A 144,179-nucleotide genomic window follows, 5' to 3' on the forward strand; every position below is an offset into this window, starting at 1 on the left:
ATAAACTGTGACGTCACTGTGCTTCATAATAAACTGTGACGTCACTGTGCTTCATAATAAACTGTGACATCACTGTGCTTCATAATAAACCGTGACATCACTGTGCTTCATAATAAACCGTGACATCACTGTGCTTCATAATAAACCGTGACATCACTGTGCTTCATAATAAACTGTGACGTCACTGTGCTTCATAATAAACTGTGACATCACTGTGCTTCATCCTGTAATTTGATGTCACTGTGTATAACAACCCTGTAGTGACATCACAGTTTATTATTCTTGAATGCTGACTTCACTGTGTATATTTTCCCGGTACAATGACATCACTGTATAGTTACCCTCTACTGTGACAACACTGCGTTTATTAACCCTGTAGTGGCAAAACTGTTTATTGTCCCTGTACAGAGACATTACTGTTTATATTAACTCTGAACTGTGATGTCACTGTGCATATTTACCCTGTATTGTCACTCGCAGTGCAAGGTAAATATGTACAGTGGCATTAGGGTATACAGGCTTAATATATACAGTGATGTCACAGTGCAGTGTAAGTATCAACAGTGATGTTGCAGTATAGAAATAACACAAGGTGATGTTATAGTTTAGAGATAATATACACAGTGATGTCACAGTACAGGGATAATGCACAGTTATGTCACAGTACAGAGATAATACACACACTGATGTCACAGTACAGGAATAATACACACAGTGATGTCACAGTACAGGGATGATACACACAGTGATGTCACAGTACAGGGATAATACACACAGTGATGTCACAGTACAGGAATAATAATACACACAGTGATGTCACAGTACAGGGATAATATACACAGTGATGTCACAGTAAAGGGATAATACACACACTGATGTCACAGTACAGAAATAATACACAGTGATGTCACAGTACAGGGATAATACACACAGTGATGTCATAGTACAGGGATAATACACACAGTGATGTCACAGTACAGGGATAATACACACAGTGATGTCACAGTACAGGAATAATACACAGTGATGTCACAGTACAGGGATAATACACAGTGATGTCACAGTACAGGGATAATACACAGTGATGTCACAGTACAGGGATAATACACAGTGATGTCACAGTACAGGGATAATACACACAGTGATGTCACAGTACAGGGATAATACACACAGTGATGTCACAGTACAGGGATAACATACACAGTGATGTCACAGTACAGGGATAATACACAGTGATGTCACAGTACAGGGATAATACACACAGTGATGTCACAGTACAGGGATAATACACAGGGATGCCAGGGTTCGGCATGTGGTGGAAAGGGTGGACAAATTACTAGGGGGGCTGAGGAAGACCCAGCTGCCGTGGTCCATGTGGGAACCAACGACAGAATACATGGTAGGTGGAGGTCCTTGGTAGCTGAAGGGAAGGACCTCTAAGGTTGTGTTCTCTGGAATACTTCCTGTGCCATGCGCATCGCAGGAAAGACAGCGGGAGCTTAGGAAGTTAAATGCATGGCTTAAGTCGTGGTGTGAGGGGGAAGGGTTTGGGTTTTTAGAGCACTGGGCTGACTTTTCATTGGGGTACAAACTCTATTCTACGGATAATTTGCACCTGAATGGAAGGGGTTCCGCTGTGCTGGGGGAGAGAATCCTGGAAGGGGTGGCTGAGTATTTAAACTAGGTGAGTGGGGGGAGGATAATAAAGCAAAGAAAGCAGACAGTGGGATGGATAGGTTAGAGAGGGGTCAGGACATAATGGTGGGTGGAGAGGAGTCCTGTGGGGGAAGGTTAAGAGCAGTGGATAAGGAGATTCATGCGTTACAAACCAGCTGTAAAAATAAATGTAGCCTGAAAAATTGTAATCCCAATAATTCAAAAAATTCCATTAGCCCCAATAACTCAATAACTACAATAAGCCCCATTAACTCAAAAAATACCGTAAGCCCCAATAACTTAAATAACAACGTTAGACGCAATAACGCAAAAAATCCCATTAGCCCCAATAACTTTAATAACGTTAGACCCAATAACTCAAAAAATCCCATTAGCCCCAATAACTTAAATAGTACAATTAGCCCTTATAACTCAAAAAATGACATTAACCCCAATAACTCTGAAAATCCCATTAGTGAGACTATATGTGTAAAACTTAATGGAAATATCACTGAAGAGATAGAAGGTTGGCTGCATAAACAAATAGAGAGGGCCGCCCGGGCAGGTACAGTGGTAATAATGGGAGATTTTAACTATCCAGATATAGATTGGGGCCGGGGGTTGGCTAAAACTACAAAGGGGCGACAATTCCTAAATTTATTGCAGGATAATTTTATGGGCCAGTTTGTGGAGGACCCAACAAGAAGTGATGCCTTGTTGGATCTGATCATTTCCAACAACGCAGAGCTGGTTGGTAATGTAACTGTGCGGGAAAACTTTGGTAATAGCGACCACAATATAGTTACTTTTGACTTAAAATGTAGAAAACAAAGACAGACGGGGAAGGCAAAAACATATAACTTTAAAAAGGCAAATTTCCCTGGGCTGAGAGCTGCAATACAGGACATAGACTGGGGGGAGGTGTTCTCAAATACTGATACAGAAGGTAAATGGGACATCTGTAAATCAACTCTAAATAACTATACAGCTAAATATATACCAAAGGGGAACAAATATAAACGATTAAAACGAAATCCTACATGGCTGACTAATGAGGTTAAAAGAGCAATAAACAACAAAAAAATAGCCTTCAAAAAATTCAAATCTGATGGGTCAGCTATAACATTTAAACAGTACAAGGAGCTTAATAAAATCTGTAAAAATGTAATAAAAACAGCTAAAATTCAAAATGAGAGACAGGTGGCCAAAGAAAGCAAAACTAATCCTAAATATTTTTTTAGATATATAAATACAAAAAAAACAAGGACAGAGCATGTAGGACCCCTTAATAATGATAATGGGGAGGTTGTCACGGGCGATCAAGAGAAGGCGGAGCTACTGAATGGGTTCTTTAGTTCTGTATACACTATGGAAAAAGGAGCTGACATTGGCCAGGTCAGTGCTGGTAACACATCATATAATGTATTGAACTGACTTAATGTAGAGATGGTACAAGGTAAGTTAAGTAAAGTAAATGTAAGCACATCTCCAGGGTCGGATGGACTACACCCAAGAGTTCTTAGAGAGGTAAGTTCAGTAATATCTGTACCCTTGTTCATGATATTTAGAGATTCACTGGTGTCTGGTATTGTGCCAAGGGACTGGCGCAAGGCGAATGTGGTACCAATCTTCAAGAAGGGCTCTAGGTCTTCGCCAGGCAATTATAGACCGGTAAGTCTAACGTGCATTGTGGGTAAATTGTTTGAAGGACTTATAAGGGATTACATACAGGAATACATAGGGGATAATTGTATTATAAGTGATAGCCAGCATGGGTTTACTAAGGATAGAAGTTGTCAAACCAATCTAATTTGCTTTTATGAAGAGGTGAGTAGAAGCCTTGACAGAGGAATGGCTGTGGATATAGTGTTTCTGGATTTTGCCAAAGCGTTTGATACTGTCCCTCACAGATGTCTGACAGGTAAGTTAAGGTCCTTGGGCTTGAAAACTTTAGTTTGTAACTGGATTGAACACTGGCTCATGGATCGTACCCAGAGAGTGGTGGTCAATGATTCGTACTCTGATTGGTCCCCGGTTATTAGTGGTGTACCCCAAGGTTCAGTACTGGGCCCGCTGATGTTTAATTTATTTATCAATGATATAGAGGATGGTATTAACAGCTCTGTTTCTATCTTTGCAGATGACACCAAGCTTTGTAGCACGGTACAGTCTATAGAGGATGTGCATAAGTTACAAGATGACTTGGATAGACTAAGTGTCTGGGCATCCACTTGGCAAATGAGGTTCAATGTGGATAAATGTAAAGTTATGCATCTGGGTACTAATAACCTGCATGCATCGTATGTCTTAGGGGGGATTAAACTGGCAGAGTCACTGGTAGAGAAGGATCTGGGTGTACTTGTAGATCACAGACTACAGAATAGCATTCAATGTCAGGCTGCTGCTTCCAAAGCCGGCAGGATATTGTCATGTATCAAAAGAGGCATGGACTCAAGGGACAGGGACATAATACTCCCCCTTTATGAAGCATTGGTACGGCCCCACCTGGAATATGCTGTTCAGTTTTGGTCGCCTGTTCATAAAAGGGACACTGCGGAGTTGGAAAGGGTGCAGAGACGCGCGACTAAACTAATACGGGGCATGGAACATCTTAGCTATGAGGAGCGATTAAAGGAGTTACAATTGTTTAGTCTTGAGAAGAGACGTTTAAGGGGGGATATGATAAACGTATATAAGTATATAAATGGCCCATACAAAAAATATGGAGAAAAACTGTTCCAGGTTAAACCCCCCCAAAGGACGAGGGGGCACTCCCTCCGTCTGGAGAAGAAAAGGTTTAGTCTAAAGGGGTGACACGCCTTCTTTACCGTGAGGACTGTGAATTTATGGAACGGTCTGCCTCAGGAACTGGTCACATCAGGAACAATTAACAGCTTTAAAACAGGGTTAGATACATTCCTGGAACAAAATAACATTAATGCTTATGCAGAATTATAAAACTACATCCCTTTCCCTTATCCCCTTATACCCTTCCCCTCAATTCCCTGGTTGGACTTGATGGACGTTTGTCTTTTTTCAACCATGCTAACTATGTAACTATGTAACTATGATGTCACAGTACAGGGATAATACATACAGTGATGTCACAGTACAGGGATAATACACACAGTGATGTCACAGCACATGGATAATACACAGTGATGTCACAGTACAGGGATAATACACACAGTGATGTCACAGTACAGGGATAATACACACAGTGATGTCACAGTACAGGGATAATGAACAGTGATGTCACAGTACAGGGATAATGCACGGTGATATCACAGTACAGGGATAATGCACAGTGATGTCACAGTACAGGGATAATGCACAGTGATGTCACAGTACAGGGATAATGCACAGTGATGTCACAGTACAGGGATAATACACACAGTGATGTCACAGTACAGGGATAATACACAGTGATGTCACAGTACAGGGATAATACACACAGTGATGTCACAGTACAGGGATAATACACACTGTGATGTGTACAGCTGGTATCTACCACTATAAGGCCAGTGTATGTGGGAGTATTGGTAATTGTAAAATTAATTTTATACAATAACAATTGGTGTTAGTCGGTCATTAGTCAGTCACAATGGTAGGCGTGGTCATGGTGTGGCAGTATTATTTGTTTCTTGCTAGTAACGCACACAACTAACAGTAAGCACCTTTTGTCTGGAGGTGCTGACCATTTTTATTTTTTTGTACTGGTATTATCAGTAATATTGGTGTCAGTAACAGTATGACCATAATATGTATGATGACAATATTTCCTCCCTGTATACTGGTATTATTGGTAATATTGGTCTCAGTATACAGGATTTGGTCAGTTACAGTATGATGCATGTATGGTGATAATATTCCTCCTTGTATACTGATATTATTTGTAATATTAGTATCAGTATACAGGTCATTGTTCGCAATAGGGTCTAGCTCACCGGTGCGGCATGGAGCCGCTTTGCCTGCACACCCTGGAATTAAAGCATGAAGTCTTGCAAAAGATTGGTGAGTTGCCTGTAATGTTTCTACATCATTGCGATTGGATGAACTGTCTTTACCTATATTACATGAGCACCACCATATTACAAGCCTCTGCTGTCTGATACTTTAGAGTCCGGATTATAGGACGAACGTATTTTTTGTGAACCACACAATACAGGTAGTGCCAGCACGCTTCAATCTACACATATATTACTTATGTTAATGTTTGACAGGGAACTGGCCAAAAAATAAGTGACATGTCCCTTCTTCTCCACGTAGACACATGCTGAAGCTGCCTTTGAAGTCAATGAGATCTTCATGGTCCCCCGATGCTGCCCTTGGCTTGGATATAATTTGCACGTACAATGTATAAATGTGGTGTTGTTATAATTGCCCCCCCTACTTTTGTCCTGGCCCCCAGTGTGCCCCCCCAATATTTGAAAGCTGGAGACGCCACTGTGTGGCGGGTGCGCGGTGATCTGCTGGTCCGGCAGCGGCAATGGCAGGTGCGTGGCGATGGCAGGGGTAGGTGCCCCCTCCATTGCCAAGCACCCGCCATCACTGCTGCCGGACCTCCGCCCACGTGTGGAAGTCCAGGGAGAGCGGGGCACAGCGGGCTGAGAGGGAAGGGGAAGTCCTTACTTACCCGGTGGCGACATGTGGGGATCCAGCAGGCTTCGGAGGGATCTGCCTAGCCAGTGAGTGGTCGACGGTGGCCCTCAAAATCATGCAGACAGTCTGGCCATGCTGGGAATTGTAGTTTTGCAACATCTGGAGGACCACTGTTTGGAGACCACTGTGCAGTGGTCTCTAAACTGTAGCCCTCCGGATGTTGCAACACTGCAAATCCCAGCATGCCCAAACAGCTGTCTCGGCATGCTGGGAGTTTTAGTTGCATATCTCCAGCTGTTGCATAACTACATTTCCCAGCATGCCCTTCAGCGATTAGTACATGCTGGGAATTGTAGTTTTGCAACAGCTGGAGGCACCCTGGTTGGAAAATACTGAATTAGGTAACAGAACCTAACTGAAGGTTTCCCCCCCCCCCCCCCATGTGAATGCACAGGGTACATTCACGCGGGCAGGTTTACAGTAAGTTTCCTGCTTCCAGTTTGAGCTGCGGCAAATTTTCTGCCGCGGCGCAAACTCCTAGCGGGAAACTCACTGTAAACCCGTCAGTGGGTATGTACCCTAAAAACCCTACACTACACTAACACAATAAAGGGTAAAACACTACATATACACCCCCTTACACTGTCCCCCCGAATAAAAAAAAAAAAAAAAACATATCGTATGGCAGTGTTTCCAAAACAGAGCCTCCAGCTGTTGCAAAACAACAACTCCCAGCATTTCTGGACAGCCACTGACTGTCCAGGCATGCTGGGAGTTTAGCAACAGCTGGAGGCACCCTGTTTGGGAATCACTGGCATAGAAAACCCCTATGTCCACCCCTATGCAATCCCTATTTTTGTCCTCAAATGCGCATGGCGCTCTCTCACTTCGGAGCCCTGTCGTATTTCAAGGAAACAGTTTAGGGCCACATATGGGTTATTTCTGTACTCTGGAGCACTTGCGTTACAATGTGTTTTTTTTTTCTCCTTTTACCCCTTATGAAAAGAAAAAGTTGGGGTCTACATCAGCCGGTTAGTGTAAAACTTTTTTTACACTAACATGCTGGTGTTGCCCCATACTTTTTATATTCACAAGAGGTAAAAAGAAAAAAGACCCCCAAAATTTGTAACGCAAATTTCTCCTGAGTACGGAAATACCCCATATGTGGGCGTAAAATGCTCTGCGGGCACACAATAAGGCTCAGGAGTGAGAGCGCACTATGTACATTTGAGGCCTAAGATGGTGATTTGCACAGGGGTGGCTGATTTTACAGCGGTTCTGACATAAACGCAAAAAAATAAATACCCACATATGACCCCATTTTGGAAACTACACCCCTCACAGAACGTAAAAAGGGGTATAGTGAGCCTGAACACCCCACAGGTTTTTGACAAATTTTCATTAAAGTTGGATGGGAAAATGAAGAAAAAATATTTTTTCTCACTTAAATGCTGGTGTTACCCTAAATTAGAAAATACCCCATATGTGGATATAAAATGCTCTGTGGGCAAACTACAATGCTCAGAAGAGAAGGAGCGCCATTGGGATTTTGGAGAGAAAATTTGTCCGGAATTGAAGGCCACTTGTGTTTACAAATCCCCCATGGTGCCAGAACAATGGACACCCCCCCCCCCACATGTGACCCAATTTTGGAACTACACCCCTCATGGAATGTAATAAGGGGTGCAGTGAGCATTTATGCCCCACAGGTGTCTGACAGATTTTTGGATCAGTGGTCTGCAAAAATGAAAACTTTTAATTTTCATTTGCACAGCCCACTGTTCCAAGGATCTGTCAAACGTCAGTGGGGTTTAAATGCTCACTGCGCCCCTTATTAAATTCTGTGGGGGTGTAGTTTCCAAAATGTGGTCACATTCTAGCACGACGGGGGGAGGGGAGGGGGGTTTGGAAATGCACAAAGCCCTCGCCTTCTATTCCAACCAAATTATCTCTCCATAAGCTCAATGGCGCTCCTTCTCTTCTGAGCATTGTAGTGCGCCTGCAGTGCTCTTTACCTCCACACATGGGGTATTTCCATACTCAGAAGAAATGGGGTTACAAATTTTGGGGGTCATTTTCTCCTATTACTCCTTGTAAAATGTAAAATTTGGGAAAAAAGCTGCATTTTTGTGAAAAATAAAAATTGACACGTCCAATTCTGTTCTGGCACCATAGGGGGCTTACTAAATGTGACATGCCCCCCAAAAACCATTTAAGAAAAACTCAATCTCCAAAATCCTATTGTCGCTCCTTCCCTTCTGAGCCCTCTAGTGCACCCACAGAACACTTCACATACACATATGAGGTATTTCCTTACTCAAGAGAAACTGGGTTAAAAATTTTAAGAAGATTTTTCTCCTTTTGCACCTTGTAAAAATTCAAAAACTGGGTCTACAAGAACATGCGAGTGTAAAAAATGAAGATTTTGAATTTTCTCCTTCACATTGCTGCTATTCCTGTGAAACACCTAAAGAGTTAACACACTTACTGAAAATCATTCTGAATACTTTGAGGGGTGCAGTTTTTATAATGGGGTCATTTGTGGGGTATTTCTAATATGAAGGCCCCTCAAATCCACTTCAAAACTGAACTGGTCCCTGAAAAATTTTGATTTTGAAAATTTTGTGAAAAATTGGAAAATTGCTGTTATACTTTGAAGCCCTCTGATGTCTTCCAAAAGTAAAAACACGCCAACTTTATGATGTAATCATAAAGTAGAAATATTATATATGTGAATCAATATATAATTTATTTGGGATGTCCATTTTCCTTATCAGCAGAGAGTTTCAAAGGTAAAAGAATGCAAATTTTTCAAATTTTACATGAAATTTTGGAATTTTTCACCAAGAAATGATGCAAGTATCGACAAAATTTTACCGCGAACATAAAGTAGAATATGTCACGAAAAAACATTTAGAATGAAAGGTAATGAAAAGGTAAAAGCATCCCAGAGTTATTAATGCTTAAAGTGACAGTGGTCAGATGTCCAAAAAAGGCCTGCATCCTTAAAGTAAAAATGAGCTGCGTCCTTAAGGGGTTAAAATAAAAATATCTTATCACTTCAATGTATGCAACATCTGCCCACTACAGTAAATTGCTGGTGAGGCCAAATACTAACCAAACAAATCTACATATTTTTGTTATTTTACAAGCTGCATATTTGTTGTAGAAAAGAACATGTGTCTTCAGGGGCATAGCTAAATGCTCAAGGGTTCAGCCTGGCCACCCCATATTCCCTGCAACTTTTACAGACACAACACGCTCATCACTGGGTCTCTGAGGATTCAGGGGGAAGCCGTCTTAGGGCGCAATTACACTATAGAATTTCTTAACAGAATTTTGCTTGGAAATTCCATTGCAACGTGCACGGAATGTGAGAGGCGGAGAGAATGAACATGTTCATTCTTTTGGCAGTAATACATTGCCACATACAGGAACTGGCATAGTCTGTGCAGTACTAGCGCCAACAGATTCATTTGTCTGGCCTCCCTTGGAATCTCCACAGTGTGCATGTGCCCTTATAGCAGTGTTTCCCAACCAGGGTGCCTCCAACTGTTGCAAAACTACAACTCCCAGCATGCCCGGACAGCCGAAGGCTAGGGCGGGGGTCCCCTCAGGATCGGTGGTGGCGACAGGAGCAGCAGGATCGATCCCGGCGGCAGGATACAGCTGCGGTGGTCCCGGCGGCAGAATACAACAGGAGGTGAGGCCTGTTCACCTCCTACTGTTGCTTAGCAACAACTCGCAGTATGCAAAGCCGAAGGGCATGCTGGGAGTTTTAGTTTTGCAACAGCTGGAGTTCCAACTACAACTCCCAGCATGCCCTTTGGTAGTCTGTGCATGCTGGGGGTTGTAGTTATGCAACAGCTGGAGGCACGTTTTTTTCTATTAAAAAGTGTGCATTCAGCTGTTGCATAACTACAACTCCCAGCATGCACAGACTACCAAAGGGCATGCTGGGAGTTGTAGCAGTGTGCCTCAAGCTGTTGCAAAACTACAACTCTCAGCATGCCCTTCGACTGTCAATGCATGCTGATTGTTGCAGTTTTGCAACAGCTGGAGACACACTGGTTGTGAAACCGAGTTTGTTACCTAACTCAGTGTTTCGCAACCACTGTGCCTCCACCTGTTGCAAAAATACAACTCCCAGCATGCACTGAGAGACTGTACATGCTTGGAGTTGTAGTTTTGCAACAGCTGGAGGCACACTGGTTGCGAAACACTGAGTTAAGTAACAAACTCTCAGTGTTTTGTAACCAGTGTGCCTCCAGCTGTCGCAGATATACAACTCCCTGCATGCACTGAGAGACTGCACATGCTGGGAGTTGTAGTTTTACAACAGCTGGAGGTTTGCCCCCCCCCCCCCCCATGTGAATATGGTGGGTTTACAGCAGCAAGTTTTCTGCTGTAAGTTTGAGATGCGGAAAATTTTCAGCCGCAGCTCAAACTCGCAGCGAGAAACTTACTGCAAACCCAACCGTGTGAATGTATCCTAAACACACTACACTACACTTCACCTACACAAAATAAAAAGTAAAACACTACATCAGCATTTTAGTAAAAAAAATTCCTTTTCATGTCCAACTTTAACGCAAAGTCGTCAAACCACTGTGGGGTGTTAAGGCTCACTGTACCACTTGTCACGTTCCTTGAGGGGTGTAGTTCCCCAAATAGTATGCCATGTGGGGTGTTTTTTGCTGTTCTGGCACCATGTGGGCTTACTAAATGCGACATGCCCTGAAAAATTTGCTCTCCAAAATCCTATTGTCGCTCCTTCTCTTCTGAGTCCTCTAGTGCGCCCACAAAGCACTTTACATCCACATATGAGGTATTTCTTTACTCAAGAGAAATTGGTTTACAAACTTTGGGGGACTTTTTCTCCTCTTACCCCTTGTAAAAATAAAAAATATGGGTCTACAAGAACATGTGGGGGCTTGCTCTTTCTGAGTGTTGCTGTGTAAGAGGGGGCGTGAAAGAGGAGTTTCAAAAACTGTGATTATCTGTTGTGCGGAGTGAATCTGTGGAGTGGGTGCGACTGCCTATAGCCCACATTCTTATTTTGGGTAAGTTTTTCTCTTTTGCACATAGTGGGATAACTGTTAGAGTTTAAACACCCTTTTTCATTTATTTATTTTTTTTTTTCTCTGTTCCACCTCTAGGGGGAGGAGGAGTAGATTGGGCACAGGTGTATAAATCTTAGCTTGGGACTCTTATTGAGAGCTTGCTCTTTCTGAGTGTTGCTGTATAAGAGGGGGCGTGAAAGAGGAGTTTCAAAAACTGGAGTTTGAAAGCAGGAGGTTGAGATCGCTGTGAGTTTTAATTTTTGAACCCACAAGGTCTACAAAAAATTTTAAGTGTCATTTTGACTGTCTGTTTTTTCCTATACATTTGTGAAATCCCCATAATTAGATGGCCTCCATGTTGGAAAATGCAGTCCAATGTACATCCTGTTCAATGTATGCAATCCTTGAACAACAGTTTGAGGGTGCATATTGTTGTGCGAGATGTGTGCTAGTTGTCCGTTTGGAAGCCCAGATCCTGCATCTAGAGGGGCGACTGGCAACAATGAGAAGCATTAACAACATGGAGAGGAGTCTCCTGCTCACTGAGCAGGCACTCTCGGGAATAGAGGTGGGGGAGGACAGTGGGACGGAGTTGCAGGACAGTCAGGCAGTTAGCTGGGTTACAGTTAGAAAGAGGGGTAGGGGAAAAAGTGTCAGGGAGGCTAGTCCTGAACTGGCACACCCCAACAAGTTTGCCCGCTTGGCAGATGAGGGGGATGCCATTACAGAGCTAGCAGAACTGCAGCAGGATACCGCCTCTGACCGCCAGGGGGGTGTCTGCTCCAGTAAGGAGGGAGGGAGGAGTACAGGGCAGGCCAGACAGGTACTAGTGGTGGGGGACTCAATTATTAGGGGGACAGACAGGGCAATCTGTCACAAAGACCGGGATCGCCGAACAGTGTGCTGTCTGCCTGGCGCACGAGTTCGGCACATCGCGGATCGGGTTGACAGGTTGTTGGGCGGGGCTGGAGAGGACCCAGCAGTCATGGTACATATTGGCACCAATGACAAAGTAAGAGGTAGGTGGAGTGTCCTTAAAAATGATTTCAGGGACTTAGGCCGCAAGCTTAAGGCAAGGACCTCCAAGGTAGTCTTTTCTGAAATACTACCAGTACCACGAGCCGCACCAGAGAGGCAGCGGGAGATCAGGGAGGTAAACAAGTGGCTCAGAAGCTGGTGTAGGAAGGAAGGGTTTGGGTTCATGGAGAACTGGGCTGACTTCGCTGTCGGTTACCGGCTCTACCGTAGGGACGGGCTGCACCTCAATGGGGAGGGTGCAGCTTTGCTTGGGGAGAAGATGGCTAGAAGGGTGGAGGAGTTTTTAAACTAGGGACTTGGGGGGAGGGAACCTACAGCAAAGAGGGGGAAGATAGTGTAGATAGAGAGGTGGGAATTATTTATGTACCTGGGGGTGGAGCGGAGGGAGGGGTTAGAATAGTTAATAGGAATAGGCTTCATAGGAAAATAAAACTTACACCCTTGAATCCCATTAACCCCAATAACATAAAGGATGGAAATGTAAAGTGTATGTTCACAAATGCCAGAAGCCTAGCAAATAAAATGGGGGAGCTTGAGGCCTTGATACTGGAGGAACATATTGATATAGTTGGGGTCACTGAGACATAGCTGGACTCCTCGCATGACTGGGCTGTCAATCTGCAGGGGTTTACATTGTTTCGCAAGGATAGAATGAACAGAAAAGGTGGTGGAGTCTGTCTGTATGTAAGAAGTGGTATGAAAGTCAGTGTGAACGATGCCATAGTGTGTGATGATTCTGAGGATGTGGAATCATTGTGGGTAGAATTACAAAAGGAGGGAAATACTGAAAAAATAATATTTGGGGTAATCTACAGACCCCCTAATATCACTGAAGAGATAGATGGTCGGCTGTATAAACAAATAGAGAGGGCCGCCCGGGCAGGTACAGTGGTAATAATGGGAGATTTTAACTATCCAGATATAGATTGGGGTCCGGGGTTGGCTAAAACTACAAAGGGGCGACAATTCCTAAATTTATTGCAGGATAATTTTATGGGCCAGTTTGTGGAGGACCCAACAAGAAGTGATGCCTTGTTGGATCTGATCATTTCCAACAACGCAGAGCTGGTTGGTAATGTAACTGTGCGGGAAAACCTTGGTAATAGCGACCACAATATAGTTACTTTTGACTTAAAATGTAGAAAACAAAGACAGGCGGGGAAGGCAAAAACATATAACTTTAAAAAGGCAAATTTCCCTGGGCTGAGGGCTGCACTACAGGACATAGACTGGGGGGAGGTGTTCTCAAATACTGATACAGAAGGTAAATGGGACATCTTTAAATCAACTCTAAATAACTATACAGCTAAATATATACCAAAGGGGAACAAATATAAACGATTGAAACTAAATCCTACATGGCTGACACATGATGTTAAAAGAGCAATAAACAACAAAAAAATAGCCTTCAAAAAATACAAATCTGATGGGTCAGCGATAACATTTAAACAGTACAAAGAGCTTAATAAAATCTGTAAAAATGTAATAAAAACAGCAAAAATTCAAAATGAGAGACAGGTGGCCAAAGAAAGCAAAACTAATCCTAAATATTTTTTTAGATATATAAATGCAAAAAAACCAAGGACAGAGCATGTAGGACCCCTTAATAATGATAATGGGGAGGTTGTCACAGGCGATCAAGAGAAGGCGGAGCTACTGAATGGGTTCTTTAGTTCTGTATACACTATGGAAGAAGGAGCTGACATTGGCCAGGTCAGTGCTGGTAACACATCATATAATGTACTGAACTGGCTTAATGTAGAGATGGTACAAGGTAAGTTAAGTGATATAAATGTAAGCAAATCCCCAGGACCGGATGGACTACACCCAAGAGTTCTTAGAGAGGTAAGTTCAGTAATATCTGTACCCCTGTTCATGATATTTAGAGATTCTCTGGTGTCTAGTATTGTGCCAAGGGACTGGCGCAAGGCGAATGTGGTGCCAATCTTCAAAAAGGGCTCTAGGTCTTCCCCAGGAAACTATAGACCGGTAAGTTTAACGTGCATTGTGGGTAAATTGTTTGAAGGACTTATAAGGGATTACATACAGGAATACATAGGGGATAATTGTATTATAAGTGATAGCCAGCATGGGTTTACTAAGGATAGAAGTTGTCAAACCAATCTAATTTGCTTTTATGAAGAGGTGAGTAGAAGCCTTGACAGAGGAATGGCTGTGGATATAGTGTTTCTGGATTTTGCTAAAGCATTTGATACTGTCCCTCATAGACGTCTGACAGGTAAGTTAAGGTCTTTGGGTTTGGAAATTTTAGTTTGTAACTGGATTGAACACTGGCTCATGGATCGTACCCAGAGAGTGGTGGTCAATGATTCGTACTCTGATTGGTCCCCGGTTATTAGTGGTGTACCCCAAGGTTCAGTACTGGGCCCGCTGATGTTTAATTTATTTATCAATGATATAGAGGATGGTATTAACAGCTCTGTTTCTATCTTTGCAGATGACACCAAGCTTTGTAGCACGGTACAGTCTATAGAGGATGTGCATAAGTTACAAGATGACTTGGATAGACTAAGTGTCTGGGCATCCACTTGGCAAATGAGGTTCAATGTGGATAAATGTAAAGTTATGCATCTGGGTACTAATAACCTGCATGCATCGTATGTCTTAGGGGGGATTAAACTGGCAGAGTCACTGGTAGAGAAGGATCTGGGTGTACTTGTAGATCACAGACTACAGAATAGCATGCAATGTCAGGCTGCTGCTTCCAAAGCCGGCAGGATATTGTCATGTATCAAAAGAGGCATGGACTCAAGGGACAGGGACATAATACTCCCCCTTTATAAAGCATTGGTACGGCCTCACCTGGAATATGCTGTTCAGTTTTGGTCACCTGTCCATAAAAGGGACACTGCGGAGTTGGAAAGGGTGCAGAGACGCGCGACTAAACTAATATGGGGCATGGAACATCTTAGCTATGAGGAGCGATTAAAGGAGTTACAATTGTTTAGTCTTGAGAAGAGACGTTTAAGGGGGGATATGATAAACGTATATAAGTATATTAATGGCCCATACAAAAAATATGGAGAAAAACTGTTCCAGGTTAAACCCCCCCAAAGGACGAGGGGGCACTCCCTCCGTCTGGAGAAAAAAAAGTTTAGTCTCAAGGGGCGACACGCCTTCTTTACCGTGAGGACTGTGAATTTATGGAACGGTCTACCTCAGGAACTGGTCACAGCAGGAACAATTAACAGCTTTAAAACAGGATTAGATACATTCCTGGAACAAAATAAGATTAATGCTTATGAAGAAATATAAAATCTCATCCCTTCCCCAATATCGCACCACACCCCTACCCCTTAATTCCCTGGTTGAACTTGATGGACATATGTCTTTTTTCGACCGTACTAACTATGTAACTATGTTAGTGTAAAAAATGAAGATTTTGAATTTTCACCTCCACTTTGCTTCTATCCTTTTGAAACACCTAAAGGGTTAACAAACTTTCTCAATGTAATTTTGAATACGTTGAGGGTGCAGTTTTCATAATGGGTCCATTGTGGGGTATTTCTAACATAAAGACCCTCAAATTCCCTTAAAAACTGAACTGGTCCCTGAAAAATTCAGATTTTGAAATTTAAATAAAGTAGACATATTGTATTTGTAAATCAGTATATAATTTATTTGGGACGTCTATTTTCCTTACAAGCAGAGAGCTTCAAAGTTATAAAAATGCTCAATTTTAAATTTTTTCATGAAATTTTGGGGTTTTTTTACGAAGAAATTATCGACGAAAATTTACCACTAACATAAAGTAGAATATGTCACTAAAAAACTGAGTTATTAATGCTTAAAAGTGACAGTGGTCAGAATTCCAAAAACATGCTCTGGTCCTTAACCCCTTCCCGCTATTGGACGTATGCATACGTCCAGGCGAACTACACGTTCGCGCAAATGGACGTATGCATACATCCAAGCGATCTCCTGCTCTGCCGCGGGCAGCGCAGGAGATCGTGGGTGGGACTCAGCTGTCAATCACAGCCGGAGTCCCACCGCAGCTGCCGGGGCCAAGATCGCGCCGGTCCCGGCAGCATTAACCCCATAGATGCCGTGATCAGTTCTGATCACGGCATCTATGGTGTTTGCAGGGGGAGCGCTCTCCCCCTGCCCATCAACGGCGGTGCCGCGATAAAATAAGGGGGATCGGGGGTGTCCAAGACTTACTCAAGTATAAATTTTATCCTTTTACCCCTTGTAAAAATGCAAAAATTGGGTCTACAAGAACATGCAAGTGTAAAAAATTAAGATTTAGAATTTTCTCCTTCACTTTGCTGCTTTTCCTGTGAAACACCTAAAGGGTTAAAGCACTTACTGAATGTAATTTTAAATACTTTGGGGGGTGAAGTTTTTGTAATGGGGTCATTTATGGGGTATTTCTAATATGAAGACCTTTCAAATCCACTTCAAACCTGAACTGGTCCATGAAAAATAGCGAGTTTGAAAATTTTGTGAAAAATTGTAAAATTGCTGCTGAACTTTTAAGCCCTCTGATGTCTTCCAATAGTAAAAACATGTCAATTTTATGATGAAAATATAAAGTAGACATATTGTATATGTGAATCAAAAAAAATAATATTTGGAATATCCATTTTCCTTACAGGCAGAGAGCTTCAAAGTTAGAAAAATGCAAAATTTACAATTTTTTCATCAAATTTGGGGATTTTTCACCAAGAAAGGATGCAAGTTACCACAAAAATTTACCACTATGCTAAAGTAGAATATGTCACGAAAAAACAATCTCGGAATCAGATTGATAAGTAAAAGCATTCCAGAGTTATTAATGTTTAAAGTGACAGTGGTCAGATGTGCAGAAAAGGGCTGCGTCCTAGAGGTGAAAATGGGCTGTGTCCTTAAGGGGTGACAGTCCTTAAAAGTGACAGTGGTCAGAATTCCAAAAACATGCTCTGGTCCTTAAAAGGGGTTATCCACCCTAAGATGATTTTAGTACGTACCTGGCAGTAATAAACATGCTTAGGAAGTGCTGCGTTTTTTGGGATTAAAAAAACGCCTGAAAAAACACCAGTGCAATGTCCTGTGTTTGGCGTTTTTTCTTGCAGTTTTTCATTTGTGTGGAAATTGCATTTTTGGTACCTTTTGGCGTTTTTTTTTGGTACCCAAAATTTGTTGGGTACCAAAAAAAAAAAAAAGGATGCTGCAGTGATGGAAAACATTTTATTAAACGAAATGTATATATTTTATAACCAACTTTTTATTATTTTTTAATAAAGTGTGTGTGTTTCACTTTTTTTTTCTCTATTTTTTACATTTTTTAGGTAGTACTACTACTCCCAGCATGAAACAGGCTGTTCCATGATGGGAGTAGTAGTAACTGTAGTAATAGACAGATCGCCCCGGGTCTCAGTCCTGACACCCGATGTGATCGTCCATTATATAGCAGAGATGCTGCTATACTCCGGCTATACATCTCTGCACTATACTCCGGCCAGTGATGTAAATAGCAGGGACGTGCACAGACATTTTGGAGGGCAGGGGCTCAAATAAAATAAAGGGCACTTTTCATTATATAAAAAAAAAAAAAAAAAATGTTAGTAAAAGCCTTACATATGTTTAAGGGGAACTCTAGTACAGAACATCTTACTCTCTTCTACTCACAGGATAGGGGATAAGTATCTGATTACAGGGGATCCGACCACTGGGACCCCCTTCTATCTCCTGCCCAGCACCCCGGCTCTTCTCATGTATGGAGCGATCTAAGCACCGTGCATGGATTACTGTCGACCACTGCACAAAGCAGTGGCAAACACACCCCTCCATGTATCTCTGGCTCCCCCATGTATCTCTGGCTCCCCCATAAAGATACATAGAGGGACATGTCGGCCACCTCTTCGCGCAGTGGTCGACAGTAATCCATGCACGGTGCTTAGATAGTTCAATACAGAAGAGCCGGGGTACTGGGAAGGAGAGAGTGGGGGAGGGGGGTCCCAGCGGTCGGACTCTGTGGATAGGGGATAAGATGTTCTGTATCAGAGTTCCCCTATAACAGAACACAATTCCTCAGGTAGGGGCTTCCGTTGTCATGTCAGCTAAATAGGACCCTGCATCACCCCACGTAGGTCCTGATCAGCCCCCTAAAACCCACTGGCACCAGTAGTTTGCACTTTTAGATGCCGCAATCAAGTTTGATCACAGCATCTAAAGTGTTAGTGCGGGATATTGCTGTGATCACTGAGGTCTGGCATTAACTGTGTTCTGGCTGCTGATAACAGCCATTACTTACCGGCATTGAAGCAAATTCAGCTCCAGATCTCACTTCAATGTCTAGTAGCATCCTCTAGGTCATGGGTCCTCAAACTTTTTAAACGGGGGGCCAGTTCACGGTCCCTCAGACCTTTGGAGGGCCGGACCATAGATATCAAAACATAAACACTATGCACACTTATATATCTTATTAGTGGACTACCACTTTAAGTACACAGCACAGTTCCCCCCACATTAGGTTGGCAGTATAGATCCCCCACATTAGGGTTGGCAGTACAGTTCCCCCACTTTAGGGTTGGCAGTACAGTTCCCCCACATTAGGTGCAGTACAATTCCCCCACAATAGGTGCAGTACAGTTCCCCCACATTAGGTGCAGTATAGTCCCCCCCACATTAGGTGCAGTATAGTCTACCCACATTAGGTGCAGTACTATTTCCCCACATTAGGTGCAGTACAATTCCCCCACATTAGGTGCAGTACAGTTCCCCCACATTAGGTGCAGTACAGTTCCCCCACATTAGGTGCAGTATAATGTTCCCCCACATTAGGTGCAGTATAATGTTCCCCCACATTAGGTGCAGTATAATGTTCCCCCACATTAGGTGCAGCATGTACCCCCACATTAGGTGCAGCCATCTCCGTCCGATCAGCGATCTGCTGTTCCATACCGGCTCAGCAGGCTGGAGCAGCAGAGCGCAGATAACACTGATCAATGCTATGCTATGGCATAGCATTGAACAGTGTATACAATCAGAATATTGCATGTAATAATTCCCTAAGGGGACCAAAAAATGGTGTAAAAATAGTAAAAAAATTAAAGTTAATAAATATGATTTAACCCCTTCCCTAATAAAAAAAAAAAATGAAATGGCGTTTCTTTTCTTCAAATTTGTCCTACAAATAATTTTTGTAGATTTTGTGGTGAAATGACTGATGTCAATACAAAGTACTATTGGTAGCACATAAAAAAGTTCTGATATAGGTCTGTTGGTGGAAAACCGTTACGATTTTTAGAAAAAGAGAAGGAAAATACAAAAGTGCAAAAAAGGAAAAACGCTCCTTTTTTCTGTTAATGTTTACTTATCCGTATGAGGGCTCATTTTTACGCCGTGATACGTAGTTTTTTATTGGAATTTTTATTCACTGTTTATAAATTTTTTTTCTCATACACAAAGTTATCAAAAATTTGCAATTCTGGACTTCAGATTTTTTTTTACTTTTATGCCGTTGACGATTGGAGATACCACATGTTTATTTTTGTTGTTTATTTTGTATTACATTATTTAATTTGAAAAATGGGAAAAGTGGGGGTGATAGAGCTGAAAAAAAACGCAAAAAAAGTTCAAAAACGCCAAAAGGATTAACCTCTTCAGGACACAGGGCGTATGGATACGCCCTGCATTCCGAGTCCTTAACCCCTTAAGGACGCAGGACGTAAATGTACGTCCTGGTGAGGTGGTACTTAACGCACCAGGACGTACATTTACGTCCTAAGCATAACCGCGGGCATCGGAGCGATGCCCGTGTCATGCGCGGCTGATCCCGGCTGCTGATCGCAGCCAGGGACCCGCCGGCAATGGCCGACGTCCGCCATTAACCCCTCAGGTGCCGGGATCAATACAGATCCCGGCATCTGCGGGAGTTCGCGATTAAAATGAACGATCGGATCGCCCGCAGCACTGCTGCGGGGATCCGATCATTCATAACGCCGCACGGAGGTCCCCTCACCTTCCTCCGTGCGGCTCCCGGCGTCTCCTGCTCTGGTCTGTGATCGAGCAGACCAGAGCAGGAGATGACCGATAATACTGATCTGTTCTATGTCCTATACATAGAACAGATCAGCATTAGCAATCATGATATTGCTATGAATAGTCCCCTATGGGGACTATTCAAGTGTAAAAAAAAATGTAAAAAAATGTAAAAGTAAAAGTAAAAAAAAAGTGAAAAATCCCCTCCCCCAATAAAAAAGTAAAACGTCCGTTTTTTCCTATTTTACCCCCAAAAAGCGTAAAAAACATTTTTTATAGACATATTTGGTATCGCCGCGTGCGTAAATGTCCGAACTATTAAAATAAAATGTTAATGATCCCGTACGGTGAACGGCGTGAACGAAAAAAAATTTAAAAAGTCCAAAATTCCTACTTTTTTAATACATTTTATTAAAAAAAAAATTATAAAAAATGTATTAAAAGTTTTTTATATACAAATGTGGTATCAAAAAAAAGTACAGATCATGGGCATGAGCCCCCATACCGCCGCTTATACTGAAAAATAAAAAAGTTATAGGTCATCAAAATAAAGGGATTATAAACGTACTAATTTGGTTAAAAAGTTTGTGATTTTTTTTAAGCGCAACAATAATATAAAAGTATATAATAATGGGTATCATTTTAATCGTATTGACCCTCAGAATAAAGAACACATGTCATTTTTACCAGAAATTGTACGGCGTGAAAACAAAACCTTTCAAAATTAGCAAAATTGCGTTTTTCGTTTTAATTTCCCCACAAAAATAGTGTTTTTTGGTTGCGCCATACATTTTATGATATAATGAGTGATGTCATTACAAAGGACAACTGGTCGCGCAAAAAACAAGCCCTCATACTAGTCTGTGGATGAAAATATAAAAGAGTTATGATTTTTAGAAGGCGAGGAGGAAAAAATGAAAACGTAAAAATTAAATTGTCTGAGTCCTTAAGGCCAAAATGGGCTGAGTCCTTAAGGGGTTAAGGACCGAGGGTGTATCCTTACGCCCGTGGGAAATCCGGTCCCCACCGCTAGCCGGTTGGGGACCGGAGCCGGATGCCTGCTGAAATCATTCAGCAGGTACCCTGGCACATCGCCCAGGGGGGTCCTGAGACCCCCCCCCCCCCATGTCGGCGATCGGAGAAAATCGCATTTCAATTCAGACATGCGATTTTCTCCAATTCCGGGCTGATCGGGTCTCTGGTGACCCGTTCACCCGGAAAATGGGGCTGATCGGAGTTGTCAGCAACACCCCCGATCAGCCTAAAGGATTGGAGTGAGATCGCAAAGCTGCGATCTACTCCTATCCCCTGGCATTAGTCAGAACAGAGTTCTGACCAATGGCAGCGCAGGACAGGGGGTTGCCATGGCAACCCCCCGTTCTGCCCGCCCCTGGATGTAGAGGGGCTCTGGGAAGAAGATGGAGGCCGTACCTGCAGGAGAAGATGCCTGGGGACCTGGGATCTTCGCTGGAGCATGCATGATCCTGATCAGGTAGGGAATCGACAGTGGGGGGGAATTGAAAGTGAAAGTAAATCAATCTTTACTGTGGCAACCACTAGGGGGGCCAAACTGCAACTCCCAGCATGCCCAGAGAGCCAAAGGCTGTCTGGGCATGCTGGGAGTTGTAGTTTTGCAACATCTGGAGGGTCACAGTTTGGAGACCACTGTTACAGTGGTGCCCAAACAGTAGCCCTCCAGATGTTGCCAAACTACAACTCTCAGCATGCCTCGACTGCCCAGGCATGCTGGGAGTTGTAGTTCTGTAACATCTGTCCCTTCAGATTTAGCAATTTTCATGACATTTTTGAAAATTGCTGCTCTACTTTGAAGCCCTCTAATTTTTTCAAAAAGCAAAAGTATGTCCATTTTATGATGCCAACATAAAGTGGACATATTGTGTTTGTGAAGAAAAATAAAATTTATTTGGAATATCCATTTTCCTTACAAGCAGAGAGCTTCAAAGTTAGAAAAATGCAAAATTTTCAAAATTTTCATGAAATTTTGGGATTTTACACCAAAAAAGGATGCAATTAACGCCGAAAATTTACCACCAAAATAAAGTAGAATATGTCACGAAAAAACAATCTCAGAATCAGAATATTCGGTAAAAGCGTTTTCGCGTTATTAATTTGTAAAGTGACGGTGGTCAGAATTGCGAAAAAGGGCTCAGTCCTTAAGGGGTTAAAAAACGCCAAAGTGAAAAAACGCCACGTGGAATAAGAATTTTGTGATTTCTCATTGATTTACAGCTAACATCTGGCCGCAGCGTTTTTTGGCCCAAAAAATGCCATGCGGCAGAATTGGCGTTTTTCTTGGCGTTTTCACAAAAAAAAAAAAGTGGAATCCTAGCCTAATGGTTATGTTGTGAGATTATCATAACACTGTGTCAAGCTTTTTGTGAACTGGCATTTCCTTTTAGAGTTTTCTTCTTTGCCTGCAAATCCCATAATTCCGTTTTCCTCCCTCCCACACATCAGCCACTCCACCCATTGAAACATAAATGAGCTGCAGCCATTCAAAAGACCTGTGGTTTTCAATCAGGGTGCATACAGCTGTTGCATTAGTTGCAGATTGATCACTCTCCCACCAAGCGATCGCTCCACCTGTTGAAGCAGACAGGCTCCCTGTCATCAGCTGACTAGGGAGTCAGGTCTCGGCCGCATTGCAACCTGGGAAAAATCTGAGACAACAGTTATTTTGTATGCTGGTAAAAATAAATATTGGGGTGAAAATCACATAAGAATTGTGAGAAAACCGTCACACACACAGGTACAGACACTATATTATGAACTAAACTAACTTTACAGCCCCTGTAGCATAGTCAAATGAAAAAAAAATCCTGGAATACCCCTTTAAGGTCAAAATGGGCTTGGTCCCCAAAGGGTTAAGGATACAGCCCATTTTCACATTTAGGACACAGAAAATTTTCACTTTTGCATTTTTGTTTTTTCCTCCTTGGCTCTTAAAGGAGATATCCAGTGGTGAAAAACGTATCCCCTATCCTAAGGATAGGGGATAAGTTTCAGATCGCGGGGGGTCCGACCGCTGGGGCCCCCCGCGATCTCCTGTACGGGGCCCCGACAGCCTGCGGGAAGGGGGCGTGTTGACCACCGCACGAAGCGGTGGCTGACATGCCCCCTCATAATACAACTATATGGCAGAGCAGAGCCGGAGCGCTGCCTGCGGCAATCTCCGGCTCTGCCATAGCGATGTATTGAGGGGGCGTGTCGGCTCCCGCTTTGTGCGGTGGTCAACAAGCGCTATCTGGCCAGCGAGCCGGGACCCCATACAGAGATATCACAGGGGCCCCAACGGTAGGATAAGATCTGAAACTTATCCCCTATCCTTAGGATAGGGGATAAGTTTTTCACCACTGGACTACCCCTTTAAGAGGCATAACTTTAATTTTTCCATCTATAGACCTACATGAGGGCTTGTATTTTGCGCGACCAATTGTTCTTTGTAATGGCAACTTTCACTTTACCATAAAATGTACAGTGAAACTAAATAAAATGACTTAATTGTGGGGGGAAACTGATAAGAAAACCGCAATTTTGCTAATTTGGGGGGAGGGGAGGGGGGGTTTCGTTTTTCAAGCTGTACGCTCTACAGTAAAAATGACGTTTTCTTTATTCTGTGGGTCAATACGATTGAAATGATACCTATGTTGATACCTATGTTTAGGTACTTTTCTCCTTTTAAAAACAACTTTACAAAATAAGTATGCTTAAACTTCCCTATTTTGACCACCTATAACTTTCTCATTTTTCTGTATATGGGGCTGTATGAGGGCTCATTTTTTGCACATTGATCTATTATTATTGGTACCACTTTTGCGTATACGTGAATTTCAATATGTTTAAAAAAAATTTAGGATGTAATGTGACAAAAACATTTTTTTTACTTCTTTTACATTTTCACCGTTCACCATACGGAATCATTAACATTATATTTTGATATGTTGGACATTTACGCACACGCTGATACAAAATATGTACATTTTTTACGCTTTTTGGGATAAAATGGGAAAAAGGCAATCATACAATCTGAGTTTTTACTGGGGAAGAGGCTTTTCAAAAAAAAATGTAAACTTATTTTATTTTATTTTTTTACTATTTTTACATTTTATGTCCTCATAGGATAGTGCTTTTATTAGAGACCCATTTCACAAAGGAAACATTGAGGGTAATGGATAAAAATTAGTGGGGTCATCAATATCACTCATGTTATCTGACTTTTTTCTAGGCTTGTTTCAGTTCCCAGTCACTGAAACATTGAATGGGGAGAGAGGGAAATAGTAATAGGTAGCGGGGGCAGATTTTTTATTTTTTGTATGTTAAAACAGACAGACTTGAATGGGTGATGGCATTTGTCTATAAACCACACCCCTTTTAGGTAAATAAGGTAAAAAGAGAAATAATAAATAATTATGGTTGTATTATGGTTGTATTGTTCTGATTGTTATAACATGAAATAAATACATTTTATTATCAAATTATCAAATATTATCAAAATTGAGTCACATCAGGTTCTGTTCACTGCAGATACTAAACCATGGCAGCTCCAAGAAAGAAAGAAAGAGTCATGGTGATCTCATCCTAGTGATGTCATAGACAGCTGGAGAAGTTACATTGCGCTGACAGCTGCCCCGGCCTTCAGTCTGTAGATTGTTACAGAGCGGTTTGCTTCTCTTAAGCGTTTTTTGCCTTATTTCGTCCTAGATGGAGATTAAAGGATTGGGGTTCATCCCCCTCTTTCTGGCCTTCTGGTGTGTGGCCTGGATCTCCACCAGTTACACCCTGACCATCATTAATGGCCATGCTGCTTCCCTACTGGTATACATCAGTGATACGGGGAAGAATTTTCCTGAACAGATCCTATTCTGTATAGGATTCATAGGGATGTCCACTGCTACTCTGGGTCTGACATTGCTGAATTATAAGTTCATCTTGTTTCATCGTGAAGCCTTTGGAGCCCATCAGCCCTGGATCCAGAAGAGCCTCCTGGCCATCGCTTGGTCATCCTGCATCCTGACAGCCATCATGTCTTTATGTTCAACTAAAGACTACCCCATGGTTCACCGTGTCACCGCCTTTACTGCCTTCATCTGTGCTGGCACATACAACCTCTGGCAGTCCATCCTCCTATATAAAGTGCCCGGATCCACCAGAGTCATCTGCCACGTAAGAACCACCTTCAGTGCTATGGGCCTCGCCTGTGTGTTTCTTTTTATTGGAAGTCGGGTCATAGTATACACCCACCTGTGTGCTGGGGGATGTGTAGTAACCAGTGAGGCCTTCGCCAAATTCATCGAGTGGTCAACGCTGGTCTTCATCCTGCTGACGTATGTGACCTACTATCCCATCATGCAGCGTTTATTGTTCACCTTGTCTTGGAACACCTGCAGCATCTCCCTAAGGATCAAGATCGATGACTTTGGAGTGTAGAAGACCATGGGGTACATCATATAAGCTTGTCATCTATATCATTATAACATTGTTATAATAGAAGTCTTATTTAAATAAATAAATAAATAAGCAAACCTCCTGCTCATTTTTGTAGTCCTAAAATCTTTAGATGTATAAGAATATTTGTATTTTAAATGTTATTGGGGCGGCACGATATATGGCAATCGCACCATGATTTTTGGTTATAGGATATATTGATTTCGCCCTGTGTAAAATTCTATGATTACCTAGGCGGTGCAGGGAGGAGAAACAGTGGGCCGCATCTAGCGAACATCACATTTTTTCACCTCCCAGCAGTGCCTAGCGCTAGAAGGAGTTGCCTAGCGCTAGGAGGAGGTAACTCCTTCATGACTGGAGGAGGTGAGGGGACCCCTGAACTCATAGGTACAGGGGTAGTTAGAAGGTGTGCAAAAGCAGACCCTTAGGGGAGATTTATGAAAACCTGTGCAGAGGAAAAGTTGATCAGTTGCCGATGGCAACCAATCAGATCGCTTTTTTCATTTTCCACAGGCCTTTTGGAAAATTAATAAAAGAATCTGGTTGCTATGGGCAACTGGTAACTTTTCCTCTGTATAGGTTTGGATAAATCTCCCTCTTGGGGTCTATTCACACGTACAAGATTCTGCGCATATTTGATGTGCAGGATTTGAAGCTGTGTTCAGTCATTTAGTTTACATTGAAACCTGCAGCATCAAATCCTACGCATGAAATATACAAAGGATACTGTATGGTGAATGCATCCTTAGGGTACATTTACACCTAGAGTATCCTGCGCATATTTGACATGTAGGAATTGAAGCACAGGGTACTGCACTTGTGAATAGACCCTTACCCAGCTTTTTTTATCTCCTGCATCAGATCAGGGGTTACCTCATAGACAAGACATGCTATACATGGTTTACCAATATATTTTTCTTAGTCTGTTCAGTAATTTCCTTAGTACACAAAATAACATGTCCCCTTGGGTTTTGTAGCAGGAGTTTTTCTCCATGAAAAATAGAGGGGAGAGAAGGATAAGATGTATTTTGAAAATAAAGTAGTAAAGCAATGGAGACTGTAACATCTCCACCTCTCAGGCAACCTGTCCTGACCGGGATAGGAAAGACTATGGCGAGAGGAGGAAGGGGTAGGGTTTTATTCTCTGTGTTTTTCCTGCTCCGACCAGGATGGTCCAAGTTTATGGGCGCTGTAGTGGTGATTCTCTTTAACCCCTTAACGCATAACGACGGGTATACCTGTCGGCTGCTGAAGTGCGTTCGCGCAGAGCGAAGGGTATACCTGTCGTTCATATTTGCAGCTGCTGCTGCATCCCGGGGGCTGAACTTTTCACCTCCAGTTGTCTCCGGCAGGTGAAAAGTTCTGCTTCACCCCTTCGCGCTCAACACCGCATTTATACGGCGGATAATGCGATACCTTCGCGCAGTCTGCCGTATAAAGTCGGCGTTCATTAAGTGCGCGCTCCCGCGGTGCTGATCGGGTTATTCAGCTAAAGTCCTGGGGTGTCCGGCTGGAGACTACTACCGCCCGTCACCCCAGGATCCCATTTGATTAACCCGATCAGCGATCGGGTGTGCATGGGCGGCCGGTGTGTGGCGGCAGTGGCGTCTCTAGGGGGGGGGGCCAGAGGGGGCCACGGCCCCCCCTATATCATGATTGGCCCCCCCTTGCGCCCCCCTAGCAGCAGTAGGTCACTAGCAGCTCTGATGGCCATCAGGGGGGTACAGCTAGTTCACCAGTAAGGGGCCCGAGCCCCCGCTGTACCCCCTGCCCCCCGGAGCCATCTACTCCGCCATCCTTTTTTTAAAAATAAATCTTCAGCCTGCAGCCCTGTCACCACGCAGGGGCCGCACTATGCAGACTGGGAAGAGCAGACAGGAAGCTCCCCCTCTCTCACTCCCCTGTATACTGGACCTTGTGGAGCAGGCCCGCTGTGTGTATACAGGCCCGGACACCACCAGTATGGAAGACTTACCTGCCCAGTGCCCACTGCTCATGCTGCCCTTTTAAAGTAAGTAACTTGCTTGGGGGAGAGGGGGGAAGTTGTAGTTCGGGAGACAGTGGGAGGTAGTTCAGTGTTTCCCAACCAGGGGGCCTCCAGCTGTTGCAAAACTACAACTCCCAGCATTCCTTTGGCTTTATGAGCATACTGGGAGTTGTAGTTTTGCAACAGCTGGAGGCCCCCAGGTTGGGAAACACTGATCTATCTATCTATCAATCTTCTATCTATCTATTTCCTATCTATCTATCTATTTCATATTTATCTCCTATCTATCTATCTATCTATCTATTTCCTATCTATCTATCTCATATCTATCTCCTATCTATCATCTATCTATCTATCTCATATCTATTCATCCATCCATGCATCTGTCTATCTATCTTTCTCATATCTATCTATCTATCTATCTATCTATCTATCTATCTATCTATCTATCTTTCTCATATCTATCTATCTATCTAATATCTATCTATCTAACTCAGATAGATGAGATATAGATAGATGAAAGATAGATAGATATGAGAGATAGATATGTAGATAGATGATATATAGATAGATAGATACATAAATATATATATAGATAGATAGATAGAAAGATAGATATGAGATAGATAGAAAGATAGATAAATAGATGATATATAGATAGAGAGATGATATATAGAAAGATACATAAATAGATGATAGATAGATGATAGATACATAGATATGATATAGATAGATAGATAGATAGATAGATGTGATATAGACAGATAGATAGATAGATAGATAGATAGGAGATAGAATAGATAGATAGATAGATAGATAGATAGGAGATAGATAGATAGATCAGTTTCCCAACCAGGGGAACTCCAGCTGTTGCAAAACTACAACTCCCAGCATTCCTTTGGCTTTATGAGCATACTGGGAGTTGTAGTTTTGCAACAGCTGGAGGCCCCCAGGTTGGGAAACACTGATCTATCTATCTATCAATCTCCTATCTATCTATTTCCTATCTATCTATCTATCTATCTCATTTGTATCTCCTATCTATCTATCTATCTATCTATTTCCTATCTATCTATCTATCTATCTAACTCATATCTATCTCCTATCTATCTATCTCATATATATTTATGCATCCATCCATGCATCTATCTGTCTATCTATCTATCTATCTATCTATCTTTCTCATATCTATCTATCTATCTATCTATCTATCTTTCTCATATCTATCTATCTCATATCTATCTATCTAACTAAGAGAGGTAAGTTCAGTAATATCTGTACCCCTGTTCATGATATTTAGAGATTCTCTGGTGTCTGGTATTGTGCCAAGGGACTGGCGCAAGGCGAATGTGGTGCCAATCTTCAAAAAGGGCTCTAGGTCTTCCCCAGGAAACTATAGACCGGTAAGTCTAACGTGCATTGTGGGTAAATTGTTTGAAGGACTTATGAGGGATTACATACAGGAATACATAGGGGATAATTGTATTATAAGTGATAGCCAGCATGGGTTTACTAAGGATAGAAGTTGTCAAACCAATCTAATTTGCTTTTATGAAGAGGTGAGTAGAAGCCTTGACAGAGGAATGGCTGTGGATATAGTGTTTCTGGATTTTGCTAAAGCATTTGATACTGTCCCTCATAGACGTCTGACAGGTAAGTTAAGGTCTTTGGGTTTGGAAATTTTAGTCTGTAACTGGATTGAACACTGGCTCATGGATCGTACCCAGAGAGTGGTGGTCAATGATTCGTACTCTGATTGGTCACTGGTTATTAGTGGTGTACCCCAAGGTTCAGTACTGGGCCCGCTGTTGTTTAATTTATTTATCAATGATATAGAGGATGGTATTAACAGCTCTGTTTCTATCTTTGCAGATGACACCAAGCTTTGTAGCACGGTACAGTCTATAGAGGATGTGTATAGGTTACAAGATGACTTGGATAGACTAAGTGTCTGGGCATCCACTTGGCAAATGAGGTTCAATGTGGATAAATGTAAAGTTATGCATCTGGGTACTAATAACCTGCATGCGTCGTATGTCTTAGGGGGGATTAAACTGGCAGAGTCACTGGTAGAGAAGGATCTGGGTGTACTTGTGGATCACAGACTACAGAATAGCATGCAATGTCAGGCTGCTGCTTCCAAAGCCAGCAGGATATTGTCATGTATCAAAAGAGGCATGGACTCGAGGGACCGGGGCATAATACTCCCCCTTTATAAAGCATTGGTACGGCCTCACCTGGAATATGCTGTTCAGTTTTGGTCGCCTGTTCATAAAAGGGACACATATTGATATAGTTGGGGTCACTGAGACATGGCTGGACTCCTCGCATGACTGGGCTGTCAATCTGCAGGGGTTTACATTGTTTCGCAAGGATAGAATGAACAGAAAAGGTGGTGGAGTCTGTCTGTATGTAAGAAGTGGTATGAAAGTCAGTGTGAACGATGCCATAGTGTGTGATGATTCTGAGGAGGTGGAATCACTGTGGGTAGAATTACAAAAGGAGGGAAATACTGAAAAAATAATATTTGGTGTAATCTACAGACCCCCTTATATCACTGAAGAGATAGAAGGTTGGCTGCATAAACAAATAGAGAGGGCCGCCCGGGCAGGTACAGTGGTAATAATGGGAGATTTTAACTATCCAGATATAGATTGGGGTCCGGGGTTGGCTAAAACTACAAAGGGGCGACAATTCCTAAATTTATTGCAGGATAATTTTATGGGCCAGTTTGTGGAGGACCCAACAAGAAGTGATGCCTTGTTGGATCTGATCATTTCCAACAACGCAGAGCTGGTTGGTAATGTAACTGTGCGGGAAAACCTTGGTAATAGCGACCACAATATAGTTACTTTTGACTTAAAATGTAGAAAACAAAGACAGACAGGGAAAGCAAAAACATATAACTTTAAAAAGGCAAACTTCCCTGGGTTGAGGGCTGCACTACAGGACATAGACTGGGGGGAGGTGTTCTCAAATACTGATACAGAAGGTAAATGGGACATCTTTAAATCAACTCTAAATAACTATACAGCTAAATATATACCAAAGGGGAACAAATATAAACGATTAAAACTAAATCCTACATGGCTGACAAATGAGGTTAAAAGAGCAATAAACAACAAAAAAATAGCCTTCAAAAAATACAAATCTGATGGGTCAGCTATAACATTTAAACAGTACAAGGAGCTTAATAAAATCTGTAAAAATGTAATAAAAACAGCAAAAATTCAAAATGAGAGACAGGTGGCCGAAGAAAGCAAAACTAATCCTAAATATTTTTTTAGATATATAAATACAAAAAAACCAAGGACAGAGCATGTAGGACCCCTTAATAATGATAATGGGGAGGTTGTCACAGGCGATCAAGAGAAGGCGGAGCTAATGAATGGGTTCTTTAGTTCTGTATATACTAGGGAAAAAGGAGCTGACATTGGCCAGGTCAGTGCTGGTAACACATCATGTAATGTACTGAACTGGCTTAATGTAGAGATGGTACAAGGTAAGTTAAGTGATATAAATGTAAGCAAATCTCCAGGGCCAGATGGATTGCACCCAAGAGTTCTTAGAGAGGTAAGTTCAGTAATATCTGTACCCTTGTTCATGATATTTAGAGATTCTCTGGTGTCTGGTATTGTGCCAAGGGACTGGCGCAAGGCTAATGTGGTACCAATCTTCAAGAAGGGCTCTAGGTCTTCGCCAGGCAATTATAGACCGGTAAGTCTAACGTGCATTGTGGGTAAATTGTTTGAAGGACTTATAAGGGATTACATACAGGAATACATAGGGGATAATAGTATTATACGTGATAGCCAGCATGGGTTTACTAAGGATAGAAGTTGTCAAACCAATCTAATTTGCTTTTATGAAGAGGTGAGTAGAAGCCTTGACAGAGGAATGGCTGTGGATATAGTGTTTCTGGATTTTGCCAAAGCGTTTGATACTGTCCCTCACAGACATCTGACAGGTAAGTTAAGGTCCTTGGGCTTGGAAACTTTAGTTTGTAACTGGATTGAACACTGGCTCATGGATCGTACCCAGAGAGTGGTGGTAAATGATTCGTACTCTGATTGGTCCCCGGTTATTAGTGGTGTACCCCAAGGTTCAGTACTGGGCCCGCTGCTGTTTAATTTATTTATCAATGATATAGAGGATGGTATTAACAGCTCTGTTTCTATCTTTGCAGATGACACCAAGCTTTGTAGCACGGTACAGTCTATAGAGGAGGTGCATAAGTTACAAGATGACTTGGATAGACTAAGTGTCTGGGCATCCACTTGGCAAATGAGGTTCAATGTGGATAAATGTAAAGTTATGCATCTGGGTACTAATAACCTGCATGCATCGTATGTCTTAGGGGGGATTAAACTGGCAGAGTCACTGGTAGAGAAGGATCTGGGTGTACTTGTAGATCACAGACCACAGAATAGCATGCAATGTCAGGCTACTGCTTCCAAAGCCAGCAGGATATTGTCATGTAACAAAAGAGGCATGGACTCAAGGGACAGGGACATAATACTCCCCCTTTATAAAGCATTGGTACGGCCTCACCTGGAATATGCTGTTCAGTTTTGGTCGCCTGTTCATAAAAGGGACACTGCAGAGTTGGAAAGGGTGCAGAGACGCGCGACTAAACTAATATGGGGCATGGAACATCTTAGCTATGAGGAGCGATTAAAGGAGTTACAATTGTTTAGTCTTGAGAAGAGACGTTTAAGGGGGGATATGATAAACGTATATAAGTATATTAATGGCCCATACAAAAAATATGGAGAAAAACTGTTCCAGGTTAAACCCCCCCCCAAAGGACGAGGGGGCACTCCCTCCGTCTGGAGAAGAAAAAGTTTAGTCTCAAGGGGCGACACGCCTTCTTTACCGCGAGGACTGTGAATTTATGGAACGGTCTACCTCAGGAACTGGTCACAGCAGGAACAATTAACAGCTTTAAAACAGGATTAGATACATTTCTGGAACAAAATAACATTAATGCTTATGAAGAAATATAAAATTCCATCCCTTCCCCAATATCGCGCCACACCCCTACCCCTTAATTCCCTGGTTGAACTTGATGGACATATGTCTTTTTTCGACCGTACTAACTATGTAACTATGTAACTCAGATAGATGAGAGATAGATAGATGAAAGATAGATAGATATGAGAGATAGATAGGTAGATAGATGATAGATAGATACATAAATATATATATATATATATATATATATATATAAATATAGATAGATAGATAGATATGAGATAGATAGAAAGATAGATAAATAGATTATATATAGATAGAGAGATGATATATAGAAATATACATAAATAGATTATAGATAGATGATAGATACATAGATATGATATAGATAGATAGATGATAGATAGATATGATATAGACAGATAGATAGATAGATAGATAGATAGATAGGAGATAGAATAGATAGATAGATAGATGGGAGATAGATGGATATGATATAGATACATTTATATGATATAGATAGATAGGAGAAAGATAGATAGATCAGTTTCCCAACCAGGGGGCCTCCAGCTGTTGCAAAACTACAACTCCCAGCATTCCTTTGGCTTTATGAGCATACTGGGAGTTGTAGTTTTGCAACAGCTGGAGGCCCCCCTAGTTGGGAAACACTGATCTATCTATCTATCAATCATCTATCTATCTATCTATCTATCTATCTATCTCATATCTATCTATCTATATCATATCTATCTATCTCATATCTATCTATCTATCCATCTATTTATGTATCTATCTATCTTTCTATTTATCTATCTATCTCATATCTATCTCAGATAGATGAGAGATGGATGAATGATAGATATATAGATAGATACATAAATAGATGGATATATAGATAGATATGAGATAGATAGATATGATATAGATAGATAGATATGAGATAGATAGATAGATAGATAGATAGATAGATAGGAGATAGATGGATATGATATAGATAGATTGACATGATATAGATAGATAGGATATAGAAAGATAGATAGATAAAGAACAATATGATGCAGCATGCCACAAGTTTGCAGAAAATGGTGGTTTATTCCATCATGTGCATAGACTATGCTGCATCATATTGTTCTTTGTCTGTTCTTTGTTCTTTGTCTAGCTGAGATAGATATGAGATAGATAGATAAATAGAAAGATAGATAAATACATAAATAGATAGATGGAGATAGATAGATAGATAGATAGATGGATAGATAGATGATTGATAGATAGATAGATCAGTGTTTCCCAACCAGGGGGCCTCCAGCTGTTGCAAAACTACAACTCCCAGTATGGTCATAAAGCCAAAGACATGCTGGGAGTTGTCATTTTGAAATAGCTAGAGGCCCCCTGATTGGGATACACTGATCTATCTATTGTCACGATTCGGCTGGCAGGAGGTGGATCCTCTGTGCCAGAGAGGGATTGGCGTGGACCGTGTCGGTGGACCGGTTCTAAGTTGCTACTGGTATTCACCAGAGCCCGCCGCAAAGCGGAATGGTCTTGCAGCGGCGGTAGCAACCAGGTCGTATCCACCGGCAACGGCTCAACCTCTCTGACTGCTGAGATAAGCGCGGTACAAGGGAGTAGACAAGAGCAAGGTCGGACAAGGTCAGGGCAGGCAGCAAGGATCGTAGTCAGGGGCAACGGCAGGAGGTCTGGAACACAGGCTAGGAACACACAAGGAAACGCTTTCACTGGCACAATGGCAACAAGATCCGGCGAGGGAGTGCAGGGGAAGTGAGGTATAAGTAGGGAGTGCACAGGTGAGGATACTGATTAGGCCTGCTGCGCCAATCAGTGGCGCAGTGGTCCTTTAAATCGTAGAGACCCGGCGCGCGCGCGCCTAAGGAGCGGGGCCTCGCGCGCCGGGACAACACAGACGGGGAACGGGTCAGGTACGGGAGCCGGGATGCGCATCGCGAGCGGGCACGTCCCGCGTCGCGAATCGCATCCCGGCTGGGAGTAATATCGCAGCGCGCCCGGTCAGCAGGTCTGACCGGGGCGCTACGAATGAGAGGACGCTGCGAGCGCTCCGGGGAGGAGCGGGGACCCGAAGCGCTCGGCGTAACAGTACCCCCCCCCCCTTGGGTCTCCCCCTCTTCTTGGAGCCTGAGAACCTGAGGATAAGACTTTTGTCTAGGATGTTGTCCTCAGGTTCTCAAGATCTCTCCTCTGGGCCACAATTCTCCCAATCAACCAAGAAGAATTTTTTACCTCTGACTGTCTTGGACGCTAGAATCTCCTTCACCGAGAAGACGTCAGACGAACCGGAAACAGGAGTGGGGGAAACAACTTTGGGAGAGAAGCGGTTAAGGATGAGTGGTTTAAGGAGAGAGACATGGAAGGCATTCTGAATACGGAGAGAAAGAGGAAGAAGAAGTTTGTAAGAGACAGGGTTGATCTGGCACAAGATTTTGAAAGGACCAAGATAGCGTGGTCCCAGTTTATAACTGGGGACACGAAAGCGGACATACTTAGCGGAGAGCCATACCTTGTCTCCAGGAGCAAAAATGGGGGGAGTTCTTCTTTTTTTTATCAGCAAATTTTTTCATCCGGGATGAAGCCTGTAACAGAGAATTTTGGGTTTCTTTCCATATGGTGGAAAGATCTCGAGTCACTTCATCAACAGCGGGCAAACCAGAGGGCATGGGAGTGGGGAGGGGAGGAAGAGGGTGACGGCTGTACACCACGAAGAATGGGGATTTAGCAGAAGATTCGGAGACTCTGAAGTTGTATGAGAATTCGGCCCATGGTAGAAGATCTGCCCAGTCATCCTGGCGGGAGGAAACAAAATGTCGTAAATAGTCACCCAGGACCTGATTAATTCTTTCTACTTGCCCATTGGATTGGGGATGATAAGAAGAAGAGAAGTTTAATTTGATCTTGAGCTGCTTACAGAGGGCCCTCCAGAATTTAGACACAAATTGGACGCCTCTATCCGAGACGATATGCGTGGGCAACCCGTGAAGGTGAAAAATGTGTGTAAAAAATTGTTTTGCCAACTGAGGTGCAGAAGGAAGGCCTGGAAGAGGGATAAAATGTGCCATCTTGGAAAATCGATCAACGACCACCCAAACAACTGTGTTGCCACGGGATAAGGGCAGGTCAGTGATAAAGTCCATGCCAATCTGTGACCAAGGTTGTTCAGGAACAGGCAGAGGATGAAGGAGACCAGCAGGCTTCTGGTGAGGAGTCTTATCCCGGGCACAGACAGTACAGGCCCGCACGAAATCAACAACATCAGTCTCCAGAGTAGGCCACCAATAAAATCGAGAGAAGAGTTGAAAGGATTTTTTGATGCCCGCATGGCCTGCGAGGTGGGAGGAGTGTCCCCACTTGAGAATCCCGAGGCGCTGGCGTGGAGAAACGAAGGTCTTCCCTGGAGGAGTTTGTCTGATGGAAGCTGGAGAAGTGGAGATCAGACAGTCCGGAGGAATGATGTGTTGCGGAGAGGTTTCCACTTCAGAGGCATTCGATGAACGAGAGAGGGCGTCAGCCCTAATGTTCTTGTCAGCAGGGCGAAAATGGATTTCAAAGTTAAAACGGGCAAAGAACAACGACCACCTAGCCTGGCGGGGGTTCAGTCGTTGGGCAGACTGGAGATAAGAGAGATTCTTGTGATCAGTGTATATAATAACTGGATATTTGGATCCCTCCAGCAGGTGCCTCCATTCCTCAAGCGCCAATTTTATGGCCAGTAATTCTCGATCACCAATGGAGTAGTTTTTCTCCGCCGGAGAGAAGGTCCTAGAAAAAACCCCACAAGTAACAGCATGCCCGGAAGAATTTCTTTGTAGAAGAACTGCTCCAGCTCCCACTGAGGAGGCGTCTACCTCCAATAAGAAGGGTTTAGAAGGGTCAGGTCTGGAAAGTACGGGAGCAGAAGAAAAGGCAGACTTGAGATGTTTAAATGCGTCTTACGCTTGAGGAGACCAGGATTTAGGATTGGCATTTTTTTTGGTTAGAGCCACGATAGGAGCCACAATAGTGGAAAAGTGTGGAATAAATTGTCTGTAATAATTGGCGAACCCCAAAAAACGTTGGATAGCACGGAGACCGGAGGGGCGTGGCTAATCTAATATGGCAGATAGTTTATCTGGGTCCATTTGTAGTCCCTGGCCAGAGACTAAGTATTCTAGGAAAGGAAGAGACTGACATTCAAAGAGACATTTTTCCATTTTGGCATAAAGTTGATTGTCCCGAAGTCTCTGAAGAACCATGCGGACATGTTGGCGGTGTTCTTCCAAGTTGGCAGAAAAAATCAGAATATCGTCCAGGTAAACCACAACACAGGTATATAGAAGATCACGAAAAATTTCATTTACAAAGTCTTCTAAGACGGCAGGGGCGTTGCAAAGGCCAAAGGGCATGACCAGATACTCAAAGTGTCCATCTCTAGTGTTAAATGCAGTCTTCCATTCGTCCCCCTCCCTGATGCGGATGAGATTATAAGCACCTCTTAAGTCCAGCTTGGTAAAGATGTGGGCGCCTTGTAGGCGGTCAAAGAGTTCCGAGATAAGAGGTAGGGGGTAGCGTTTTTTTACCGTGATTTTATTAAGTCCGCGGTAATCAATGCAAGGGCGTAGGGAGCCATCTTTTTTGGAGACAAAAAAAAATCCAGCTCCGGCAGGAGAGGAGGACTTGCGGATAAACCCCTTTTTTAAGTTCTCCTGGATGTATTCCGACATGGCTTGGGTTTCTGGAGCAGACAGAGGATAGATTCTGCCCCGGGGTGGAGTATTACCCGGGAGGAGGTCAATAGGACAGTCATAAGGCCTGTGAGGAGGCAAAGTCTCTGCTTGTTTCTTGCAAAAAACATCAGCATAGTCCATATAGGCCTTAGGGAGACCAGATACCGGGGGAACAACAGGGTCTCGACTGTGAGTACTGGGAGCCGGTTTAAGACAGTCCTTGTGGCAAGAAGTACCCCAGTTCTTGATTTCCCCTGTGTTCCAATCAAGGGTTGGGGAATGGCGTTGAAGCCATGGTAATCCAAGAAGAATCTCAGAAGTGCAGTTAGAGAGGACCAAAAATTCAATTTTTTCGTGATGGGGTCCGATGCACATTAAGAGAGGTTCCGTGCGGTAACGCACGGTACAGTCCAATCTTTCATTGTTAACAGAGTTGTTGTAGAGGGGTCTGGCGAGACTGGTCACCGGGATGTTGAACCTGTTGATGAGGGAGGCCGAAATAAAATTTCCTGCAGATCCGGAATCCAAGAAGGCCATAGCAGAGAAGGAGAAGGTAGAAGAAGATATCCGCACAGGCACAGTAAGACGTGGAGAGGCAGAGTTCACATCAAGAGCTGTCTCACCTTTGTGCGGAGTCAGCGTGCGTCTTTCCTGGCGAGGAGGACGGATAGGACAATCCTTCAAGAAATGTTCGGTACCAGCACAGTACAGGCAAAGGTTCTCCATGCGGCGGCGTGTCCTCTCTTGAGGTGTCAAGCGAGACCGGTCAACTTGCATAGCCTCCACGGCGGGAGGCACAGGAACAGATTGCAGAGGACCAGAGGAGAGAGGAGCCGGGGAGAGAAACCGCCTTGTGCGAACAAAGTCCATATCCTGGCGGAGCTCCTGACGCCTTTCGGAAAAACGCATGTCAATGCGGGTGGCAAGATGAATAAGTTCATGCAGGTTAGCAGGGATTTCTCGTGCGGCCAGCACATCTTTAATGTTACTGGATAGGCCTTTTTTAAAGGTCGCGCAGAGGGCCTCGTTATTCCAGGATAATTCAGAGGCCAGAGTACGGAATTGGATGGCGTACTCGCCAACAGAAGAATTACCCTGGACCAGGTTCAACAGGGCAGTCTCGGCAGAAGAGGCTCGGGCAGGTTCCTCAAAGACACTTCGAATCTCCGTGAAGAAGGAGTGTACAGAGGCAGTGACAGGATCATTGCGGTCCCAGAGCGGTGTGGCCCATTACAGGGCTTTTCCAGACAGAAGGCTGACTACGAAAGCCACCTTAGACCTTTCAGTTGGAAACTGGTCCGACATCATCTCCAAATGCAGGGAACATTGCGAAAGAAAACCACGGCAAAACTTAGAGTCTCCATCAAATTTATCCGGCAAGGATAATCGGAGGCTGGAAGCGGCCACTCGCTGCGGAGGAGGTGCAGGAGCTGGCGGAGGAGATGATTGCTGAAGCTGTGGTAGTAGCTGCTGTAGCATCACGGTCAGTTGAGACAGCTGGTGGCCTTGTTGCGCTATCTGTTGCGACTGCTGGGCGACCACCGTGGTGAGGTCGGCGACAACTGGCAGCGGGACCTCAGCGGGATCCATGGCCGGATCTACTGTCACGATTCGGCTGGCAGGAGGTGGATCCTCTGTGCCAGAGAGGGATTGGCGTGGACCGTGTCGGTGGACCGGTTCTAAGTTGCTACTGGTATTCACCAGAGCCCGCCGCAAAGCGGGATGGTCTTGCAGCGGCGGTAGCAACCAGGTCGTATCCACCAGCAACGGCTCAACCTCTCTGACTGCTGAGATAAGCGCGGTACAAGGGAGTAGACAAGAGCAAGGTCGGACGTAGCAGAAGGTCAGGGCAGGCAGCAAGGATCGTAGTCAGGGGCAACGGCAGGAGGTCTGGAACACAGGCTAGGAACACACAAGGAAACGCTTTCACTGGCACAATGGCAACAAGATCCGGCGAGGGAGTGCAGGGGAAGTGAGGTATAAGTAGGAAGTGCACAGGTGAGGATACTGATTAGGCCTGCTGCGCCAATCAGTGGCGCAGTGGTCCTTTAGATCGTAGAGACCCGGCGCGCGCGCGCCCTAAGGAGCGGGCGCGTCCCGCGTCGCGAATCGCATCCAGGCTGGGAGTAATATCGCAGCGTGCCCGGTCAGCAGGTCTGACCGGGGCGATGCAAATGAGAGGACGCTGCGAGTGCTCCGGGGAGGAGCGGGGACACGGAGCGCTCGGCGTAACATCTATCTTTCTATCTATCTCATATCTATCTATCATCTATCTCATATCTATCTATTAATCTATATTATCTAAGTGTTTTATTCCCCCATGTATGTGTGACGTTTCGATAGCATCCCGCCATCTTTATCATACGTACAGTTGTACATTCTGTAGTCTCTGTGACATCACTGTGCGTAATAATAAACTGTGACATCACTGTGCTTCATAATAAACTGTTCACAACTATTTTAGGGGAAACCCCCTAAGGGGAACCCTTAAACTAAGTACCTCCTAAAATGTAACTTTTATTTGTCCTATGTCCTATGTGTAATTTTCCTTATGGTGTAATCTACACCACTGATTATTTAAAATCACAGCCTCAGATCAGCTCCCCTTGTAATATTATAGTAGTGACTGCAATTAATGACAGAATAATTGCACAGCGATCATCATCTTTGGATATGATGAACTGTTTTTGGGGAGTTGTTAGTGGCTGCTAATAAAAAAATCCAAGCATTAGCCAGTGCCTCCAACGTTTCGCTGGCACCCCAGCTTCGTCAGGAAGCGCTGGTGGCTAATGGCCAGCGGGTGTCCCGTGGTTCCTTATATACTACGGCGTCTGATGTCATTAAAATTCGCCGCGGCCCGGCTCGCCGCGGCTCACGTACAGAAGAGGACCTAATCTGAAAGATATTCTGGTCAATAGTCATCTGACAACACAGAAGACCACTACAGGCACATGGCTTTCATCGAAACCACAGGGATCTTTTCCCTGTGGCCATTGTACCATGTGTCAGTATACACGGAAAATCAAAAACTTCAGACTTGTAAAGCGCTTCGGACGGATAAGAGATTTCAAAAATTTGGTGCCATCTCATCATGCAAGTGACCTTATTGTGTTCTATTTAAATGATAATAAAAATCCACGTTGTTTAAAAAAAAATAAAAAAAAAAATTGCTCTAGCAAAAATGTAATCTATGCATTACAATGTACATGTCCCTACATTTATGTAGGTAAAACCACTCAAGAACTGCGACGACGTATAGGGAAACATTTGAGTACCATAAGGACCTTAACAGATACCCCAGTGGCTAGCCACATGAAAGAAAAACATCAGAACAACCTAAAAGAACTTACCTTTTGGGGGTATCCAACAAATGAAACTTGGACCAAGGAAGGGCGATATTGATGGAATTTTGTTAAGAGAGGAAGCTAGATGGATTTATTGTTTGAATTGTAGACACCCTCATGGTCTTAATGAGGGCTTTTCTTTTTCCGCATTTTTAGAATAGTAGTGACATATATTAATATATCTACACCTTTATTATGATCCCGATGAGTTCAATAATATCATAGTCCTTTCTCATTATATAGTTCTCACCTTCTTTCCCAATTAGGGATTTTGTTCAATTAAACTTTTTCATATATAATAACATGATGAGAACTATTATAATTATCAATCGGCCTGATCTCATAATAAATAGCCTTCTCCTAATGTTGAGGTAACCTATCATAGCATATCATACCTGGTCACTTATAACAACAATAACTACTTATTATTTAGTGCTGGCACAGTCATGTAGTAGATAATTGCACACTCAATTGTACTTTAAATAGTATCTCCATGTTGGTACATATATGTACATGCAATTGTATTCAAAATAGTATATCTATAATGATTTACCTATATGTATTCACACTATCAATTAAGGGAATTGTAGGTCCCCCAATTCAACCTCCTTTCCTCCCCTTCCTTCCCTCCCCCCTTCTCTTTCTTTTCTTTGTTTATAAAGGAATAACACTTATTTTTTACATTTAAGCTCATCACAATTGTGTAACAGTATATTTATAATGAACACAAAAAGGAATTATAGGTTCCCCAACTCACATCCCCTCCCCTTTCCCCTCCCTTCCCTCCCCTTTCCTCCCCTGTCTATAATATAATCACATTCACATCACACTTAAGGTTATCACAAGTGAAAAATAATATAGGATATAATCAAAATCACAATCGTGAAATAATACAGGATATAACTAAAATATTGTGCCCCCATATATATTCATATATAAGTTATTTAGAGATCGAGCCATAACGAACACAATCATAGTACATAGACATGTGTTGTATACCTGGTTCTATGTAGTTAAAGTAATGACAACACAGGTACACTAAGTCCGGTTACATGCACAGAAACAACAACGGCAGTAGAAATAAACTAAGTCCGGCGGCATGCGCACAAACATCCATGTCAGTGGAATAATATTAAGTCCGCTGGCATGCGCAGTGACCCCAACGAAAATGAAATAGAATCAAAGTCCAGTGTCATGCGCACGAGCAACTCGTGAACACAGTGAGTATATACAGGGTTTCAATAAAGTTGGTCAACATGCGCGTCGCTTGTCAGTGATGCGCGTGTTTACTCACGTGACGCACCTAGGAACATATTATGATTGGCCATGAGAACAACAACAAACAAACATGTGACTTGAATACCCTGCTATGATAGGCTAATACATGAGAAGTGGAGATAGGCTGAGGGGCCGCGGCGAATTTTAATGACATCAGACGCCGTAGTATGTAAGGAACCACGGGACACCCGCTGGCCATTAGCCACCAGCCCTTCCTGACGAAGCTGGGGTGCCAGCGAAAGGTTGGAGGCGCTGGCTAATGCTTGGATTTTTTAATTAGCAGCCACTAACAACTCCCCAAAAACAGTTCATCATATCCAAAGATGATGATCGCTGTGCAATTATTCTGTCATTAATTGCAGTCACTACTATAATATTACAAGGGGAGCTGATCTGAGGCTGTGATTTTAAATAATCAGTGGTGTAGATTACACCATAAGGAAAATTACACATTACTATTTAGTTTAATATTTTAATAGGACAAATAAAAGTTACATTTTAGGAGGTACTTAGTTTAAGGGTTCCCCTTAGGGGGTTTCCCCTAAAAGAGTTGTGAATATATGATGACCCTGGTACCCCCTGTGGGGCATTTGTTGTGATATATCATAATAAACTGTGACATCACTGTGCTTCATAATAAACTGTGACATCACTGTGCTTCATAATAAACTGTGACATCACTGTGCTTCATAATAAACTGTGACATCACTGTGCTTCATAATAAACTGTGACATCACTGTGCTTCATAATAAACTGTGACATCACTGTGCTTCATAATAAACTGTGACATCCCTGTGCTTCATAATAAACTGTGACATCACTGTGCTTCATCCTGTAATTTGATGTCACTGTGTATAACAACCCTGTAGTGACATCACAGTTTATTATTCTTGAATGCTGACTTCACTGTGTATATTTTCCCGGTACAATGACATCACTGTATAGTTACCCTCTACTGTGACAACACTGCGTTTATTAACCCTGTAGTGGCAAAACTGTTTATTGTCCCTGTACAGAGACATTACTGTTTATGTTAACTCTGAACTGTGATGTCACTGTGCATATTTACCCTGTATTGTCACTCGCAGTGCAAGGTAAATATGTACAGTGACATTAGGGTATACAGGCTTAATATATACAGTGATGTCACAGTGCAGTGTAAGTATCAACAGTGATGTTGCAGTATAGATGTCACGATGCCGGCTGGCAGGAGGTGGATCCTCTGTGCCAGAGAGGGATAGGCGAGGACCGCGCTAGTGGACCGGTTCTAAGCCACTACAGGTTTTCACCAGAGCCCGCCGCAAAGCGGGATGGTCTTGCTGCGGCGGTAGTGACCAGGTCGTATCCACTAGCAACGGCTCACCTCTCTGACTGCTGAAGATACTGAAGATAGGCGAGGTACAAGGGAGTAGGCAGAAGCAAGGTCGGACGTAGCAGAAGGTCGAGGCAGGCAGCAAGGATCGTAGTCAGGGGCAACGGCAGGAGGTCAGGAACACGGGCTAGGAACAGACAAGGGAACGCTTTCACTAGGCACTAAGGCAACAAGATCCGGCCAGGGAGTGCAGGGGAAGTGAGGTAATATAGGGAAGTGCACAGGTGATCACACTAATTGGTAATTGGGAAGATTGGGCCAGGCACCAACATTGGTGCACTGGCCCTTTAAATTGCAGAGACCCGGCGCGCGCGCGCCCTAGGGAGCGGGGCCGCGCGCGCCGGGACAGGACCGACGGAGAGCGAGTCAGGTACGGGGACCGGGGTGCGCATCGCGAGCGGGCGCCACCCGCATCGCGAATCGCATCCCGGCTGGAGGCGGGACCGCAGCGCACCCGGTCAGTGGATCTGACCGGGGCGCTGCAGCAACGAGGATGAGGCGAGCGCTCCGGGGAGGAACGGGGACCCGGAGCGCTCGGCGTAACAATAGAGATAACACACAGTGATGTTATAGTTCAGAGATAATATACACAGTGATGTCACAGTACAGGGATAATACACAGTTATGTCACAGTACAGGGATAATACACAGTTATGTCACAGTACAGGGATAACACACAGTGATGTCACAGTACAGGGATAATACACAGTGATGTCACAGTACAGGGATAATACACACAGTGATGTCACAGTACAGGGATAATACACACAGTGATGTCACAGTACAGGGATAACACACACAGTGATGTCACAGTACAGGGATAATATACACACAGTGATGTCACAGTACAGGTATAATACACACAGTGATGTCACAGTACAGGGATAATACACACAGTGATGTCACAGTACAGAGATAATACACACAGTGATGTCACAGTACAGGGATAACACACAGTGATGTCACAGTACAGGAATAATACACAGTGATGTCACAGTACATGGATAATGCACATAGTGATGTCACAGTACAGGGATAATGCACACAGTGATGTCACAGTACAGGGATAATACACACACTGATGTCACAGTACAGGGATAACACACAGTGATGTCACAGTACAGGAATAATACACAGTGATGTCACAGTACATGGATAATACACACAGTGATGTCACAGTACAGGGATAATACACACACTGATGTCAAAGTACAGGGATAACACACAGTGATGTCACAGTACAGGAATAATACACAGTGATGTCACAGTACATGGATAATACACACAGTGATGTCACAGTACAGGGATAATACACAGTGATGTCACAGTACAGGGATAATACACACAGTGATGTCACAGTACAGGGATAATACACACTGTGATGTGTACAGCTGGTATCTACCACTATAAGGCCAGTGTATGTTGGAGTATTGGTAATTGTAAAATGAATTTTATACAGTAACAATTGGTGTTAGTCGGTCATTAGTCAGTCACAATGGTAGTCGTGGTCATGGTGTGGCAGTATTATTTGTTTCTTGCTAGTAACGCACACAACTAACAGTAAGCACCTTTTGTCTGGAGGTGCTGACCATTTTTATTTTTTTGTACTGGTATTATCAGTAATATTGGTGTCAGTAACAGTATGACCATAATATGTATGATGACAATATTTCCTCCCTGTATGCTGGTATTATTGGTAATATTGGTCTCAGTATACAGGATTTGGTCAGTTACAGTATGATGTATGTATGGTGATAATATTCCTCCTTGTATACTGATATTATTTGTAATATTAGTATCAGTATACAGGTCATTGTTCGCACTAGCGTCTAGCTCACCGGTGCGGCATGGAGCCGCTTTGCCTGCACACCCTGGAATTAAAGCATGAAGTCTTGCAAAAGATTGGCGAGTTGCCTGTAATTTTTCTACATCATTGCGATTGAATGAACTGTCTTTACCTATATTACATGAGCACCACCATATTACAAGCCTGTGCTGTCTGATACTTTAGAGTCCGGATTATAGGACAAACGTATTTTTTGTGAACCACACAATACAGGTAGTGCCAGCACGCTTCTATCTACACATATATTACTTATGTTAATGTTTGACAGGGAACTGGCCAAAAAATAAGTGACATGTCACTTCTTCTCCACGTAGACACATGCTGAAGCTGCCTTTGAAGTCAATGAGATCTTCATGGTCCCCCGATGCTGCCCTTGGCTTGGATATAATTTGCACGTGCAATGTATAAATGTGGTGTTGTTATAATTGCCCCCCCTACTTTTGTCCTGGCCCCCAGTGTGCCCCCCCCAAAATTTGAAAGCTGGAGACGCCACTGTGTGGCGGGTGCGCGGTGATCCGCTGGTCCGGCAGCGGCAATAGCGGGTGTGTGACGATGGCAGGGGTAGGTGCCCACTCCATTGCCAAGCACCCGCCATCACTGCTGCCGGACCTCCGCCCACGTGTGGAAGTCCAGGGAGAGCGGGGCACAGCGGGCTGAGAGGGAAGGGGAAGTCCTTACTTACCCGGTGGCGACATGTGGGGACCGGCAGGCTTCAGAGGGATCTGACTAGCCAGTGAGTGGTCGACGGTGGCCCTCAAAAGCATGCAGACAGTCTGGCCATGCTGGGAATTGTAGTTTTGCAACATCTGGAGGACCACTGTTTGGAGACCACTGTGTAGTGGCCGCCAAACTGTGATCCTCCAGATGTTGCAAAACTACAACTCCCAGCATGCCCAGACAGCAATTGGCTGTCTGGGCATGCTGGGAGTTGTAGTTTTGCAACAGCTGGAGGCACACAACTACAACTCCCAGCATGCCCAGACAGCCGTTTGCAGCCAGGCATGCTGGGAGTTGTAGTTTTGCAACATCTGGAGGACTACAGTTTGGAGACCACTGTGTAGCGGTCGCCAAACTGTGATCCTCCATTTGTTGCAAAACTACAACTCCCAGCATGCCCAGACAGCCAATTGCTGTCTGGGCATGCTGGGAGTTGTAGTTTTGCAACATCTGGAGGATCACAGTTTGGCGACCACTTCACAGTGGTCTCCAAACAGTGGTCCTCCAGATATTGCAAAACTACAATTCCCAGCATGGCCGGACTGTCTGGACATGCTGGGAGTTGTAGTTTTGCATGCTCTTGAGGGCCACCGTCGACCACTCACCGGCCAGTCAGATCCCTCTGAAGCCTGCCGGATCCCCACATGCCGCCAGTTTTGCAACATCTGGAGGATCACAGTTTGGAGACCACAAATGGCTGGCTGGCTACAAATGGCTGTCTGGGCACGCTGGGAGTTGTAGTTGTGTGGCTTCAGCTGTTGCAAAACTACAACTCCCAGCATGGCCGACAGCCAATTGCTGTCTGTGCATGCTGGGATTTGTAGTTTTGCAACATCTGGAGGGCCACAGTTTGGAGATCACTGTGCAGTGGTCTCTAAACTGTAGCCCTCCGGATGTTGCAACACTGCAAATCCCAGCATGCCCAAACAGCTGACTCGGCATGCTGGGAGTTGTAGTTGCATACCTCCAGCTGTTGCATTACTACATTTCCCAGCATGCCCTTCAGCGATCAGTACATGCTGGGAGTTGTAGTTTTTCAACAGCTGGAGGCACCCTGCTTGGAAAATACTGAATCATGTAACAGAACCTAACTGAAGGTTTTCCAACCAATGTGCCTCCAGCTGTTGCAAAAGTAGTTTTGCAACAGCTGGAGGTTTGCCCCCCCCCCCATGTGAATGTACAGGGTACATTCACGCGGGCAGGTTTACAGTAAGTTTCCTGCTTCCAGTTTGAGCTGCGGCAAATTTTCTGCCGCGGAGCAAACTCCTAGCGGGAAACTCACTGTAAACCCGTCAGTGGGGAAAACAATACATATACACCCCCTTACACTGTCCCCCCGAATAAAAATAAAAAACATATTGTATGGCAGTGTTTCCAAAACGGAGCCTCCAGCTGTTGCAAAACAACAACTCCAAGCATTTCTGGACAGCCACTGACTGTCCAGGCATGCTGGGAGTTTAGCAACAGCTGGAGGCACCCTGTTTGGGAATCACTGGCGTAGAATACCCCTATGTCCCCCCCTATGCAATCCCTATTTTTGTCCTCAAATGCGCATGGCGCTCTCTCACTTCTGAGCCCTGTCGTATTTCAAGGAAACAGTTTAGGGCCACATATGGGTTATTTCCGTACTCTGGAGCAATTGCGTTACAATGTGGTTTTTTTCTCCTTTTACCCCTTATGAAAAGGAAAAGTTGGGGTCTACATCAGCCGGTTAGTGTAAAACTTTTTTTACACTAACATGCTGGTGGTGCCCCATACTTTTTATATTCACAAGAGGTAAAAAGAAAAAAGACCCCCAAAATTTGTAACACAAATTTCTCCTGAGTACGGAAATACCCCATATGTGGGCGTAAAATGCTCTGCGGGCTCACAATAAGGCTCAGGAGTGAGAGCGCACTATGTACATTTGAGGCCTAAAATGGTGATTTGCACAGGGGTGGCTGATTTTACAGCAGTTCTGACATAAACGCAAAAAAATAAATACCCACATATGACCCCATTTTGGAAACTACACCCCTCAGAGAACGTAACAAGGGGTATAGTGAGCCTGAACACCCCACAGGTTTTTGACAAATATTCGTTACAGTTGGATGGGAAAATGAAGAAAAAAGATTTTTTTCTCACTTAAATGCTGGTGTTACCCTAAATTAGAAAATACCCCATATGTGGATATAAAATTTTGGATTTTGGAGAGAAAATTTGTCCGGAATTGAAGGCCACTTGTGTTTACAAATCCCCCATGGTGCCAGAGCTATGGACACCCCCCCCCCACATGTGACCCCATTTTGGAAACTACACCCCTCACCGAATGTAATAAGGGGTGCAGTGAGCATTTATGCCCCACAGGTGTCTGACAGATTTTTGGAACAGTGGTCCGTGAAAATGAAAAATTTTAATTTTCATTTGCACAGCCCACTGTTCCAAGGATCTGTCAAACGTCAGTGGGGTTTAAATGCTCACTGCACCCCTTATTAAATTCTGTGGGGAGTGTAGTTTCCAAAATGTGGTCACATTCTAGCACGACGAGGGGAGGGGGGGGGGTTGCGTTTGGAAATGCACAAAGCCCTCGCCTTCTATTCCAACCAAATTATCTCTCCATAAGCTCAATGGCGCTCCTTCTCTTCTGAGCATTGTAGTGCGCCTGCAGTGCTCTTGACATCCACACATGGGGTATTTCCATACTCAGAAGAAATGGGGTTACAAATTTTGGGGGTCATTTTCTCCTATTGCTCCTTGTAAAAATGTAAAATTTGGGAAAAAAGCTGCATTTTAGTGAAAAAGAAAAATTGACACGTCCAATTCTTTTCTGGCACCATAGGGGGCTTACTAAATGTAACATGCCCCCCAAAAACCATTTCAGAAAAACTCACTCTCCAAAATCCTATTGTCGCTCCTTTCTTTCTGAGCCCTCTAGTGCACCCACAGAACACTTCACATACACATATGAGGTATTTCCTTACTCAAGAGAAATTGGGTTAAACATTTTAGGAAGATTTTTCTCCTTTTGCCCCTTGTAAAAATTCAAAAACTGGGTCTACAAGAACATGCGAGTGTAAAAAATGAAGGTTTTGAATTTTCTCCTTCACATTGCTGCTATTCCTGTGAAACACCTAAAGAGTTAACACACTTACTGAAAATCATTCTGAATACTTTGAGGGGTGCAGTTTTTCTAATGGGGTCATTTATGGGGTATTTCTAATATGAAGGCCCCTCAAATCCACTTCAAAACTGAACTGGTCCCTGAAAAATTCTGATTTTGAAAATTTTGTGAAAAATTGGAAAATTGCTGTTATACTTTGAAGCCCTCTGATGTCTTCCAAAAGTAAAAACATGTCAATTTTATGATGTAATCATAAAGTAGACATATTATATATGTGAATCAATATATAATTTATTTGGGATGTCCATTTTCCTTATCAGCAGAGAGTTTCAAAGGTAAAAAAATGCAAATTTTTCTAATTTTACATGAAATTTTGGAATTTTTCACCAAGAAATGATGCAAGTATCGACAAAATTTTACCGCAAACATAAAGTAGAATATGTCACGAAAAAACATTCTCGGAATCAGAATGAAAGGTAAAAGCATCCCAGAGTTATTAATGCTTAAAGTGACAGTGGTCAGATGTGCAAAAAAGGCCTGCATCCTTAAAGTAAAAATGAGCTGCGTCCTTAAGGGGTTAAAATAAAAATATCTTATCACTTCAATGTATGCAACATCTGCCCACTACAGTAAATTGCTGGTGAGGCCAAATACTAACCAAACAAATCTACATATTTTTGTTATTTTACAAGCTGCATATTTGTTGTAGAAAAGAACATGTGTCTTCAGGGGCATAGCTAAATGCTCAAGGGTTCAGCCTGGCCACCCCATATTCCCTGCAACTTTTACAGACACAACACGCTCATCACTGGGTCTCTGAGGATTCAGGGGGAAGCCATCTTAGGGCGCAATTACACTACAGAATTTCTTAACAGAATTTTGCTTGGAAATTCCATTGCAACGTGCACGGAATGTGAGAGGCGGAGAGAATGAACATGTTCATTCTTTTGGCAGTAATACATTGCCACATACAGGAACTGGCATAGTCTGTGCAGTACTAGCGCCAACAGATTCATTTGTCTGGCCTCCCTTGGAATCTCCACAGTGTGCATGTGCCCTTATAGCAGTGTTTCCCAACCAGGGTGCCTCCAACTGTTGCAAAACTAAAACTCCCAGCATGCCCGGACAGCCGAAGGCTAGGGCGGGGTCCCCTCAGGATCGGTGGTGGCGACAGGAGCAGCAGGATCGATCCCGGCGGCAGGATACAGCTGCGGTGGTCCCGGCGGCAGAATACAACAGGAGGTGAGGCCTGTTCACCTCCTACTGTTGCTTAGCAACAACTCGCAGTATGCAAAGCCGAAGGGCATGCTGGGAGTTTTAGTTTTGCAACAGCTGGAGTTCCAACTACAACTCCCAGCATGCCCTTTGGTAGTCTGTGCATGCTGGGGGTTGTAGTTATGCAACAGCTGGAGGCACGTTTTTTCTATTAAAAATTGTGCATTCAGCTGTTGCATAACTACAACTGCAAGGGAGTGATGTGGAACTTAAACAATTCATCGATCAGCTAAATCATAATGACCTGAATATAAAGCTGACTTATAAATCAGGCCGTGAGAAAATGGATTTTCTGGATGTGTCTTTTGGGGTCGATGAACATGGCTATATCCAATCTGATTTATTTAGAAAGCCTACTTCTACTAATTCACTACTCCATGCTCAATCGTTCCATCCACCAAGTCTACTCAAGGGCATTCCCATGGGTCAGTTTTTACGTTTGCTTCGTATATGCTCAACACCCTCACAATTTGAATTACAGGCCATTGACCTTTCCGAAAGATTTCGGGAGAGAGGATATAAAGAACAATGGATTAGAAGAGCCTATCTAAGAGCTAAGCACGCGAAAAGGGAAGATCTTATGCAGCGCAGGACGAGAAAATCCATCACTGATAATCAGGTGAGGCTCATTTCGGCATACCGTGCACAGGTCCCACAGCTTCGTGACATATTGAATAAATTTTGGGATATATTGCTTTTAGATCCCATATTGAAACTCTATTTACCTCCCCAACCATCCATCACATTTAGGAGATCTCCTAATCTCCGCGACATGTTGGTGAGGAGCTATCATAGAGTTCCCAAGAAACCATGTCCCTTCGGCTCAAAACTCCCCAAATGGGGATGTGCCCCATGTGGTAAATGTGTCACATGCCCTAATATCTGTACGGATCATGAATTCTCTGATTCAAACGGGACAGGTCGATTTTCCATCACTCATAAGATTAACTGTCAAACCACAGGTGTCATTTACCATGCTACGTGCCCATGTGGCTTGATTTATGTCGGTATGACCTCTCGCGAATTTCGTCGTAGGATCCGGGAGCACATCCTTGGGATCATGGCCGCAAAGGATGAAATAGACCCACATAAACTCACCACCATTCCACGTCATTTCAAGCAATTTCACGCATGTGACCCAAGTGGACTTATGGTAAGAGGAATTGATATGGTATATGTGGGCTCCAGGGGAGGCAATTGGAAATTACGTTTGGCACAGTTAGAAACCCGTTGGATTTATCGCTTGAAAACATTGTCACCTTTGGGACTCAATGATCATGTTAGTTTTGTACCATTTATTTAATTGTAGTTCTCCTTAAATCAATTGTATTATTATATGTATTATACTCTAGATCGCGATCCTATTCCTCTTTTGAGGTATTGTGTTATGTTTTTATTTGGTTTTAATTGGTTTTATATTCTCTGTTCTTCTTTTTCCTTTTTTCCGCTAGGTCATGATGATGTACTCGTCCTTCTAGTCATATACCCACAGGCCGATACCACCAAGCACTAATTTTTGTATATTCACCTTTGCTTAGTTTTTAGCTACGCTTGATTAATATTGGGGTCTAATCTATTTACTAATGAATTTATTTATGAATTTATTTATTTTTCATTTACTATAGGGGATATTGTTTATATAAATTACTATCATTATTACCAATATTTATTATCAACTATTTTCATTACATATTTTTATCACAATTTTTTATTCAATTTTTTATTCAGTTCTGCACATTTTCATTTGGCATTTATCATGTTATCACTCTTTATTTCCATTTTTGGTCACCTATTCACACACATGTATTTACACCATTTTTGGCACTTTATGGCACTCTGTATCTTAATTGTCTGATACGATTGCCCTTACATTTGCACTTTTCACACCTATATTACTATTTAGTAGTATGCTATCATGGTTGTTACACGGGGTTTTCAACCCCATTTACCTGGATCACATTTGTCATTTCGTCTGTTTCACTTGTCACTTTTTGTATGCGTATTCACACTTCAATAAACCTGTACATGTGCGTTTTATCACACTTTTTATGTAGCCCATTATATTTATATTTTTATAAATTTATCTTTCTCCTTAATTTATTCATATTACGTTTTTATATATATATATTTTTTTATATATATTTTTTTATACTCACTCTCCCCCTTTTTTATATAACTATTTGTGCTTTGTTTATTCATCTATTTATTTATTTTTATGTCCATTATAGGTGTTTATTTTTCGGTGGTAGGTATTTTCACAGTATTTTCATCTATTTTCCTATTTTTCACACACTTTCTCACGTCGGTGGTTTTTCTTCATCTCCCCTATTTCTTATTCACTGGTCTTTATTTATTTACAGGTTAATCCTTTTTAACCTTCCCCTATATATCATCATGTATGCTGCTATTCTGTATGGGTTATCTGGTCTTCCGAGCGTCTCTTCCTAGCATCGCCACTCATGGCCTCATTGTCTCCGCTTACCGTTCCGACGCCATCTTTGTGGAGCCCACACCTATCGCGCGTGCGCCGCTATTAGACGCGTGCGCGATGGCATGGGCTCCCCTACGTTCCCCTCTGGGCGCATGCGCGCGACTAATCGCTCAGCCATTTTTGTGAAGCCATGCCCACACTGAGGGCGCCATATTTGTGTGGCCTGCCTATTATGGATCATGTTTTGTGCGTCACCACGGGATGCCGGAAACATAAGCGCCGTCATTGTTTAGCGCCGGATTTCCGGTTCATGAGGAGAGACACTCTCTCTTTCCGTCCTACAGGTAATTGGGCGGTTTGTACTTATCCTATCTGGTCTGACCTTATGGATCGGCTGGATTATCATTGGCCCTGACGAGTGTCCATCACCATGATCTGCGGATACTGATTGGGCATGCTAGCCCTTATATACCTACCTCTTTTGGGAATCAGGACACGCCCCCTGACGAAGCCCATACGCGAAACGTGCGTTGGGGTGTTGGTGCTTGGTGCTCCTGGCCTTTGGGTATATGACAGGTAGTCTTTTTTAGGTATTTCCTATTTATGTCTGTTGTATTGCATTGCTGCTTCCTATGTTACTTCAATGTATGTTAGATATTATATCTATTGTTACGATATCATAAACATGCAACTACGCCAGCCTTATATTATGTATACTCTTGACTGAATACCTACATTACCCATACCAGGTCCACTGGCACCTGTTGTCTCCTGTGTAAGGTCATCCTCTGCCTTTTTCTAATTTTTTAAAACTGTTTTTTATTGTCCAATAAAGATTGTTATACTTTTTGAAATAATATTAGTATTGTGGGTCTCTTTGTTTTTGGCTATATATTGGTACCCCCGGGACCTACATACGGCACGTATTGTTTTGCCGTTTTTGTTGTTTGGCTAAAATAACTACAACTCCCAGCATGCACAGACTACCAAAGGGCATGCTGGGAGTTGTAGCAGTGTGCCTCAAGCTGTTGCAAAACTACAACTCTCAGTATGCCCTTCGACTGTCAATGCATGCTGATTGTTGCAGTTTTGCAACAGCTGGAGACACACTGGTTGTGAAACCGAGTTTGTTACCTAACTCAGTGTTTCGCAACCACTGTGCCTCCACCTGTTGCAAAAATACAACTCCCAGCATGCACTGAGAGACTGTACATGCTTGGAGTTGTAGTTTTGCAACAGCTGGAGGCACACTGGTTGCGAAACACTGAGTTAAGTAACAAACTCTCAGTGTTTTGTAACCAGTGTGCCTCCAGCTGTCGCAGATGTACAACTCCCTGCATGCACTGAGAGACTGCACATGCTGCGAGTTGTAGTTTTACAACAGCTGGAGGTTTGCCCCCCTCACCCCATGTGAATATGGTGGGTTTACAGCAGCAAGTTTTCTGCTGTAAGTTTGAGATGCGGAAAATTTTCAGCCGCAGCTCAAACTCGCAGCGAGAAACTTACTGCAAACCCAACCATGTGAATGTATCCTAAACACACTACATTACACTTCACTTACACAAAATAAAAAGTAAAACACTACATCAGCATTTTAGTAAAAAAAATTCCTTTTCATGTCCAACTTCAACGCAAAGTCGTCAAACCACTGTGGGGTGTTAAGGCTCACTGTACCACTTGTCACGTTCCTTGAGGGGTGTAGTTCCCCAAATAGTATGCCATGTGGGGTGTTTTTTGCTGTTCTGGCACCATGTGGGCTTCCTAAATGCGACATGCCCTGCAAAAACCATTTCAGAAAAATTTGCTCTCCAAAATCCTATTGTCGCTCCTTCTCTTCTGAGTCCTCTAGTGCGCCCACAAAGCACTTTACATCCACATATGAGGTATTTCTTTACTCAAGAGAAATTGGTTTACAAACTTTGGGGGACTTTTTCTCCTCTTACCCCTTGTAAAAATAAAAAATATGCGTCTACAAGAACATGTTAGTGTAAAAAATGAAGATTTTGAATTTTCACCTCCACTTTGCTTCTATCCTTTTGAAACACCTAAAGGGTTAACAAACTTTCTCAATGTAATTTTGAATATGTTGAGGGTGCAGTTTTCATAATGGGCCCATTGTGGGGTATTTCTAACATAAAGACCCTCAAATTCCCTTAAAAACTGAACTGGTCCCTGAAAAATTCAGATTTTGAAATTTAAATAAAGTAGACATATTGTATATGTGAATCAATATATAATTTATTTGGGACGTCTATTTTCCTTACAAGTAGAGAGCTTCAAAGTTATAAAAATGCTTAATTTTAAATTTTTTCATGAAATTTTGGGGGTTTTTACGAAGAAATTATCGACGAAAATTTACCACTAACATAAAGTAGAATATGTCACTAAAAAACTGAGTTATTAATGCTTAAAAGTGACAGTGGTCAGAATTCCAAAAACATGCTCTGGTCCTTAACCCCTTCCCGCTATTGGACGTATGCATATGTCCAGGCGAACTACACGTTCGCACAAATGGACGTATTCATATGTCCAAGCGATCTCCTGCTCTGCCGCGGGCAGCGCAGGAGATCGCGGGTGGGACTCAGCTGTCAATCACAGCCGGAGTCCCACCGCAGCTGCCGGGGCCGAGATCGCGCCGGTCCCGGCAGCATTAACCCCATAGATGCCATGATCAGTTCTGATCACGGCATCTATGGTGTTTGCAGGGGGAGCGCTCTCCCCCTGCCCATCAACGGCGGCGCCACGATAAAATAAGGGGGATCAGGGGTGTCCAAGACTTACTCAAGTATAAATTTTATCCTTTTACCCCTTGTAAAAATTCAAAAATTGGGTCTACAAGAACATGCAAGTGTAAAAAATTAAGATTTAGAATTTTCTCCTTCACTTTGCTGCTTTTCCTGTGAAACACCTAAAGGGTTAAAACACTTACTGAATGTAATTTTAAATACTTTGGGGGGTGAAGTTTTTGTAATGGGGTCATTTATGGGGTATTTCTAATATGAAGACCTTTCAAATCCACTTCAAACCTGAACTGGTCCATGAAAAAATAGCGAGTTTGAAAATTTTGTGAAAAATTGTAAAATTGCTGCTGAACTTTTAAGCCCTCTGATGTCTTCCAATAGTAAAACATGTCAATTTTATGATGAAAATATAAAGTAGACATATTGTATATGTGAATCAAAAAAAATAATATTTGGAATATCCATTTTCCTTACAGGCAGAGAGCTTCAAAGTTAGAAAAATGCAAAATGTTCAATTTTTTTCATCAAATTTGGGGATTTTTCACCAAGAAAGGATGCAAGTTAACACAAAAATTTACCACTATGCTAAAGTAGAATATGTCACGAAAAAATTATCTCGGAATCAGATTGATAAGTAAAAGCATTCCAGAGTTATTAATGTTTAAAGTGACAGTGGTCAGATGTGCAAAAAAGGGCTGCGTCCTAGAGGTGAAAATGGGCTGTGTCCTTAAGGGGTGACAGTCCTTAAAAGTGACAGTGGTCAGAATTCCAAAAACATGCTCTGGTCCTTAAAGGGGTTATCCACCCTAAAATGATTTTAGTACGTACCTGGCAGTAATAAACATGCTTAGGAAGTGCTGCGTTTTTTGGGATAAAAAAAACGCCAGAAAAAACACCAGTGCAATGTCCTGTGTTTGGCGTTTTTTCTTGCAGTTTTTCATTTGTGTGGAAATTGCATTTTTGGTACCTTTTGGCGTTTTTTTTTTGGTACCGAAAATTTGTTGGGTACCAAAAAAAAAAAAGGATGCTGCAGTGATGGAAAACATTTTATTAAACGAAATGTATATATTTTATAACCAACTTTTTATTATTTTTTAATAAAGTGTGTGTGTTTCACTTTTTTTTCTCTATTTTTTACATTTTTTAGGTAGTACTACTACTCCCAGCATGAAACAGACTGTTCCATGATGGGAGTAGTAGTACCTGTAGTAATAGACAGATCGCCCCGGGTCTCAGTCCTGACACCCGATGTGATCGTCCATTATATAGCAGAGATGCGGCTCTATTCAGCGCTCACATCTCTGCACTATACTCCGGCGAGTGATGTAAATAGCAGGGACGTGCACAGACATTTTGGAGGGCAGGGGCTCAAATAAAATAAAGGGCACTTTTCATTATATAAAAAAATAAAATAAAAAAATGTTAGTAAAAGCCTTACATATGTTTAAGGGGAACTCTAATACAGAACATCTTACTCTCTTCTACTCACAGGATAGGGGATAAGTATCTGATCACAGGGGATCTGACCACTGGGACCCCCTTCTATCTCCTGCCCAGCACCCCGGCTCTTCTCATGTATGGAGCGATCTAAGCACCGTGCATGGATTACTGTCGACCACTGCACAAAGCAGTGGCAAACACACCCCTCCATGTATCTCTGGCTCCCCCATGTATCTCTGGCTCCCCCATAAAGATACATAGAGGGACATGTCGGCCACCTCTTCACGCAGTGGTCGACAGTAATCCATGCACGGTGCTTAGATAGTTCAATACATGAGAAGAGTCGGGGTACTGGGAAGGAGAGAGTGGGGGAGGAGGGTCCCAGCGGTCGGACTCTGTGGATAGGGGATAAGATGTTCTGTATCAGAGTTCCCCTATAACAGAACACAATTCCTCAGGTAGGGGCTTCCGTTGTCATGTCAGCTAAATAGGACCCTGCATCACCCCACGTAGGTCCCGATCAGCCCCCTAAAACCCACTGGCACCAGTAGTTTGCACTTTTAGATGCCGCAATCAAGTTTGATCACAGCATCTAAAGTGTTAGTGCTGGATATTGCTGTGATCACTGAGGTCTGGCATTAACTGTGTTCTGGCTGCTGATAACAGCCATTACTTACCGGCATTGAAGCAAATTCAGCTCCAGATCTCACTTCAAAGTCTAGTAGCATCCTCTAGGTCATGGGTCCTCAAACTTTTTAAACGGGGGGCCAGTTCACGGTCCCTCAGACCTTTGGAGGGCCGGACTATAGATATCAAAACATAAACACTATGCACACTTATATATCTTATTAGTGGACTACCACTTTAAGTACACAGCACAGTTCCCCCCACATTAGGTTGGCAGTATAGATCCCCCACATTAGGGTTGGCAGTACAGTTCCCCCACTTTAGGGTTGGCAGTACAGTTCCCTCACATTAGGTGCAGTACAATTCCCCCACATTAGGTGCAGTACAATTCCCCCACAATAGGTGCAGTACAGTTCCCCCACATTAGGTGCAGTATAGTCCCCCCCATATTAGGTGCAGTATAGTCCCCCCCACATTAGGTGCAGTATAGTCTCCCCACATTAGGTGCAGTACTATTTCCCCACATTAGGTGGAGTACAATTCCCCCACATTAGGTGCAGTACAGTTGCCCCACATTAGGTGCAGTACAGTTCCCCCACATTAGGTGCAGTACAGTTCCCCCACATTAGGTGCAGTATAATGTTCCCCCACATTAGGTGCAGTATAATGTTCCCCCACATTAGGTGCAGTATAATGTTCCCCCACATTAGGTGCAGTATAACGTTCCCCCACATTAGGTGCAGCATGTACCCCCACATTAGGTGCAGCCATCTCCGTCCGATCAGCGATCTGCTGTTCCATGCCGGCTCAGCAGGCTGGAGCAGCAGAGCGCAGATAACACTGATCAATGCTATGCTATGGCATAGCATTGAACAGTGTATACAATCAGAATATTGCATGTAATAATTCCCTAAGGGGACTAAAAAATGGTGTAAAAATAGTAAAAAAATTTAAGTTAATAAATATGATTTAACCCCTTCCCTAATAAAAAAAAAATGAAATGGCGTTTTTTTTCTTCAAATTTGTCCTACAAATTATTTTTGTAGATTTTGTGGTGAAATGACTGATGTCAATACAAAGTACTACTGGTAGCACATAAAAAAGTTCTGATATAGGTCTGTTGGTGGAAAACCGTTACGATTTTTAGAAAATGAGTAGGAAAATACAAAAGTGCAAAAAAGAAAAAACGCTCCTTTTTTCTGTTAATGTTTACTTATCCGTATGAGGGCTCATTTTTACGCCGTTATACGTAGTTTTTTATTGGAATTTTTATTCACTGTTTATACATTTTCTTTCTCATACACAAAGTTATCAAAAATTTGCAATTCTGGACTTCAGATTTTTTTTTACTTTTATGCCGTTGACGATTGGAGATACCACATGTTTATTTTTGTTGTTTATTTTGTATTACATTATTTAATTTGAAAAATGGGAAAAGTGGGGGTGATAGAGCTGAAAAAAACGCAAAAAAAGTTCAAAAACGCAAAAAGGATTAACCTCTTCAGGACACAGGGCGTATGGATACGCCCTGCATTCCGAGTCCTTAAGGACCGAGGGCGTATCCTTACGCCCGTGGGAAATCCGGTCCCCACCGCTAGCCGGTTGGGGACCGGAGCCGGATGCCTGCTGAAATCATTCCCCCCCCCCCCATGTCGGCGATCGGAGAAAATCGCATGTCAATTCAGACATGCGATTTTCTCCAATTCCGGGCTGATCGGGTCTCTGGTGACCCGTTCACCCGGAAAATGGGGCTGATCGGAGTTGTCAGCAACATCCCCGATCAGCCTAAAGGATTGGAGTGAGATCGCAAAGCTGCGATCTACTCCTATCCCCTGGCATTAGTCAGAACAGAGTTCTGACCAATGGCAGCGCAGGACAGGGGGTTGCCATGGCAATCCCCCGTTCTGCCCGCCCCTGGATGTAGAGGGGCTCTGGGAAGAAGATGGAGGCCGTACCTGCAGGAGAAGATGCCTGGGGACCTGGGATCTTCGCTGGAGCATGCATGATCCTGATCAGGTAGGGAATCGACAGTGGGGGGGAATTGAAAGTGAAAGTAAATCGATCTTTACTGTGGCAACCACTAGGGGGGCCAAACTGCAACTCCCAGCATGCCCAGAGAGCCAAAGGCTGTCTGGGCATGCTGGGAGTTGTAGTTTTGCAACATCTGGAGGGTCACAGTTTGGAGACCACTGTTACAGTGGTGCCCAAACAGTAGCCCTCCAGATGTTGCCAAACTACAACTCTCAGCATGCCTCGACTGCCCAGGCATGCTGGGAGTTGTAGTTCTGTAACATCTGTCCCTTCAGATTTAGCAATTTTCATGACATTTTTGAAAATTGCTGCTCTACTTTGAAGCCCTCTAATTTTTTCAAAAAGCAAAAGTATGTCCATTTTATGATGCCAACATAAAGTGGACATATTGTGTTTGTGAAGAAAAATAAAATTTATTTGGAATATCCATTTTCCTTACAAGCAGAGAGCTTCAAAGTTAGAAAAATGCAAAATTTTCAAAATTTTCATGAAATTTTGGGATTTTTCACCAAAAAAGGATGCAATTAACGCCGAAAATTTACCACCAAAATAAAGTAGAATATGTCACGAAAAAACAATCTCAGAATCAGAATATTCGGTAAAAGCGTTTTCGCGTTATTAATTTGTAAAGTGACGGTGGTCAGAATTGCGAAAAAGGGCTCAGTCCTTAAGGGGAAAAAGGGCTGCGTCCTTAAGGGGTTAAAAAATGCCAAAGTGAAAAAACGCCACGTGGAATAAGAATTTTGTGATTTCTCATTGATTTACAGCTAACATCTGGACGCAGCGTTTTTTGGCCCAAAAAACGCCATGCGGCAGAATTGGCGTTTTTCTTGGCGTTTTCACAAAAAAAAAAGTGGAATCCTAGCCTAATGGTTATGTTGTGAGATTATCATAACACTGTGTCAAGCTTTTTGTGAACTGGCATTTCCTTTTAGAGTTTTCTTCTTTGCCTGCAAATCCCATAATTCCGTTTTCCTCCCCCCCACCCATTGAAACATAAATGAGCTGCAGCCATTCAAAAGACCTGTGGTTTTCAATCAGGGTGCATACAGCTGTTGCATTAGTTGCAGATTGATCACTCTCCCACCAAGCGATCGCTCCACCTGTTGAAGCAGACAGGCTCCCTGTCATCAGCTGACTAGGGAGTCAGGTCTCGGCCGCATTGCAACCTGGGAAAAATCTGAGACAACAGTTATTTTGTATGCTGGTAAAAATAAATATTGGGGTGAAAATCACATAAGAATTGTGAGAAAACCGTCACACACAGGTACAGACACTATATTATGAACTAAACTAACTTTACAGCCCCTGTAGCATAGTCAAATGAAAAAAAAATCCTGAATACCCCTTTAAGGTCAAAATGGGCTTGGTCCCCAAAGGGTTAAGGACACAGCCCATTTTCACATTTAGGACACAGAAAATTTTCACTTTTGCATTTTTGTTTTTACCTCCTTGGCTCTTAAAGGAGATATCCAGTGGTGAAAAACGTATCCCCTATCCTAAGGATAGGGGATACGTTTCAGATCGCGGGGGGTCCGACCGCTGGGGCCCCCCGCGATCTCCTGTACGGGGCCCCGACAGCCTGCGGGAAGGGGGCGTGTTGACCACCGCACGCAGCGGTGGCTGACATGCCCCCTCATAATACAACTCTATGGCAGAGCAGAGCCGGAGCGCTGCCTGCGGCAATCTCCGGCTCTGCCATAGCGATGTATTGAGGGGGCGTGTCGGCTCCCGCTTTGTGCGGTGATCAACACGCGCTCTCTGGCCAGCGAGCCGGGGCCCCATACAGAGATATCACAGGGGCCCCAGCCGTCGGATAAGAACTGAAACTTATCCCCTATCCTTAGGATAGGGGATAAGTTTTTCACCACTGGACTACCCCTTTAAGAGGCATAACTTAAATTTTTCCATCTATAGACCTACATGAGGGCTTGTATTTTGCGCGACCAATTGTACTTTGTAATGGCAACTTTCACTTTACCATAAAATGTACAGTGAAACTAAATAAAATAACTTAATTGTGGGGGGAAACTGATAAGAAAACCGCAATTTTGCTAATTTGGGGGGAGGGGGGGTTTCGTTTTCAAGCTGTACACTCTACAGTATAAATGACATGTTTTCTTTATTCTGTGGGTCAATACGATTGAAATGATACCTATGTTGATACCTATGTTTAGGTACTTTTCTCCTTTTAAAAACAACTTTACAAAATAAGTATGCTTAAACTTCCCTATTTTGACCACCTATAACTTTCTCATTTTTCTGTATATGGGGCTGTATGAGGGCTCATTTTTTGCACATTGATCTATTATTATTGGTACCACTTTTGCGTATACGTGACTTTCAATATGTTTAAAAAAAAATTTAGGATGTAATGTGACAAAAACATTTTTTTACTTCTTTTACATTTTCGCCGTTCACCATACGGAATCATTAACATTATATTTTGATATGTTGGACATTTACGCACACGCTGATACAAAATATGTACATTTTTTACGCTTTTTGGGATAAAATGGGAAAAAGAGGCAATCATACAATCTGAGTTTTTACTGGGGAAGAGGCTTTTCAAAAAAAAAAATGTAAACTTATTTTATTTTTTTACTATTTTTACACTTTATGTCCTCATAGGATAAAGCTTTTATTAGAGACCCATTTCACAAAGGAAACATTGAGGGTAATGGATAAAAATTTGTGGGGTCATCAATATCACTCATGTTATCTGACTTTTTTCTAGGCTTGTTTCAGTTCCCAGTCACTGAAATATTGAATGGGGAGAGAGGGAAGTAGTAATAGGTAGCGGGGGCAGATTTTTTATTTTTTGTATGTTAAAACAGACAGACTTGAATGTGTGATGGCATTTGTCTATAAACCACACCCTTTTAGGTAAATAAGGTAAAAAGAGAAATAAGAAATAATTATGGTTGTATTATGGTTGTATTGTTCTGATTGTTATAACATTAAATAAATACATTTTATTATCAAATTATCAAATATTATCAAAATTGAGTCACATGAGGTTCTGTTCACTGCAGATACTAAACCATGGCAGCTCCAAGAAAGAAAGAAAGAAACAAAGAGTCATGGTGATCTCATCCTAGTGATGTCATAGACAGCTGGAGAAGTTACATTGCGCTGACAGCTGCCCCGCCCTTCAGTCTGTAGATTGTTACAGAGCGGTTTGCTTCTCTTAAGCGTTTTTTTGCCTTTTTTCGTCCTAGATGGAGATTAAAGGATTGGGGTTCATCCCCCTCTTTCTGGCCTTCTGGTGTGTGGCCTGGATCTCCACCAGTTACACCCTGACCATCATTAATGGCCATGCTGCTTCCCTACTGGTATACATCAGTGATACGGGGAAGAATTTTCCTGAACAGATCCTATTCTGTATAGGATTCATAGGGATGTCCATTGCTACTCTGGGTCTGACATTGCTGAATTATAAGTTCGTCTTGTTTCATCGTGAAGCCTTTGGAGCCCATCAGCCCTGGATCCAGAAGAGCCTCCTGGCCATCGCTTGGTCATCCTGCATCCTGACAGCCATCATGTCTTTATGTTCAACTAAAGACTACCCCATGGTTCACCGTGTCACCGCCTTTACTGCCTTCATCTGTGCTGGCACATACAACCTCTGGCAGTCCATCCTCCTATATAAAGTGCCCGGATCCACCAGAGTCATCTGCCACGTAAGAACCACCTTCAGTGCTATGGGCCTCGCCTGTGTGTTTCTTTTTATTGGAAGTCGGGTCATAGTATACACCCACCTGTGTGCTGGGGGATGTGTAGTAACCAGTGAGGCCTTCGCCAAATTCATCGAGTGGTCAACGCTGGTCTTCATCCTGCTGACGTATGTGACCTACTATCCCATCATGCAGCGTTTATTGTTCACCTTGTCTTGGAACACCTGCAGCATCTCCCTAAGGATCAAGATCGATGACTTTGGAGTGTAGAAGACCATGGGGTACATCATATAAGCTTGTCATCTATATCATTATAACATTGTTATAATAGAAGTCTTATTTAAATAAATAAATAAATAAATAAGCAAACCTCTTGCTCTTTTTTGTAGTCCTAAACTCTTTAGATGTATAAGAATATTTGTATTTTAAATGTTAGTGGGGCGGCACGATATATGGCAATCGCATCATGATTTTTGGTTATAGGATATATTGATTTCGCCCTGTGTAAAATTCTATGATTACCTAGGCGGTGCAGGGAGGAGAAACAGTGGGCCGCATCTAGCGAACATCACATTTTTTCACCTCCCAGCAGTGCCTAGCGCTAGAAGGAGTTGCCTAGCGCTAGGAGGAGGTAACTCCTTCATGACTGGAGGAGGTGAGGGGACCTCTGAACTTATAGGTACAGGGGTAGTTAGAAGGTGGGCAAAAGCAGACCCTTAGGGGAGATTTATGAAAACCTGTGCAGAGGAAAAGTTGATCAGTTGCCGATGGCAACCAATCAGATCGCTTTTTTCATTTTCCACAGGACTTTTGGAAAATTAATAAAAGAATCTGATTGGTTGCTATGGGCAACTGGTAACTTTTCCTCTGTATAGGTTTGGATAAATCTCCCTCTTGGGGTCTATTCACACGTACAAGATTCTGCGCATATTTGATGTGCAGGATTTGAAGCTGTGTTCAGTCATTTAGTTTACATTGAAACCTGCAGCATCAAATCCTACGCATGAAATATACAAAGGATACTGTATGGTGAATGCATCCTTAGGGTACATTTACACCTAGAGTATCCTGCGCATATTTGACATGTAGGAATTGAAGCACAGGGTACTGCACTTGTGAATAGACCCTTACCCAGCTTTTTTTATCTCCTGCATCAGATCAGGGGTTACCTCATAGACAAGACATGCTATACATGGTTTACCAATATATTTTTCTTAGTCTGTTCAGTAATTTCCTTAGTACACAAAAAAAAAAATGTCCCCTTGGGTTTTGTAACAGGAGTTTTTCTCCATGAAAAATAGAGGGAGAGAAGGATAAGATGTATTTTGAAAATAAAGTAGTAAAGCAATGGAGACTGTAACATCTCCACCTCTCAGGCAACCTGTCCTGACCGGGATAGGAAAGACTATGGCGAGAGGAGGAAGGGGTAGGGTTTTAATCTCTGTGTTTTTCCTGCTCCGACCAGGATGGTCCAAGTTTATGGGCACTGTAGTGGTGATTCTCTTTAACCCCTTAACGCATAACGACGGGTATACCTGTCGGCTGCTGAAGTGCGTTCGCGCAGAGTGAAGGGTATACCTGTCGTTCATATTTGCAGCTGCTGCTGCATCCCGGGGGCTGAACTTTTCACCTCCAGTTGTCTCCGGCAGGTGAGAAGTTCTGCTTCACCCCTTCACGCTGCATTTATACGGCGGATAATGCGATACCTTCACGCATTCTGCCGTATAAAGGCGGCGTTCATTAAGTGCGCGCTCCCGCGGTGCTGATCGGGTTAATTAGCTAAAGTCCCGGGGTGTCCGGCTGGAGACTACTACCGCCCGTCACCCCAGGATCCCATTTGATTAAACCGATCAGCGATCGGGTGTGCATGGGCGGCCGGTGTGTTGCGTCTCTAGGGGGAGGCCAGAGGGGGCCACAGCCCCCCCTATATCATGATTGGCCCCCCCTTGTGCCCCCCCCTAGCAGCAGTAGGTCACTAGCAGCTCTCATGGCCATCAGGGGGGTACAGCTAGTTCACCAGTAAGGAGCCCGAGCCCCCGCTGCACCCCCTGCCCCCCGGAGCCATCTACTCCGCCATCCTTTTTTTAAATAAATCTTCAGCCTGCAGCCCTGTCACCACGCAGGGGCCGCGCTATGCAGACTGGGAAGAGCAGACAGGAAGCTCCTCCCCCTCTCTCACTCCCCTGTATACTGGACCTTGTGGAGCAGGCCCGCTGTGTGTATACAGGCCCGGACACCACCAGTATGGAAGACTTACCTGCCCAGTGCCCACTGCTCATGCTGCCCTTTTAAAGTAAGTAACTTGCTTGGGGTAGAGGGGAAAAGTTGTAGTTCGGGAGACAGTGGGGGGTAGTTCAGTGTTTCCCAACCAGGGGGCCTCCAGCTGTTGCAAAACTACAACTCCCAGCATTCCTTTGGCTTTATGAGCATACTGGGAGTTGTAGTTTTGCAACAGCTGGAGGCCCCCATGTTGGGAAACACTGATCTATCTATCAATCTCCTATCTATCTATTTCCTATCTATCTATCTATCTATCTCATATTTATCTCCTATCTATCTATCTATTTCCTATCTATCTATCTAACTCATATCTATCTCCTATCTATCATCTATCTATCTATCTTTCTCATATCTATCTATCTATCTTTCTCATATGTATCTATCTCATATCTATCTATCTAACTCAGATAGATGAGAGATAGATAGATGAAAGATAGATAGATATGAGAGATAGATAGGTAGATAGATGATATATAGATAGATACATAAATATAGATAGATAGATAGATAGATATGAGATAGATAGAAAGATAGATAAATAGATGATATATAGATAGAGAGATGATATATAGAAAGATACATAAATAGATGATAGATAGATGATAGATACATAGATATGATATAGATAGATAGATGATAGATAGATACGATATAGACAGATAGATAGATAGATAGATAGGAGATAGAATAGATAGATAGATAGATAGGAGATAGATGGATATGATATAGATACATTTATATAATATAGATAGATAGGAGAAAGATAGATAGATCAGTTTCCCAACCAGGGGGCCTCCAGCTGTTGCAAAACTACAACTCCCAGCATTCCTTTGGCTTTATGAGCATACTGGGAGTTGTAGTTTTGCAACAGCTGGAGGCCCCCCCTAGTTGGGAAACACTGATCTATCTATCAATCATCTATCTATCTATCTCTCATCTATCTATCATCTATCTATCTATCCATCCATTTCTTACCTATTGCACCCGGATTACTGTCTCAAGACTTACAGTGGTTGTGCTGTCCTCCGCCATTTGGAAATAGACATTGTTCAGTCTGGTTGGATTTGCACCCCGGCTGCTTACCATAGCACACAATGGAGCCTACGACTGGTAAAGTACCTGTTAACCATGCTTCTTCATTTTCTAATGCCGACATTGGCCGCATTTTGGGGGCGGCAGAAGGGGATATGTCCTTCTTGCATGTCCCGACTAATATAGATCTACAAAGACAATATGAATATGAATCCAGACGGTTGCTGTCCCTAACCCTACATTTGTCTACACTTGGCGAGTACTACAAATCTGAGCGAATACCTAGGGGGATGCGCCTTCAACCCAGAGAGAATGCCTATATGGGGAACCCCGAGTATAGACAACGCTATGAGTTACTTGCCAATAGGTTTTCACTGGATTTAATTCTATTGAATATGGATATGTTACAGAAAGATATTGTGACTGTGAAAGACAAGATGACAAATGCTGAGATTACATTGAAATCAATTTTATCCGAGGAGGACTTTGATAAGTTTATTTCTAAACACTCTGTCTTTCTACAAAAATTGAAAAATGAAGTTGAAAATACCAAAAGACATAAGTGGTATAGAGACTCCACCGACTACAGCAATAGTCGGATCTATATGTGGGGGTCTCAGTCTGTGACTAGACGGTCACCTAGGAAAACTAGAGACACCAAACTTGATTTAAAAGACAGAGTACAGACCACAACTAATGATTTTCCTTCCTCCAATACCGTAACACAGGATTTTTTAGATCTTCATCAACATACAAGCGACGTCCCACCCGGAGAGGAGGCAAGCGCCACAAACGGGAGTACAAGGAACAGACAACGGACACCAAGAACAACCCAGAATCGACACAAAAAGAAGTGGTAAACATTTCTTCTGTTAATTTAACATTAGCACAGACTGATCTTTTGTCCAAGGGCCTCAATTTTTGCCCGACCTTTCATCCGGACTGGTTCCAGGTCGAGTTGGATTGCCATCAATTTTTTAGGAAACTTAAGTTGAAAGTAATGTTTGCTAATAAACCTGTAAACCCACATGTGGATCACGCTGATTGCAGGGATGTGAGCTTCAGGGCTGGAGATTTGGGCTTGAAGCCCCCCAGCAACTTTAACCCACACACTAGCTCCAGTGCGATCGATACTTTTTGTGCATTAGTAAGACGAGATATTGAAAAATTTAAATCAGAACAACATGTGTCAATACGTCCTAACTTGACCAAAAAACAACAACTTGCATTAAATCAAATTGCCCATGACCACAACCTGGTGGTAAAACCCGCCGATAAAGGCGGGGCGGTTGTGGTCATGGACCGATCGAAGTACTTGAGTGAAGTCTATAGACAATTATCTGATGTGACTACGTACAAACAATTGAAAAATGATCCAAAAAGAGAGATAGCCAGTAGGATTCAGGAGTGCCTGGGCCCTGCTTTACAAAAGGGTTTGATTGACAAAGCACTTTATGATTTTCTTGTGGTTCCTTGTCCAACGACCCCTTTTTTATATATTCTGCCTAAAATCCACAAGTCCCTTGTGGACCCTCCCGGTAGACCAATTGTCTCCGGGAGGGGGTCGATTACTAGCCAGATCTCTATTTTTTTGGACAGGATTCTAAGAACCTACGCTGTGAACTCAAAGTCTTTTATTAGAGACACAGCGGATTTTCTTAGAAAAATAGAATTAATCAAGATTCCTGAAAATACAATTTTGGCGTCCTTAGACGTCTCTTCATTGTACACATCTATACCCCATGAGGCAGGACTGGAGGCAGTCCAGCTGGCTATCTCACTGGACCATTCACAGGAAGAGAGTAAATTGATCTTGACATTACTGGAAATTGTACTGAAACATAATTACTTTATGTTTAACGACATTTTTTATTTGCAGTTGTCTGGGACCGCCATGGGCACGAACGTGGCGCCCACGTACGCGAACGTGTTCATGGCGGCCCTAGAGGAGACATTCGTCTATGTGAGCCACCACTTCAGCCATGTGCTGGGGTGGTGGCGCTACATAGACGATGTCTTTTTAATTTGGACAGGTACACATGAACAACTTTTGGATTTTTTTGGGTTTCTGAACCAGATTCATACTAATATTAAATTTACTTTGACTTCCTTTACGGTTTCAGTACAATTTCTAGATACGTTGGTAAGTGTAGACGGTGGACGGTTGACCACCGACCTATATACGAAACCGACGGACAGCAATTCTGTTTTAAGGTATGACAGTCACCACCCCCGCCCCATGGTACGGTCCCTCCCATCAAGCCAGATGATGAGGGCCCTCCGGGTGGTGGGAGTGGATGACAGAGTTCTACCGGCCTTAGACAAAATGGTGGATAACTTTGCACGCAGAGGGTATCCACGTAATTTACTTTTGGCAAGCAAAGACAAGACCTTAGAATTGGACCGTAAATTACTAATTCACCAGACTGAAAAAACTCCTAAACCACCAAGGATCGCATTTGTATCTACATTTAACAGTAGATCAGACAAGATCGCTGGTGTGGTACGGAAACACTGGGGCATCTTGAGTAAATGTCATCCCGAAATTCCAGAGTTCTGTATACCCCCGTTGATGTCTTATCGGAAGTCTCCGAGCTTGAAGGATCGTTTGGTGAAAACCGACGTATCCACAAGCCCGATGGACCGACAAAAATACTTGACAGTTAATCGTAAGGGTTCATTTCCTTGTGGCACTTGCATCAACTGCCCCAGGATGAACAAGGGTACCTCATTTGTACACCCTCTAACATTAAGGGAATATAAATTGAAATTCTTTTTAACTTGTACGTCGCATTTTGTCATCTATGCACTTTCATGCCCCTGTAGATTACTTTACATTGGTGAGACCACACTCGACTTCCGGACCTGCCTCAACCAGCACCGGTATTCGATCAGGAAGGCTAGACTGGATCTGCCGGTATCTAAACATTTTGTTGAGGCGGGCCATACGGAGAGCGAGTTACGGTTTACACTAATTGATCATGTACCAGAAAGTAAGAAGGGAGGAGACAGAATCAATCGGTTAAAGAAACGTGAGTTGTATTGGATTCATGAGCTGGACACGTTACACCCACGTGGCCTGAATGTAGATTTCACTGTTATATCAGCTATATATAATGCGTAGGCCATGTCGACTGTTGAGAATGTATCTAAATGGTATACAATGTAATATATATTATTGATACTTTTTCTCTATTCTATTTTAGATGTTGAAATTTTCACTTGTCGGGGGACAGACCAAAGACACCGACATGGAATATACTATCATAATTTTTTTATGTTATCCTCACATGTGTAAAATAAAAGATTTCCTTGTGATTACACTCTAGTTATGTGTGATGTACAAAAATGGGGCAATGTCACATATTCAATCATATACTCTTTTCAGAACATTTTACGTTTTTCTAGGAAGGTTTGGTATCCATATGTATACATGAATGGACGTTGTGCATGTGTGGATTTCAAACATACGCAGACACGTAATACCCATTATCAGTATATTTACTTATCATTAACATTACGATTATTACCACTATTTTCTCATGCACTGCACATTTTATATTTTTTTCTATACACCAACCTTGATCCGTTGGTTCTTAGACGCATGTATATATACACACATATACTACATCCTCTTTGTATATTTTTGGGCACAATGAGGAACTTTGATTCCACATTCTAGTACTCACTTTTTTAGTTATACAAATATTTTTTTCCCCCTTTGCCCTTGGCATGATGTCTCTGGATACACATCTGTACATTTATATACATTTGTGTGCCCATTGACGTATTCACTGACACAATTTTTCCCCCCTATACACATGATGCGTTTTTTGATGCGTTTGTTGATACACCATCAATTAATTTTTTGTATGATTGATAGGTTTTCCTGTCATCTACAGATGATTTTTTCTGACCTGCTCTGACTTTTGAACGTTATGATATGTTTTTTTGCCCCTACATTTATTTTGTACATCACCATTTATTTCTTTAGATACTATCTATATTCCCACCCACTTTTTTACATTGGGACTTGTGATGTTAGTCTGGTCCTGGTGCTTGGGGCGCTCCCGTGTCTCCGCCAGGTCTCTTGATGCCGTTTTCGGCATCAAAGTGGCAGGTGCGCATGCGCGAGTGTGCGCTCCGGTCACGTGATGACGGGGCGGAGCTCGGGATCGTCACATGACCGGGAGCCATATGACCACATGTGAGACGCCGTAATGGCGGCGTCCATACACAGGAGGTGAGTGGTCTGTCCCCATGGCAATGTTGTTTTTAATCACTGGAAGACGTAGTTGCAGCTGCGTCTTTATTATCTGCACTTTGTATTTTTAATAACAACGATGATCTATTGTATGTACGGTGACCATTGTTGTTTCTAAACACACTGTTATCACTTGCACTTTTTATATTATGAATCTTGTACTGACTATGTCTTTTTTACTGCATGAATTTTGTTCGATTATATTGATTGGAGTTTTTAATTAACTTAATATGATACCATATAAAGGTTTGTCTTGCACATTTGTATACCATGCTTGAAAAAGGTGGTGGATATCACTGAAACGTTGCATTTGTACATGGTTTAATAAACACTGCTGTGTTTTTTACTTGATCCCGTGAGTGCTGCTGGACTTATTGTTGGTATCTATCCATCCATCTATCTCCTATCTATCTATCTCTCTCATATCTATCTCATATCTATCTATATCATATCTATCTATCTCATATCTATCTATCTATCTATCCATCTATTTATGTATCTATCTATCTTTCTATTTATCTATCTATCTATCTCATATCTATCTCAGATAGATGAGAGATGAATGAAAGATAGATATATAGATAGATATATAGATAGATACATAAATAGATGGATATATAGAGAGATATGGGATAGATAGAAAGATAGATAGATAGATATGATATAGATAGATAGATAGGAGATAGATGGATATGATATAGATAGATTGATATGATATAGATAGATAGGATATAGAAAGAGAGATAGATAGATAAAGAACAATATGATGCAGCATGCCACAAGTTTGCAGAAAATAGTGGTTTATTCCATCATGTGCATAGACTATGCTGCATCATATTGTTCTTTGTCTGAATTGAGGAACCTGTGGACCCAGGTTCCAAGTATGCGAGCACCCCGACTTCTCTCTAATCTCTGGATTTTGGTTGTGCCGTTTTTATTTGTTATAGATAGATAGAAAGAGATAGTATCTATCTATCATCTATTTATCTATCTTTCTATCCATCTCATATCTATCTATATATCCATCTATTTATGTATCTATCTATCTATATTTCATCTATCTATCTCTCATATCTATCTATCTTTCATCTATCTATCTATCTCTCATCTATCTGAGATAGATATGAGATAGATAGATAGATAAATAGAAAGATAGATAAATACATAAATAGATAGATGGAGATAGATAGATAGATGGATAGATAGATAGATAGATGATTGATAGATAGATAGATCAGTGTTTCCCAACCAGGGGGCCTCCAGCTGTTGCAAAACTACAACTCCGAGTATGCTCATAAAGTCAAAGACATGCTGCGAGTTGTCGTTTTGGAATAGCTAGAGGCCCCCTGATTGGGATACACTGATCTATCTATCTATCTATCTCATATCTATCTATCTATCTATCATCTATCATCTATCTATCTATCTATCTATCTATCTCATATCTATCTATTAATCTATATTATCTAAGTGTTTTATTCCCCCCATGGATGTGTGACGTTTCAATAGCATCCCGCCATCTTTATCATACGTACAGTTGTACATTCTGTAGTCTCTGTGACATCACTGTGCTTCATAATAAACTGTGACATCACTGTGCTTCATAATAAACTGTTCACAACTATTTTAGGGGAAAACCCCTAAGGGGAACCCTTAAACTAAGTACCTCCTAAAATGTAACTTTTATTTGTCCTATTAAAATATTAAACTAAATAGTAATGTGTAATTTTCCTTATGGTGTAATCTACACCACTGATTATTTAAAATCACAACCTCAGATCAGCTCCCCTTGTAATATTATAGTAGTGACTGCAATTAATGACAGAATAATTGCACAGCGATCATCATCTTTGGATATGATGAACTGTTTTTGGGGAGTTGTTAGTGGCTGCTAATTAAAAAATCCAAGCATTAGCCAGCGCCTCCAACGTTTCGCTGGCACCCCAGCTTCGTCAGGAAGGGCTGGTGGCTAATGGCCAGTGGGTGTCCCGTGGTTCCTTATATACTACGGCGTCTGATGTCATTAAAACTCGCCGCGGCTCACGTACAGAAGAGGACCTAATCTGAAATATATTCTGGTCCATAGTCATCTGACAACACAGAAGACCACTACAGGCACATGGCTTCCATCGAAACCACAGGGATCTTTTCCCTGTGGCCATTGTACCATGTGTCAGTATACACGGAAAACCAAAAACTTCATCAATCCCCAAAATGGGAACAGCTATACTATTTATGATTTCATAAATTGCTCTAGCAAAAATGTAATCTATGCATTACAATGTACATGTCCCTACATTTATGTAGGTAAAACCACTCAAGAACTGCGACGACGCATAGGGAAACATTTGAGTACCAATAGGACCTTAACAGATACCCCAGTGGCTAGACACATGAAAGAAAAACATCAGAACAACCTAAAAGAACTTACCTTTTGGGGTATCCGACAAATGAAACTTGGACCAAGGAAGGGCAATATTGATGGAATTCTGTTAAGAGAGGAAGCTAGATGGATTTATCGTTTGAATTGTAGACACCCTCATGGTCTTAATGAGGGCTTTTCTTTTTCCGCATTTTTAGAATAGTAGTGACATATATTAATATATCTACACCTTTATTATGATCCCGATGAGTTCAATAATATCATAGTCCTTTCTCATTATATAGTTCTCACCTTCTTTCCCAATTAGGGATTTTGTTCAATTAAACTTTTTCATATATAATAACATGATGAGAACTATTATAATTATCAATCGGCCTGATCTCATAATAAATAGCCTTCTCCTAATGTTGAGGTAACCTATCATAGAATATCATACCTGGTCACTTATAACAACAATAACTACTTATTATTTAGTGCTGGCACAGTCATGTAGTAGATAATTGCACACTCAATTGTACTTTAAATAGTATCTCCATGTTGGTACATATATGTACATGCAATTGTATTCAAAATAGTATATCTATAATGATTTACCTATATGTATTCACACTATCAATTAAGGGAATTGTAGGTCCCCCAATTCAACCTCCTTTCCTCCCCTTCCTTCCCTCCCCCCTTCTCTTTCTTTTCTTTGTTTATAAAGGAATAACACTTATTTTTTACATTTAAGCTCATCACAATTGTGTAACAGTATATTTATAATGATTTACCTTTATGTATTTACACTAACACAAAAAGGAATTATAGGTTCCCCAACTCACATCCCCTCCCCTCTTCCCTCCCTTCCCTCCCCTTTCCTCCCCTGTCTATAATATAATCACATTCACATCACACTTAAGGTTATCACAAGTGAAAAATAATATAGGATATAATCAAAATCACAATCGTGAAATTATACAGGATATAACTAAAATATATACATATATAAGTTATTTAGAGCTCGAGCCATAACAAACACAATCATAGTACATAGACATGTGTTGTATACCTGGTTCTATGTAGTTAAAGTAATGACAACACAGGTACACTAAGTCCGGTTACATGCACAGAAACAACAACGGCAGTAGAAATAAACTAAGTCCGGCGGCATGCGCACAAACATCCATGTCAGTGGAATAATATTAAGTCCGCTGGCATGCGCAGTGACCCCAACCAAAATAAAATAGAATCAAAGTCCAGTGTCATGCGCACGAGCAACTCGTTTACTCACGTGACGCACTTAGGAACATATTGTGATTGGCCATGAGAACAACAACAAACAAACATGTGACTTGAATACCCTGCTGTGATAGGCTAATACATGAGAAGTGGAGATAGGCTGAGGGGCCGCAGCGAATTTTAATGACATCAGACGCCGTAGTATATAAGGAACCACGGGACACCCGCTGGCCATTAGCCACCAGCCCTTCCTGACGAAGCTGGGGTGCCAGCGAAACGTTGGAGGCGCTGGCTAATGCTTGGATTTTTTAATTAGCAGCCACTAACAACTCCCCAAAAACAGTTCATCATATCCAAAGATGATGATCGCTGTGCAATTATTCTGTCATTAATTGCAGTCACTACTATAATATTACAAGGGGAGCTGATCTGAGGCTATGATTTTAAATAATCAGTGGTGTAGATTACACCATAAGGAAAATTACACATTACTATTTAGTTTAATATTTTAATAGGACAAATAAAAGTTACATTTTAGGAGGTACTTAGTTTTAGGGTTCCCCTTAGGGGGTTTCCCCTAAAATAGTTGTGAATATATTATCACCCTGGTACCCCCTGTGGGGCATTTGTTGTGATATAGTATAATTGAGAAGTATATTCTCATTATTCCCACTCCAGCATGTCTGGTTTCTTGTCACAACCTATCAATGCGGAAATATTCAATACAGAAGCTACACATGTTTTTTCCACATCCAATTTACCATTAAATCAAGTTGATATTAATCAGGCGTTTAAGACCCTAAATAAAACATATAAATCATATATACGATCCTGGTGGGAAGTCTCCAGTTTAGAGACGTACTCTCAGCAGAGATTAGTAAATAGGGGTCTCAGGTCACATCTCATCCCAAATTCACATAAGGAGGACGATTCGTTTATAAGAGGGTGGGAGACCCTACAAACAGAAAACTTCCTTATAATTATCTACTACTTATTGGAATACGAGAGGGGCTATTTGGTGAAAATCTCGGAACAACTTGATACAGAGATAAAACAAATTTCAACTTTGAATAACAATCCAGAATTTGTTAACCTAGAACAAAAACTACAGAAAGACCTTGAGAGTTATAAAAGTGAACTAAAAGACAGAAAACACAATAAATACATCAGAGATTATACCGACTTTGCTACAGGCAGAATATACGATTATAAAGAAAAGAATACATCTAGGACTAATTATTCAAGTACACAAATACGCCACCGACTCGATTCCGATACTTCTGGAACTGAATATCACTCAGATTCCAGTAATCAATCTAGTACAGGTACTAAACGCAAATACAAAGATCAAAATAAAGGTTCTAGAAAACCACCATTTAAACGTAATCCTCGTCCCAACAGTAATAAACCACAAACATGGACCCCCAATTCTGCTTCCTCCTCCTACTCTGTTTCCAATCCATCACAGAATGGGAATAAAGCACATACAAATACTTCTGCGGCCCATCTTCCATCAAACGGCCAGACACAGGTGAATTTGACTTTGCCTGTCTCGAGAAATACTGTGCCAATACCAACAAATCCACCACATTTTTTAGGGGTACAGACCCCTCACTTACACCCTCCCAATCTTATACATCCTCAAACCTCCATAGCACCACCAATCAATACGTGGGCTCTTCAGGCTGCACCTCTAACTCCAGCCCCCACTCCATTCAGACCGAGAATGATGTAGAGATTGACAGGATGGAGATACAAGATAGTGTAGAAAATAAACATACAATGCAAATTTTCAACCTTTCCTCACATGTTCTTGGCCCATCTGAAAAATCATTACTACTAAAAGGACTTTCCTTTACTCCAGTACCAAAGTTTGATGAATTCGGATGGGTCAAGGACATTAATCTCTTCGCAAGAAAACTATCTTTGCATAAATGGCATGCACAACATGCAAGTGAAGAAAGAGCTAATAGCATACAGGAGTCAAGAGCAATAGAGACTTTGGAATCTCTCTTGTGTGAGATTGAAGGCAATGAGGTACATTTACCTGTCCCCTTCACAAATCTTCGGCCACGATCCAGGATGACACCACCATTTTCCCAATACTCTGCAATAGATACCTTTGTGAACTTAGTTACACAAGACATCAAAAAAATTAAACCCAAATCACGGTTCAGACATTCCAATTTGACATGTGAGGAACAGAAAGCCCTCAAATCCTTACAATCTAACGAGGAACTTATAATTAAGCCGTCCGATCAGGGCGGCAATATTGTCCTCCTGGATCGTGACCTATACATCAATATTGCTCTTGACATTTTTCAAGATGTGGAGACTTACCGTACGTTAGAGCGAGATCCAACTGAAGAGTTCCTGGTTGAGTTGTGAACACTGCTAACAGATGCAGAACAAGAGGGATTAATCACTGAAGATGAATTCAAAACCATTTATAAGCCACATCCTACAGTATCAGCTTTTTACATCTTACCAAAAACTCATAAAGGGCTAAACCCAATGAAAGGACGCCCAATTGTGTCTGGAAATAACAACCTTACGCAGGGCGCCAGCATTTAAGCGGATAAAATCCTAGCACCTTTTGTTACCTCCCTCCCTTCATTCCTTAAGGACACTAAGGACACGGTTCTCAAGATCAATGATCTCACAGTCACTGATAACACTCTTTTGATGAGTTTGGATGTTGAGAATTTATACAGCAACATCCAACACCACTTAGGCATCACAGCTATCACTAGTTTTCTTGACACAAAAAGCAGATTATTCACAAAACACAATTCTTTTGTTACACAACTACTTTATTTTGTACTTACTCACAATTTCTTTCTCTTTGGCGGTGCCCTCTACCAGCAGATGAAGGGCACTGCCATGGGGACTTCTTGTGCACCGTCCTATGTTAATTTATTTTTGGGGTGGTGGGAGCACAATTTTGTTTTTGGTGATGATCTTTCTCTTTACACTGAGCACATTATTTATTGGGGGAGGTATATTGACGACATTTTGATTTTTTGGGATGTGGAAGTTTCTTTATTTTTGGATTTCGTACAGAAACTGAACTCTAATTCTATTGGCATGAGGTTCACCTCTGAAATTGGGGAAAAAAAACTCAATTTCTTGGACCTGACGATTTACATTGATAATGACAACCATATTCAAACTAACATTTTTCGCAAACCCACTGCTACCAATAGTCTACTTCATTGGACAAGTCATCATCCGGTTTCCCTCAAAAAAAAAGCATACCTATAGGTCAGTACCTGAGGGCAAAACGTAACTGCTCAGAAGAATATCAGTTCCGACAGGAAAGCCAGCAGCTTATGTCACGATTTACCAATCGGGGGTACCCCAAAAAACATCTTAGAACAGCATAGAATCGTGCAACACTGCACAGCAATAGGACTGACCTATTATCATCTAACACTCTTCCGAGTAGTCCTGATGACATCATCAGATGTATAGGGACCTTTGATTCATACACTACACAGATTAAAAACATAATGGAACATCATTGACACATTTTGAGATCTGACCCTGATCTTCAACAACGGATAGGCCCTAAACCAAGTATCACGTACAGAAGAGGACCTAATCTGAAAGATATTCTGGTCTATAGTCATCTGACAACACAGAAGACCACTACAGGCACATGGCTTCCATCGAAACCACAGGGATCTTTTCCCTGTGGCCATTGTACCATGTGTCAGTATACACGGAAAACCAAAAACTTCATCAATCCCCAAAATGGGAACAGCTATACTATTTATGATTTCATAAATTGCTCTAGCAAAAATGTAATCTATGCATTACAATGTACATGTCCCTACATTTATGTAGGTAAAACCACTCAAGAACTGCGACGACGCATAGGGAAAGATTTGAGTACCATTAGGACCTTAACAGATACCCCAGTGGCTAGACACATGAAAGAAAAACATCAGAACAACCTTAAAGAACTTACCTTTTGGGGTATCCGACAAATGAAACTTGGACCAAGGAAGGGCGATATTGATGGAATTCTGTTAAGAGAGGAAGCTAGATGGATTTATCGTTTGAATTGTAGACACCCTCATGGTCTTAATGAGGGCTTTTCTTTTTCCGCATTTTTAGAATAGTAGTGACATATATTAATATATCTACACCTTTATTATGATCCCGATGAGTTCAATAATATCATAGTCCTTTCTCATTATATAGTTCTCACCTTCTTTCCCAATTAGGGATTTTGTTCAATTAAACTTTTTCATATATAATAACATGATGAGAACTATTATAATTATCAATCGGCCTGATCTCATAATAAATAGCCTTCTCCTAATGTTCACCTATCATAGCATATCATACCTGGTCACTTATAACAACAATAACTACTTATTATTTAGTGCTGGCACAGTCATGTAGCAGATAATTGCACACTCAATTGTACTTTAAATAGTATCTTCATGTTGGTACATATATGTACATGCAATTGTATTCAAAATAGTATATCTATAATAATTTACCTATATGTATTCACACTATCAATTAAGGGAATTGTAGGTCCCACAATTCAACCTCCTTTCCTCCCCTTCCTTCCTTTCTTCCTTCCCTCCCCCCTTCTCTTTCTTTTCTTTGTTTATAAAGGAATAACACTTATTTTTTACATTTAAGCTCATCACAATTTTGTAACAGTATATTTATAATGATTTACCTTTATGTATTTACACTAACACAAAAAGGATTTATAGGTTCCCCAACTCACATCCCCTCCCCTCTTCCCTCCCTTCCCTTTCCTCCCCTGTCTATAATATAATCACATTCACATCACACTTAAGGTTATCACAAGTGAAAAATAATATAGGATATAATCAAAATCACAATCGTGAAATTATACAGGTTATAACTAAAATATTGTGCCCCCATATATATTCATATATAAGTTATTTAGAGCTCGAGCCATAACAAACACAATCATAGTACATAGACATGTGTTGTATACCTGGTTCTATGCAGTTAAAATAATGACAACACAGGTACACTAAGTCCGGTTACATGCACAGAAACAACAACGGCAGTAGAAATAAACTAAGTCCGGCGGCATGCGCACAAACATCCATGTCAGTGGAATAATATTAAGTCCGCTGGTATGCGCAGTGACCCCAACGAAAATAAAATAGAATCAAAGTCCAGTGTCATGCGCACGAGCAACTCGTGAACACAGTGAGTATATACAGGGTTTCAATAAAGTTGGACGACATGCGTGTCGCTTGTCAGTGACGCGCGTGTTTACTCACGTGACGCACTTAGGAACATATTGTGATTGGCCATGAGAACAACAACAAACAAACATGTGACTTGAATACCCTGCTATGATAGGCTAATACATGAGAAGTGGAGATAGGCTGAGGGGCCGCGGCGAATTTTAATGACATCAGACGCCGTAGTATATAAGGAACCACGGGACACCCGCTGGCCATTAGCCACCAGCCCGTCCTGACGAAGCTGGGGTGCCTGCGAAACGTTGTAGGCGCTGGCTAATGCTTGGATTTTTTAATTAGCAGCCACTAACAACTCCCCAAAAACAGTTCATCATATCCAAAGATGATGATCGCTGTGCAATTATTCTGTCATTAATTGCAGTCACTACTATAATATTACAAGGGGAGCTGATCTGAGGCTGTGATTTTAAATAATCAGTGGTGTAGATTACACCATAAGGAAAATTACACATTACTATTTAGTTTAATATTTTAATAGGACAAATAAAAGTTACATTTTAGGAGGTACTTAGTTTAAGGGTTCCCCTTAGGGGGTTTCCCCTAAAATAGTTGTGAATATATTATGACCCTGGTACCCCCTGTGGGGCATTTGTTGTGATATATCATAATAAACTGTGACATCACTGTGCTTCATAATAAACTGTGACATCACTGTGCTTCATAATAAACTGTGACATCACTGTGCTTCATTATAAACTGTGACATCACTGTGCTTCATAATAAACTGTGACATCACTGTGCTTCATAATAAACTGTGACATCACTGTGCTTCATAATAAACTGTGACATCACTGTGCTTCATAATAAACTGTGACATCACTGTGCTTCATAATAAACTGTGACATCACTGTGCTTCATAATAAACTGTGACATCACTGTGCTTCATCCTGTAATTTGATGTCACTGTGTATAACAACCCTGTAGTGACATCACAGTTTATTATTCTTGAACGCTGACTTCACTGTGTATATTTTCCCGGTACAATGACATCACTGTATAGTTACCCTCTACTGTGACAACAGTGCGTTTATTAACCCATTTATAAATCATTGGTACGGCCTTACCTGGAATATGCTGTTCAGTTTTGGGCACCTGTCCATAAAAGGGACACTGCGGAGTTGGAAAGGGTGCAGAGACGCGCGACTAAACTAATATGGGGAATGGAACATCTTAGCTATGAGGAGCGATTAAAGGAGTTACAATTGTTTAGTCTTGAGAAGAGACGTTTAAGGGGGGATATGATAAACGTATATAAGTATATTAATGGCCCATACAAAAAATATGGAGAAAAACTGTTCCAGGTTAAACCCCCCCAAAGGACGAGGGGGCACTCCCTCCGTCTGGAGAAGAAAAAGTTTAGTCTCAAGGGGCGACACGCCTTCTTTACCATGAGAACTGTGAACTTATGGAACAGTCTACCTCAGGAACTGGTCACAGCAGGAACAATTAACAGCTTTAAAACAGGATTAGATACATTCCTGGAACAAAATAAGATTAATGCTTATGAAGAAATATAAAATCTCATCCCTTCCCCAATATCGCGCCACACCCCTACCCCTTAATTCCCTGGTTGAACTTGATGGACATATGTCTTTTTTCGACCGTACTAACTATGTAACTATGTAACTATGTAACTATGTAACCCTGTAGTGGCAAAACTGTTTATTGTCCCTGTACAGAGACATTACTGTTTATGTTAACTCTGAACTGTGATGTCACTGTGCATATTTACCCTGTATTGTCACTCGCAGTGCAAGGTAAATATGTACAGTGGCATTAGGGTATACAGGCTTAATATATACAGTGATGTCACAGTGCAGTGTAAGTATCAACAGTGATGTTGCAGTATAGAGATAACACACAGTGATATTATAGTTCAGAGATAATATACATAGTTATGTCACAGTACAGGAATAATACACAGTGATGTCACAGTACATGGATAATACACACAGTGATGTCACAGTACAGGGATAATACACACACAGTGATGTCACAGTACAGGGATAACACACAGTGATGTCACAGTACAGGAATAATACACAGTGATGTAACAGTACATGGATAATACACACATTGATGTCACAGTACAGGGATAATACACACAGTGATGTCACAGTACAGGGATAATACACACACTGATGTCACAGTACAGGGATAATACACACAGTGATGTCACAGTACAGGAATAATACACAGTGATGTCACAGTACAGGGAATATACACAGTGATGTCACAGTACAGGGATAATACACAGTGATGTCACAGTACATGGATAATACACACAGTGATGTCACAGTACAGGGATAATACACACAGTGATGTCACAGTACAGGGATAATACACACAGTGATGTCACAGTACAGGGATAATATACACAGTGATGTCACAGTACAGGGATAATACACAGTGATGTCACAGTACATGGATAATACACACAGTGATGTCACAGTACAGGGATAATACACAGTGATGTCACAGTACAGGGATAATACATACAGTGATGTCACAGTACAGGGATAATACACACAGTGATGTCACAGTACAGGGATAATACACACAGTGATGTCACAGTACAGGGATAATACACACAGTGATGTCACAGTATAGGGATAATACACAGTGATGTCACAGTACAGGGATAATACATACAGTGATGTCACAGTACAGGGATAATATACACAGTGATGTCACAGCACATGGATAATACACAGTGATGTCACAGTACAGGGATAAGACACACAGTGATGTCACAGTGCAGGGATAGTACACACAGTGATGTCACAGCACATGGATAATACACAGTGATGTCACAGTACAGGGATAATACACACAGTGATGTCATAGTACAGAGATAATACACAGTTATGTCACAGTAGAGGGATAATACACACAGTGATGTCACAGTACAGGGATAATACACAGTGATGTCACAGTACAGGGATAATACACACAGTGATGTCACAGTACAGGGATAATGCACAGTGATGTCACAGTACAGGAATAATACACAGTGATGTCACAGTACAGAGCTAATGCACAGTGATGTCACAGTACAGGGATAATACACACAGTGATATCACAGTACAGGGATAATGCACAGTGATGTCACAGTACAGGGATAGTACACAGTGATGTCACAGTACAGGGATAATACACAGTTATGTCACAGTACAGAGATAATACACAGTGATGTCACAGTACAGGGATAATATACACAGTGATGTCACAGTACAGGGATAATGCACAGTGATGTCACAGTACAGGGATAATACACAGTGATGTCACAATACAGGGATAATACAAAGTGATGTCACAGTACAGGGATAATACACACAGTGATGTCACAGTACAGGGATAATACACAGTGATGTCACAGTACAGGAATAATACACAGTGATGTCACAGTACAGGGATAATACACAGTGATGTCACAGTACAGGGATAATGCACAGTGATGTCACAGTACAGGGATAATACACACAGTGATGTCACAGTACAGTGATAATACACAGTAATGTCACAGTACAGGGATAATACACACTGTGATGTGTACAGCTGGTATCTACCACTATAAGGCCAGTGTATGTGGGAGTATTGGTAATTGTAAAATGAATTTTATACAGTAACAATTGGTGTTAGTCGGTCATTAGTCAGTCACAATGGTAGTCGTGGTCATGGTGTGGCAGTATTATTGGTTTCTTGCTAGTAACGCACACAACTAACAGTAAGCACCTTTTGTCTGGAGGTGCTGACCATTTTTATTTTTTTGTACTGGTATTATCAGTAATATTGGTGTCAGTAACAGTATGACCATAATATGTATGATGACAATATTTCCTCCCTGTATGCTGGTATTATTGGTAATATTGGTCTCAGTATACAGGATTTGGTCAGTTACAGTATGATGGTAATATGTATGTTGATAATATTCCTCCTTGTATACTGATATTATTTGTAATATTAGTCTCAGTATACAGGTCATTGTTCGCACTAGCGTCTAGCTCACCGGTGCGGCATGGAGCCGCTTTGCCTGCACACCCTGGAATTAAAGCATGAAGTCTTGCAAAAGATTGGTGAGTTGCCTGTAATTTTTCTACATCATTGCGATTGAATGAACTGTCTTTACCTATATTACATGAGCACCACCATATTACAAGCCTGTGCTGTCTGATACTTTAGAGTCCGGATTATAGGACGAACGTATTTTTTGTAAACCACACAATACAGGTAGTGCCAACACGCTTCTATCTACACATATATTACTTATGTTAATGTTTGACAGGGAACTGGCCAAAAAATAAGTGACATGTCACTTCTTCTCCACGTAGACACATGCTGAAGCTGCCTTTGAAGTCAATGAGATCTTCATGGTCCCCCGATGCTGCCCTTGGCTTGGATATAATTTGCACGTGCAATGTATAAATGTGGTGTTGTTATAATTGCCCCCCCTACTTTTGTCCTGGCCCCCAGTGTGCCCCCCCAAAATTTGAAAGCTGGAGACGCCACTGTGTGGCGGGTGCGCGGTGATCCGCTGGTCCGGCAGCGGCAATGGCGGGTGTGTGACGATGGCAGGGGTAGGTGCCCACTCCATTGCCAAGCACCCGCCATCACTGCTGCCGGACCTCCGCCCACGTGTGGAAGTCCAGGGAGAGCGGGGCACAGCGGGCTGAGAGGGAAGGGGAAGTCCTTACTTACCCGGTGGCGACATGTGGGGATCCGGCAGGCTTCGGAGGCATCTGACTAGCCAGTGAGTGGTCGACGGTGGCCCTCAAAAGCATGCAGACAGTCTGGCCATGCTGGGAATTGTAGTTTTGCAACATCTGGAGGACCACTGTTTGGAGACCACTGTGTAGTGGCCGCAAAACTGTGATCCTCCAGATGTTGCAAAACTACAACTCCCAGCATGCCCAGACAGCAATTGGCTGTCTGGGCATGCTGGGAGTTGTAGTTTTGCAACAGCTGGAGGCACACAACTACAACTCCCAGCGTGCCCAGACAGCCGTTTGCAGCCAGGCATGCTGGGAGTTGTAGTTTTGCAACATCTGGAGGACTACAGTTTGGAGACCACTGTGTAGCGGTCGCCAAACTGTGATCCTCCATTTGTTGCAAAACTACAACTCCCAGCATGCCCAGACAGCCAATTGCTGTCTGGGCATGCTGGGAGTTGTAGTTTTGCAACATCTGGAGGATCACAGTTTGGCGACCACTTCACAGTGGTCTCCAAACAGTGGTCCTCCAGATATTGCAAAACTACAATTCCCAGCATGGCCAGACTGTCTGGACATGCTGGGAGTTGCAGTTTTGCATGCTCTTGAGGGCCACCGTCGACCACTCACCGGCCAGTCAGATCCCTCTGAAGCCTGCCGGATCCCCACATGCCGCCAGTTTTGCAACATCTGGAGGATCACAGTTTGGAGACCACTACACAGTGGTCTCCAAACTGTAGTCCTCCAGATGTTGCGAAACTATAACTCCCAGCATGCCTGGCTGCAAATGGCTGTCTGGGCACGCTGGGAGTTGTAGTTGTGTGGCTTCAGCTGTTGCAAAACTACAACTCCCAGCATGCCCGACAGCCAATTGCTGTCTGTGCATGCTGGGATTTGTAGTTTTGCAACATCTGGAGGGCCACAGTTTGGAGATCACTGTGCAGTGGTCTCTAAACTGTAGCCCTCCGGATGTTGCAACACTGCAAATCCCAGCATGCCCAAACAGCTGACTCGGCATGCTGGGAGTTGTAGTTGCATACCTCCAGCTGTTGCATAACTACATTTCCCAGCATGCCCTTCAGCGATCAGTACATGCTGGGAGTTGTAGTTTTTCAACAGCTGGAGGCACCCTGCTTGGAAAATACTGAATCATGTAACAGAACCTAACTGAAGGTTTTCCAACCAATGTGCCTCCAGCTGTTGCAAAAGTAGTTTTGCAACAGCTGGAGGTTTGCCCCCCCCCCCCATGTGAATGTACAGGGTACATTCACGCGGGCAGGTTTACAGTAAGTTTCCTGCTTCCAGTTTGAGCTGCGGCAAATTTTCTGCCGCGGCGCAAACTCCTAGCGGGAAACTCACTGTAAACCCGTCAGTGGGGAAAACAATACATATACACCCCCTTACACTGTCCCCCCGAATAAAAATAAAAATCATATTGTATGGCAGTGTTTCCAAAACAGAGCCTCCAGCTGTTGCAAAACAACAACTCCAAGCATTTCTGGACAGCCACTGACTGTCCAGGCATGCTGGGAGTTTAGCAACAGCTGGAGGCACCCTGTTTGGGAATCCCTGGCGTAGAATACCCCTATGTCCCCCCCTATGCAATCCCTATTTTTGTCCTCAAATGCGCATAGCGCTCTCTCACTTCTGAGCCCTGTCGTATTTCAAGGAAACAGTTTAGGGCCACATATGGGTTATTTCCATACTCTGGAGCAATTGCGTTACAATGTGTTTTTTTCTCCTTTTACCCCTTATGAAAAGGAAAAGTTGGGGTCTACATCAGCCGGTTAGTGTAAAACTTTTTTTACACTAACATGCTGGTGGTGCCCCATACTTTTTATATTCACAAGAGGTAAAAAGAAAAAAGACCCCGAAAATTTGTAACGCAAATTTCTCCTGAGTACGGAAATACCCCATATGTGGGCGTAAAATGCTCTGCGGGCACACAATAAGGCTCAGGAGTGAGAGCGCACTATGTACATTTGAGGCCTAAAATGGTGATTTGCACAGGGGTGGCTGATTTTACAGCAGTTCTGACATAAACGCAAAAAAATTAATACCCACATATGACCCCATTTTGGAAACTACACCCCTCAGAGAACGGAACAAGGGGTATAGTGAGCCTGAACACCCCACAGGTTTTTGACAAATATTCGTTAAAGTTGGATGGGAAAATGAAGAAAAAATATTTTTTCTCACTTAAATGCTGGTGTTACCCTAAATTAGAAAATACCCCATATGTGGATATAAAATTTTGGATTTTGGAGAGAAAATTTGTCCGGAATTGAAGGCCACTTGTGTTTACAAATCCCCCATGGTGCCAGAGCTATGGACACCCCCCCCCACATGTGACCCCATTTTGGAAACTACACCCCTCACGGAATGTAAAAAGGGGTGCAGTGAGCATTTATGCCCCACAGGTGTCTGACAGATTTTTGGAACAGTGGTCCGTGAAAATGAAAAATTTAAATTTTCATTTGCACAGCCCACTGTTCCAAGGATCTGTCAAACGTCAGTGGGGTTTAAATGCTCACTGCACCCCTTATTAAATTCTGTGGGGGGGTGTAGTTTCCAAAATGTGGTCACTTTCTAGCACGACGAGGGGAGGGGGGGGTTGCGTTTGGAAATGCACAAAGCCCTCGCCTTCTATTCCAACCAAATTATCTCTCCATAAGCTCAATGGCGCTCCTTCTCTTCTGAGCATTGTAGTGCGCCTGCAGTGCTCTTGACATCCACACATGGGGTATTTCCATACTCAGAAGAAATGGGGTTACAAATTTTGGGGGTCATTTTCTCCTATTGCTCCTTGTAAAAATGTAACATTTGGGAAAAAAGCAGCATTTTAGTGAAAAAGAAAAATTGACACGTCCAATTCTTTTCTGGCACCATAGGGGGCTTACTAAATGTAACATGCCCCCCAAAAACCATTTCAGAAAAACTCACTCTCCAAAATCCTATTGTTGCTCCTTTCTTTCTGAGCCCTCTAGTGCACCCACAGAACACTTCACATACACATATGAGGTATTTCCTTACTCAAGAGAAATTGGGTTAAACATTTTAGGAAGATTTTTCTCCTTTTGCCCCTTGTAAAAATTCAAAAACTGGGTCTACAAGAACATGCGAGTGTAAAAAATGAAGATTTTGAATTTTCTCCTTCACATTGCTGCTATTCCTGCGAAACACCTAAAGAGTTAACACACTTACTGAAAATCATTTTGAATACTTTGAGGGGTTCAGTTTTTATAATGGGGTCATTTGTGGGGTATTTCTAATATGAAGGCCCCTCAAATCCACTTCAAAACTGAACTGGTCCCTGAAAAATTCTGATTTAATTTGGTGAAAAATTGGAAAATTGCTGTTATACTTTGAAGCCCTCTGATGTCTTCCAAAAGTAAAAACATGTCAACTTTATGATGTAATCATAAAGTAGACATATTATATATGTGAATCAATATATAATTTATTTGGGATGTCCATTTTCCTTATCAGCAGAGAGTTTCAAAGGTAAAAAAATGCAAATTTTTCAAATTTTACATGAAATTTAGGAATTTTTCACCAAGAAATGATGCACGTATCGACAAAATTTTACCACAAACATAAAGTAGAACATGTCACGAAAAAACAATCTTGGAATCAGAATGAAAGGTAAAAGCATCCCAGAGTTATTAATGCTTAAAGTGACAGTGGTCAGATGTGCAAAAAAAGGCCTGCATCCTTAAAGTAAAAATGAGCTGCGTCCTTAAGGGGTTAAAATAAAAATATCTTATCACTTCAATGTATGCAACATCTGTCCACTACAGTAAATTGCTGGTGAGGCCAAATACTAACCAAACAAATCTACATATTTTTGTTATTTTACAAGCTGCATATTTGTTGTAGAAAAGAACATGTGTCTTCAGGGGCATAGCTAAATGCTCAAGGGTTCAGCCTGGCCACCCCATATTCCCTGCAACTTTTACAGACACAACACGCTCATCACTGGGTCTCTGAGGATTCAGGGGGAAGCCGTCTTAGGGCGCAATTACACTACAGAATTTCTTAACAGAATTTTGCTTGGAAATTCCATTGCAACGTGCACGGAATGTCAGAGGCGGAGAGAATGAACATGTTCATTCTTTTGGCAGTAATACATTGCCACATACAGGAACTGGCATTGTCTGTGCAGTACTAGCGCCAACAGATTCATTTGTCTGGCCTCCCTTGGAATCTCCACAGTGTGCATGTGCCCTTATAGCAGTGTTTCCCAACCAGGGTGCCTCCAACTGTTGCAAAACTACAACTCCCAGCATGCCCGGACAGCCGAAGGCTAGGGCGGGGGTCCCCTCAGGATCGGTGGTGGCGACAGGAGCAGCAGGATCGATCCCGGCGGCAGGATACAGCGGCGGTGGTCCCGGCGGCAGAATACAACAGGAGGTGAGGCCTGTTCACCTCCTACTGTTGCTTAGCAACAACTCGCAGTATGCAAAGCCGAAGGGCATGCTGGGAGTTTTAGTTTTGCAACAGCTGGAGTTCCAACTACAACTCCCAGTTTTGTAGTCTGTGCATGCTGGGGGTTGTAGTTATGCAACAGCTGGAGGCACATTTTTTCTATTAAAAAGTGTGCATTACCAAAGGGCATGCTGGGAGTTGTAGCAGTGTGCCTCCAGCTGTTGCAAAACTACAACTATCAGCATGCCCTTCGACTGTCAATGCATGCTGATTGTTGCAGTTTTGCAACAGCTGGAGACACACTGGTTGTGAAACCGAGTTTGTTACCTAACTCAGTGTTTCGCAACCACTGTGCCTCCACCTGTTGCAAAAATACAACTCCCAGCATGCACTGAGAGACTGTACATGCTGGGAGTTGTAGTTTTACAACAGCTGGAGGTCTGCCCCCCCCCCCCCCCCATGTGAATATGGTGGGTTTACAGCAGCAAGTTTTCTGCTGTAAGTTTGAGATGCGGAAAATTTTCAGCCGCAGCTCAAACTCGCAGCGAGAAACTTACTGCAAACCCAACCGTGTGAATGTATCCTAAACACACTACACTACACTACACCTACACAAAATTAAAAGTAAAACACTACATCAGCATTTTAGTGAAAAAAAAAAAATATTCCTTTTCATGTCCAACTTCAACGCAAAGTCGTCAAACGACTGTGGGGTGTTAAGGCTCACTGTACCACTTGTTACGTTCCTTGAGGGGTGTAGTTCCCCAAATAGTATGCCATGTGGGGTGTTTTTTGCTGTTCTGGCACCATGTGGGCTTCCTAAATGCGACATGCCCTGCAAAAACCATTTCAGAAAAATTCGCCCTCCAAAATCCTATTGTCGCTCCTTCTCTTCTGAGTCCTCTAGTGCGCCCACAAAGCACTTTACATCCACATATGAGGTATTTCTTTACTCAAGAGAAATTGGTTTACAAACTTTGGGGGACTTTTTCTCCTCTTACCCCTTGTAAAAATAAAAAATATGGGTCTACAAGAACATGTTAGTGTAAAAAATGAAGATTTTGAATTTTCACCTCCACTTTGCTTCTATCCTTTTGAAACACCTAAAGGGTTAACAAACTTTCTCAATGTCATTTTGAATACGTTGAGGGTGCAGTTTTCATAATGGGTCCATTGTGGGGTATTTCTAACATAAAGACCCTCAAATTCCCTTAAAAACTGAACTGGTCCCTGAAAAATTCAGATTTTGAAATTTAAATAAAGTAGACATATTGTATTTGTGAATCAATATATAATTTATTTGGGATGTCTATTTTCGACGAAAATTTACCACTAACATAAAGTAGAATATGTCACTAAAAACAGAGTTATTAATGCTTAAAAGTGACAGTGGTCAGAATTCCAAAATCATGCTCTGGTCCTTAAAGGGGTTTTCCACCCTAAGATGATTTTAGTACGTACCTGGCAGTAATAAACATGCTTAGGAAGTATCTGCGCTTGTCTTGGGCCAAAGGCTAGGATTCCACTTAGTTTTTTGTGCTGCGTTTTTTGGGATTAAAAAAACACCTGAAAAAATGCCAGTGCAATGTCCTGTGTTTGGCGTTTTTTCTTGCAGTTTTTCATTTGTGTGGAAATTGCATTTTTGGCACCTTTTGGCTTTTTTTGTTTTTGGTACTCAAAATTAGGTGCAGTATAGCTCCCCACATTAGGTGCAGTATAGCTCCCCACAATAGGTGCAGCATGTTCCCCCACATTAGGTGCAGTATAGTTCCCCACATTAGGTGCAGTATAATGTTCCCCCCACATTAGGTGCAGTATAATGTTCCCCCACATTAGGTGCAGTATAATGTTCCCCCACATTAGTTGCAGTATAATGTTCCCCCACATTAGGTGCAGTATAATGTTCCTCCACATTAGGTGCAGTATAATGTTCCCCCACATTAGGTGCAGTATAGCTCCCCATATTAGGTGCAGCATGTTCCCCCACATTAGGTGCAGTATAGATCTCCCACATTAGGTGCAGTATAGCTCCCCAAATTAGGTGCAGTATAGCTCCCCACATTAGGTGCAGTATAGCTCCCCACAATTGGTGCAGCATGCTCCCCCACATTAGGTGCAGTATAGTTCCCCAAATTAGGTTCAGTATAGCTCCCCACATTAGGTGCAGTATAATGTTCCCCCCACATTAGGTGCAGTATAATTTTCCCCAACATTAGGTGCAGTATAATGTTCCCCCACATTAGGTGCAGTATAATGTTCCCCCACATTAGGTGCACTATGATGTTCCCCCACATTAGGTGCAGTATAATGTTCCCCCACATTAGGTGTAGTATAATGTTCCCCCACATTAGGTGCAGTATAATGTTCCCCCACATTAGGTGCAGTATAGATCCCCACATTAGGTGCAGCATGTTCCCCCACATTAGGTGCAGTATAGATCCCCCAAATGAGGTGCAGTATAGCTCCCCACATTAGGTGCAGTATATTTCCCCCATATTAGGTGCAGCATGTTCCCCCACATTAGGTGCAGTATAGATCCCCCAAATTAGGTGCAGTATAGATCCCCCAAATTAGGTGAAGTATAGCTCCCCACATTAGGTGCAGTATGTTCCCCCACGTTAGGTGCAGTATGTTCCCCCACAGACATACAGCCTCCAGCCATACAGTGTATGGCTGGAGGCTGTATGCCTGTGTTCTGCCCCACTTCCGTGCTCCGACCACCGCACCTCCGGTTCGGACATAGCAGTCCGGGACCGAAGGAGCGGTGGTCGGAGCACCGAAGCTGACGTGCCTCTGGTAACACTTACCTAGCTGGCCAGCGCACGTTCTCATCGCTGCCCCGCTCCTCCACGCTCCGTTGCTATGGGCGCACGCACAGCGTCAGTGACGTCTCTGCGTGTGCCACCTTCCCGGCGGCCCCTGTGTTTTTAAAATAAACGCGGGGTCTCCGAGAGTGCATCCCTGTGTCCCGAAAACATCTTTCGGGACACAGGGATGTCCCAGGCAGCAGCGGGCCGGATAAATGTCCTCGGCGGGCTGCATGTGGCCCGCGGGCCGTAGTTTGAGGACCCCTGCTCTAGGTGTTCAAAAATTATATGCATGCGATAATAAAAATGAACTATATAAGTTGAATTTCAAATTCAACTTTATATTAATAATATTACTTCACATTTGACAGGTTACACAGTCATGAACGATACCTCCAAATGTCTGCTGCAGCTGCACTCGGACAGCAGCCTCTCTCCCTGTATATGAGGGTCCCTACCTGCAGCCATCTCCATCCGATCAGCGATCTGCTGTTCCATGCCGGCTCAGCAGGCTGGAGAAGCAGAGCGCAGATAACACTGATCAATGCTATGCTATGGCATAGCATTGAACAGTGTATACAATCAGAATATTGCATGTAATAATTCCCTAAGGCGACTAAAAAATGGTGTAAAAATAGTAAAAAAATTTTAGTTAATAAATATGATTTAACCCCTTCTCTAATAAAAAAAATGAAATGGCGTTTTTCTTCTTCAAATTTGTCCTACAAATAATTTTTGTAGATTTTGTGGTGAAATGACTGATGTCAATACAAAGTACTATTGGTAGCACATAAAAAAGTTCTCATATAGGTCTGTTGGTGGAAAACCGTTACGATTTTTAGAAAATGAGAAGGAAAATACAAAAGTGCAAAAAAGGAAAAACGCTCCTTTTTTCTGTTAATGTTTACTTATCCGTATGAGGGCTCATTTTTACGCCATGATACATAGTTTTTTATTGGAATTTGTATTCACTGTTTATACATTTTTTTTCTCATACACAAAGTTATCAAAAATTTGCAATTCTGGACTTCAGATTTTTTTTTACTTTTATGCCATTGACGATTGGCGATACCACATGTTTATTTTTGTTGTTTATTTTGTATTACATTATTTAATTTGAAAAATGGGAAAAGTGGGGGTGATATAAACTTTTATTAGGGAAGGGGCTTATTTACATTTATTAACACTTTTTTGAAATATTTTATTTACTATTTTGTATTACCACCTCTAGTATTTGGGGCAACAATGCACTACAACTCCCAAGTGACAGTGCATTACAAGCTCACAACCTCCAGCACACAAGGCAAGAAGGCACTACAGACTGTGCAGTGCCTTCTTGTTTTGTGTGCTGGAGGTTATGAGCTTGTAATGCACTGTAGTTTTACATACTGGGAGTTGTAGTGCATTGTCACTTTACATGCTGGGGGTTGTAGTGTTTTAACCTTTTGCATATTAGAGTCTGTACTACAAACTTCAATATGTAAAGTGACAAAGCACTACAACCCCCAGCATGTAAAGTGACAAAGCACTACAATCCCCAGCAAAGCACTACAACCCCCAATATGCAAAGGGACAAGGCACTACAATCCCCAGCATGTATAATGACAAAGCACTACAACCCCCAATATGCAAAGGGACAAGGCACTACAATTGTTGTAGTGTTTTGTTCCTTTGCATACTGAAAGTTACACACACATAAAAACACTAAATTAAAACTATTACCGTGGCAGGCAGGGCAGAGGGGAAAGGAGATCACCGGAGACACTTGCAGGAATGCAGACTCCTCTGCTGTAATGCTTTTACCTAGCAGATCTGAGCACGTCTTTTACCCAGGCAGCCCCTACGCTCTAATGTAAGGAGGACTCCCGGAGGCCTTGGGATAGTTCAGGTACTGGCCGGACTTGAGATAGAGAGCGAGCAGACTGGAGGGGAAGGGGAAAGAGAAGGAGGGGGGCTTGTCGGGATTGGTAATTATGTTACGTGAATCAAGTTCTGCTGACAACCTGTGGAGGTTGCGCTGCCCTGACTTGGGCAGTGCTGTAGATGTTTATTTTAAAAAATAAATAAAATAAAAGGGCATTAAAGGGGCAGATGCAAAAAAGGGCAGGGGCTAGAGCCCCCTTTGAAGCCTATGTGTGCACGTCCCTGGTAAATAGAACATAATTCATTCATATTTTCCACCCAGAGCTGTGATTGGCCGGATGGTTGCAGCAAATCACAGCTCTGAGGAAAATATCAATGAGTGAGTGTCCGGCCGGAGTATAGTGCAGAGCAGGGATGCATCTCTGCTATAGACAGGACGATCACAGCGGGTGTCAGTAGTGACATCCACTGTGATGTGTCCTTAAGCAGGCACTACTAGTCCCAACATGGAACACACTCTGCTCCATGCTGGGAGCTGTAGTACTTGCATTAATAGACAGATCGCAGCAAGTGTAACTTCTGACACCCGCTGCGATCTGTCTATTAATGCAGGTACTACAGCTCCCAGCATGAGGCAGAGTGTGCTCCATGTTGGGAGTAGTATTACCTGCAGTTATGGAAAGATCACAGCGGGTATCACTCCTGACACCCGCTGTGATCCTCCTGTATAATGTATAGATGCGGCCACTCTCCTATGGTCCCCTGCACGGTGTATATATACACATATTCCTATTTCTCACAGAGAGCTGTGATTGGCTGGAACCATCTGGCCAATCACAGCTCTGCGGGAAATATGAATAGGTGTATATATATACGTGAGTGCAGGGGACCATAGAAGAGCACCCGCCGCATCTATACATTATACAGAAAGATCGCAGCGGGCGATCTGTCTATTAGTACAGGTACTACTACTCCCATCATGGAACAGTGTGTTCCATGCTGGGAGTAGTAGTACTAACTAAAAAAATGTAAAAAAATAAAGAAAAAAGGTGAAAAACACACACACAATACATTTTTATAATTGTCGGCTACATTTTTATTTCCCCGCACACATCAATTGATCCCTGTTTAACCCCTTAAGGACACATGACGTTCTCATACGTCTTCATTTCCGAGTCCTTAAGGACACATGACGTATGAGAACGTCATGTGTTTTACCGTCCCCCCCCCCCCCCCCCCCCCCCAACCATCTGGAGCGGAGCCGGTGCCCGATGCCTGCTGAAATCGTTCAGCAGGCATCGGGGCATATCGCCCAGGGGGGTCATGATGACCCCCCATGTCGGCGATGGCCGCAGATCGCTGGACAATTCAGTCCAGCGATCTGCGGTGGATCACGGGTCAATCGGTTCTCCAGTGACCCGGTGACCCGGAATTATTGGCTGATCGGGGCCGTCAGAGACGGCCCCGAACAGCCATAGCCAGCAGGGGTGAGGTGTCACTGGTGCCACCTCACGATCGCCCTGATTCGTCGGCCGGATTACCGGCCGACCAATCAGGGCGCCTGCTGCGGGTGTCACTCCCGCAACCCGCTCCGCCCCTCTTCCGGAGGACGTGAGAGGGGTGGGACGTGCACCCCGGGTGCTGGGGACCCCGCTCCCCAGCGTTAATGTTGGGATCGGGGCCCCAGGAGCGACGGCGGCGGCGGCGACGAGGGACTGACCTGATGAGGCTGGATCGTTGGAGGTGAGTGACTGCCTCCTGCTGTTGCTTAGCAACAGCTCCCAGCATGCAAAAAGGGCATGCTGGGAGCTGTAGTTATGCAACAGCAGGAGGCAGACCACCACAACTCCCAGCATTCCCTTATGGGCATGCTGGGACCTGTAGTTTTGCAACAGCTGGATGCACATTCTTTCTATGGAAAAGTGTACCTTCAGCTGTTGTATAACTACAACTCCCAGCTTGCACAATCAGCTAAAGTGCATGCTGGGAGTTGTAGTGGTGCATCTGGTGGTTGCATAACTACAACTCCCAGCATGCCCGTTGGCTGTCGGTGACTGCTGAGAGTTGTAGTTTTGCAACAGCTGAAGGCACACTGAGTTAAGTAGCAAACCAGTGTGTCTCCAGCTGTTGCATAACTACAAGACCCAGCATGCCCTTCCGCTGTCCGTACATGCTGGGGGTTGTAGCTTTTGCAACAGCTGAAGGCACACTGGTTGCAAAACACTGAGTTTGTTACCAAACTCGGTGTTTCACAACCAGTGTGCCTCCAGCTGTTGCAAAACTACAACTCCCAGCATGCACTGATAGACCGTACATGCTGGGAGTTGTAGTTTTGCAACAGCTGGATGCCCCCCCCCCCAATGTGAATGTACAGGGTACACTCACATGGGCGGAGGATTACAGTAAGTATCCGGCTGCAAGTTTGAGCTGCGTCAAATTTTCTGCCGCAGCTCAAACTGCCAGCGAGAAACTACTTTGAACCCCCGCCCGTGTGACTGTACCCTAAAAACACTACACTACACTAACACAAAATAAAATAAAAAGTAAAAAACACTACATATACACATACCCCTATACAACCCCCCTCCCCTCCCCAATAAAAAGGAAAAACGTCTGGTACGCCACTGTTTCCAAAACGGAGCCTCCAGCTGTTGCAAAACAACTACTCCCAGTATTGCCAGATAGCCGTTGACTGTCTAGGCATGCTGGGAGTTTTACAACAGCTGGAGGCACCCTGTTTGGGAATCACTGGCGTAGAATACCCCTATGTCCACCCCTATGCAAGTCCCAAATTTAGGCCTCAAATGCGCATGGCGCTCTTATTTTGGAGCCCTGTCGTATTTCAAGGCAACAGTTTAGGGCCACATATGGGGTATCGCCGTACACGGGAGAAATTGCCTAACAAATTTTGGGGGGTATTTTCTGCTATTACCCTTTTTAAAAATGTAAAATTTTTGGGTAACCAAGCATTTTAGGTAAAAAAAATATATATTTTTTTTTACATATGCAAAAGTCGTGAAACACCTGTAGGGTATTAAGGTTCAAATTACCCCTTGTTACGTTCCCCGAGGGGTCTAGTTTCCAAAATGGTATGCCATGTGTTTTTTTTTTTGCTGTTCTGGCACCATAGGGGCTTCCTAAATGCGGCATGCCCCCAGAGCAAAATTTGCTTTGAAAAAGCCAAATGTGGCTCCTTCTCTTCTGAGACCTGTAGTGCGCCAGCAGAGCCCTTTTCACCCCCATATGAGGTGTTTTCTGTATCGGAAGAAATTGGGCTTCAAATTTTGGGGGGTATTTTCTGCTATTACCCTTTTTAAAAATGTAAAATTTTTGGGTAACCAAGCATTTTAGGTAAAAAATATATATATTTTTTTTACATATGCAAAAGTCGTGAATCACCTGTGGGGTATTAAGGTTCACTTTACCCCTTTTTACGTTCCCTGAGGGGTCTAGTTTCCAAAATGGTATGCCATGTGTTTTTTTTTTTTTTTTTTGCTGTCCTGGCACCATAGGGGCTTCCTAAATGCGGGATGCCCCCCAAAAACCATTTGTCGCTCCTTCCCTTCTGAGCCCTCTACTGTGTCCGCTGAACAATTAACATAGACATATAAGGTATGTGCTTACTCGAGAGAAATTGGGTTTCAAAAACAAGTAAAAATTTTCTCCTTTTTTCCCCTTGCAAAAATTCAAAAATTGGGTCTACAAGAACATGCGAGTGTAAAAAATGAAGATTTTGAATTTTCTTCTTCACTTTGCTGCTATTCCTGTGAAACACCTAAAGGGTTAATACACTTACTGAATGTCATTTTGAATACTTTGGGGGGTGTAGTTTTTATAATGGGGTCTTTTATGGGGTATTTCTAATATGAAGACCCTTCAAATCCACTTCAAATCTGAACTGGTCCCTGAAAAATAGTGAGTTTGAAAATTTTGTGAAAAATTTCAAAATTGCTGCTGAACTTTGAAGCCCTCTGGTGTCTTCCAAAAGTAAAAACTCATAAATTTTATGATGCAAACATAAAGTAGACATATTTTATATGTGAACCCAAAAAATATTTTGAATATCCATTTTACTTACAAGCAGAGAGCTTCAAAGTTAGAAAAATGCAAAATTTTCATTTTTTTCATCAAATTTTGGGATTTTTCACCAAGAAAGGATGCAAGTTACCATAAAATTTTACCACTAAGTTAAGGTAGAATATGTCACGAAAAAACAATCTCGGAATCAGAATGATAACTAAAAGCATTCCAGAGTTATAAATGTTTAATGTGACAGTGGTCAGAATTGCAAAAAACGCTCCGGTCCTTAAGGTGTAAAATGGCCTGGTCCTTAACCCCTTAAGGACACATGACGTACTGGAACGTCATGTGTCCACTCCCGATCTATAACGCGGGGCCACGGCGTGGCCCCGCGTCATAGCGGGTCGGGCCCGGCCTCTAACAACGGCCGGGACCCGTGGCTAATAGCGCGCGGCATTGATCGCTGTGCCGCGCGCTATTAACCCTTTAGACGCGGCGTTCAAAGTTGAACGCCGCGTCTAAAGTGAAACCGAAAGCATCCCGGCTAGCTCAGTGGGCTGTTCGGGATAGCCGCGGTGAAATCGCGGCATCCCGAACAGCTGACAGGACAGCGGGAGGGCCCCTACCTGCCTCCTCGCTGTCCGATCGCCGAATGACTGCTCAGTGCCTGAGATCCAGGCATGAGCAGTCATCCGGCAGAATCGTTGATCACTGGTTTCTTATGAGAAACCAGTGATCAACATAGAAGATCAGTGTGTGCAGTGTTATAGGTCCCTATGGGACCTATAACACTGCAAAAAAAAAGTGAAAAAAAAAAGTGAATAAACATCATTTAACTCCTCCCCTATTAAAAGTTTGAATCACCCCCCTTTTCCAATAAAAAAAAAAACACAGTGTAAATAAAAATAAAAATAAACATATGTGGTATCACCGCGTGCGGAAATGTCCGAATTATAAAAATATATCATTAATTAAACCGCTCGGTCAATGGCGTGCGCGCAAAAAAATTCCAAAGTCCAAAATAGTGCATTTTTGGTCACTTTTTATATCATTTAAAAATGAATAAAAAGTGATCAATAAGTCCTATCAATGCAAAAATGGTACCGTTAAAAACTTCAGATCACGGCGCAAAAAATGAGCCCTCATACCGCCCCATACACGGAAAAATAAAAAAGTTATAGGGGTCAGAAGATGACAATTTTAAACGTATTAATTTTCCTGCATGTAGTTATGATTTTTTCCAGAAGTCCGACAAAATCAAACCTATATAAGTAGGGTATCATTTTAATCGTATGGACCTACAGAATACATATCAGGTGTAATTTTTACCGAAAAATGTACTACGTAGAAACGGAAGCCCCCAAAAGTTACAAAACAGCGTTTTTTTTTTCAATTTTGTCGCACAATGATTTTTTTTCCCGCTTCACCATAGATTTTTGGGCAAAATGACTGACGTCATTACAAAGTAGAATTGGTGGCGCAAAAAATAAGCCATCATATGGATTTTTAGGTGTAAATTTGAAAGAGTTATGATTTTTTAAAGGCAAGGAGCAAAAAACGAAAATGCAAAAACGGAAAAACCTCCGGTCCTTAAGGGGTTAAGGGGTTAAAAAGTAATACAATGTTTTTTATAAAAAATATAAATTTCATTAGATACAATTTTTTCCTTCACTACTGTATTGTCACGATGCCGGCTGGCAGGAGGTGGATCCTCTGTGCCAGAGAGGGATTGGCGTGGACCGTGCTAGTGGACCGGTTCTAAGTCACTACTGGTGTTCACCAGAGCCCGCCGCAAAGCGGGATGGTCTTGTTGCGGCGGTAGTGACCAGGTCGTATCCACTAGCAACGGCTCTACCTCTCTGACTGCTGAAGATAGGCGTGGTACAAGGGAGTAGACAGAAGCAAGGTCGGACGTAGCAGAAGGTCGGGGCAGGCAGCAAGGATCGTAGTCAATAAGGTAATAGCAGGAGGTCAAGTACACAGTAAGGACAAACACAGTAACGCTTTCACTAGGCTCAAAGGCAACAAGATCTGGCAGGGGAGTGCAGGGGCAGTGAACAGATATAGTCTGGGAGCAGGTGGAAGCCAATTAAGCTAATTGGGCCAGGCACCAATCATTGGTGCACTGGCCCTTTAAGTCTCAGGGAGCTGGCGCGCGCGCGCCCTAGAGAGCGGAGCCGCGCGCGCCAGCACACGACAGCAGGGGACCGGGACGGGTAAGTGACCTGGGATGCGATTCGCGAGCGGGCGCGTCCCGCTGTGCGAATCGCATCCCCGACGGCCATGACAGTGCAGCGCTCCCGGTCAGCGGGACCGACCGGGGCGCTGCGGAGAGAGAGACGCCGTAAGCGCTCCGGGGAGGAGCGGGGACCCGGAGCGCTAGGCGTAACATGTATCTTTTAAAAGAAAAATTTTTTTAAAGGTGCCCTACGAAATTTTATTCAAAACAGGTATCTCCATGACTTTTTGGGATCGCCAAAGTCCAAAAAGATTAAAAACCGCCCGCAAAAACGCCAAAGCTAAACCCCACATATCATTTTTCTTGGCGTTTTCACACTCCCATAGACTTCTATTGGAGCAAAACGCCACAATTTTGACTAAAAACGCCGGTTTTAGCGACATACAGCGTTTTTTTTCAAAATGCCAAGGAGCTGAAAAAAACGCAAAAAAAGTTAAAAAACGCTAAAAGGATTAAAAAACGCCAGAGTGAAAAATTGCCACGTGGAATAAGAATTTTGTGATTTCTCATTGATTTACAGCTAACATCTGGCTGCAGCGTTTTTTGGCCCAAAAAACGCCATGCGGCAGAATTGGCGTTTTTCTTGGCGTTTTCACAAAAAAAAAAGTGGAATCCTAGCCTAATGGTTATGTTGTGAGATTATCATAACACTGTGTCTAGCTTTTTGTGAACTGGCATTTCCTTTTAGAGTTTTCTTCTTTGCCTACAAATCCCATAATTCCGTTTTCCTCCCTCTAACACATCAGCCACCCCACCCATTGAAACATAAATGAGCTGCAGCCATTCAAAAGACCTGTGGTTTTCAATCAGGGTGCATACAGCTGTTGCATTAGTTACAGATTGATCACTCTCCCACCAAGCGATCGCTCCACCTGTTGAAGCAGACAGGCTTCCCTGTCATCAGCTGACTAGGGAGTCAGGTCTCGGCCGCATTGCAACCTGGGAAAAATCTGAGACAACAGTTACTTTGTATGCTGGTAAAAAAAAATATTGGGGTGAAAATCACATAAGAATTGTGAGAAAACCGTCACACACAGGTACAGACACTATATTATGAACTAATCTAACTTTACAGCCCCTGTAGCATAGTCAAATGAAAAAAAAATCCTGGAATACCCCTTTAAGGTCAAAATGGGCTTGGTCCCCAAAGGGTCAAGGACACAGCCCATTTTCACATTTAGGACACAGAAAATTTTCACTTTTGCATTTTTGTTTTTTCCTCCTTGGCACTTAAAGGAGATATCCAGTGGTGAAAAACGTATCCCCTATCCTAAGGATAGGGGATAAGTTTCAGATCGCGGGGGGTCCGACCGCTGGGGCCCCCTGCGATCTCCTGTACGGGGCCCCGACAGCCTGCGGGAAGGGGGCGTGTTGACCACCGCACGCAGCGGTGGCTGACATGCCCCCTCATAATACAACTCTATGGCAGAGCAGAGCCGGAGCGCTGCCTGCGGCAATCTCCGGCTCTGCCATAGTGATGTATTGAGGGGGCGTGTCGGCTCCCGCTTTGTGCGGTGGTCAACACGCGCTATCTGGCCAGCGAGCCGGGGCCCCATACAGAGATATCACAGGGGCCCCAGCGGTCGGATAAGATCTGAAACTTATCCCCTATCCTTAGGATAGGGGATAAGTTTTTCACCACTGGACTACCCCTTTAAGAGGCATAACTTTAATTTTTCCATCTATAGACCTGCATGAGGGCTTGTATTTTGCGCGACCAATTGTACTTTGTGATGACAACTTTCACTTTACCATAAAATGTACAGTGAAACTAAATAAAATGACTTAATTGTGGGGGGAAACTGATAAGAAAACCGCAATTTTGCTAATTTGGGGGGAGGGGAGGGGGGGTTTCGTTAACCCTCAGAGCTGAGCCGTGTGGCTAAAAGCGAAAGTATGCCGGTTAGCTCAGTCGGGCTGTTCGGGATAGCCGCGGCTAATCGCGGCATCCCGAACAGCTGACAGAACAGCGGGAGGGTCACTACCTGCCTCCTCGCTGTCCGATCGCCGAATGACTGCTCAGTGCCTGAGATCCAGGCATGAGCAGTCATGCGGCAGAATCGTCGATCACTGGTTTCCTATGAGAAACCAGTGATCAATGATGAAGATCAGTGTTTGCAGTGTTATAGGTCCCTATGGGAGCTATAACACTGCAAAAAAAAAGTGAAAAAAAAAAATGAATAAAGATCATTTAACTCCTCCCCTATTAAAAGTTTGAATCACCCCCCTTTTCCAATAAAAAAAAAACCACAGTGTAAATAAAAATAAACATATATGGTATCACCGCGTGCGGAAATGTCCGAATTATAAAAATATATCATTAATTAAACCGCTCGGTCAATGGCGTGCGCGCAAAAAAACTTCCAAAGTCCAAAATAGTGCATTTTTGGTCACTTTTTATATAATTTAAAAATAAATCCTATCAATGCAAAAAGGGTACCGTTAAAAACTTCAGATCATGTAGCAAAAAATGAGCCCTCATACTGCCCAATACACGGAAAAATAAAAAAGTTATAGGGGTCAGAAGATGACAAATTTAAACGTATTAATTTTCCTGCATGTAGTTATGATTTTTTCCAGAAGTCCGACAAAATCAAACCTATATAAGTAGGGTATCATTTTAATCGTATGGACCTACAGAATAAAGATAAGGTGTCATTTTTACAGAAAAATTTACTACATAGAAACGGAAGCCCCCAAAATGTACAAAACGGCGTTTTTTTTCAATTTTGTCGCACAATGATTTTTTTTTTCCGTTTCACCGTAGATTTTTGGGCAAAATGACTGACGTCATTACAAAGTAGAATTGGTGGCGCCAAAAATAAGCCATCATATGGATTTTTAGGTGCAAAATTGAAAGAGTTATGATTTTTTAAAGGCAAGGAGCAAAAAACGAAAATGCAAAAACGGGAAACCCCCCCGGTCCTTAAGGGGTTAAACTTCCCTATTTTGACCACCTATAACTTTCTAATTTTTCTGTATATAGGGCTGTATGAGGGCTCATTTTTTGCACATTGATCTATTATTATTGGTACCACTTTTGCGTATACGTGACTTTCAATATGTTTAAAAAAGTTTTTAGGATGTAATGTGACAAAAACATTTTTTTACTTCTTTTACATTTTCGCTGTTCACCATACGGAATCATTAACATTATATTTTGATATGTTGGACATTTACGCACACGCTGATACAAAATATGTACATTTTTTACGCTTTTTGGGATAAAATGGGAAAAAGAGGAAATCATACAATCTGAGTTTTTACTGGGGAAGAGGTTTTCAAAAAAAAAAAAAATGTAAACTTATTTTATTTTTTTTAAACTATTTTTACACTTTATGGGGGACATGTATCATTGCATTTAGACCATTTTTCACGTCTACAAATTTTGCGCAATTGCGCTTTTTTTGTATAGAGCTGCGTTTTTTTTGGTGGACAGTTTTCTAAAGTTGTCACCAGTTTGGTCTACAGTACACCACCTAATCCAGTGGACTGGTATTTATCAATTGCGCAAAAAAAAAGTAGATGTCTTTTTTTTGCGCAATTGCGCTTTTTTGCAAGAAAAGTAGTCTAAACCTAAGAGTGCTAGCAAGGACTCGTAGAAAATGGCAGACGGTGGAAGATGCAGGTGGGGGATGCAGGAGCCGTCTCTCAGCACTGCAGTACTACAACTACTCCCATCATGGGACAGAATCTGTCCCATAATGGGAGTAGTTGTAGTACCGGAGCGCTGAGAGACGCACATCCCCTGTCTGCGGGACTCTATTGTGACTGTTAGGACTACTACTCCCATCATGGACAGACTCTGTCCATGATGGGAGTTGTAGTCCTGGGGCTGAAGGACAGATCGCAGCAGGTCATTCTCCAGAGACCCGCTGCGATCTGCATTTATTAACATAAAAAGCCGGCGGTATATGCGGCTCCACTGCGCTGCCATTGGCTCCTGTATACAGATGTCACGATTCATAATCCCCGCCTCCAGGAGAGGGGAGCTCTGATTGGTGGAAAGCTATTCACCACTATTAGCCAATCAGAGCTCCTGTCTTCTGGCGGGGATTATGAATTGTGACAGGTCTATACAGGGGAGCGAGTGGAGCCGCTTCTACAGTATACAATTGTTATGTGTACTGTACCCCCCCCCCCAGACTAATACTGACCCCTTCTACAGTATATAATTGTCATGTGTACTGCCCCCCCCCCCCCCAGACTAATAGTGACCCCTTCTATAGTGAGCGCTGGGACCGCTGTGTGATTGACAGGTCCCCAGCGCAAGTGTCCGGCCCCACTGACCTTTATATGTTATAAATCTTTATGATACACACTGCCCGTCCTCCTCTTCATTCTTCTGATGCCGGAGAAGCGCGGCTTCTGCTTTCAGTCAGAGCGCCCCCTGCCGTTGTCTGGCCCCAGCCCTGTGCAGTGTGGAGGCAGGGAGGGGGCGCTCTGTCTATAGACTATGATACAGAAGTCCCTCGTATGAGAAGAATGAAGAGGAGGACGGGCAGTGCGTATCATAAAGATTTATAACATGTAAAGGTCAGTGGGGCCGGACACTTGCGCTGGAGACCTGTCAATCACACAGCGGTCCCAGCGCTCACTATAGAAGGGGTCAGTATTAGTCTGGGGGGGGGGGGTACAGTACACATAACAATTATATACTGTAGAAGCGGCTACACTCGCTCCCCTGTATAGACCTGTCACAATTCATAATCCCCACCAGAAGACAGGAGCTGTAATTGGTGTATAGTGGTGAATAGCTTTCCACCAATCAGAGCTCCCCTCTCCAGGCGGCGGGGATTATGAATCGTGACATCTGTATACAGGAGGAGGGGGGGGAGGGGAGTGCAGTGTTGCCGCTGGCTTTTTAAGTTAATAAATGCAGATCGCAGTGGGTCTCTGGAGAATGACCTGCTGCGATCTGTCCTTCAGCCCGAGGACTACAACTCCCATCATGGACAGAGTTTGTCCATGATGGGAGTAGTAGTCCTAACAGTCACAATACAGTTTCGCAGCTGGGGGATGTGTAAGAGCCATCCCTCAGCACTGCGGTACTACAACTACTCCCATCATGGGACACAAAATTTCCCATGATGGGAGTAGTAGTCCAAGGGCAGACTGACGGATCTCAGGGGTCTCACTCTTGAGACCCCTTGCAACTTCTCCGCCCCTGCCCCCTAGTGATGACATCATTAGGGGGCGGAGCTTCACAGTCCAGGCCTGAAGCCAGGGTGGTAAGTATGGCTCTGTTCTCATTATGCGTTTTGCATAATGGGAACAGAGCCTTTTTGGCAGTGTGTTCCCAAACAGGGAGACTCCAGCTGTTGTTTACCTACAGCCCCCATGATGGGAGTTGTAGTTTAGCAACAATTGGAGGCTCCCTCTTTAGGAACACACTGCATTATGTGCGCTCTCCCCAGGGGAGAGCGACAAAAATGTACTGACCCATTTTTCGTGTTTTTATTTTCTTGTAATTTCAGATAAGTGAATGCAGAGGACTACCTGAGATTCGGTGGAGTGTGACGATGACTAGCATTTTTTTAATGTCAAGAAAAGGGTTAACGAGGGCTGTGGGGGAGTGTTTTTTTAAATACATTTTTTATTTCATGTGTCGTGTTTTTTATAATTGAAATTTCAGGTTTAGTAGTGGAAGCTGTCTTGTAGACGGAATCTATTACTAAGCTGGGTGTTACGCCGAGCGCTCCGGGTCCCCGCTCCTCCCCGGAGCGCTCGCTTCACTCTCCCCGCGGCAGCGCTCCGGTCACGTCCTCTGACCCGGGGCGCTGCGATTCCGCTGCCAGCCGGGATGCGATTCGCGATGCGGGTAGCGCCCGCTCGCGATGCGCACCCCGGCTCCCCTACCTGACTCGCTCTCCGTCTGTTCTGTCCCGTCGCGCGCGGCCCCGCTCCCTAGGGCGCGCGCGCGCCGGGTCTCTGCGATTTAAAGGGCCACTGCGCCGCTGATTGGCGCAGTGGTTCCAATTAGTGTGTTCACCTGTGCACTTCCCTATATCACCTCACTTCCCCTGCACTCCCTTGCCGGATCTTGTTGCCTTAGTGCCAGTGAAAGCGTTCCTTGTGTGTTCCTTGCCTGTGTTTCCAGACCTTCTGCCGTTGCCCCTGACTACGATCCTTGCTGCCTGCCCCGACCTTCTGCTACGTCCGACCTTGCTTTTGCCTACTCCCTTGTACCGCGCCTATCTTCAGCAGCCAGAGAGGTGAGCCGTTGCTAGTGGATACGACCTGGTCACTACCGCCGCAGCAAGACCATCCCGCTTTGCGGCGGGCTCTGGTGAAAACCAGTAGTGGCTTAGAACCGGTCCACTAGCACGGTCCACACCAATCCCTCTCTGGCACAGAGGATCCACTACCTGCCAGCCGGCATCGTGACAGTAGATCCGGCCATGGATCCCGCTGAAGTTCCTCTGCCAGTTGTCGCTGACCTCACCACGGTGGTCGCCCAGCAGTCACAACAGATAGCGCAACAAGGCCAACAGCTGTCTCAACTGACCGTTTTGCTACAACAGTTACTACCACAGCTTCAGCAGTCATCTCCTCCGCCAGCTCCTGCACCTCCTCCGCAGCGAGTGGCCGCTCCTGGGATACGCTTATCCTTGCCGGATAAATTTGATGGGGACTCTAAGTTTTGCCGTGGCTTTCTTTCCCAATGTTCCCTGCATCTGGAGATGATGTCGGACCTGTTTCCCACTGAAAGGTCTAAGGTGGCTTTCGTAGTCAGCCTTCTGTCCGGAAAAGCCCTGTCATGGGCCACACCGCTCTGGGACCGCAATGACCCCGTCACTGCCTCTGTACACTCCTTCTTCTCGGAAATCCGAAGTGTCTTTGAGGAACCTGCCCGAGCCTCTTCTGCTGAGACTGCCCTGTTGAACCTGGTCCAGGGTAATTCTTCCGTTGGCGAGTATGCCGTACAATTCCGTACTCTTGCTTCAGAATTGTCCTGGAATAATGAGGCCCTCTGCGCGACCTTCAAAAAAGGCCTATCCAGCAACATTAAAGATGTTCTGGCCGCACGAGAAATTCCTGCCAATCTACATGAACTTATTCACCTAGCCACTCGCATTGACATGCGTTTTTCCGAAAGGCGTCAGGAACTCCGCCAAGATATGGACTCTGTTCGCACGAGGCGTTTCTTCTCCTCGGCTCCTCTCTCCTCTGGTCCCCTGCAATCTGTTCCTGTGCCTCCCGCCGTGGAGGCTATGCAGGTCGACCGGTCTCGCCTGACACCTCAAGAGAGGACACGACGCCGTATGGAGAACCTCTGCCTGTACTGTGCTAGTACCGAACACTTCCTGAGAGATTGTCCTATCCGTCCTCCCCGCCTGGAAAGACGTACGCTGACTCCGCACAAAGGTGAGACAGTCCTTGATGTCTACTCTGCTTCTCCACGTCTTACTGTGCCTGTGCGGATGTCTGCCTCTGCCTTCTCCTTCTCTACAGTGGCCTTCTTGGACTCTGGATCTGCAGGAAATTTTATTTTGGCCTCTCTCGTCAACAGGTTCAACATCCCGGTGACCAGTCTCGCCAGACCCCTCTACATCAATTGTGTAAATAATGAAAGATTGGACTGTTCCATACGTTTCCGCACGGAGCCCCTTCTTATGAGCATCGGATCTCATCATGAGAGGATTGAACTTTTGGTCCTCCCCAATTGCACCTCGGAAATTCTCCTTGGACTTCCCTGGCTTCAACTTCATTCCCCTACCCTGGATTGGTCCACTGGGGAGATCAAGAGTTGGGGGTCCTCTTGTTCCAAGAACTGTCTAAAACCGGTTCCCAGTAACCCTTGCCGTAACTCTGTGGTTCCTCCAGTAACCGGTCTCCCTAAGGCCTATATGGACTTCGCGGATGTTTTCTGCAAAAAACAAGCTGAGACTCTACCTCCTCACAGACCTTATGATTGCCCTATCGACCTCCTCCCGGGCACTACTCCACCCCGGGGCATAATTTATCCTCTCTCTGCCCCAGAGACTCTTGCCATGTCCGAATACGTCCAGGAGAATCTAAAAAAGGGCTTTATCCGTAAATCCTCCTCTCCTGCCGGAGCCGGATTTTTCTTTGTGTCCAAAAAAGATGGCTCCCTACGTCCTTGCATTGACTACCGCGGTCTTAATAAAATCACGGTTAAGAACCGCTACCCCTTACCCCTCATCTCTGAACTCTTTGATCGCCTCCAAGGTGCCCACATCTTCACTAAATTGGACTTAAGAGGCGCCTATAACCTCATCCGCATCAGAGAGGGGGACGAGTGGAAAACGGCATTTAACACCAGAGATGGACACTTTGAGTATCTGGTCATGCCCTTTGGACTGTGCAACGCCCCTGCCGTCTTCCAAGACTTTGTCAATGAAATTTTTCGTGATCTGTTATACTCCTGTGTTGTTGTATATCTGGACGATATCCTAATTTTTTCTGCCAATCTAGAAGAACACCGCCAGCATGTCCGTATGGTTCTTCAGAGACTTCGTGACAACCAACTCTATGCCAAAATTGAGAAATGTCTGTTTGAATGCCAATCTCTTCCTTTTCTAGGATATTTGGTCTCTGGCCAGGGACTACAGATGGATCCAGACAAACTCTCTGCCGTCTTAGATTGGCCACGCCCCTCCGGACTCCGTGCTATCCAACGCTTTTTGGGGTTCGCCAATTATTACAGGCAATTTATTCCACATTTTTCTACCATTGTGGCTCCTATCGTGGCTTTAACCAAAAAAAATGCTGATCCCAAGTCCTGGCCTCCTCAAGCAGAAGACGCCTTTAAACGACTCAAGTCTGCCTTTTCTTCGGCTCCCGTCCTCTCCAGACCTGACCCTTCCAAACCCTTCCTATTGGAGGTTGATGCCTCCTCAGTGGGAGCTGGAGCTGTTCTTCTACAAAAAAATTCTTCCGGGCATGCTGTCACTTGTGGTTTTTTCTCTAGGACCTTCTCTCCAGCGGAGAGGAACTACTCCATCGGGGATCGAGAGCTTCTAGCCATTAAATTAGCACTTGAGGAATGGAGGCATCTGCTGGAGGGATCAAGTTCTCCTGTTATTATCTACACCGACCACAAGAACCTCTCCTACCTCCAGTCTGCCCAACGGCTGAATCCTCGCCAGGCCCGGTGGTCTCTGTTCTTTGCCCGATTTAATTTTGAGATTCACTTTCGTCCTGCCGATAAGAACATTAGGGCCGATGCTCTCTCTCGTTCCTCGGATGCCTCAGAAGTTGAACTCTCTCCGCAACACATCATTCCACCTGACTGCCTGATCTCCACTTCTCCTGCCTCCATCAGGCAGACTCCTCCAGGAAAGACCTTTGTTTCTCCTCGCCAACGCCTCGAAATCCTCAAATGGGGTCACTCCTCCCATCTCGCAGGTCATGCGGGTATCAAGAAATCTGTGCAACTCATCTCCCGCTTCTATTGGTGGCCGACTCTGGAGACGGATGTTGTGGACTTTGTGCGAGCCTGCACTATCTGTGCCCGGGATAAGACTCCTCGCCAGAAGCCCGCTGGTTTTCTTCATCCTCTGCCTGTCCCCGAACAGCCTTGGTCGCTGATTGGTATGGATTTTATTACTGATTTACCCCCTTCCCGTGGCAACACTGTTATTTGGGTGGTCGTTGATCGATTCTCCAAAATGGCACATTTCATCCCTCTTCCTGGTCTTCCTTCTGCGCCTCAGTTGGCTAAACAATTTTTTGTACACATTTTTCGTCTTCACGGGTTGCCTACGCAGATTGTCTCGGATAGAGGCGTCCAATTCGTGTCTAAATTCTGGAGGGCTCTCTGTAAACAACTCAGGATTAAATTAAATTTTTCTTCTGCATATCATCCCCAGTCCAATGGACAAGTAGAAAGGATTAACCAGATCTTGGGTGATTATTTGCGACATTTTGTTTCCTCCCGCCAGGATGACTGGGCAGATCTCCTCCCATGGGCCGAATTCTCGTATAACTTCAGGGTCTCTGAGTCTTCCTCCAAATCCCCATTTTTCGTGGTGTACGGCCGTCACCCTCTTCCCCCCCTCCCTACTCCCTTGCCCTCTGGTCTGCCCGCTGTGGATGAAATTTCTCGTGACCTTTCCATCATATGGAGAGAGACCCAAAATTCTCTCTTACAGGCTTCATCACGCATGAAGAAGTTCGCGGATAAGAAAAGAAGAGCTCCCCCCGTTTTTTCCCCTGGAGACAAGGTATGGCTCTCCGCTAAATATGTCCGCTTCCGTGTCCCTAGCTACAAGTTGGGACCACGCTATCTTGGTCCTTTCAAAATTTTGTGTCAAATTAATCCTGTCTCTTATAAACTTCTTCTTCCTCCCTCTCTTTGTATCCCTAATGCCTTTCACGTCTCTCTTCTCAAACCACTCATCCTCAACCGTTTTTCTCCCAAATCTGTTCCTCCCACTCCTGTTTCCGGCTCCTCGGACATCTTCTCGGTCAAAGAAATTTTAGCTGCCAAAAAGGTCAGAGGGAAAAATTTTTTTTTAGTGGACTGGGAGGGTTGTGGTCCTGAAGAGAGATCCTGGGAACCTGAGGACAACATCCTAGACAAAAGTCTGCTCCTCAGGTTCTCAGGCTCTAAGAAGAGGGGGAGACCCAAGGGGGGGGGTACTGTTACGCCGAGCGCTCCGGGTCCCCGCTCCTCCCCGGAGCGCTCGCTTCACTCTCCCCGCGGCAGCGCTCCGGTCACGTCCTCTGACCCGGGGCGCTGCGATTCCGCTGCCAGCCGGGATGCGATTCGCGATGCGGGTAGCGCCCGCTCGCGATGCGCACCCCGGCTCCCCTACCTGACTCGCTCTCCGTCTGTTCTGTCCCGGCGCGCGCGGCCCCGCTCCCTAGGGCGCGCGCGCGCCGGGTCTCTGCGATTTAAAGGGCCACTGCGCCGCTGATTGGCGCAGTGGTTCCAATTAGTGTGTTCACCTGTGCACTTCCCTATATCACCTCACTTCCCCTGCACTCCCTTGCCGGATCTTGTTGCCTTAGTGCCAGTGAAAGCGTTCCTTGTGTGTTCCTTGCCTGTGTTTCCAGACCTTCTGCCGTTGCCCCTGACTACGATCCTTGCTGCCTGCCCCGACCTTCTGCTACGTCCGACCTTGCTTTTGCCTACTCCCTTGTACCGCGCCTATCTTCAGCAGCCAGAGAGGTGAGCCGTTGCTAGTGGATACGACCTGGTCACTACCGCCGCAGCAAGACCATCCCGCTTTGCGGCGGGCTCTGGTGAAAACCAGTAGTGGCTTAGAACCGGTCCACTAGCACGGTCCACACCAATCCCTCTCTGGCACAGAGGATCCACTACCTGCCAGCCGGCATCGTGACACTGGGCTTAGCGTTAGCCCCGAAAACAGCTAGCGCTAACCCCCAATTATTACCCGGTACTCACCGCCACAGGGGTGCCGGGAAGAGCCGGTACCAACAGGCCCGGAGCATCAAAAATAGCGCTCCTTGGCCTAGGCGGTAACAGGCTGGGGTTATTTAGGCTGGGGAGGGCCAGTAACAATGGTCCTCGCCCATCCTGGTAATGTCAGGCTGTTGCTGATTGGTTGGTGTCTGATTGACACTGAAAATATGGGGAAGCCTATGTGTTGTTTTTTTTTTGTAATAAAAAAAAGTGTGTGGTTCCCCATATTTTCAGTGTCAGTCAGATACCAACCAATCAGCAACAGCCTGACGTTACCAGGGTGGGCGAGGACCATTGTTACTGGCTCTCCCCAACCTAAATAACCCCAGCCAGGAGCGCTATTTTTGACACTCCAGGCCTGTTGGTACTGGCTCTTCCCGGCAACCCTGTGGCGGTGGGTAACGGGGTAATAATTGGGGGTTAGCGCTAGCTGTTTTTTTGGCTAACGCTAAGCCCGGCATTGAAAAAAAAATGTATTTAAAAAAAAAAAAAAATCCCCACACAACCCTCATTAAACCTTTTATTGACATAAAAAAAAAGCTGGTCATCATCGCAATACACTGAATCTGACGTGCTCCTCCCCATTCACGGATCTGAAATGAGAAAAAAAAAAGGTTAGGACATCATTTGTGATCTCACCTGGGCAGTGCGCCCATACTGCAGTGTGTAACAGGGAGCCTCCAATTGTTCTTGTCTGCCTACTGTATCCTGTATATACAGTCATCTATAGATGGCTGTATATACAGGAGAGCGCACAAAGATTTAACTCAGAGCTGCAGTGTGGGTTAACTCTTTCCTTGCTGGACTCCTGTATAGTATACATGGATACACTATGCCCCCTGTATACTATACAGCGGGCGGAGGTAAGTAGTGATGCTCTGCACCCTGTATATGTATATGCTATACATCACTCCTCACCTCCTTACACTCCGTGGGGCGGGCGCTCTGCATCCGACCCCTGGAGTAGTACCTGCAGTGAAAAAAATGCACACAGGGTACAAAAATGTTTGTTTCCGCACACCAGCAAAAATGCAAGAAAAAACACAAGGGGGAGATTAATCAAAACCTATGTAGAGGAAGAGCGGTGCAGTTGCCCATAGCAACCTATCAGATTGCTCCTTTCATTTTTGTAAAGAAGCAATCTGATTGGTTGCCATGGGCAACTGCACTACTCTTCCTCTGTACAGTTTTTGATAAATCTCCCCCAAGAAAAATTACCAAAATGCAGGAAAAGCTGGGACCGTTTTTCAGGCGTTTTTGCTGGTGGACAAAAAAAAACCTCAGTGGAATCCTGAAAAACAATAGAACAAAAGCCGAGCGTCCAGGATACACCACTATTCCTGTGAGGTGTAGAACAGGTCTACAAATAGAACTGTGTGGAGATTTAGACCATTGCACGAAATTTATCATGGGGCTTGCACAAGTTTGATAAATTTGGAGAAATTGCTCCAAATTTAGACCAACCAAAATGATCTACAAAAAACGTCTACCAATAACAACATTGATACATCTCCCCCCTATGTCCTCATAGGATAGTGCTTTTATTACAGACCCATTTCACAAAGGAAACATTGAGGGTAATGGATAAAAATTAGTGGGGTCATCAATATCACTCATGTTATCTGACTTTTTTCTAGGCTTTTTTCAGTTCCCAGTCACTGAAATATTGAATGGGGAGAGAGGGAAGTAGTAATAGGTAGCGGGGGCAGATTTTTTATTTTTTGTATGTTAAAACAGACAGACTTGAATGTGTGATGGCATTTGTCTATAAACCACACCCTTTTAGGTAAATAAGGTAAAAAGAGAAATAATAAATAATTATGGTTGTATTATGGTTGTATTGTTCTGATTGTTATAACATGAAATAAATACATTTTATTATCAAATTATCAAATATTATCAAAATTGAGTCACATCAGGTTTTGTTCACTGCAGATACTAAACCATGGCAGCTCCAAGAAAGAAAGAAAGAAACAAAGAGTCATGGTGATCTCATCCTAGTGATGTCATAGACAGCTGGAGAAGTTACATTGCGCTGACAGCTGCCCCGGCCTTCAGTCTGTAGATTGTTACAGAGCGGTTTGCTTCTCTTAAGCGTTTTTTGCCTTTTTTCGTCCTAGATGGAGATTAAAGGATTGGGGTTCATCCCCCTCTTTCTGGCCTTCTGGTGTGTGGCCTGGATCTCCACCAGTTACACCCTGACCATCATTAATGGCCATGCTGCTTCCCTACTGGTATACATCAGTGATACGGGGAAGAATTTTCCTGAACAGATCCTATTCTGTATAGGATTCATAGGGATGTCCACTGCTACTCTGGGTCTGACATTGCTGAATTATAAGTTCATCTTGTTTCATCGTGAAGCCTTTGGAGCCCATCAGCCCTGGATCCAGAAGAGCCTCCTGGCCATCGCTTGGTCATCCTGCATCCTGACAGCCATCATGTCTTTATGTTCAACTAAAGACTACCCCATGGTTCACCGTGTCACCGCCTTTACTGCCTTCATCTGTGCTGGCACATACAACCTCTGGCAGTCCATCCTCCTATATAAAGTGCCCGGATCCACCAGAGTCATCTGCCACGTAAGAACCACCTTCAGTGCTATGGGCCTCGCCTGTGTGTTTCTTTTTATTGGAAGTCGGGTCATAGTATACACCCACCTGTGTGCTGGGGGATGTGTAGTAACCAGTGAGGCCTTCGCCAAATTCATCGAGTGGTCAACGCTGGTCTTCATCCTGCTGACGTATGTGACCTACTATCCCATCATGCAGCGTTTATTGTTCACCTTGTCTTGGAACACCTGCAGCATCTCCCTAAGGATCAAGATCGATGACTTTGGAGTGTAGAAGACCATGGGGTACATCATATAAGCTTGTCATCTATATCATTATAACATTGTTATAATAGAAGTCTTATTTAAATAAATAAATAAATAAATAAATAAGCAAACCTCCTGCTCTTTTTTGTAGTCCTAAAATCTTTAGATGTATAAGAATATTTGTATTTTAAATGTTATTGGGGCGGCACGATATATGGCAATCGCATCATGATTTTTGGTTATAGGATATATTGATTTCGCCCTGTGTAAAATTCTATGATTACTTAGGCGGTGCAGGGAGGAGAAACAGTGGGCCGCATCTAGCGAACATCTAATTTTTTCACCTCCCAGCAGTGCCTAGCGCTAGAAGGAGTTGCCTAGCGCTAGGAGGAGGTAACTCCTTCATGACTGGAGGAGGTGAGGGGACCCCTGAACTTATAGGTACAGGGGTAGTTAGAAGTTGTGCAAAAGCAGACCCTTAGGGGAGATTTATGAAAACCTGTGCAGAGGAAAAGTTGATCAGTTGCCGATGGCAACCAATCAGATCGCTTTTTTCATTTTCCTCAGGCCTTTTGGAAAATTAATAAAAGAATCTGATTGGTTGCTATGGGCAACTGGTAACTTTTCCTCTGTATAGGTTTGGATAAATCTCCCTCTTGGGGTCTATTCACACGTACAAGATTCTGCGCATATTTGATGTGCAGGATTTGAAGCTGTGTTCAGTCATTTAGTTTACATTGAAACCTGCAGCATCAAATCCTACGCATGAAATATACAAAGGATACTGTATGGTGAATGCATCCTTAGGGTACATTTACACCTAGAGTATCCTGCACATATTTGACATGTAGGAATTGAAGCACAGGGTACTGCACGTGTGAATAGACCCTTACCCAGCTTTTTTTATCTCCTGCATCAGATCAGGGGTTACCTCATAGACAAGACATGCTATACATGGTTTACCAATATATTTTTCTTCGTCTGTTCAGTAATTTCCTTAGTACACAAAAAAAAATGTCCCCTTGGGTTTTGTAGCAGGAGTTTTTCTCCATGAAAAATAGAGGGGAGAGAAGGATAAGATGTATTTTGAAAATTAAGTAGTAAAGCAATGGAGACTGTAACATCTCCACCTCTCAGGCAACCTGTCCTGACCGGGATAGGAAAGACTATGGCGAGAGGAGGAAGGGGTAGGGGTTTATTCTCTGTGTTTTTCCTGCTCCGACCAGGATGGTCCAAGTTTATGGGCGCTGTAGTGGTGATTCTCTTTAACCCCTTAACGCATAACGACGGGTATACCTGTCGGCTGCTGAAGTGCGTTCGCGCAGAGCGAAGGGTATACCTGTCGTTCATATTTGCAGCTGCTGCTGCATCCCGGGGGCTGAACTTTTCACCTCCAGTTGTCTCCGGCAGGTGAGAAGTTCTGCTTCACCCCTTCACGCTGAACACCGCATTTATACGGCGGATAATGCGATACCTTCGCGCATTCTGCCGTATAAAGTCGGCGTTCATTAAGTGCGCGCTCCCGCGGTGCTGATCGGGTTATTTAGCTAAAGTCCTGGGGTGTCTGGCGAGAGACCACTCCCGTCCGTCACCCCAGGATCCCATTTGATTAACCCGATCAGCGATCGGGTGTGCATGGGCGGCCGGTGTGTGGCGGCAGTGGCGTCTCTAGGGGGGGCCAGAGGGGGCCACGCCCCCCCCCCCCCTATATCATGATTGGCCCCCCCTTGTGCCCCCCCTTAGCAGCAGTAGGTCACTAGCAGCTCTCATGGCCATCAGGGGGGTACAGCTAGTTCACCAGTAAGGGTCCCGAGCCCCCGCTGCACCCCCCGCCCCCCGGAGCCATCTACTCCGCCATCCTTTTTTTTAATATAAACCTTCAGCCTGCAGCCCTGTCACCACGCAGGGGCCGCGCTATGCAGACTGGGAAGAGAAGACAGGAAGCTCCTCCCCCTCTCTCACTCCCCTGTATACTGGACCTTGTGGAGCAGGCCCGCTGTGTGTATACAGGCCCGGACACCACCAGTATGGAAGACTTACCTGCCCAGTGCCCACTGCTCATGCTGCCCTTTTAAAGTAAGTAACTTGCTTGGGGGAGAGGGGGAAAGTTGTAGTTCGGGAGACAGTGGGGGGTAGTTCAGTGTTTCCCAACCAGGGGGCCTCCAGCTGTTGGAAACTACAACTCCCAGCATTCCTTTGGCTTTATGAGCATAGTGGGAGTTGTAGTTTTGCAACAGCTGGAGGCTCCCAGGTTGGGAAACACTGATCTATCTATCTATCAATCTCCTATCTATCTATTTCCTATATATCTATCTCATATTTATCTCCTATCTATCTATCTATCTCATATCTATCTCCTATCTATCATCTATCTATCTATCTATCTATCTCATATCTATCTATCTATCATCCATCCATGCATCTATCTGTCTATCTATCTATCTATCTATCTATCTTTCTCATATCTATCTATCTATCTATCTATCTTTCTCATATCTATCTATCTATCTATCTCATATCTATCTATCTAACTCAGATAGATGAGAGATAGATAGATGAAAGATAGATAGATATGAGAGATAGATAGGTAGATAGATGATATATAGATAGATACATAAATATATATATAGATAGAAAGATAGATATGAGATAGATAAATAGATGATATATAGATAGAGAGATGATATATAGAAAGATACATAAATAGATGATAGATAGATGATAGATACATAGATATGATATAGATAGATAGATAGATGATAGATATTATATAGACAGATAGATAGGAGATAGAATAGTTAGATAGATAGATAGGAGATAGATGGATATGATATAGATACATTTATATGATATAGATAGATAGGAGAAAGATAGATAGATCGGTTTCCCAACCAGGGGGCCTCCAGCTGTTGCAAAACTACAACTCCCAGCATTCCTTTGGCTTTATGAGCATACTGGGAGTTGTAGTTTTGCAACAGCTGGAGGCCCCCCTAGTTGGGAAACACTGATCTATCTATCTATCTATCAATCATCTATCCAGGGACGTGCACAGACATTATAGAGGGCAGGGGCTCAAGTAAAAAAAGAGGGCACTTATCATTTAAAAAAACGTCTGCCAGACTTAATGGGCTGCGGCCCAGGGACACAGTGGACCTCTGGCCAGGCCCCTTGACATTCCTAGTCCCATAAAAGTTGGTGCTTTTGTAAAATAAGGTCAAGAACAGTTTCTCTGAGGTCTGCCATGTGTATATACACTTTGGCTGTGCTGTCAGTCTTATTTACAGAAATCATGTGACAGCTGCCCTATAATATACTGAATTATAGAGGAGATTTATCAAATGTGTGCAGAGAAAGAGCGGTGCAGTCACCCATAGCAACCAATCAGATCGCTGCTTTCATTTTGCAGAAGGCTTTTCCTCTGCAAAGGTTTTAATAAATCTCCCCCTATATGCCCTGTTCTGACCTCTATATGACAGAACGTGCACTGTATCTGGCCTCACCCAGCACCCATCCCCAATCACTCAGCACCCATCCCCAATCACCCAGCACCCATCCCCAATCACTCAGCACCCATCACCCAGCACCCATCCCCAATCACCCAGCACCCATCCCCAATCACCCAGCACCCATCCCCAATCCCCAATCACCCAGCACCCATCCCCAATCACCCAGCACCCATCCCCAATCACCCATCACCAATCACACAGCGCCCATCCCCAATCACCCAGCACCCATCCCCAATCACACAGCACCCATCCCCAATCACCCAGCACCCATCCCAAATAACACAGCACCCATCCCCAATCACACAGCACCCATCCCCAATCACCCAGCACCCATCCCCAATCACCCATCCCCAATCACCCAGCACCCAACTTATGCAGGAATCTCCACACAGCTCTGGTTCTTACACCGAAGAGATGGACACCACACTAATATATGCTTACATGCTGCAATATACAAGTTGGCAAAAAAAGAATTATAAATATACAAAGACGGCCGGGCATAGCACAGCATACAGGATGGAGGCAGGGAAGCTCCGCCTCCATTGCGCACAAGACTGAATTTGCATACTAGCAATGTGGGGCAATACCTAGAAAATGGAAAGACCAATTTTTGTATACTGCACTGTAACCTAGTGTATTGGGCTTAGGGCGAGTAAACAGCCTGTCAGTTTCCCTTTAATTTTATACCATACCCCCCCTTAATTCCCTATATACTGTGCCACCATTCATCTATTAATTCCCTATATGCTGTGCCACCATTCATCTATTAATTCCCTATATGCTGTGCCACCATTCATCTATTAATTCCCTATATGCTGTGCCACTATTATTTAACTATACCATGCCACCATTCATCTATTAACCCCTTAAGAACTCAGGGTTTTTCCGTTTTTGCACTTTCGTTTTTTCCTCCTTACCTTTTAAAAATCATAACCCTTTCAGTTTTCCACCTAAAAATCCATATTATGGCTTATTTTTTGCGTCGCCAATTCTACTTTGCAGTGACATTAGTCATTTTACCCAAAAATGCACGGCGAAACGGAAAAAAAAAATCATTGTGCGACAAAATCGAAAAAAAAACGCCATTTTGTAACTTTTGGGGGCTTCCGTTTCTACGCAGTGCATATTTCGGTAAAAATTACAACTTATCATTATTCTGTAGGTCCATACGGTTAAAATGATACCCTACTTATATAGGTTTGACTTTGTCGCACTTTTGGAAAAAATCATAACTACATGCAGGAAAATGTATACGTTTAAAAATGTCATCTTCTGACCCCTATAACTTTTTTATTTTTCCACGTACGGGGCGGTATGAGGACTAATTTTTTGCGCGTGATCTGAAGTTTTTATTGGTATGATTTTTGTTTTGATCTGACCTTTTGATCACTTTTTATTCATTTTTTAATGTTATAAAAAGTTACCAAAATACGCTTTTTTGGACTTTGGAATTTTTTTGCGCGTACGCCATTGACCGTACGGCTTAATTAATTATATATTTTTATAGTTCGGACATTTACGCACACGGCGATACCACATATGTTTATTTTTATTTTTTTTTACACTTTTTTATTTTTTTTATGGGAAAAGGGGGGTGATTCAAACTTTTATTAGGGAAGGGGTTAAATGACCTTTATTAACACTTTTTTTTTGCAGTGTTATAGGTCCCATAGGGATACAGTTCCCCCACATTAGGTGCAGTATGTTCCCCCACATTAGGTGCAGCATGTTCCCCCACATTAGGTGCAGTATAGCTCCCCACATTAGGTGCAGTATAATGTTCCCCCACATTAGGTGCAGTATAATGTTCCCCCACATTAGGTGCAGTATAATGTTCCCCCACATTAGGTGCAGTATAATGTTCCCCCACATTAGGTGCAGTATAATGTTCCCCCACATTAGGTGCAGTATAATGTTCCCCCACATTAGGTGCAGTATAATGTTCCCCCACATTAGGTGCAGCATGTACCCCCACATTAGGTGCAGTATAGATCCCCCAAATGAGGTGCAGTATAGCTCCCCACATTAGGTGCAGCATGTTCCCCTACATTAGGTGCAGTATAGATCTCCCACATTAGGTGCAGTATAGCTCCCCACAAAAGGTGCAGCATGTTCCCCCACATTAGGTGCAGTATAGTTCCCCAAATTAGGTGCAGTATAGCTCCCCACATTAGGTGCTATATAATGTTCCCCCACATCAGGTGCAGTATAATGTTCCCCCACATTAGGTGCAGTACAGTTCCCCCACATTAGGTGCAGTACAGTTCCCCCACATTAGGTGCAGTATAATGTTCCCCCACATTAGGTGCAGTATAATGTTCCCCCACATTAGGTGCAGTATAATGTTCCCCCACATTAGGTGCAGCATGTACCCCCACAATAGGTGCAGTATAGATGCCCCAAATGAGGTGCGGTATAGCTCCCCACATTAGGTGCAGCATGTTCCCCTACATTAGGTGCAGTATAGATCTCCCACATTAGGTGCAGTGTAGATCCCCAAATTAGGTGCAGTATAGCTCCCCACATTAGGTGCAGTATAGCTCCCCACAATAGGTGCAGCATGTTCCCCCACATTAGGTGCAGTATAGTTCCCCAAATTAGGTGCAGTATAGCTCCCCACATTAGGTGCAGTATAATGTTCCCCCACATTAGGTGCAGTATAATGTTCCCCCACATTAGGTGCAGTGTAATGTTCCCCCACATTAGGTGCAGTATAATGTTCCCCCACATTAGGTGCAGTATAGCTCCCCACATTAGGTGCAGCATGTTCCCCCACATTAGGTGCAGTATAGATCTCCCACATTAGATGCAGTATAGTTCCCCAAATTAGGTGCAGTATAGCTCCCCACAATAGGTGCAGCATGTTCCCCCACATTAGGTGCAGTATAGTTCCCCAAATTAGGTTCAGTATAGCTCCCCACATTAGGTGCAGTATAATGTTCCCCCACATTAGGTGCAGTATAATGTTCCCCCACATTAGGTGCAGTGTAATGTTCCCCCACATTAGGTGCAGTATAATGTTCCCCCACATTAGGTGCAGTATAATGTTCCCCCACATTCGGTGCAGTATAATGTTCCCCCACATTAGGTGCAGTATAATGTTCCCCCACATTAGGTGCAGTATAATGTTCCCCCACATTAGGTGCAGTATAATGTTCCCCCACATTAGGTGCAGTATAATGTTCCCCCACATTAGGTGCAGTATAGTTCCCCACATTAGGTGCAGCATGTTCCCCCACATTAGGTGCAGTATAGATCTCCCACATTAGGTGCAGTATAGTTCCCCAAATTAGGTGCAGTATAGTTCCCCAAATTAGGTGCAGTTTAGCTCCCACATTAGTTGCAGTATAGTTCCCCCATATTAGGTTCAACATGTTCCCCCACATTAGGTGCAGTATAGATCCCCCAAATTAGGTGAAGTATAGCTCCCCACATTAGATGCAGTATGTTCCCCCACATTAGGTGCAGTATGTTCCCCCACAGACATACAGCCTCCAGCCATACAGTGTATGGGTGGAGGCTGTATGCCTGTGTTCTGCCCCACTTCCGTGCTCCGACCACCGCTCCTACGGTCCAGACATAGCAGTAAGTCCCGGGACCGAAGGAGCGGTGGTTGGAGCACCGAAGCTGACGTGCCACTGGTAACACTTACCTAGCTGGCCAGCGCACGTCCTCATCGCTGCCCCGCTCCTCCGCGCTCCGTTGCTATGAGCGCACGCATGGCGTCAGTGATGTCCCTGCGTGCGCCACCTTCCTGGCGACCCCTGTGTTTTTAAAATAAACGCAGGGTCTCCGATAGCACATCCCTGTGTCCCGAAAACATCTTTCAGGACACAGGGATGTCCCAGGCAGCAGCGGGCCGGATAAATGTCCTCGGCGGGCCGTAGTTTGAGGACCTCTGCTCTAGGTGTTCAAAAATTATATGCATGCGATAATAAAAATGAACTATATAAGTTGAATTTCAAATTCAACTTAATATTAATAATATTACTTCACATTTGACAGGTTACACAGTCATGAATGATATCTCCAAATGTCTGCTGCAGCTGCACTCGGACAGCAGGCTCTCTCGCTGTATATGAGGGTCCCTACCTGCAGCCATCTCCGTCCGATCAGCGATCTGCCGTTCCATGCCGGCTCAGCAGGCTGGAGCAGCAGAGCGCAGATAACACTGATCAATGCTATGCTATGGCATAGCATTGAACAGTGTATACAATCAGAATATTGCATGTAATAATTCCCTAAGGGGACTAAAAAATGGTGTAAAAATAGTAAAAAAAATTAAAGTTAATAAATATGATTTAACCCCTTCCCTAATAAAAAAAAAATGAAATGGCGTTTTTTTTCTTCAAATTTGTCCTACAAATAATTTTTGTAGATTTTGTGGTGAAATGACTGATGTCAATACAAAGTACTATTGGTAGCACATAAAAAAGTTCTCATATAGGTCTGTTGGTGGAAAACCGTTACGATTTTTAGAAAATGAGAAGGAAAATACAAAAGTGCAAAAAAGGAAAAACGCTCCTTTTTTCTGTTAATGTTTACTTATCCGTATGAGGGCTCATTTTTATGCCGTGATACGTAGTTTTTTATTGGAATTTTTATTCACTGTTTATACTTTTTTTTTCTCATACACAAAGTTATCAAAAATTTGCAATTCTGTACTTCAGATTTTTTTTTTACTTTTATGCCATTGACAATTGGTGATACCACATGTTTATTTTTGTTGTTTATTTTGTATTACATTATTTAATTTGAAAAATGGGAAAAGTGGGGGTGATATAAACTTTTATTAGGGAAGGGGCTTATTCACATTTATTAACACTTTTTTGAAATATGTTATTTACTATTTTGTATTACCACCTCTAGTATCTGGGGCAACAATGCACTACAACTCCCAAGTGACAGTGCATTACAAGCTCACAACCTCCAGCACACAAGGCAAGAAGGCACTACAGACTGTGTAGTGCATTCTTGTTTTGTGTGCTGGAGGTTATGAGCTTGTAATGCACTGTAGTTTTACATACTGGGAGTTGTAGTGCATTGTCACTTTACATGCTGGGGGTTGTAGTGCATTGTCACTTTACATGCTGGGGGTTGTAGTGTTTCAACCTTGTAAAGTGACAAAGCACTACAACCCCCAGCATGTAAAGTGACAAAGCACTACAATCCCCAGCAAAGCACTACAACCCCCAATATGCAAAGGGACAAGGCACTACAATCCCCAGCTTGTATAATGACAAAGCACTACAACCCCCAATATGCAAAGGGACAAGGCACTACAATTGTTGTAGTGTTTTGTTCCTTTGCATACTGAAAGTTACACACACACACACAAAAACACTAAATTAAAACTATTACCGTGGCAGGCAGGGCAGAGGGCAAAGGAGATCACCGGAGACACTTCAGGAATGCAGACTCCTCTGCTGTAATGCTGTTACCTAGCAGACGTGAGCACGTCTTTTACCTAGGCAGCCCCTGCGCTCTAATGTAAGGAGGACTCCCGGAGGCCTTGGGATAGTTCAGGTACTGGCCGGACTTGAGATAGAGAGCGAGCAGACTGGAGGGGGAGGGGAAAGAGAAGGAGGGGGGCTTGTCGGGGTTGGTAATTATGTTATGTGAATAAAGTTCTGCTGACAACCTGTGGAGGTTGCGCTGCCCTGACTTGGGCAGTGCTGTAGATATTTGTTTAAAAAAAAAATAAAAGGGCATTAAAGGGGCAGATGCAAAAAAGGGCAGGGGCTAGAGCCCCCTTTGAAGCCTATGTGTGCACGTCCCTGGTAAATAGAACATACCGTATTTATCGGGGTATACCACGCACCGGCCTATAACACGCACCCTCATTTTACCAAGGATATTTGGGTAAAAAAAGTTTTTTACCCAAATATCCATGGTAAAATGAGGGTGCGTGTGTGCGCGTGTATACCCCGATACACCCCCAGGAAAGGGAGGGGGAGAGAGGCCATCGCTGCCCGCTTCTCTCCCCCTGCCTTTTCTGGGGTCTAGAGCCCTGCTGCCGGCCCTACTAACGTCATGCGCCGCGCCGTGCAGCGAATAGCAACGACGCAGGGGACGCACGCCGGAGGCCTGAAGCAGCGTGGACCCGACCCCGGCAACAGGTAATTATGCCACCTGGGATGGGGGGAGGCAACGGGGCAGTGGCGCCGGCATTGCCGGCGCCGGCGCCGCTTCTCTCCCCCTGGCTATCGGCGCCGGCAATGGGGCGCCGGCACCGATAGTCAGGGGGACAGAATGGGCAGCGGCGCCGATAGCCAGGGAGAGAGAAGCGGCGGCAGCAGGGCTCTAGACCCCAGGAAAGGCAGGGGGAGAGAAGCGGGCAGCGACGGCCTCTCTCCCCCTGCCTTTCCTGGGGGTGTATCGGCGTATAAAACGCACATAGACTTTAGGCTAAAAATTTTAGCCTAAAAAGTGCGTGTTATACGCCGATAAATACGGTAATTCATTCATATTTCCCACCCAGAGCTGTGATTGGCCGGATGGTTGCAGCCAATCACAGCTCTGACGAAAATATCAATGAGTGAGTGTCTGGCCCGGAGTATAGTGCAGAGTAGGGATGCGAGTGCTGTATACAGTGGCTCCATCTCTGCTCTAGACAGGACAATCACAGCGGGTGTCAGTAGTGACATCCACTGTGATGTGTCCTTAAGCAGGCACTACTACTCCCAACATGGAGCACACTCTGCTCCATGCTGGGAGCTGTAGTACTTGCATTAATAGACAGATCGCAGCAAGTGTAACTTCTGACACCCGCTGTGATCCTCCTGTATAATGTATAGATGCGGCCGCTCTCCTATGGTCCCCTGCATGCCGTATATATACACATATTCCTATTTCTCACAGAGAGCTGTGATTTGCTGGAACCATCTGGCCAATCACAGCTCTGCGGGAAATATGAATAGGTGTATTTATACGTGAGTGCAGGGGACCATAGAAGAGCACCCGCCGCATCTATACATTATACAGAAAGATCGCAGCAGGCGATCTGTCTATTAGTACAGTTACTACTACTCCCATCATGGAACAGTGTGTTCCATGCTGGGAGTAGTAGTACTAACTAAAAAAAATGTAAAAAATAAAGAAAAAAGGTGAAAAACACACACACAATACATTTTTATAATTGTCGGCTACATTTTTATTTCCCTGCACACATCAATTGATCCCTGTTTAAAAAGTAATACAATGTTTTTAATAAAAAATATAAATTTCATTAGATACAATTTTTTCCTTCACTACTGTATCTTTTAAAAAAAAAAATGTTAATGGTATCCTACAAAATTTTATTCAAAACAGGTATCTCCATGACTTTTTTGGATCGCTTAAGTCCAAAAAAGATTAAAAACTGCCCGCAAAAACGCCAAAGTTAAACCCCACATATCATTTTTCTTGGCGTTTTCTCACTCCCATAGACTTCTATTGGAGCAAAACGCCACAATTTTGACTAAAAACGCCGGTTTGAGCGACATACAGCGTTTTTTTTCAAAATGCCAAGGAGCTGAAAAAAACGCAAAAAAAGTTCAAAAACGCCAAAAGGATTAAAAAACGCCAAAGTGAAAAAACGCCATGTGGAATAAGAATTTTGTGATTTCTCATTGATTTACAGCTAACATCTGGCCGTAGCGTTTTTTGGCCCAGAAAACGCCATGCGGCAGAATTGGCGTTTTTCTTGCCGTTTTCACAAAAAAAAAAAAAGTGGAATCCTAGCCTAATGGTTATGTTGTGAGATTATCATAACACTGTGTCTAGCTTTTTGTGAACTGGCATTTCCTTTTAGAGTTTTCTTCTTTGCCTGCAAATCCCATAATTCCGTTTTCCTCCCTCCCACACATCAGCCACTCCACCCATTGAAACATAAATGAGCTGCAGCCATTCAAAAGACCTGTGGTTTTCAATCAGGGTGCGTACAGCTGTTGCATTAGTTGCAGATTGATCACTCTCCCACCAAGCGATCGCTCCAACCGTTGAAGCAGACAGGCTCCCTGTCATCAGCTGACTAGGGAGGCAGGTCTCGGCCGCATTGCAACCTGGGAAAAATCTGAGACAACAGTTATTTTGTATGCTGGTAAAAATAAATATTGGGGTGAAAATCACATAAGAATTGTGAGAAAACCGTCACACACAGGTACAGACACTATATTATGAACTAAACTAACTTTACAGCCCCTGTAGCATAGTCAAATGAAAAAAAATCCTGGAATACCCCTTTAACCCCTTAAGGACACATGACGTTCTCATACGTCTCCATTTCCGAGTCCTTAAGGACACATGACGTATGAGAACGTCATGTGTTTTACCGGCCCCCCGCAACCATCTGGAGCGGAGCCGGTCCCCGATGCCTGCTGAAATCGTTCAGCAGGCATCGGGGCATATCGCCCAGGGGGGTCATTATGACCCCCCATGTCGGCGATGGCCGCAGATCGCTGGACAATTCAGTCCAGCGATCTGCGGCGGATTCCGGGTCAATCGGGTCTCCAGTGACCCGGTGACCCGGAATTACAGGCTGTTCGGGGCCGTCTCCGACGGCCCCGAACAGCCAGAGCCAGCAGGGGTGAGGTGGCACTGGTGCCACCTCACGATCGCCCTGATTTGTCGGCCGGATTACCGGCCGACCAATCAGGGCGCCTGCTGCGGGTGTCACTCCCGCAACCCGCTCCGCCCCTCTTCCGGAGGACGTGAGCGGGTGCGGGACGTGCACCCCGGGTGCTGGGGACCCCGATCCCCGGCGCCCCTGTTGGGATCGGGGCCCCAGGAGCAGCGGCGGCGGCGGAGACGACGAGGGACTGACCTGGTGCAGCGAGGATCGTTGGAGGTGAGTGACAGCCTCCTGCTGTTGCTTAGCAACAGCTCCCAGCATGCAAAAAAGGCATGCTGGGAGCTGTAGTTATGCAACAGCAGGAGGCAGACCACCACAACTCCCAGCATGCCCTTATGGGCATGCTGGGACTTGTAGTTTTGCAACAGCTGGAGGCACATTCTTTCTATGGAAAAGTGTACCTTCAGCTGTTGTGTAACTACAACTCCCAGCTTGCACAATCAGCTAAAGTGCATGCTGGGAGTTGTAGTGGTGCATCTGGTGGTTGCATAACTACAACTCCCAGCATGCCCGTTGGCTGTCGGTGACTGCTGAGAGTTGTAGTTTTGCAACAGCTGAAGGCACACTGAGTTAAGTAGCAAACCAGTGTGTCTCCAGCTGTTGCATAACTACAATCCCCAGCATCCCCAGCCAAAGTAGTATGCCTCCAGCTGTTGCATAACTACAACACCCAGCATGCCCTTCCGCTGTCCGTACATGCTGGGGGTTGTAGCTTTTGCAACAGCTGAAGGCACACTGGTTGCAAAACACTGAGTTTGTTACCAAACTCTGTGTTTCACAACCAGTGTGCCTCCAGCTGTTGCAAAACTACAACTCCCAGCATGCACTGATAGACCGTACATGCTGGGAGTTGTAGTTTTGCAACAGCTGGATGTCCCCCCCCCCCCCCAATGTGAATGTACAGGGTACACTCACATGGGCGGAGGATTACAGTAAGTATCCGGCTGCAAGTTTGAGGTGCGGCAAAATTTCTGCCGCAGCTCAAACTGCCAGCGAGAAACTACTGTGAACCCCCCGCCCGTGTGACTGTACCCTAAAAACACTACACTACACTAACACAAAATAAAATAAAAAGTAAAAAACACTACATATACACATACCCCTACACAGCCCCCCTCCCCTCCCCAATAAAAATGAAAAACGTCTGGTACGCCACTGTTTCCAAAACGGAGCCTCCAGCGGTTGCAAAACTACAACTCCCAGCATGCACTGATAGACCGTTCATGCTGGGAGTTGTAGTTTTGCACTGATTCCCCCCCCCCCCCCCCCAATGTGAACGTACAGGGTACACTCACATGGGCGGAGGATTACAGTAAGTATCCGGCTGCAAGTTTGAGCTGCGTCAAATTTTCTGCCGTAGCTCAAACTGCCAGCGAGAAACTACTGTGAACCCCCCGCCCGTGCGACTGTACCCTAAAAACACTACACTACACTAACACAAAATAAAATAAAAAGTAAAAAACACTACATATACACATACCCCTATACAACCCCCCTCCCCAATAAAAATTAAAAACGTCTGGTACGCCACTGTTTCCAAAACGGAGCCTCCAGCTGTTGCAAAACAACTACTCCCAGTATTGCCAGATAGCCGTTGACTGTCCAGGCATGCTGGGAGTTTTACAACAGCTGGAGGCACCCTGTTTGGGAATCACTGGCGTAGAATACCCCTATGTCCACCCCTATGCAAGTCCCTAATTTAGGCCTCAAATGCGCATGGCGCTCTCACTTTGGAGCCCTGTCGTATTTCAAGGCAACAGTTTAGGGCCACATATGGGGTATCGCCGTACTCGGGAGAAATTGGGCTTCAAATTTTGGGGGGTATTTTCTGCTATTACCCTTTTAAAAAATGTAAAATTTTTGGGAAAACAAGCATTTTAGGTAAAAAAAATATATATTTTTTTACATATGCAAAAGTCGTGAAACACCTGTAGGGTATTAAGGTTCACATTACCCCTTGTTACGTTCCCCGAGGGGTCTAGTTTCCAAAATGGTATGCCATGTGTTTTTTTTTTGCTGTTCTGGCACCATAGGGGCTTCCTAAATGCGGCATGCCCCCAGAGCAAAATTTGCTTTCAAAAAGCCAAATGTTACTCCTTCTCTTCTGAGACCTGTAGTGCGCCAGCAGAGCACTTTTCACCCCCATATGGGGTGTTTTCTGAATCGGGAGAAATTGGGCTTCAAATTTTGGGGGGTATTTTCCGCTATTACCCTTTTTAAAAATGTAAACATTTTGGGAAAACAAGCATTTTAGGTAAAAAAAAATATTTTTTTTTACATATGCAAAAGTCGTGAAACACCTGTAGGGCATTAAGGTTCACGTTACCCCTTGTTACGTTCCCCGAGGGGTCTAGTTTCCAAAATGGTATGCCATGTGTTTTTTTTTTGCTGTTCTGGCACCATAGGGGCTTCCTAAATGCGGCATGCCCCCAGAGCAAAATTTGCTTTCAAAAAGCCAAATGTGACTCCTTCTCTTCTGAGACCTGTAGTGCGCCAGCAGAGCACTTTTCACCCCCATGCGAGGTGTTTTCTGTATCGGGAGAAATTGGGCTTCAAATTTTGTGGGGTATTTTCTGCTATTACCCTTTTTAAAAATGTAAAATTTTTGGGAAACCAAGCATTTTAGGTAAAAAAAAATATATATTTTTTTTACATATGCAAAAGTCGTGAATCACCTGTAGGGTATTAAGGTTCACTTTACCCCTTGTTACGTTCCCTGAGGGGTCTAGTTTCCAAAATGGTATGCCATGTGTTTTTTTTTGCTGTCCTGGCACCATAGGGGCTTCCTAAATGCGGCATGCCCCCCAAAAACCATTTGTCGCTCCTTCCCTTCTGAGCCCTCTACTGCGCCCACCGAACAATTAACATAGACATATGAGGTATGTGCTTACTCGAGAGAAATTGGGTTTCAAATACAAGTAAAAATTTTCTCCTTTTTATCCCTTGCAAAAATTCAAAAATTGGGTCTACAAGAACATGCGAGTGTAAAAAATGAAGATTTTGAATTTTCTCCTTCACTTTGCTGCTATTCCTGTGAAACACCTAAAGGGTTAATACACTTACTGAATGTTTTTTTGAATACTTTAGGGGGTGTAGTTTTTATAATGGGGTCTTTTATGGGGTATTTCTAATATGAAGACCCTTCAAATCCACTTCAAAACTGAACTGGTCCCTGAAAAATAGTGAGTTTGAAAATTTTGTGAAAAATTTCAAAATTGCTACTGAACTTTGAAGCCCTATGGTGTCTTCCAAAAGTAAAAACTCATAAATTTTATGATGCAAACATAAAGTAGACATATTGTATATGTGAACCCAAAAAAAATATATTTTGAATATCCATTTTCCTTACAAGCAGAGAGCTTCAAAGTTAGAAAAATGCAAAATTTTCATTTTTTTCATCAAATTTTGGGATTTTTCACCAAGAAAGGATGCAAGTTACCATAAAATTTTACCACTAAGTTAAAGTAGAATATGTCACGAAAAAACAATCTCGGAATCAGAATGATAACTAAAAGCATTCCAGAGTTATTAATGTTTAAAGTGACAGTGGTCAGAATTGCAAAAAACGCTCCGGTCCTTAAGGTATAAAATGGCCTGGTCCTTAAGGGGTTAAGGTCAAAATGGGCTTGGTCCCCAAAGGCTTAAGGACACAGCCCATTTTCACATTTAGGACACAGAAAATTTTCACTTTTGCATTTTTGTTTTTTCCTCCTTGGCTCTTAAAGGAGATATCCAGTGGTGAAAAACTTATCCCCTATCCTAAGTATAGGGGATAAGTTTCAGATCGCGGAGGGTCCGACCGCTGGGGGGAGGGGGGGTTTCGTTTTTCAAGCTGTACACTCTACAGTAAAAATGACATGTTTTCTTTATTCTGTGGGTCAATACGATTGAAATGATACCTATGTTGATACCTATGTTTAGGTACTTTTCTCCTTACTTTACAAAATAAGTATGCTTAAACTTCTCTATTTTGACCACCTATAACTTTCTCATTTTTCTGTATATGGGGCTGTATGAGGGCTCATTTTTTGCACATTGATCTATTATTATTGGTACCACTTTTGCGTATATGTGACTTTCAATATGTTTAAAAAAAGTTTTTAGGATGTAATGTGACAAAAACATTTTTTTACTTCTTTTACATTTTCGCCGTTCACCATACGGAATCATTAACATTATATTTTGATATGTTGGACATTTACGCACACGCTGATACAAAATATGTACATTTTTTAACGCTTTTTGGGATAAAATGGGAAAAAGAGGCAATCATACAATCTGAGTTTTTTCTGGGGAAGAGGCTTTTCCTTTCAAAAAAAAAATGTAAACTTATTTTATTTTTTTACTATTTTTACACTTTATGTCCTCATAGGATAGTGCTTTTATTAGAGACCCATTTCATAAAGGAAACATTGAGGGTAATGGATAAAAATTAGTGGGGTCATCAATATCACTCATGTTATCTGACTTTTTTTCTAGGCTTGTTTCAGTTCTCAGTCACTGAAATATTGAATGGGGAGAGAGGGAAGTAGTAATAGGTAGCGGGGGCAGATTTTTTATTTTTTGTATGTTAAAACAGACAGACTTGAATGTGTGATGGCATTTGTCTATAAAACACACCCTTTTAGGTAAATAAGGTAAAAAGAGAAATAATAAATAATTATGGTTGTATTATGGTTGTATTGTTCTGATTGTTATAACATGAAATAGATACATTTTATTATCAAATTATCAAATATTATCAAAATTGAGTCACATGAGGTTCTGTTCACTGCAGATACTAAACCATGGCAGCTCCAAGAAAGAAAGAAAGAAAGAAAGAAAGAGTCATGGTGATATCATCCTAGTGATGTCATAGACAGCTGGAGAAGTTACATTGCGCTGACAGCTGCCCCGGCCTTCAGTCTGTAGATTGTTACAGAGCGGTTTGCTTCTCTTAAGCGTTTTTTGCCTTTTTTCGTCCTAGATGGAGATTAAAGGATTGGGGTTCATCCCCCTCTTTCTGGCCTTCTGGTGTGTGGCCTGGATCTCCACCAGTTACACCCTGACCATCATTAATGGCCATGCTGCTTCCCTACTGGTATACATCAGTGATACAGGGAAGAATTTTCCTGAACAGATCCTATTCTGTATAGGATTCATAGGGATGTCCATTGCTACTCTGGGTCTGACATTGCTGAATTATAAGTTCATCTTGTTTCATCGTGAAGCCTTTGGAGCCCATCAGCCCTGGATCCAGAAGAGCCTCCTGGCCATCGCTTGGTCATCCTGCATCCTGACAGCCATCATGTCTTTATGTTCAACTAAAGACTACCCCATGGTTCACCGTGTCACCGCCTTTACTGCCTTCATCTGTGCTGGCACATACAACCTCTGGCAGTCCATCCTCCTATATAAAGTGCCCGGATCCACCAGAGTCATCTGCCATGTAAGAACCACCTTCAGTGCTATGGGCCTCGCCTGTGTGTTTCTTTTTATTGGAAGTCGGGTCATAGTATACACCCACCTGTGTGCTGGGGGATGTGTAGTAACCAGTGAGGCCTTCGCCAAATTCATCGAGTGGTCAACGCTGGTCTTCATCCTGCTGACGTATGTGACCTACTATCCCATCATGCAGCGTTTATTGTTCACCTTGTCTTGGAACACCTGCAGCATCTCCCTAAGGATCAAGATCGATGACTTTGGAGTGTAGAAGACCATGGGGTACATCATATAAGCTTGTCATCTATATCATTATAACATTGTTATAATAAAAGTCTTATTTAAATAAATAAATAAATAAGCAAACCTCCTGCTCTTTTTTGTAGTCCTAAAATCTTTAGATGTATAAGAATATTTGTATTTTAAATGTTATTGGGGCGGCACGATATATGGCAATCGCATCATGATTTTTGGTTATAGGATATATTGATTTCGCCCTGTGTAAAATTCTATGATTACCTAGGCGGTGCAGGGAGGAGAAACAGTGGGCCGCATCTAGCGAACATCTAATTTTTTCACCTCCCAGCAGTGCCTAGCGCTAGAAGGAGTTGCCTAGCGCTAGTAGGAGGTAACTCCTTCATGACTGGAGGAGGTGAGGGGACCCCTGAACTCATAGGTACAGGGGTAGTTAGAAGTTGTGCAAAAGCAGACCCTTAGGGGAGATTTATGAAAACCTGTGCAGAGGAAAAGTTGATCAGTTGCCGATGGCAACCAATCAGATCGCTTTTTTCATTTTCCACAGGCCTTTTGGAAAATTAATAAAAGAATCTGATTGGTTGCTATGGGCAACTGGTAACTTTTCCTCTGTACAGGTTTGGATAAATCTCCCTCTTGGGGTCTATTCACACGTACAAGATTCTGCACATATTTGATGTGCAGGATTTGAAGCTGTGTTCAGTCATTTAGTTTACATTGAAACCTGCAGCATCAAATCCTACGCATGAAATATACAAAGGATACTGTATGGTGAATGCATCCTTAGGGTACATTTACACCTAGAGTATCCTGCGCATATTTGACATGTAGGAATTGAAGCACAGGGTACTGCACTTGTGAATAGACCCTTACCCAGCTTTTTTTATCTCCTGCATCAGATCAGGGGTTACCTCATAGACAAGACATGCTATACATGGTTTACCAATATATTTTTCTTCGTCTGTTCAGTAATTTCCTTAGTACACAAAAAAAACATGTCCCCTTGGGTTTTGTAGCAGGAGTTTTTCTCCATGAAAAATAGAGGGGAGAGAAGGATAAGATGTATTTTGAAAATAAAGTACCGTATATACTCGAGTATAAGCCGAGTTTTTCAGCACGATTTTTCGTGCTGAAAACACCCCCCTCGGCTTATACTCGAGTGAACTCCCCCACCCGCAGTGGTCTTCAACCTGCGGACCTCCAGAGGTTTCAAAACTACAACTCCCAGCAAGCCCGGGCAGCCATCGGCTGTCCGGGCTTGCTGGGAGTTGTAGTTTTGAAACCTCCGGAGGTCCGCAGGTTGAAGACCACTGCGGCCTTCAACATCATCCAGCCCCCCTCTCACCCCCTTTAGTTCTGAGTACTCACCTCCGCTCGGCGCTGGTCCGGTCCTGCAGGGCTGTCCGGTAAGGAGGTGGTCCGGTGAGGAGGTGGTCCGGGCTGCTATCTTCACCGGGGAGGCCTCTTCTAAGCGCTTCGGGCCCGGCCTCAGAATAGTCACGTTGCCTTGACAATGACGCAGATACGTCGTTGTCAAGGCAACGGCTCTATTCCGGGCCGGAAGCGCGGAGAAGAGGCGCCCCCGGTGAAGATAGCAGCCCGGACCACCTCCTCACCGGACCACCTCCTTACCGGACAGCCCTGCAGGACCGGACCAGCGCCGAGCGGAGGTGAGTACTCAGAACTAAAGGGGGTGAGAGGGGGCTGGATGATGTTGAAGGCCGCAGTGGTCTTCAACCTGCGGACCTCCGGAGGTTTCAAAACTACAACTCCCAGCAAGCCCGGACAGCCGATGGCTGCCCGGGCTTGCTGGGAGTTGTAGTTTTGAAACCTCTGGAGGTCCGCATGTTGAAGGCCGCAGTGGTCTTCAACCTGCGGACCTCCGGAGGTTTCAAAACTACAACTCCCAGCAAGCCCGGACAGCCGATGGCTGCCCGGGCTTGCTGGGAGTTGTAGTTTTGAAACCTCTGGAGGTCCGCATGTTGAAGGCCGCAGTGGTCTTCAACCTGCGGACCTCCGGAGGTTTCAAAACTACAACTCCCAGCAAGCCCGGACAGCCGATGGCTGCCCGGGCTTGCTGGGAGTTGTAGTTTTGAAACCTCTGGAGGTCCGCAGGTTGAAGACCACTGAGGGCGAATGATGAGAAGAGGATGATGAAGGGGGGGGGGGGGTGTGGGGATGATGAAGGGGGGGGGTGTGGGATGATTACAAGGGGATGATGAAGGGGGGATGTGTGGGATGATAAGGGGATGTGTGGGATGATGACAAGGGGATGATGAAGGGGGGATGTGTGGGATGATGACAAGGGGATGATGAAGGGGGGATGTGTGGGATAAGGGGATGTGTGGGATGATGACAAGGGGATGATGAAGGGGGGATGTGTGGGATGATAAGGGGATGTGTGGGATGATGACAAGGGGATGATGAAGGGGGGATGTGTGGGATGATAAGGGGATGTGTGGGATGATGACAAGGGGATGATGAGGATGTTAATGACGGGTCTGGATGATGACAGGGGGGGATGAGGTATTTCCCACCCTAGGCTTATACTCGAGTCAATAACTTTTCCTGGGATTTTGGGTTGAAATTAGGGGTCTCGGCTTATACTCGGGTCGGCTTATACTCGAGTATATACGGTAGTAAAGCAATGGAGACTGTAACATCTTCACCTCTCAGGCAACCTGTCCTGACCGGGATAGGAAAGACTATGGCGAGAGGAGGAAGGGGTAGGGTTTTAATCTGTGTTTTTCCTGCTCCGACCAGGATGGTCCAAGTTTATGGGCGCTGCAGTAGTGATTCTCTTTAACCCCTTAACGCATAACGACGGTATACCTGTCGGCTGCTGAAGTGCGTTCGCGCAGAGCGAAGGGTATACCTGTCGTTCATATTTGCAGCTGCTGCTGCATCCCGGGGGCTGAACTTTTCACCTCCAGTTGTCTCCGGCAGGTGAGAAGTTCTGCTTCACCCCTTCGCGCTGAACACCGCATTTATACGGCGGATAATGCGATACCTTTGCGCATTCTGCCGTATAAAGCCGGCGTTCATTAAGTGCGCGCTCCCGCAGTGCTGATCGGGTTATTTAGCTAAAGTCCTGGGGTGTCTGGTCCAGCAGCCCCTCCATCGCCATGCACCCGCCATCGCCGCTGCCGGACCTCCGCCAACGTGTGGAAGTCCGGGGAGAGTGGGGCACAGCGGGCTGAGAGGGAAGGGGAAGTCCTTACCCGGTGGCGGCATGTGGGGATCCGGAGGGATCTGACTGGCCGATGAGTGGTCGATGGTGGCCCTCAAGAGCATGCAAAACTACAACTCCCAGCATGTCTAGACAGTCTGGCCATGCTGGGAGTTGTAGTTTTACAACATCTGGAAGACCACTGTTTGGAGACCACTGTGTAGTGGTCGCCAAACTGGATCCTCCAGATGTTGCAAAACTACAACTCCCAGCATGCCCAGACTGTCTGGACATGCTGGGAGTTGTAGTTTTGCAACATCTGGAGGACCACTGTTTGGAGTCCACTGTATAGTGGTCGCCAAACTATGATCCTCCAGATGTTACATAGTATGGTTGAAAAAAGACATACGTCCATCAAATTCAACCAGGGAATTGAAGGGTAGGGGTGTGGGGCGATATTAGGGAAGGGATGGGATTTTATATTTCTTCATAAGCATTAATGCTATTTTGTTCCAGGAATGTATCTAACCCTGTTTTAAAGCTGTTAATTGTTCCTGCTGTGACCAGTTCCTGAGGTAGACTGTTCCATAAGTTCACAGTTCTTATGGTAAAGAAGGAGTGTTGCCCCTTGAGACTAAACATTTTCTTCTCCAGAGGGAGGGAGTGCCCCCTCGTCCTTTGGGGGGGGGGTTTAACCTGGAACAGTTTTTCTCCATATTTTTTGTATGGGCCATTAATATACTTATATACGTTTATCATATCCCCCCTTAAACGTCTCTTCTCAAGACTAAACAATTGTAACTCCTTTAATCGCTCCTCATAGCTAAGATGTTCCATGCCCCATATTAGTTTAGTCACGCGTCTCTGCACCCTTTCCAACTCCGCAGTGTCCCTTTTATGGACATGTGCCCAAAACTGAACAGCATATTCCAGGTGAGGCCGTACCAATGCTTTATAAAGGGGGAGTATTATGTCCCTGTCCCTTGAGTCCATGCCTCTTTTGATACATGACAATATCCTGCCGGCTTTGGAAGCAGCAGCCTGACATTGCATGCTATTCTGTAGTCTGTGATCTACAAGTACACCCAGATCCTTCTCTACCAGTGACTCTGCCAGTTTAATCCCCCCTAAGACATACGATGCATGCATGTTATTAGTACCCAGATGCATAACTTTACATTTATCCACATTGAACCTCATTTGCCAAGTGGATGCCCAGACACTTAGTCTATCCAAGTCATCTTGTAACTTATGCACATCCTCTATAGACTGTACCGTGCTACAAAGCTTGGTGTCATCTGCAAAGAAAGAAACAGAGCTGTTAATACCATCCTCTATATCATTGATAAATAAATTAAACAACAGCGGGCCCAGTACTGAACCTTGGGGTACACCACTAATAACCGGGGACCAATCAGAGTACGAATCATTGACCACCACTCTCTGGGTACGATCCATGAGCCAGTGTTCAATCCAGTTACAAACTAAAATTTCCAAACCCAAAGACCTTAACTTACCTGTCAGACGTCTATGAGGGACAGTATCAAATGCTTTAGCAAAATCCAGAAACACTATATCCACAGCCATTCCTCTGTCAAGGCTTCTACTCACCTCTTCATAAAAGCAAATTATATTGGTTTGACAACTTCTATCCTTAGTAAACCCATGCTGGCTATCACTTATAATACAATTATCCCCTATATGTTCCTGTATGTAATCCCTTATAAGTCCTTCAAACAATTTACCCACAATGCACGTTAGACTTACCAGTTTATAGTTTCCTGGGGAAGACCTAGAGCCCTTTTTGAAGATTGGCTCCACATTCGCCTTGCGCCAGTCCCTTGGCACAATACCAGACACCAGTGAATCTCTAAATATCATGAACAAGGGTACAGATATTACTGAACTTACCTCTCTAAGAACTCTTGGGTGCAATCCATCTGGCCCTGGAGATTTGCTTACATTTATATCACTTAACTTACCTTGTACCATCTCTACATTAAGCCAGTTCAGTACATTACATGATGTGCTACCAGCACTGACCTGGCCAATGTCAGCTCCTTCTTCCCTAGTGTATACAGAACTAAAGAACCCATTCAGTAGCTCCGCCTTCTCTTTATCACCTGTGACAACCTCCCCATTATCATTATTAAGGGGTCCTACATGCTCTGTCCTTTTTTTTTTTTTGCATTTATATATCTAAAAAAATATTTAGGATTAGTTTTGCTTTCTTTGGCCACCTGTCTCTCATTTTGAATTTTTGCTGTTTTGATTACATTTTTACAGATTTTATTAAGCTCTTTGTACTGTTTAAATGTTATCGCTGACCCATCAGATTTGCATTTTTTGAAAGCTATTTTTTTGTTGTTAATTGCTCTTTTAACATCATGTGTCAGCCATGTAGGATTTAGTTTTAATTGTTTATATTTGTTCCCCTTAAGTATATATTTAGCTGTATAGTTATTTAGAGTTGATTTAGAGTTGTTGCAAAACTACAACTCCCAGCATGCCGAGACAACCAATGCCTGTCTTGGCATGCTGGGAGTTGTAGTTGTGTGCCTCCAGCTGTTGCAAAACTACAACTCCCAGCATGCCCAGACAGCCAATTGCTGTCTGGGCATGGTGGGATTTGTAGTTTTGCAACATGGTCTCTAAACTGTAGCCCTCCGGATGTTGCAAAACTGCAAATCCCAGCATGCCCAAACAGCTGTCTCAGCATGCTGGGAGTTGTAGTTGCGTACCTCCAGCTGGTGCATAACTACATCTCCCAGCATGTCCTTCGGCGATCAGTACATGCTGGGAGTTGTAGTTTTGCAACAGCTGGAACTCTTTTTATTAGAAAATATAAAACTTTTACAAAACACAAAAACAATGCTTAATCAGCTGAAACATAAACAATGAAAAAGTTACATAAATATAAACTTTTTGTTACAGAATAACAACTCAACTTTTTGTTACAGAATAAAAAGACCTTCCTAACCGGCCAGCCCAGCTTAACTGAACTAACAAATAATTCCTACTACTACTAATTCTACCCTATTATCCGAACACACACACACACACACATTCATTGCCATCCATAACATAAATATAGTTTTCCTTAACTAAGTTTTAACTGAAAAACATCTGGATAAACCTCACGTACCATACACAACACACATTAAACCAAAAAAAAATATATAAAAATAAAATAAATATGGCTAACTGCCATAACAAAATAATATAAAAATAAATAAATAAAATAATTCCAGCATGGAAATTCCATCAGTTTTTTCCTTACCTAACTACCGCACCTTACACACATACAACAAATCAATACCCATAATGCACGCTATATCATAACAATATACAAAAAAAAAAAAAAAGAAAAAACTGCCATAATCAAAAACAAAAGAATTTCGGCTTACTGCCATTACAAGAAACAAAAGAATTTTGGCAAACTGCCATAACCAAGAAGAAATTTGTGTATTTGTTTTTCTTTCTTTTTTTTTTTTCCTTTCTCTTTTCCCTTTTCTTCTCCTTTCCTTCTTTTCCCCCTTTCTATTTCCTCTTCTTCCTTGCTAGGACTCTAACATAAACTTTAGTAACACACACACACACACATGGATACATTACCATAAAGAATTTTTTTTTTAAAACACTATAATATCAGCTAAAAACTGGTCCAGCTGCCTTCACCCAACAATGAGGTAAAACACTATACAAAAATACTTATACATAAAACTATTTATACCTAAGAAATACATATAAACAAACCTACAATATGAACTATCCCATCACCCACCTCCTGGAAGTGGGTCTGAGTTCATAGAACAGCTTTAACTGGAACAGTAATTGTCCATAAACTAACACAAGCAGACCCAAAGAAAAACACCACCTCCCCCCAAAAAACCCCACCCAACCTAAAATACACACCTCACCCACTAAATTATAAACGAACTAAACACTGTACAAACTCACTACAACCCAAGAAACAATATCAAAAAACTAAAAAAACAACAGAGTAATAAAGTACTATGCCACAAACCCCCCACCAGGCCCAAGTTTGGTTGCCTGCAAGCCCTTTACATTCAAATTACAGAAGAAAAACAAAAAGCTAGGGTGACATGGATAGCCCACCACCAGGAAGAAAAATGGCAATCTTGATGAAGTTTCAAAAATCTTTCCCTATCAACCTTACCTCTAACTCTACTGCTATTCCTTCATAAAACTGACCCTATACTCCCCCTAACGTCTATATACTGTCCCTAACCAAAATTAAGATACTTTACCTTAAGGGCCTAGTACCTAGGGTACATCAAAAGAAGAACCTCTCCACAGGAGAGAAGCCTTGCTGGTACCAAGACTGCCATACTCCAAAGACCTGATCTTCCTGAGGTCACCAGTGATATTCCTACAGACCTTCAACTCGGAGTGGACTTTTTGTTGGGTCAACACTAAACACTGTGCGTTCCACGTGTAATACTTAACCACTAAACTGACTAAGAATAAAGTGCCCCGATCTTGGACACCCAGGTTCCTGAATGCCCTATAAGTCCACTCCAGATAGGTAAGCCCGGCAAGTTGACTCCAGCCGATGGAAGCGCCCACCCTGTTGTAAAGCCCTATATTAAAGGGACAATGAAGCAGGAAGTGGTCCATGCTTTCCAGCGTGTCCCAGCACTCTTCTCGGAGACATCCCCGGTCATCAGAGTTCCTGCACTTCAGGTTGTCCCTTACACATAGCTTCCCCTGAAAGCAGCCCCAGGCCAAGTCCCAAAACTTCTGGGGGATCCGTTTCATGTTCAAAAGATAACACCCCACCCTCAGATCCCAACCTGGGCAGTCCCAGAGCGCCAGAGGCTTCTGGAAGTGGGTCAACAGAACCAGTTTGTCAAGAAACTGCCTTGACTGGGTCCTGATCTCCCACACTCCCAGACCCCACCGACGTATCGCCATCAGAGTCGGGGTAGCATAAGCCGGAAGATATCCATGGGGTGTACGGAGGTCCTTCACTCGCCCTCCTCTCTCCCATCCCTGAAAGAAAGGCCGAAACCATTCCCTGCAGGAGAGTACCCACGGAGGAGCCCTCTCTTTCCAGAGGTTTGCAATGTTGGCTTTCAAGAAGGTGTTCGTTAAGAACACCACCGGTTTTACCACAGATTAACCCCCTAGTCTCCTCGTGCGGCACGTAACCTCCCTCTTGACTAGGTTCAACCTGTTCCCCCATAACAGTTGGAAAAACAGGCTGTAGATCCTAGTATAGTAAGCCTCTGGCAAGATACATACGTTGCCCAGATAGATAAACAAGGGGAGCAGGTACGATTTGATCAGGTGTATCCTTTCCCTGAGGGTCATAGTCCAACTTTTCCACTGGTCCACCTTCTGAGCGGCATCCTGGAGCTTACCATCTCAGTTTTTGGTGGGATAATCATCCTGGACGAATGTGATGCCCAGAATTTTTGCTGAGTCTTGGGACCCTGGGAGGGTGTACGGGAGATCAAATGTGGGATCTCCTCCTCCCAGCCAGAGACTTTCACACTTATCCCAGTTGATCTTAGACCCGGATGCCTCTGAGTAGCAGTCCACCTCTGACCACCACATCGACCTCCTCCCTCGAGGAGACGAAGATAGTGACATCATCAGCGTACGCCACCACCCTCTGGACGGCCTCCGGCTCCGCTAGACTCATCCCGACTCCCGCCAATGGTCCGTGATTCACCCTCCCAAGGAAGGGATCGATTGCGAACACATATAAAAGCGGCCTCAAAGGACAACCCTGATGGACTCCGGACCCCACCTCAAAAGAGCGGCCAGACCAACCGTTCACCAGCGGGAAACTCTCTGCACCTGCATACAAGATCTTAAGCCAATTAACAAAAGTACTCGGTAAGCGATATCTCAGGAGGATGGACCAGAGGTACTCGTGGTTCACCCGATCAAATGCTTTGGCCTGATCCAAGGACAGCAAGCACCCCTTCCAGAGACCCGTACTACTCCGCTCCACTGCCTCCCGGACACCAAGAACAGCACTTAAGGTGCTTCGGCCCGGAACAGTGCAGTGCTGGGCCCCCGAAAGAAGCCGGGGTGCAAACTTCACCAACCGATTAAACAGTATCTTAGCCAGAAGCTTCCTGTCCGTATTGAGAAGAGCTATGGGCCTCCAATTCTCAATACGGCTGGGATCTTTACCCTTTGAGAGAAGAATCAGGGTTGACCTCCTCATTGACTTCGGCAGAGTGCCCGGGGAGAGACACTCATTGAATAAGGGGTGCTAAAGACTCCCTAAAGGTCCTGTACCACTCGGATTTTAAGCCATCCAGACCTGGCGACTTCTTAGGGGCAAGCCCCTCGATCCCAAGTCTCACTTCCTCCTCCCTGATTTCTTCTACCAAAACGCCAAGAAAGGGGTCTACTCCTGGCTCAGGAATGGTTTCAGCCAGGAAAACCGACATCTTGTCTCGATCCTTCCCAAGAGGTGCGAGTAGAAGGATCTGACGACCTCCAAGATCCCTGATCTGGACTGATTTAGAGATCCCGTACTACCAATCAGTCCTGAAATGACTTTACTACTCACTGACATCTTGCAGTTTCTGTAAGGGTTGGGCAAGCAGTACTTCCCAAAATCCCTCTCAAAAACCAAAGATGCGTGCCTATCGTACTGACACCTCATCAGCAAGGATTTCACTCTGGAGATATCCTCTCCGCTACCTCCAGCCGAGACAAGAAGCTAGAGTTTCCTCCTCAGACCCTGATACAGGCGATACCTGTTCAGGGACCTGAGGGCTCGAGAGCCGGCGGAAGAACCCCGCAACCCACTTCTTGAATATTTCCCACCACTCCAGCTTATTACTACAAAGATCCAGTAAAGGTACCTGACTCTGAAGAAAATCCTCAAAGGACTGTCTTACCTCCGCTTCCTCCAGGAGGGACAAATTCATCTTCCAGTAACCTTTACCCATCCAGGGGGTCTCATTCAGGGACAACAAAATCATACAGTGATCGGAGAACTCCACCTCAGGGACACTGCGGAAGAGACGGCTTCCTCCTTTAAATAAAACCTGTCTATCCTAGACCTGCAGCTATCTTGATGAAAGGTGAAACCCATGTGGCCTGAGGGGCTCCAGATGTGGGCATCCTCTAGGCGAGCTTCCCTAACTATACTGTTGAGGGCCACACTGTCGTAAGCCAGCCGATCATTGGAGCCTCTCCTATCTTGGGATCTCGTGACTAGTGTTGAGCGGCATAGGCCATATTCGAATTTGCGAATATTTGCGAATATATGGACGAATATTCGTCATATATTCGCGAATATTCGCATATTCCTAATATTCTCGTTTTATTTTGGCATATGCGAAAATTCGCGTATGCAAAAATTAACATATGCGAAAATTAGCATATAAAAAATTAGCATAAGTGAAAATCGCATATGCGAAAATTAGCATATGCTAATTTTCGCATATGCGAAAATTCGCACACCATTCTCACACAGTAGTATTAGAGCCTTCTTTACACCACACAAGCTGGAAGCAGAGAGGGATGATCACTGTGATGTGTACTGTGAAAAAAAAAAAAAAAAAGAATATTCGTTATTACAAATATATAGTGCTATATTCGCGAATATTCGCAAATATGCGATATTCGCGAGCAACACTACTCGTGACATTATTGAATATATCAATAACGTAAGAATGGGTATAGGTGGTCTTACGTGGGCCACCAGATCCAATGCCAAAATCATCCAGCAATAATAATGAAAAAATAGGAGATGAGTTCTCGGGATGTGGACATAAAACGTAACTTTTTCTCGTGACATTATTGAAATCCCCTCCAAAAATCACTTGCCGAATTGTAAAAAGAAAGGGCTTAATCTTCATAAAGAGATCTTTTCGTCCCCACTTTGTTTGTGTTAATGAGCCGGAGCTCTTGTCCCTTCATGAAGTCATCTAAGATCAGGCACCTCCCCATTTCTAACTCAATCACCCGTCTGCATTCAACAGGAGTGGTAAAAAGGACCACCACCCCACTATATGGCTCAGCTGCAAGTGACCAGTGGGAGGGACCGCGCCTCCACTCTCTTCTGGCTTTAACCAGAGAGGCTAGATCTGACAACCTGGTCTCCTGTGAAAAGAAAATGTCAGCTTCAACACGGCCGAGAAAATCAAAGGCTGCAAATCTAGCCGTATCCGACTTAATACTGGCACAATTAATAGATGCCAGCGTCAATGGTGTGAGTGCCGCCATACAGGGTAATTGAGTTAGATGGCCTTACCCCTTTATTTTTTCTTGCTCTTCTTCTTCACCGCCTCATCCCTGAAGAAGAATGAGCATTCTTTTTTTTAAATCAGATGATTTTTATTAAGTTTTTTTGTAAACACATGTTAACAATAACATACAGTCCCCAACAACCCCCCCCCCCCCACACACATAGAACCATTCCGTCTCAGCCCCACCCCATCAATGTCCCACTACCCTCAGCGTACATAAGTCAGAAACTATAAACCAGTTTCAGCAAATCCCCACCAAACACAAGTTTGAGTAAAAAAGAACAAATTAAAAAGAAAGAAAAAAGGGGAAAGGAAAAGGATAGAAACACTTAGACCCCCGAAGTCATGGACATTAGTGTTCGCAATCACATTCCACTAAATCCCCCAAACAGCCATTCTCATACACATCAGGGAGGAAGACGCAGCACATCAGGGCACTCCAACCTTAGCTCTCTTGTCAGCCCTTCCATTCAGAACCACATATTAGAGGACCCATCCCAAGCTAAGATACTTCTGCAGGGGGATCAAAGCTTTGCACCCAGGGACCCCAGACACCATCAAACTTCCTCTCCACTTTGCGCTTAGTATAGATCCCCTTTTCAAGTTTCACTATGTGAGCCACTCTTGCAATGAGATCAGCCACTCCCGGAGGAGAGGATCTGATCCAAAACTGTGCGATCAACTTCCTGGCTTGATATAAGATTCTCAGGATCCCAACCTCTGCCAGGGAGGGCTCCCGACCACAACCTATAAGTCCAAGTAGGCATTCCTTGGGAGTTCTATTAATGGTCACCCCATACACTGTTCTAATGAGCTGCAGCACCTCAGTCCAGTAAGTCAGCAAACAAGGGCACGTCCACA

Source organism: Hyla sarda, chromosome 6 (genome assembly GCF_029499605.1).
Source record: "Hyla sarda isolate aHylSar1 chromosome 6, aHylSar1.hap1, whole genome shotgun sequence".
NCBI lineage: Eukaryota > Metazoa > Chordata > Amphibia > Anura > Hylidae > Hyla > Hyla sarda.